The 143,888-nt window shown below is 43.7% G+C and overlaps 3 protein-coding genes across 3 annotated transcripts; all 3 read left to right on the plus strand.

Annotated features, from left to right (window-relative positions):
* The first annotated feature begins 4,498 nt into the window (after window positions 1-4,498).
* Window positions 4,499-5,180, plus strand: LOC311624024 (signal recognition particle 14 kDa protein-like). Its single transcript, XM_084886783.1, has one exon. It carries the CDS (start codon window positions 4,546-4,548, stop codon window positions 4,993-4,995), a length of 450 nt encoding a protein of 149 aa, XP_084742909.1. The 5' UTR covers window positions 4,499-4,545; the 3' UTR covers window positions 4,996-5,180.
* Window positions 5,181-15,764: 10,584 nt separating this feature from the next.
* On the plus strand, window positions 15,765-80,932 carry PIWIL2 (piwi like RNA-mediated gene silencing 2). The gene is made up of 22 exons (XM_084884441.1): window positions 15,765-16,044; window positions 17,336-17,423; window positions 17,570-17,708; window positions 18,208-18,411; window positions 20,912-21,022; window positions 23,533-23,650; window positions 23,988-24,112; window positions 25,121-25,201; window positions 25,502-25,615; window positions 37,882-38,070; window positions 38,938-39,022; window positions 39,892-39,981; window positions 41,364-41,504; window positions 42,739-42,852; window positions 43,912-44,100; window positions 47,089-47,190; window positions 47,982-48,098; window positions 49,314-49,402; window positions 50,270-50,375; window positions 76,140-76,393; window positions 77,612-77,719; window positions 79,236-80,932. The coding sequence occupies exons 1-22, from the start codon at window positions 15,856-15,858 to the stop codon at window positions 79,390-79,392; spliced, it is 2,910 nt and encodes a 969-aa protein (XP_084740567.1). The 5' UTR covers window positions 15,765-15,855; the 3' UTR covers window positions 79,393-80,932.
* A 10,983-nt stretch (window positions 80,933-91,915) lies between these two features.
* On the plus strand, window positions 91,916-143,752 carry SLC39A14 (solute carrier family 39 member 14). The gene is made up of 9 exons (XM_084884460.1): window positions 91,916-92,088; window positions 128,346-128,614; window positions 130,637-130,823; window positions 133,600-133,769; window positions 135,611-135,733; window positions 136,455-136,643; window positions 136,765-136,972; window positions 137,853-138,037; window positions 140,776-143,752. The coding sequence occupies exons 2-9, from the start codon at window positions 128,360-128,362 to the stop codon at window positions 140,920-140,922; spliced, it is 1,464 nt and encodes a 487-aa protein (XP_084740586.1). The 5' UTR covers window positions 91,916-92,088; window positions 128,346-128,359; the 3' UTR covers window positions 140,923-143,752.
* Window positions 143,753-143,888: the final 136 nt, after the last annotated feature.

Consider the following 143,888-nt stretch of genomic DNA (forward strand, 5'->3'; position numbering starts at 1 on the left):
ATTATAAACAATTTAAGAGAGGATGTCACTCAGTTGCAACGTAAGGATGTTATTTAGATACCGATTCTGAGAACTGCAGGAAACTATAATAACTGAGCTTGGAGACTCCATTCAAAGCCCTGAACCCAGACCAGATTACCATGGCTTCCGGCAGCTTAAGGCCAAGTCCCTGGGATGGCCAAGTCCCTTTTGAGTTTCTATTTGGAAAAGGTCAGAACTGTCGAAAAATGTTGCTTTTTGTTCTAGCTAACATATTTCCAAGGGCCCTGCACTCCCCTAGAGCATTTACTTAAAAGGGCTTAGAATTGTGAATCCTCCCTCTGTCCTTTGAGATGTACATTCAAAATCTGTAACTCCAGGGTGTCTGGCTCAAGGAACTGAAAACCATTCCTTTGAAAGGTTATCATCATGAAAGAGAGGACTTTTGTCTCCCAGTGTCTGGGAAGACAGGACTTCTACAGTTTCCAACCAGCAAACACTGCTGGCCTAGTCACAGTTACAGTGACCAACCCTTTGTAATTCCTACTTAAGTCCTGTTTTCTCTCCCTCTCCCCACCCTGCCCCCATTCGCCCTCTAAAGTGCCAAGTCAACAGCTCCTGTCCAGTGTGGCTCAACAGTTAAATGTGAATCTATAGAATCAGGAGGTCACAGCTTGATTCCCCTTTGGGGCCTATGCCCAGGTTGTGGGCTTGATCACTACATGTGGGGAGTACAGGAGGCAGCCAATTGATGATTCTCATCTTCGATGTCTCTCTCCCTCTCCCTCTCTCTCTCCCTCTTCCTCTCCCTCTCCCTTTCCCTCTCCTTCCTCTCCCTCTCCTTCTCCCTCTCCCTCTCCCTCTCCCTCTCCCTCTCCCTCTCCCTCGTTCTCTGAAATAATTAAAAATATATTTAAGGCCGAAACCGGTTTGGCTCAGTGGATAGAGCATCGGCCTGCGGACGGAAAGGTCCCAGGTTCGATTCCGGTCAAGGACCATGTACCTTGGTTGCTGGCACATCCCCAGTGGGGGGTGTGCAAGAGGCAGCTGATTGATAATTCTCTCTCATCGATGTTTCTAACTCTCTATCCCTCTCTCTTCCTCTCTGTAAAAAATCAATAAAATATATTTAAAATATATATATATATATATATGTATGTATTTAAAATGTATCTCTTTGCATATCGGAGAATAAAATCTTTTTTCACTACTTTAATGTCCAGCTTTGTTTATCTTTGACATTTCTAACAAAATGTAAAAATATCATGAGGCAATCAAGCATATTTGTATATTGGCTAGATATCTGAGTCCATTGAATAATTATTGCAGGGTGATTTCTTAGTTGGAATAATGGTGTATTGGTTATATTTTCCAAAATAATAATTAGAAAAACCTATCAGAATGTTATCACTTCTCACTGCTTCCAGCATTATCACTCTTGACCAAACTAGCAACCTTTCTTGTGGGATTTTGCCTCTTAAATGATGGTCCTGCTTCTGCACCCCCTTCCACCCCACCTTCCACCAGGGCAGCTGAAGAGATCCTGGGGAAATGTGCCATATCCTGTCATGCTCGTCTCATGCAGAGTAGAAGCCAAATCTGTTCAATCTACAAGACCTCCTGGGATCCCCCCTGATGGCTGTAACCTCATGTCCTGCTCTCTGAATCATCCACCCCAGCCACACACATCTGGCCACTTTTGTAAGAGCAGGCAGGTCCAGCTTTACGGTTTTCACATGATTTCCCCCTGCCTAGAACCCATGTTCCCAAGATACCTTCCTATCTTGTTTCCTCACTCCCTTAAGTCTCTGAGACTCCCTGTCAACCCTACACTCCTTATGTCCCATTCCTGCTTTCTTTATCTCCATAGTATTTATCACCATCTGACTTATTATTTCCCCTTTTGTCTGATATCCCACTAGAACACAAGCTATGTGAGAGTAGACCATTTTGTTCATTATCTTGTTCCCAGAACTTAAAATAGTTCCTCATACATAATAGGCACCAAATAAAGACCCGTTGAAAGAATGAAGGAATGACTGTTGCATTTGGTTGTTAGTGTGTCCCAAGAATCGATTGATAATCACATTGCTGAGCAAGTGACCACAGGACTTTTTTGTCTGCTGGCTTCCTCTCCAGGGAAGAATGTCCCTCACTTCTCCAGGGAAAAGAAAGGATCTCACCAACCTAGCAGGCAGGGCTTAGGGCCAATTTATGTGCTGTCCTGAGGCTCTTGCTGCTGAGTGTGTAGCTGGCCCTGGTGTTTCCCATGAATGTACTGTGAAGGCTCAGAAACATCTGAAGGATTATACCGTCAGGGTCTGGAGCCTATAGAAAAGTGCTGCTGTCTCTGGAACCCCACGCCCTGTGACTCCCTTGAGCTAAAAATCTTTCTGATTTGTCATTTTCCCAACAGGAGCACATGGCAAAGGAGGCATCCTCCCCTTGCAGGTGTCCTTGGGAGGGTTGTTGCCTTCCTGACGTGGTTAAGCGATGCACCTCTTTTAAAAAGCAGCTGACAGCTTGCTATTGGGTTCCCGAGACCGTTAAAACACGCACCCATAGATGATTGGGAAAGCTGGGAGTTGCTGTCATAAGAAGGAAACAGGCAAGATAGATATAAACATGTTAGAATCAGAAAAATATATGACAGCTTTTTAAAAAATTAGCTTTATTTGTGCATACATGTTGAATACTTTATATCTGTTTAATTTATCATCACATTTTGTGTGGAAGTCTGGAGAAAAAAAAAGAGTCAAGAGATGTAAAAAAATAAAATTCAGCTTTTGGGTGTGAAAAAAAAACCAAAACAAAAAAAAAAACACGCACCCATAGAAAGGCCCTGTGACTGCTATTTGGGGGGTATTTAGGTTAACTCAGACTCAACAACTAACAATGTGGAGAGGGCCCAACATGCCTTACTTGTCAGATGGAAATGCTATTTGTATCTTGTTTCACTGGGCTCACTGGCATTTTCCACTTCACATGGCGGTGGGGGTGAGGTGGGAGGGGTGCGGGATGGAGGGGTTGGTGGAAGGCAGCTGTCCCTTTAGGGAAAATGTTACCCTCCACTCTTACAACCTGGAGTAAAGCCACTCATTCAATGGGACTCTCAGGCCACAGAAGCTCCCGACGAATGCCCAGGCCAAGTTCACAGATGGTTGGGTGAAGCTGAAACCCATGGTGTCCCCTGGGCTGCTGTGGCTGTTCAGTGTCAATGCCAGCTGTGAGGAAAGGAAAACAGATGTGGTTGCTCCACTCAGGAGGCAGAACTCAAAGCCACCCTCACAGCTCCAGCCAGTAGGCCTTGTGAACCTTGTTATATTTTCACCGACTCTTGGGCTGCTGACAATGCCTAGCTGTTCGGTTGGCCATTTGGAAAACTACAGACTGGCAGGTTAAAGTATAGGCTTCCCCCTTTGGGGCCACGAACCATGGAAATAAATCACAGCCGCTGATGTAGGTGCCCGTGGTGAGGGTCCAGTCTCTGATGAGGCCAGCTGGAATGCGAGCTTCGAATTGAGCCTGCACTGCTCAGACCTTTGCTGCCTGGACCTACCATTGAACCAGACACACAGCACACCTATCACCATAGGCTGGGCACCAAGTAAAAGTCTCTCTGTTTTATTCATTCATTCATTCATTCATTCATTTATTTTATCATTAAAGATTTATTTTTGTCTTTTCATTAAAATTAAGGCTAAGAGATATATCAGGTGATCCTGGCTTGCTCCTCACTCTGTAGGGTTATCTTCAGCCTATTTTCTGAAGTCCATTTTAAGGGCAATATAGAATTTCCACCCAATACTATGTTTATTCCCTGGTCAGTTTTCCAGATAAAGTAAATGTATACAGTGAACCGTAATCAAGGGGAATTTTCTCATTTAAAACAAGTTTACAGTTAAATTTTTTTTTTTTTTTTTTAGCTGTAGTAAATTATATTTACCATCTTATTCTGCGACTACAAGATGGGGTAAGAGTAGCTTTACAATGGTAAATACAGAAAACAGTTTATTTTTGTATTATTATTTATCAATGATTGTATTATTTTCCATATGAGCAACTGTAAACCTGCTTTTGCTGCATTCTGCATGTACATTTTCTTTCCTATAAGTCTGCTTCCCACAATTGCTTTCATTTATTCTTCATTTTAATTCAGAATAATTGTTTAAATATACTTTTTAAGTTTTAAAACTTCATTTTGAATATTTCTACAAAAGACCCATTTTCCTTAATATTTGTGTGTGTGTTTTAAATATGCCTCTGAGGTTATTGGCATTGCAGAACAGCCTTTGAAGTACACTTGTTTTGGCAGCACTTGCTGCACCTCCCACAGCCCATTAGCTACCCAGGAAGGATCTAGGGAGCTTCATAAGGTCAAGCTTAATTAGGCTAAGAGGGCTGAGCCCTCTAAGCTGGGACTTGTTTGTGGCTTTGCCAACAGGTCAGACCGAGGCTTTACCCTATAACTGCTTTCTACAGCTGAGCATTGGATTTGGCTCCTCAAAAATCATTTTAGAGGTTGCTCGGGGCTTATGCGGCCTGAGCGCGGCCAGCGGAGCCGGCATGGTTCTGCTGGAGAGTGAGCGGTTCCTGACGGAGCTGACCCGGCTCTTCCAGAAGTGCCGGCTGTCGGGCAGTGTGTTCACCACCCTCAAGAAGTATGTCAGCCGAACTAAACCCATTCCAAGGAAAGGTTCAGTGGAGGGCTTTGAGCCCTCAGACAACAAGTGTCTGTTAAGAGCTACCGATGGGAAAAAGAAGATCAGCACAGTGGTGAGCTCCAAAGAAGTGAATAAGTTTCAGATGGCTTATTCAAATCTGTTTAGGGCAAACATGGATGGGCTGAAGAAGAGGGACAAAAAGAGCAAGAGTAAGAAGAGCAAAGCAGCACAGCGAAGACTCCAGATTCCCTGCTTTCACCAACTAACCACCAAAATGCTATTTTTCCTTTGGTTTTTACTTATGGCCACAAAACAGGTTTCTGGTTCCCCTCCATTAAGTGTTTCCATGTGAGGTTATGTTCATTATGGACGGAAGAAGAGCTGTGATGTTTACAGGGCAGTTTTAAGAAGCCAGTTTATTTTAGATCTGGCTGATTGGTCTATGTTGCTTACTTGCATATTCCTGGATTTTAGTTAAAGACTCTGCAGGCATCTGTGTGAAGAACAATGCATTATTAAACCTGTCTTTTTATAATAAATAAATAAATAAATAAATAAATAAAATCACTTTAAACCCTGGCTCGTGTGGCTCAGTTGGTTGGGCATTGTGCCATGCACCAAAAGTTTCATTCCCAATCCAGGCACATGCCCGGATTGTGGGCTCAGTCCCTAGTAGGGAGCATGCAGGAGGCAGCCAATCGATATTTCTCTCTCATTAATATTTCTGTCTCTTTCCCCCTTCCTCTCTCTGAAGTAAATAAAAACATTTTATAAAAATGATCTTGTTCTGTTAGAACTGCCCTTGAAGCTTCTGGCTCTCTCCAATTGTTGTAAGCCCTTTCAATTGAACTGACTGATGAGTCTGCCATCTTCTGCAAGGTGGCTCTGATATTGATTTGATCATCATTTTCTTTCATCTCAACTAGTATCTACTGGAAGCAGCAGGGGCCGGTCCTAGCTCCTGCCACTTCCACAAGAAATACCCATCACACCTCTAGATCTCACCATCATTGCCCTTGTCATTGCTCAGTCATTCCACAGGATGGGTGAAGGCTACTTGGCAGGTAGAGCAGAGTGTACTGATTGCCCTTAATAGTCCCTCTTTTTTTTTTTTTTTTTTTTTTTTTTTTAATAAATCTTTATTGTTAAAATAAATAAATAAATTCCCGAGACCGGTTCGGCTCATTGGATAGAGCATCGGCCTGTGGACTGAAGGGTCCCGGGTTCGATTCAGTCAAGGGCATGGGCCTTGGTTGTGGGCACATCCCCAGTGGGGGGTGTGCAGGAGGCAGCTGATCGATGGTTCTCTCTCATTCATATTTCTAGCTCTCTGTCCCTCTGGTTTGGCTCAGTGGATAGAGCCTTGGCCTGCAGATTGAAGGGTCCCAGGTTCAATTTCAGTCAAGAGCACATGCTTGGGTTGCAGGCTCAATCTCCAGTAGGGAGCATACAGGAGGTAGCTCATTATTGATGTTTCTATCTCCCTCTCCCTTTCTGTCTGAAATCAATCATATCTAATAAAGAGAGAATATGCTAATTGACTGCCCTGCCCTCAAAGATGGTGGTGTCCACAGCACAAGATAGCAGTGCCCAGTTCCCTCAGCCCCGCTGGGGTGCCTGCCTCTGGAGTCCCCCATTCCCCTCAGCCCCCAGCTGTCCAGGACTGGCCAGAGGCAGAGGCAAGCCTCAGATGTCAGCTGCCCAGCCATCCAGGGCCGGCCCCAGGCTCAGGTAACCAGGCCCAGCCGAGGCTTGCACTGCCAGCAGTGGCAGCAGCAGAGGTGTGATGGGGATGTCGCCTTCCACTGATCGCTGGGTTGCCTCCTGCCCCTGAGGGCATTAGGATAGTGAGAGGGGGCAGGGTGGGCTGAGGGACCCTGAATTTTCTTGCACCAGGCCTGTAGTTACAAATGCAAAGAGAAATAGAAAAATTCACCAACATACTGGGAGATGAAAACATACCTCTCTCAGTAACTGATTGATCTGTTACCAAACAAAACAAAAACAAAAACAAAAACAAAACTATATATATATATATTTATATATATATATATATATATATACCCCGTTTCCCCGAAAATAAGACAATGTCTTATATTAATTTTTTCTCCCAAAGTTGCGCTAGTTTCAGGGGATGTCTTATCTTTCCATGCGCTAGGTCTTATTTTCGGAGGATGTCTTATTTTTGGGGAAACACGGTATATATATATAATGATATTTTTTTTTGGTTTGCTTTTTGCTTAATGATATATATATATATCATTAAGCAAAAAGCAAATCAAAAAATATCATTAAAGTCAGGGAAGATTTGAGTAACACAGATAACATGCTTTATTGGTTTTAGTCATGTGCTTGTTTGTTTAATGAACTCTTACACAGGGTTTATTAAGTAGTAGGCACTATTCTAAGGCCTTTTGTCAAGAACTGGAGTCTTTGTGGTGTCATTGATCACATCAGCTAAATTCAGGGACAAATGAAGATAACTCCCCCCAAGAGTGCACACAAATAACAAGTCTGTTACCTTCCATTGATTAAGGGCTGCCTCATTTTGAAGAGATCTCTGCAGCAATATGAGGGCCACATGATCTACTGCTGGTGTTTTCTTATAGTCTCTTATTACTCACCCCAAAGTCACTATGATTTTGGGAAGCAGATAAGTTCATGCCTGGCTTCCATGTACCAAATGTACTCATGATGCTTCAGGGGAGGGGAAGGAATGTTTAAAATTGCTGGGCTCCCAAAATACGACCTCACATCAGTCAGGGACACAGGTGGACAGTGTCTCCAATATGGCATCCAGTAGGATTATAACACATAGGGTTCCTGGTGCAGTTCAAATAATTGTTTCCAGTTCTGTTTTTTTAAGAGGGACTGCTAAGGGAGACTGGTGAAGCCATTACAGAAAACAATATGGAGTTTCCTCAAAAAATTAAATATGGAATTGCTATTTGACCCAGTGATCCCACTTCTAGAAATATATCCTAAGAAACCCGAAACACCAATCAGAAAGAATGTATGCACCCTTATGTTCATAGCAGCACAATTTGCAATAGCTAAGATCTGGAAACAGCCCAAGTGTCCATCAGTAGATGAGTGGATAAAAAAGCTGTGGTACATTTATACCATGGAGTACTATGCAGCAGTAAAAAAGAAGGGTCTCTTACCTTTTGAGAGACCTGGAGAGTATCATGCTAGGTGAAATAGGTCAGAGAAAGACAAGTATCACATGATCTCATTCATATGTGGAATCTAGGTAACAAAATAAACTGACGAACAGAGTGGATCCAGAGACATGGAAGCATGGAGCAGAGTGTGGGATCTCAGAGAGGAGGCAAGGGAGGGTGGGTGGGTGGAAAGTAATAAACCAAGGACCTTGTGTGGATATACACTGAGTGGTCAGATTATTATGATCTCTGAATGCATAATAATCTGGTCACTCAGAATATATATATATATACTGTTGCATGAATTTGTGCATGGGATGAATTCGTGCATGGGTGGGGTCCGGCCATCCTGGCCAGAGGGAAGGGACATGGGCGGTTGGCTGGCCTCCCTGCTGGTCGAACTCCTCCTGGTCGAGGGGACAATTTGAATATTAGCCTTTTATTACATAGGATATATACACCAAGTGACTAGATTATTATGTGTTCAGAGATCATAATGCTCTGGCCACTTAGTGTATGCATGGCCCATGGCCACAAATAATGGAGTGGTGAGGGCCTGGGGCAGAGGGCTGGAAGGAGTCAATGGGGGGAATATGTAATACTTCCAACAATAAAGATTTATTTATTTATTTATTTAAAAATATATTTTATTGATTTTTTTACTGAGAGGAAGAGAGAGGGACAGAGAGCTAGAAACATCATGAGAGAGAACCATTGATCAGCTGCCTCCTGCACACCCCCCACTGGGGATGTGCCCACAACCAAGGCACATGCCCTTGACCGAATCGAACCCTTCAGTCCGCAGGCCGATGCTCTATCCACTGAGCCGAACCGGTTTCGGCAATTTATTTTATTTTTTTTAGAACTTCTATCTTTTTAACTCTGCCTAGTCAATTCTGATAGCCTTTGTTCTTTACTCAAGATTTTAATTGCCACCTCTCTCTCTCTCTCTCTCTCTCTCTCTCTCTCTCTCATTTGTTAATCCTCACCTTAGGATATTTTTTTCCATTGATTTTTAGAGAGAGTGGAAGAGAGGGAGAAGGGAGAGAGAGAAAAGAAACATCGATGTCAAATAGATACATCAATTGGTTGTCTCCCATACACACCTCAACTAGGACTGGGATTGAACCTGCAACCTAAGTATGTACCCTTGACCAGGAATTAAACACAAGACCCTTTGGTTTGAGGGCTGATACTCTAACCACTGAGCAACTCAGCCAGGGAGCCACCTTTATTTCTTAAAATATATTAAAAATGTATTTATATTCTGTGTCCAATTATTATTTTTGAAGTCTTTGTAGGTCTGATCCTGTTCATTGTAGCTTGTTTGTTTCTTAATATGAGTTTTAAGAAATAGATTCATTAAGATATATTATACACATCATAAAATTCATCTTATTCAAGTGTACAATTAGATAATTTGGGTAAATTTAATGAGTACAGACACTGCGTTGTGTGTTTCTCAGCATCTGCAAGGGATTCAGGAATCTGGAAAAGGGGCTTCTGTAAATTATTAAAGAGTTCAGAGACAAAACATAATTTTGGAAGGGCCAGAGAAGACTTAGCTAAAGAAACCAAGTACTCCTGTCTCTCTGGACCCCTTGCTTTTTATTAACACAAATTTCCTAAAGCAAGGTAGATATACACATCAAAGGCCAAAGTTTAGTATACAGAATCCTTTGTCAGATTGAAGGAACTGCCTATGGCTGTTCAGGTGTTTGGTCAGATTGAAATGCCTTCAGCTGTCTGGCAGCAAGCAATCATTTATGCATCCTTTTCAGGTTTGGGGAAATGCCCTTAGCCATTTTCAACAGGCAATAATATGTATTTTCCAGCCCTTGCTGAAGGCTCAAGGCCCACCAACCTTTTGATGAACTTCTTGCATTTATGTCTTGTTGGAATTAGCTTCAAGCACACAGACAACACCATAAATCTATTTTAAAGCATTTTCACTTCACTTAATAAGTTCCCTCAGGTCCATTGACAGGTCATCCTCATTCCCATTCCCAGGCCACTTCTCTGCATTCTGTCTCTATTCATTTGTGTCTTGCAGACTTTTCATGTAAACAGAATCATACACTATATGGTCTCTTGTATATGGCTTCATTCACTTAACATAATGTTTTGAGGTTCATCCATGGCGTAGCATAGTAGTTTGTCTCCTTTGTTGCTGAATCTGCTTCTTGTGTGGATATGCCACATTTTATTATCCATTCCCAGTTGATGGACATTAAAGTTATTTTCAAGTTTTGGCTCAACTCCAAAGGCTGCTATGAACACTCGCATGCAAGTTTTCCGTGGATATATGTTTTCATTTCTCTTAGGTAATTACCAAGAAGTGTATTTTATTATTATTATTATTTTTTTTAGAAAGGGAGAAAGAGAGAGAGTATAAACATCAATGTAGGAGAGACATATCAATCAGTTGTTTCCTACACTCACCTCAGAAGGGACCAAACCTCAATCTACGTATGTGCCCTGACTAGGAATTGAACCTGTGACTTTCTGGTGTACAGGACAATGATCTAACCAACTGAGCCACACCACTCAGGGCCAGAAATGGAACTTTTTATCCCTACAATAATTTTTTGTTTAACTTTTTGAGAAACTGCCAAATGTTTTCCAAAGTAACTGCACCATTTCACAGTCTCGGCAGGGATGTATTAGGGTTCCAGATTTTGTCACATCTGTTTTGTGTTAGTCTCAGCCTGTCTTGTGATGAGTCCTCACAGACATTTCCTGATCAGAGCCAATGTTGAAGCTGGGGTTCTTGTACTAGCAAGATGCACCTCAGCAACAACCATCAGGGAAATTGGAAAAAGCAAGGTTTATGACTTAAAAATCTTGGAGGGTACACAGCAATGTAATGGGGGCAAAGGAAGAGAGTGCAGACCTGGAGTTCTGGCTTTTTTAGGGTGGAGGATGGGGTGCTTAAGGTTTCATGGATTCACTCTTTATTGACAAATTTAAAGCATAAGAGCAGACCCTGGCCAAGTAGTTCAATTGGTCGGAGCATTGTCCTCCTAAACCAAAGGGTTTGTGGGTTTGATTTTTGTTCATGGCACATACACAGGTTTCAGGTTTGGTGTCCAGTCAGGGCATGTAGGGAAGGCAGTCTATCAATGTTTCTTTCTCACATCAATGTTTCTCTCTCCCTCTCTCTCTCTCTCTCTCTCTCTCTCTCTCTCTCTCTCACCCCCCTTCTCTCTCATCTCTCTTTTTAAATCAATAAACATGACCTTGGGTGAAGAGTAAAAACAAAACAAACAAACAAAAAACAACAACAACAACAACAACAACATAAGAGCAGAAATTAGGGTCCAGGAAGGGAAAAGAAGGGGCTTTCAAGAGATCAGTTATCTAAGTTACCTAGGGCTTTCTTAGAGGGGGACTTCATGGGTGGGGACAGCCTAGTTCTTGATCTACTTGTTTGGCTCACAATATGTTTATTCAAGATAGATGTCTTTGAAATGTGTTCCTTGGCAATCAAAAGCTTATTCTCAGGCACTTACACTATAACATCCTTGCTGATGATTATTATTACATTAGAGGCCTGGTGCATAAAAATTCATGCACTAGTGGGGGAATCCCTAAGCCAGGCCTACCTACTCTCACAGTCCAGGAGCCCTCAGGGGTGGGAGGTGACTCATCACACCTCTGCTGCTGCCACTGCTGGCAGTGCAAGCCTCGGCTGGGCCTGGTTACCTGAGCCTTGGGCAGCCCTGGGTGGCTGGGCAGCTTGCCTGCAACTTGGGCTGGCCCTGGGCAGGTGGGGGGCTGAGGGAACTGGGGGACTCTGGAGGCAGGCATGCACCTGCCATGCCACCGTGGCGGGGCAGAGAGGACTGGGCGCTGCCATCTTGTGCCTGTGGGTGCCACCATCTTTGAGGTTGGGGCAGTCAATTAGCATATTCCCTCCTTATTGGCTGTGGGCGCTGCCATCTTTGAGATGGTGTGAGGGTCAATTACCATATTCCCTCTTTATTAGATAGGATTTGTCAGCTAAAGCTACCATAACAAAATAGCACAGATGGGGCAGCCTAAGTAACAGACATTTAATTTTTTATAGTTCTGGAGGCTAGAAGTCCATGATTAAGGGCCAGCAAATTTGGTTTCTGGTGAGAGCTCTCATCCTGGCTTGTAGACAGCCACCACCTTCTTGCTGTGTCCTCAAATGGATGTTCCTCTGCTCACATAGAAAAAGAGAGATTTCTGATGTCTCTTTCTTTCAAGACATCAATCCTATCAGAATAGGGCCCCATCTTTATGACCTTATTTAACTTAAAAAATTTTTTTTATTGGTTTCAGAGAGGAAAGGAGGGGGAGAGAGATAAACACATGCATAATAGCCAAGACTGGTTTGGCTCAATGGATAGAGCGTCAGCTTGGGGACTGAAAGGTCCCGGGTTCGATTCCGGTCAAGGGCATGTACCTTGGTTGTGGGCATATCCCCAGTAGCGGGTGTGCAAGAGGCAGCTGATCTATGTCTATCTCTCATCGATGTTTCTAACTCTCTATCTCTCTCCCTTTCTCTCTGTACAAAATCAATAAAATATATTTTTTAAAAAAACATGCATAATAACAGAGAATCATAGATCGGCTACCTCCTACTGGGGATCAAGGCCACAACCTGGGCATGTGCCCTGACCCAGAATCAAACGTTGACCTCCTGGTTCAGAGGTTGATGCTCAACCACTGAGCCACACCTGCTGGGCTGTATTACTGTTTTTTTGTCTTGTTTTGTGTGTGTTTTTTAATATATTTTATTTATTTATTTTTTTACAGAGAGGAAGGGAGAGAGATAGAGAGCTAGAAACGTCGATGAGAGAAACATCGACCAGCTGCCTCTTGCACACCCCCTACCGGGGATGTGCCCACAACCAACGTACATGCCCTTGACCAGAACCGAACCTGGGACCTTTCAGTCCGCAGACCGACGCTCTACCGCTGAGCCAAACCGGTTTCAGCTGTACTACTGTTTTTGAGTGCACTTGCTGCTAAATATTTGCATGAGCAACAAAATAATACTGCCTATATGTTATTATAACATAAGTTGTGCAGTAGAACTTAACAATGTTATGTGATATAATGTTAACAAATAATATCTACAAAGAGCAAAGAGGTATTCTGCCAATAGACTCCTGCTTTGAAAATCCTCCCGCTCCAATAATTTTCAAACTTTATTGGGAAGGAAAGGAGAATCCTTGGATATATGGAGTAAAACAAGATATAAGCTATCTGAGGCTTGGAAAACTTTCTTCTGCCTTATACCATGCAGAGCATTTGCATGGCTCTACACTGTAGAGTCTACAGGGTAAACCAAGGTCTCGCAAATCTTGACTCCAATCACCTCAGAAACACTGGGGTTGGAGAGGGATGCAATTATTTGGCAAAATGGTTGGGAGAGAGAAATGCATTTCTTTGGGTGAAAGTATTCAGTTATAGCAGAATTAAACAGCAATACTTTTTATATACAATAGTTTGAAGAAAGCTCTTCTTGGCTCACAGATTTAGGCATCAAAAAGTAAAGACAGGCAACGTTTAATGCAGGCAATCTACTCCTTGTGCTAAGTATTTGACATACCGTCTCTCACGAATGTATATATACATTCCCATACAACTCTATACATGAGTGCCTTTATTCTTATTTTACAAATAAGGTGGAGAGATCGCATAATTAGGTGTTTCAATGTAAACTCGTTTACTCTTGCCAATTCACCCCCTCTATCCTCTAACTGGAAAGGATGAGGCAAGTCAATTTCAGCCTGAGCGTGTATAAGCTAAACCTGTTTACAGGAGTCGCCTACGGAAAGGGAGTCAGGATCTTAACAACGTGACACATTTTAAGGCTTCGGTTCACCCCTAACTTCGCGGGGACTCCCGTTTCTAGTTCCCCTTTGGTACAGGAACCTCCGCGTGGAGCGGGACTGCCAGACAGGGGGCGGCTCTTTTTGCAGGCGAGCCAATGAGGTAGCAGGATCTTGTGAGCGGCACGTCGCTTGGCCAATGGACTCAGTCGCTGAGACCCCGCGAGAGGATGGGAAATTGGGGCCTGACCATGTGGGTTCTGGGGCGTGGCAGGTGCGTTGAGCTCAGGCTTTTCCTGAGGCTGCGGGTGGAGCCGGGGGAGGGCGAAGGCCCTGGTGAGTGGCTACGACGCGGGTGTGGAAGGCCGGGGCTTGTGGTGGCCGTGGTGGTCCCCCCACGCCCACTGCGGACCTCACCCCCAACCCCCTACCCCCAGGCGCTAGGGGCCGCGGGCTGGGGAGGGGGCGGCCCGGGAGGGGGCGGCCGGGGAGGGAAGTGGTTATTGGAGGCTGGGTGCGTAGGAGGACGCAGGGCCTCGAAAAGGTAGGAAGGCGGTGGCTCGAGGAGATATGGCTCACGGGCGCGAGTGTTCTGGGGGTCAAAATGGTGGGCAGGAAGTCGGGGTATGGGGAATGGTGCTGTTCTCTGAGGTGGAAGGAGGGTAGCATTCAGGGTGGGGGCGGCGTGGGGGGCGGGGTGCCCCTCCCGGTTAGGCCCCAATCCTCCTGGCCCGGCCCAAGCGCCATCCCAAGCTCCCACCAGCCTGTCCTGGGACCCTTCCCTGCGGGACCTGGTGGTCAGGCATCTGCCTGCTAACTAACCAGGGTGCTTGGACGGAAGGGAGGCCTGGAGGATGCGCCCACATCCATAAAGGAGCTGGTGGAGGGGAGGGAGGGCGGGGAAAGAGGAAGATTCCAGAAGTCATGACTTAGTAGGTGTTAAAGCGGCCTCAGTGAGTCCCATGTAGGCCGCCCATGGTTCTGGATTCTTTAAATGAGTTCAAGGAATTTGAGGAAGGGACCTCCCTGCCGTTTCGGTGTAAAAAAGAGGATGGGTTAGTAACTAACCGTTAGTTAAACACGTTTTGGGAGACCCTGGACTGCCTTCATGGATAGTATTGACCCAACAACTGCCTGTCAGTCTTTTCTGTATGTGCATGGCCCGACTTCTCTAGCTAATCCGTAAGACAGGCCTGCAAAAGATTAAGAAGAGGCTTACTTCAATTTTCAGTTAAGAAAGATTCTTCAGGGATCAGGGGTGGGTCAGGACGTTGAAGGAAGTCCCTTAAAGAAGGATTCCTGAAAACTGTAGGTTATAAAGTGATTTTGAAGAGGACCTGAGATTTGGGAAGCAGGAAGAGCCTCATCCCTGGTGACCCGGGGGGCAGAAAAAGTTGTTATATGTCACCTGAAATGTAGCAAGTGTTCCTCAAAGCAGAAAAGGTCTGTACTTTGGAGATCTCATTTTTGGTGGAGTTTTAAAAAAAGGAATCGGATAAGATGCAGAGAGGCTACTAAGGAGATGGAGGAGGAGATGGAATAGTTTCATGTGGTAATGAACTGGGAAAAATTTATGGGAATATTTATTGACAGTATTACCATATGTCAACTATATATATATATATATATATATATATATATACACACACACACACACACACACACACACACACACACACATTTTCTCATGCTCATCCATAAAATATATTTCTTTCTAAAACAGTTAACATAGGGCTGCGTTCTCAAAGAGGCTGTTTAGGTAGAGAATATAGGAAAATTAAAGGAGGGCTTAGCTTCTAAGTCTAAAGGATTGCTAATGGGGAGTGTTTAGAACAGGGGTCCTCAAACTTTTTAAAGTGGGGGCCAGATCACGGTCCCTCAGAGAGCTGGATGGCCGGACTATATGAACTACTAATTCCTACTGTAACACCTCGGCTGCGCTCACTGCCCAAAAAACCTGGCAGGCCGGATCAGACTCCTCTGCGGGCCGCATGTGGCCCGCGGGCCGTAGTTTGAAGACCTCTGGTTTAGAACATTCTGGGATACATAGAAACTTTTGAAGTGAACATGATATAGGAGGCTGGTTGTATCGCCCAAAGTACGGGTATGTGTGTGTGTTTAATGCTTTGTGAGTCTGTCTTGAAGGAAAAGGAAAGCAATTGGGAATCTTTAATATCTATAAAATGCTGGCAGGTGATTAATCAGAACAGGATCTACACCCGAATCCTCTGCAGCCTTTCAATGGATCCTGTCCGACCACCCTTCAGGAGCCCTTTGGGGCACCCATCTCAGTGTGTACAGATGCAAGGCTCTTGGCCACAAGTTCCTAAACCTTTGGACTCAGCTCTGGGCAGGGCAAGACCTATAGGCAGAGGCCACGTGTTTGGAAAGCCCAAGGAACCAAACCCACAGAATGGGACGGCACAAAGGGTAAGACCATGTCTGGACGCTTAGTAGCAGCATACAGCGTATCAGAGGAAATAATGGGTTTCAGAGTTCATAGAAAACTGTGAAGTCTTATATATTTGAAAGTAAGCGTTGTTTTTTGTTGTTCGTTTGATGGGTTGGGTTTTGTTTTTGTTTTTCCTTTAACAAATAGTGGCATCATCTGGATGTATATTTTAAATTCTAATTGGGAGTCTAGAAGAAGTTTCTCATAATGAATGTAGATGGATTTGGATAAATGCCTTCATCCTCTATCTTATATAAACCCTTTGCACTCCGCTGTCCCCTCTCAGGGGACATCGGAATTCTAGCATATCACTCGGATGTCCCCTCTCAGGGGACATTGCAGTTTATTAGTGATTACGGGGGATTGAGTTAATTCAACGCACGTTTCTGCTGCAAAGTAGCATCGAGTAGCTGGTAGCCAATGTCCAGAATGGTTCGGAGTGCAAAGGGTAAATATACATATAAATATATAAATGATAGATTTAAAGATACATCCTTTTGCTCTTTTCTGAGTGTTTAGATTTTTATTCTGGATTTGGCTCTGTGGTATTGGCAGCCATTCCTGTCTCTAAGATAATAATTGTTAAGAATGGCTCTTTACTTAGAAGACTCTTTGCCCAAATCTTTTTTTATTTTTATTTACTTCTCTTGGCCCAAATCTTTAAAAAAGAGGATTTTCAGTTATTGCTACTGCTTATATTTCCTAATTTTATACCAAAATTTCAAGATGTTATTTGTCTGTGATTAAAAAAATAAAAAGTTAGCAAATATAGGGGAAACCTAATAACACAGTATAACAATTTCAAGTAAAGTTAACAGTGTCAAATATAATACTCTGTAAAAAAGAAAAATTGATGACAGTAATCTGTATTCTCACTCGAATGAATTGCTTGAGTCTATGTGTGGCAGCTCGAACTAGCGTGACAGCAGTAAACTTTTAAGATTACTACAGAAAAAGAATAGTAAGTTTTGTTGGAGGTTGTTAAAAAAATACACACCATATACTGGCGCTGGCAGGGTAGGTCAGTTGGGCAGCATCCCAATACGTCAAGGTTGTGAGTTTGATCCCCAGTCAGAGCACATACAAGAATCAAACAGTAAATTCATAAATAAATGGAATAACAAATCGATGTTTTTCCTCTCTCCCTTCCTTTCTCTCTCAAATCAATCATTAAAAAAGAAGATGATTTTTATTATTTACCAGGACTTTAAGAAAGCCATCATTGATTAAACCATATCTTGGAATGGCTTTATTTTTGACTTTCCTCAGGAATCTGTGGGTTTGGTCTCCATGTTCCAAGGACTGGGCCTTGAAACTGTGTCCCAGACCTCTCTGAAGCAGAAAATGCCTTCTTTAGGTATGTAAAACACTAACTTGAGAAAGCATGGTGGTATGTATACTTTCCTTATTCTTAAATTCATGCAGTTTATCTTCAGAAAAGTAACTATACTTTACAACATGTTCAACTCACAGTGATAGCTGGGGTTTGATCCTTCCATTCAGGTAGAGGCATTTTAGGTCGAGGCTTGGCTATCAGTATGGTGCGTAAGGAAAAAGAAGAACCCCATCACACTTTTCTGGATCCATCAGTGTTGGCTGCTGGTGATAGCAAGATGGCAGAGGCCTCCATTGGTTGGAATAGGTGGGTAAATTCCCTTTTCAGGGAGCTGTCAAATTTAGCTGAAATGTCTTTGTAAGTCAAAAGGACAACTCTAAAAAGGTTGGATTAGCTCACAATGCATGGTTTTAAATTAAACAATGGATACTTTTCAAGAGCAATGAGCAGATACTGATCCAGTTAATGACTGGAAAAGAGTAAAAAAGTAGTTCTTCATTGGATACTTCACAGCTTTTATTGCCCTCTTAATAAAATAACTTGATTGCAGTGGTTCTTTAATCTAAGGGAGTCAAACTCCCACCTCAGTTCTGTCCTGAAAGTCAGTATTGGCTGAGAGTCAGTATTAGTAGCAGTTGGTGGGTGAGTCATACTGGCATACTGGACTTGGAGAGAATTCCAAGGCTTATGTCCCTTTTGCTGACTCCTCGAGGAAGAGAACATAGACTTGAGGGAATCATTTAGGTGGGGCAGAGATAGAAGTATGATTAAGAAAGTCCCGATTTGCTTCTTTTTAACATTTCAGAATGCGTGGAAGGAATTTGGATGTGCCTATGTTGCCATTAGGAAGAGCAGCGTGTGGTATAGGCAGAGGCATATACAAGGCTCCCAGTCCTATCAGCTTGCCTTCTCGGGGTCCTACCCCGCAGCCATTACCACCACCTCCGCCTCCATCCTTATTACAGTCTCTGGATCGTCTTTCACTGGGGACTGCAGAGCACAGGGAAAAGTAAGTCAGGAGCTCAATCTTTCTGCTTGGTAGTGATGTGGAAGGGAGCCTTCTCATCTATATATATAAAAGCCAAGTGACTGGAATGACTAGTTGCTATGACATGCACCAATCGGCCCCCTCCTAACTTCCAGCAGCCTCTGCCCAGTCCCACCCCTGATCGGCCCCTGATCATCCCTCCCCTCCAATGGTGGGGCCAGCTGACTTCCTGTGTCTTCCTACCCCCACCAGCCTGGCCCCTATCGGCCCCATTGGGGCAGGCTGGCCAGACCCCACCTGTGCACAAATTCATGCACTGGGCCTCTAGTCCTATATAATAAAAGGCTAAATGCAGATAGACCAAACAGTGGAATAACTGGTTGCTATGATGCACACTGACCACTAGGGGAAATATGCTTAAAACGATTTGCCTTCTGGTGGTTAGTGTGCTTCCATGGGGAGCGCCTCTCAGCCAGAAGCTGGGCTCATTGCTGGCGAGTGCAGTGGTGGTGGCAGGAGGCTCTCCTGCCTCCAGGGCAGTGTTAAGGATGTCCGACTAACGGCTTAGGCAGGGAGTGGGCCTAAGCCATCAGCCAGATGTCCCCCAAGGGCTCCCAGACTGCGAGAGAGTGCAGGCTGGACTGGACTAAGGGACACCCCTCCCCCACAGGTGCACAAATTTTGTGCACTGGGCCTTTAGTCTCTATATATAAAAGCCTAAGGGACCATTCAACCTGTCTCTATGACATGCACTGATCACCAGAAGGGCAGATGGGCTCATGGCTTGCAGCTGCTTCTTGATAATGGGCATGCTGGTATTGCCCTAGGATAGGTGTGTGGAGACCGCAGCAGAGCAGTAGTGAGCCTACTGAGTGGTGGTGGCAACAGGTGCAGTGGAGCCAGGATGAGTGGGCATCGCACTCAGCCAGGCCAGGTCTCCTCCCTGGTTGCCTACTGCTTCATGCACTGCTACATCCCTTGGGGGTTATTGGACTGCCGATTTCATCCCGATTCCTGCAGGCCACACTGAGGAACCCACCAATGCACAAATCCATGCACTGGGCCTCCAGTCCTATATAATAAAAGTCTAATACGCAAATCTACCAAACGGCAGAACGACCAGTCGCTATGATGCACACTGACCATCAGGGGATAGATGCTCAATGCCAGAGCTGCCCCTGGTGATCAGTGCACTCCCATTGAGGGAATGCCACTCGCCAGAAGCTGGCAAGCACAGTGGTGGTGGAAGGAGCCTCTCCTGCCTCCACAGCAGCACTAAGGCTGTCTCCTGGATTGCAAATAGGGCTCAGGCTGGGCTGAGGGGAACCCCCCTCCCCAAGTGCACAAATTTCGTGCCCTGGGCCTCTAATAGTATTATAAACATTTTTCTGTTGTGTCTGAAGTCCTCCATGGATTATCAGTATTGCAAGGTTGTTCGTTTTGTTTTTTTTGCTCATGGGGAGAATGACAGAGGTTTGATGATTCTGATGAAGTGAAATGGGATTAATGATATAGAGATAGTATGTACCAGAGAGTAGACTCATGACTTTCCATTTCTTTCCCATTTCTTTGTCATGGTGAAGATAAGGAAATCATTTAGGAAAAATATTCAGCAATTCATTTTTCTCTATAGAATGCATTCTTGTATTCTTAAGTTTGCTGGCATAGTTTATCTTAGTAATACCATGTTTCCCCGAAAATAAAACATTCTCCGAAAATAAGACCTACTTCCAGGTTTCCTTCTGAGTGAAATATAAGGCATCCGGCTCTGTCTCAGAATGAAAATTAATTTACCGTAAACTTTGTGAAACCTAAACTGCAAGAAGTTGTGACTTGGGTGAAGAATTCATGGGAGAAAATCACTGACAGTTGCATTGCAAATGCACTGCGAGCAGGCTACCTTGACAAGAAGTACTCATTTAAAGACAGTGCTATTGCTAAACATGAGAGATTTGGTCCACTGATTCTGAAAGAAATGGAGTCACAAGAAATTCACCAGGAAATTCAGGAATTGGATTGTTATGATGATGTTCCAGAAGATGATGACATGATTGTCATTGAATAAATGAGTAAATTCTTGATACTGTAGGATTCACAGTTTGGTTTGTGTTGACAACTATTGTACTACCGTACCGTATACAGGTAATAAATTTCCTTTATTTTCATTTAACAATAAATGTGTACCATATTCTTCTTCATGGAAAAATAAGACAACCCCTGAAAATAAGACCTAGCGCATCTTTGGGAGCAAAAATTAATATAAGACACTTTCTTATTTTCGGGGAAACAGGGTATTACTAGGATAAATAGGATGACCTTGCTTCTTTAATTAGAGATTGCTACTCATTTATCTACTAGCCTTCAAAGCTTGCTTTTGTATGTCTCAATTATTGCTTTGTATATCTGTAAGCAAAGTGTAAAATACTACTTTACCCTGTTTTATTTGTGTGTGTGTGTGTGTGTGTGTGTGTGTGTGTGTTTGCTTTGTTTTGTTTTGTTGCTTTTGATTTTTATTTTCCAGAGAACTTTTTGTGAAGCAGGGATCAAAAGGAATACCCGAACCTTTGGGATTGAATCTTATCAAAATACAGTGTCATAATGAAGCAGTTTATCAATATCATGTGACTTTCAGGTATTCACGTTTCTTTCTCTCTATATTGTTCACTTCTTAGCAGTAATGAAATCATTCCCCTGGAATAGCTGAATTTTTTTGTATAATTTCTAATGAACTTTTCTTTCACCCCCATAATACTGCATGTACTTGGCTCCTTGCAGTAAGTTTAAGGTTAACTTATTAATTTATATTACCAATTCAGACTTTAACTTAATAGGTACAGTTTTATGCATGAGATTAGAGGTGATTTCCTGTGAAGTTAATGAAGCTTAAGATTAGGACCTTGTACTTAAATAAACCCCCTTCCAAACCTTTAAACTTATTTTGTATCTGTAATTTTGTATTCCTCTTCTTAAAGATTCCCTCTCCCCTGTGATATAATATGCACATCCCATGAAACCTGGATTCCTCCTACATTAGCCTCATATCAATATTTGACAGCTCTTGCCCTAGCCGGTTTGGCTCAGTGGGTAGAGCATCAGCCTGCAGATTGAAGAGTCCCAGGTTTGATTCTGGCCAAGGGCACATAGCTGGGTTATGGGCTTAATTCCCAGTAGAGGGCATGCAGGGGGCAGCCAATCTATGATCTCATCATTGATGTTTCTATCTCTCTCTCCTCCCTTCCTCTCTGAAATCAGTAAAGAAATATATTAAAAAAAATTTTTTGACAGTCCTTTAGTGATGATGGTCTAGGGTTAAATTTGAAGGTGAGAAAATCAGAGAAAATAACTTTAATGTTATATCAATAACTTTAGACTGAACGTACTTTTTTAAAAATAAAAATTTCTATTAGCAGGAGGTTATTAGCTGAAATTGTGAAAATGAGTGTTTTGGAATATCTGTGGAGAAAATAGGATGGTGGGAAACTGATTTTTTAAGGATAATTACTAATTGGTACAAGAGGAAGAAGTGGAATGAAAGAGAAGAAAAAGTTAGGGAAAAATACCCTGAAGACAGGTTATAAAAACCAAAGGAAGGGCCCATTTGAATAGAGAATAGGTGGTTAACTTTGGCTACAGAAAAAAGTAATTAAATTAGCTTCTAAGAGCACCCTTGGTAATCTTCTAGTCCTTTGTTAAAGTTATGAAGAAAAAACTAGACTAAAAGAACAAAGGCGAGCTATAGGAATAGCCAGTGAATTGGCCGTTATTTTAAAAGTCTGTAAGGAATGAGAAATTGAATGATAATTAAAGAGAGTAGCAGGATTGCTTTACAGATTTCTATGAGATAAGAAAGCAGAGCCAAGCACATGTGACAAGTGAAGAGAAGTATCTAGAAAAGGGTAAAATTGAGCATTGGAGAGTGGAAAGGAATGGGAATGGGCCTGTTCTGGAAGTAAAGGAAGGAATTCAGTGTTAATAAGAGGGAAGAACCTTTTATCTGGAAATGGATTGACAAATGTTAATGAAACAGAAAAGAATATAAGAGTCTTTACAGGTCTCTGCATTGACCAGGAGAAGATATGGATTCTATACATTTAGGGATTGTAGATCTGGACCTTTGAGGTTACAATGTGAAGAGGATGCCAGGCCACTGAGAGAATACTGAGCATATGTGTTACAGTAGACTGGTCATACTGTATCTTCCTTGTACTACAGGGAGTCTAGAATGACATCTTTGAATATTGTATTCATATAAATGCATGTATATGAATTTTTTAAAGAAGCATTTTTGAAATATAATGTTAGCATGTGAGTATTCGGTTTTGGGGACAACTATATTGGATTACCACTTTTAATCTTTACTCATGTACTTGAATATACTTGACCCTTTCAAGTCTTGGATTTGTTTAGACTTCACAGTTGTAGAACAAGGTTTTGTATTACTGTGAGGTAATGGGTCAGTCATGGTACAAAGGAGCTACTAGAGTTTTTCATAACTAAGATTTGTGGTAATGAAACAATAAAAAGTTGAAATTTCCTTGAGTGAAAAAGGTTAGAGTACAATTCCATAGTAAAGTTTTGCTGGAGGGAGAGATCAACCAAAGGATTTGTATGCATGCATATAAGCCTAACCAATGGACACAGGCAACAGGGAGGTGGGGCATGAGTGGGGGGGATAGGAGGAGTAATGGAGGAATGAGTACGCATATGTAACAACTTTATAATAAAGAAATTTAAAAAATGTTTTGCTGGAATGTATCCATACTTACTGGTTTACATAGCTTTTGTGCTTATATCAGCTGAGTTGAGTAGTTGTAGCAGAGACCATATGGCCGGTAAAGCCTAAAACATTTACTACCTGGCCCTTTACACAATAAGTTTTTTTACTCTGTGGTCTAAACTCTGGAAGAATGTATACTAAGAATGTATAATATGCTAAGGCATTGGTCTCTGGTGGATGGAATTACGGGTTTTTATTTTTTATGAGCAAGTATCCTTGGGTCAAAGTTTTTTTTTAGTCAGGTATAGTATTTGAATTTTTAATATGTCCACTAGATGGAGCAGTAGTTACACAGCTGTTTTTGAATCAAATTGAAATAAAATCCTTTGAATCAAATTGAAATAAAATCCTTTATTATTTTCTAGCCCCGCTGTGGAGTGCAAAAGCATGAAGTTTGGCATGTTGAAGGACCATCAAGCTGTCACTGGAAACGTCACTGCCTTTGATGGCTCCATTCTCTATCTACCTGTTAAGCTTCAACAAGTGAGACCTGAGAGTGTTCTGGGGCTTTGAATGATGGCAAATCATAAACTTCTTGAATGTTTGAGTTGTACTTTCCTATTCTTAGAGGGAAGTTAAACTTCTCTGTAACAAAGAAATTATAAACTGAGAAACTTTTACATTTATGTCTTCACGGAGTCTCTTACATAAGAGAAGTGGTTGGAGGAAGCTTTTGACTTCAGTGACAAAGAATGGTTTAAGTTTCATATATTAAGAAAAGATATTTTCGATATTTTAGCGTTTTCTGGGACACAGTTGGATTAGGTTAGGGTGTGGTAGTTTTGTCATTACTGTTTACTTGCATGTATTTATTCATTAGGTGCTTGAGTTAAAAAGTCACAGGAAAACCGATGGTGCAGAGATCAGCATTAAGATTCAGTTGACCAAGATCCTGGAGCCCTGTTCTGACTTGTGCATTCCCTTCTACAATGTTGTTTTCCGTCGGTGAGAAAACAGCTGACGTTTTACTTTCCTTAACCTCAGTCTTGTATTTGTAGCAATGCTCTTCAAGAAGCTTAGATGGTACCACACTACAAGTGTATATAGATGAGTTGAATGATGTGAGGCTAAGTTACTCAAAAGATATCTCCACTGATTTATCAGATTTGGGTATGTGAAAGTAGGTTTGAGTTAGTTGGATGGGGGATGGGCTCAGGAATATTAAAAATGGGTGTTTAAAGTGCATATTTAATGGTATTAGTGATGGGGCTACTTGGAGAGGTAGTGAGTAAAGATTTTTGCTGAAATTTTAAAAATATATTTTGTTAATTTTTTACAGAGGGAAAGAGACCTAGAAACATTGATGAGAGAGAAACATTGATCAGCTGCCTCCTGCACACCCCCCACCAGGTATGTGCCCGTAACCAAGGTACATGCGCTTGACCAGAATCGAGCCCAGGACCCTTGAGTCTGCAGGGCAATGCTCTGTCCACTGGCCAAACCAGCCAGGGCTGCTGGAATAATTTTTTTCCAAGTCATTTGAATTTTTGGATGAAGATAGCTTATAATTTTTAAACTTTTTTAACACTCCCTAATTTTCATAATGTTATTTATGAAACACAGAATCTAATTTCTATCTAGTAAGCTGAACTGCCAGGAACAAGCATAATATTCTTTGCCAGACTGATATTCACAAATTTAGAAACTGACTCGTTTGCATGCATTTTAGTTAATGGTGGAAGTAATATAAATTGAGTATGGAAAGTCAACTTATTTTTGGTTACCCAGTAACTAGGAAAAGCTATAGTCAGTTACATATACCCCAAGATAAATGTCATGGTGATTTTTCTTATTCTTTTGTCAAGAGTGTTCTCATGATAAAAGCTATAATAGTACAAGGGACACCAATATTTCAGACCCTTTCGGCTTCCAAAGGAAATGTAGCTAAAACTAATGGATCCTAGTTTTTTTGGATTATTCTACTAGAAAACCCATTCTTGCTCTTTGTTTCAGGGTAATGAAACTTTTAGATATGAAGCTTGTGGGGAGAAACTTCTATGACCCAACAAGTGCTATGGTACTGCAGCAACACAGGTTGGTGGTTTTCTCTTCCTCACTTGTAAATGATCTGGAAATAAAGTTTTCATTGAAATCACCATATTAAAGACAAAAATCTCAGTATTTTATGGTAGTGAATACAACTTACCAGCTAAATCTCTGCTATAGTTTAGTATTTTAGTAAGTTCACAATGATGTTGATTTAATTGAATTTGTTTCCTGGTGCTTTCTCATTATTACTGGGGAAGGACAGTATTCAAGTATTATCTCAGATAGGGGCATGGAAGTGTCTGTGCTACTTTTAAACCCTGAGGTAAAGCCCATCTATCTCTTCAGATTGCAGATCTGGCCGGGCTATGCAGCTAGTATCCGGAGGACAGATGGTGGTCTCTTCCTGCTAGCTGATGTCTCTCATAAGGTCATTCGTAATGACTCTGTGCTGGACGTCATGTGAGTGATGGTGGGAGCCACCTTTAACAAGCTAACAGTTTTCTGAAAAAGCTCAATAATAGCTGGTAGTAATACATAATAGCTATTGTTCTGATTGGGTTTTAAATTGTAGAACAAATGAAGAATGTTGTATGGAAGTGCACCATCCCATAAGTCCTGCTAAGATAGAGCGGGGAATTGTGTTTAAGTCTCTGGTTAAGAAGATTTGTTTTAATATACACACCCTAAGTTTTTGTTTACGTGTGTTACTATAGCAAATATGAACAATAGGAAGTATAGATGTGTATAATTTGTAATGGCTAATGAAGTGCATCTGTGATTCATTTTTTTTTTTTAATTTTTTTATTGATTTTTCACAGAGAGGAAGAGAGAGGGATAGAGGGTTAGAAACATCGATGAGAGAGAAACATCGATCAGTTGCCTTTTGCACACCCCCTACTGGGGATGTGATCACAATCAAGGTACATGCCCTTGACCGGAATCGAACCTGAGACCTTTCAGTCCATAGACCGACGCTCTATCCACTGAGCCTGATCAGTTTCGGCTGTGATTCATTTTTTAAACTGTGTACTTAGAATGGAATTAGTTCATGAAAAGGCTGAACTTTTTAAAGACTTTAAATTAACTCTATATAATAAAGAAGTAATATGCAAATTGACAGTCACTGCAACATACAAGATGGCTGCCCCCATATGGTCAAAGGTCGCCACCACAAGATGGCTGGCAGGGGCTGGCAGTTGTGGGCTATCAGGCCTGCAGGGAAGACAGTTGGGAGGGACCAGGCCTTCAGGAGAGGGCAGTTGGGGAGGTACCAGGCCTGCAGGGGAGGGCAGTTGGGGGTGACCAGGCCTGCATGGGAGGGCAGTTAGGGGCAATCAGGCTGGCAGGAGAGGGCAGTTAAGGGCGACTAGGATGGCAAGGGAGGGAAGTTATGGGAGATTGGGCCGGAAGAAGAGGACAGTTGGGGGCAACTAGGCCTGAAGGGGAGGACAGAGGCAACCAGGCCTATAGGAGAGGACAGTTAGGGGCGACCAGGCTTCAGGAGAGGGCAGTTGGGGGCAACCAGGCTGGCAAGAGAGGGCAGTTAGGGGTGACCAGGCCAGCAGGGGAGGGAAGTTAGGGGTAACCAGGCCAGCAGGGGAGGGAAGTTAGGGGTGACCAGGCCAGCAGGGGAGGGCAGTGGCGGTGACTAGGCCTGCAAAGGAGGACAGTTAAGGGCGACCAGGCCAGCAGGGGAGGGCAGTTAGAGGCAATTGAGCCAGCAGGGAAGCAGTTAGGCATTGATCATTCTGGCAGGGGAGTGGTTAGGGGGTGATCAGGCTGGCAGGCAGAAGCGATTAGGGGCAATCAGGTAGGCAGGCAAGCAAGCAGTTGGGAGCCAGCAGTCCTAGATTGTGAGAGGGATGTCCGAGATTGGAGAAGGTACAGGCTGGGCTGAGGGACACAACCCCATGCAATTGTGTGCACCGGGCCTCTAGTCTATAATAACAAAGTATAATATGCTAAATAGATTGGACAGCTGAATGACCTTCTGGATGTCATTCCAGACATCCTTCTGGTCGAAGCTGCGGCAGCAGGGTCAGAGGTGGTGAGGCAGGCAGGCAAGTGAGTAGTTAGGGGTGATCAGGCAGGCAAACAGAGGTGGTTGGGGCGATGAGGGAGGCATGCAAGTGGTTAGAGGTGATCAAGCAGGCAGGCAGGCAGGCAGGCAGTTGGATATCCCCTGAGGGGTCCCGGTTTGTGAGAGCGTGCAGACTGGGCACCCTTTCACATACCCATGCACAAATTTCATGCACTGGGCCTCTAGTATTTAATATAACAAGATATTTAGATCTGAATTGACAAATTACCCTCTAAAAGTTTATTCAGTTTATTTTCCCACCAGCTGTGTACAAATACTGGGTATTATTAGGTTTATAAATCTCTGCTTTATCTGATACATTTATTCACTCCTTTACTCAGCTTCAGTTGTGTACCACAGTCTTGGGACATATAAGTTAACAAAACAAAGAAAGATCCTTTCCCTATGGAGGTTATATTGTAGTCAGCTTAGATAAATAATAAGCATGATGAGTAAATTGTATAGTATATTAGAAGTGATGAGAGCTACTGAAGAAAGAACAGGTAGGACACAGGGTGGGAGACATCAGGTGTATTAGAGGCTGGGTGGCAAGGGAGTGGAGCGCTGTAATTTTAAGTAGAGTAGTCAAACTCATTTGAGCCAACTCGTACAGGAGGTGAGAGTTAGGGTGAAGGGAATTTTGGCAGAGGGACAGCTGGGGTAAAGGCCTTAAAACAGAAATATGCTTGGCTTGTTCCAGAAGAGGGAGGGAAGCCAAGGTGGTTAGACTAGAGCGCGGTCAGAGTAGTGGAAGGAGGGAGCAGATGAGGGACATAGAGCTCTATAAGGCTAATGTAAAGATTTTAGCTTTACCTGGAGTGAAATACAGGCCTTGTAGCCAAGCAGTGACATGGTGTGGTTGAGTGTAAAGACAATAAACTAGTAGGATGGGGAAGAAGTGGGGGTTATTGTAACCCAGGAGGTTATTGTAACCCAGTGGAGGTGCTGAGAAGTGGATGGCTTTTAGATATATTTTGAAGGTAGCGCTCAGTCCATTTCCTGAATGATGTGGGATGTAAAAGAGAGGTTTAGGATGGCAAAAACTTTTTTGCGTGAATATGTAATGATTTATTCTATCTCTTCTTGATCACTCGGGTCTCTGTCTCTTTCTCTCACATAGTACACCCAGCTCTAGTTTATTCCTAGCTTGTAGTAAGTGTTCAAGAATATTAATAAGCTCTGGCCAGCATTCACAGTGGTTATAGAGTGTTGATCCACGTCCCAAAGGGTCCCGGGTTTAATTTTGGTCAAGGGCATGTATGTGGGTTGCAAGTTCCCTGTCCCAGCTGGGGCTCAGGGAGGCAACCAATTGATGTGGGTTTCTCACATGAGTGTTTCTCTCTCTCCTCTCTTCCCTCCCCTCTCCCTTCTCTTTCTAAAATCAATGGGGGGGGGGAGGGGAGATTCTTCATTGAAGATTAATAACAACAACAAAAAAGAATACTAAAAAAAAAAAAAAAAGATATTTTGCCCTTGCTGGCATGGCTAAATGGTTAGAGCATAAGCCTGCACACTGGAGGGTCATGGGTTTGATTCCCAGTCAAGGGCGTATACCTGTGTTGTGGTTCGATCCCTGGCTCTGGTCCAGTTACATGCAGGAGGCAACCAATCGATGTATCTCTCTCACATCACTGTTCCTCTCTCTATTCTCTCTCTCTCTCACTCTTTCTTTTTCCCTCTCTCTCTCTCCTCCTACCCTCCCCTTCCATTCTCTCTAAAAATCAATGGGAAAAATACCCTCTAGGAGGATTAACAAAAATAAATTTAAAAATAGATGTCTTTAAAATCACTACATCTTTCGTTATGTTTTCTGCCTTCATTTTTCTTCTTAGAAAGGTCTACTTATTTTATGTTTTCCAATGTTAACCTGGAATTTATCCTAGGAATTTATGATATTACAAGCACGATTGTCTTGGTACTATTAGACAATTTATTGAAAAGTTTTTTCTTTAGATTTAAATCACTACCTTTATCATATTCTAAAATACTTGGGATTATTTTTGAAAACTTCATTTTGATCCAGTGGTTAAAACTAATGTGATACTGTTTTAATTATTGTAGCTTTATTAGGTTTTCATTGGAGGTAGATCAAATTAAATATGCTTCTCTCCTTTAGCAGCCTGTTCTGTTGATATATGTTGTGAATCTCAAAAATAAAAAAGGGGTTATAAAATGCAGAATGGACTCAACTTATTTGATTGTGGAACCTCATTACCTCTCAAGAGACTAGTGTTCCTAAGGAATATACATACCCTGGTGACAGGGGTCCACAGAAAAAAGACCAATCTCTACTCCTTGATTTACAAGGGAATTCATATTCGGACCCTGACTGTAACCTAAACCTAGCATCTTCTGTCCCTCGTTCACCTACTCACTCTCCCCTGTCCCAGATCCCTGATTGCCCCTGTGTACCACTGCCTCTGCCTGGTGGTTCTGCCTAGCACATTGCTCCCTCAGGTATCAGCTGCTTCTGTAAACTCTCCTGGCTCCCTGGGCATATTCAGACACACTTTCTGCAAATTTCCTGTATGGCCTTGTTTATGGCACATTAGAGGGTACATTTGTTTATGGTGAGTCTTTTCATCTCTGTATCTTTACACCTGCACCAGGTACTGCAGTTTCTTCCTTCAGCTAGAAGGACAAATATAGTTTTAAAAAATGTTTTATTGTCCCTAATAATGATGATACATAAGAATGATTATTTTGATGTGGAAAGTATCTTATTTTCAGACCGGTGGGGAACATTTTTTTTTTTTTTTTTTTTTTTTTTTTTGCCAAAGGCATTTGGATATTTATAACATCATTCGCGGGCCATACGAAATTATCAACTTAACAGCCTGCTGAATTTGGTCAAATTCTTAATTAAATCACCCCTGATGCCTTGGTGATTTTTTGGGCCTTATACAGTCTGCAGGCTGGACATTCTCCACCATTTTTTTGTTTCTTTGTTTTAATTTTATTTTATTGTTTAAGGTATTACAAATAGTAGTATATATGTCTCATTTTATTTTTCCCCCCACTGACCTCCCCCTGCCTTCCCCTACCCCCCGGCACTTGCCCTCATCCCCCTGCCCCCAGTGACTTGCATCTGTTGGTAGTGCTTACATGCATGCATAAAAGTCCTTCACTTGATCTCTTACTCCCTCAACCTTCTCCTAACTTCCCGCTGTAGTTTGACAGTCTGTTCGATGCTTCTTTGCCTCTGTTTTTGTTCAACAGTTTGTAATGTTCTTTATTATCCATAAATGAGTGAGATCATGTAGTATTTATTTTTCACTGACTGGCTTATTTCACTTAGCATAATGTTCTCCAGATCCATCCATGCTGTTGCAAATGGTAAGAATTCCTGTTTGTTTGGGTTTTTTTTTACAGCAGTATAGTATTCCATTGTGTAGATATACCACTGTTTTCTAATCCATTCATCTGCTAATGGGCATTTAGGCTGTTTCCAAATCTTAGCTATTGCAAATTGCACTGCTGTGAACATAGGGGTGCATATATCTTTTCTAATTGGTGTTTCTGTTTTCTTGGGATATATTCCTAGAAGTGGGACTACTGGGTCAAATGGCAATTCCATTTTAAATTTTTTTAGTAAATGCTATACTGTTTTTCATAATGGCTGCATTAGTCTGAATTCCCACCAGCAGTGAGGGAAGGTTCTTTTTTCTCCACATCCCCTCCAGTACTTGTCATTTGTTGAAAGCCATTCTGACAGGTGTGAGATTGTACCTCATTGTTTTGATTTGCATCTCTTGGGTGCTTAGTGACTTTGAATATGTTTTCATATGTCTCTTGGCTTTCTGAATGCCCTCTTTTGAAAAGTGTCTAATTAGGTCCTTTGCCCATTTTTTATTGGATTATTTATCTTCCTTTTGTTAAGTTGTATGAGTTCCTTGTAAATGTTGGAGATTAAAGCCTTATCAGATATTACATTGGCAAATAGGTTCTTCTATGCAGTGGGCTTTCTTGTTGTTTTGTTGATGGTTTTTTTGTTGTGCAGAAGCTTTTTATTTTTTACTTTAAAAAATATATATTTTATTGATTTTAGAGAGGAAGGGAGAGGGAGAGAAAGATAGAAACAACAATGATGAGAATCATTGATTGGCTGTCTCCTTCATACCCCCCACTGGGCATTGAGCCTATAACCTGGGCATGTGCCCTTGGCTGGAATCGAACCTGGGACCCTTCAGTCTGCAGGCTGATGCTCTTTCTATTAAGCCAAACCAGCTATGGCTGAAGCTTTTTATTTTGATACTAGAGGCCTGGTGCACAAAATTCGTGCACGTGGGGGGGGGGGGGCGTTCTCAGCCCAGCCTGCTCCCTCTCACTGTTTGGGAACCCTCAGGGGATATCCTACTGATGGCTTAGGTCCGCTCCCCATGGGCCTAAGCCGAAGTCTGGCCACAGAGGCTCGGAGCAGGCATGCCTGTGTGTTGTTCTCTCAGGCTCGGGGCCACACCTGCATGTTCTCTCATGCTCGGGGCTGTGCCTGGCCCCTCCTCCTGTCCAGTCGTCTCATTACCATGTCCTGGCCTAATTTGCATATTACCTCTTTATATATTAAGATAGTCCCATTTGTTTATTTTCTCTTTAGTTTCCATTGCCCTAGGAGCTGTATTGGTAAAGATATTGCTATGACAAATATCTGCTATTTTGTTGCCTATGGCTTCTTCTAAGATTTTTATAGTTTCCCATCTTATGTTTAAGTTCTTTATCCATTTTGAGTTGATTTTTGTGTATGGTGTAAGTTGGTAGTCTAGTTTCATTCTTTTGCAAGTATCTGTCCAGTTTTCCCAACACCATTTATTGAAGAGACTGTCTTGTCTCCATTGTTTGCTCTTGCCTCCTTTGTCAAATATTAATTGAGTGCCCTAGTCAGTTTGGCTTAGTGGATAGAATGTTGGCTTGCGGACTGAAGAATTCCAGGTTCAATTCCAGCCAAGGGCACATGCCTGGGTTGTGGGCTTGATCCCCAGTAGGGGTCGTGCAGGAGGCAGCTGATCAGTGATTTTCTCATCATTGATGTTTCTATCTCTCTATCCCTCTCTTTTACTCTCTAAAATTCATAAAAATATTTTTTAAAAGTATTAATTGAGCATACCGACTTGTGTTGATTTCTGGGTTCTCTGTTCTGTTCCACTAGTCTATATGTCTGTTCTTGTGCCAGTACCAGGCAGTTTTTAAAACAGTGGCTTTGTAGTATAGCTTGATATCTGGGATTGTGATCCCTCCAACATTGTTCTTTCTCAAGATTGCTGCAACTACAATATTTGGGGTCTTTTTTATTCCAGTTGAATTTTTGGAGAATTTGTTCTAAGTCTTTAAAGTATGTCATTGGTATTTTAATGGGGATTGCATTGAATTTATAGATTGCTTTGGGTAGTATGAACCTTTAAACGATGTTGATTCTACCAATCCATGAACATGGTGTATTCTTCCATTTGTTCATGTCTTCCTCTATCTCTTATTTTAGCATCCTGAAATTTTCTGAGTACAGGTCTTTTGTCCCATTGGGTAAATTTATTCCTGGGTATCTTAATTTTTTGTTGCAATAGTAAATGGGATTGCTTTTTTAATTTCTCTTTCTGAGTTCATTATTGGTGTATAGAAAAGTCATAGACTTCTAGGTGTTAATTTTGTATCCTGCTACATTGCTGGATTAATTTATTAAGTCTAGTAGTTTTTTATGGAGTCTTTGGAGTTTTCTATGAACAATATCATGTCATCTGTGAAAAAGGACAGTTTTACTACTTCTTTTCCAATTTGGATGCCTTTTATTTATTTTTATCTGATCGCAATGGCTAGTACTTCCAGCACTATGTTGAACAGGAGTGGTGAGAATGGACATCCCTATATTGTTCCTGTTCTTAGGGGAGATGGTTTTAGTTTTGCTCATTGAGTATGATGTTGGCTGTGGGTTTGTCATGTATGGTTTTTATTATGTTGAGATATGATCCTTCTATTCCCACCTTGCTGAGAGTTTTTATAAAGAAAGGGTGTTGGGCAAAAACTGGTTTGGCTCAGTGGATAGAGTGTTGGCCTGTGGACTGAAGGGTCCCAGGTTCGATTCCGGTCAAGGCATCTACCTTGGTTGCGGGCACATCCCCAGTACTGGGTGTGCAAGAGGCAGCTGATCAATGATTCTCTCTCATCGATGTTTCTAACTCTCTATCCCTCTCTCTTCCTCTGTAAAAAATCAATAAAAATATATTTTAAAAAAAGAGTGATGGATTTTATCAAATGCTTTTTCTGCATCAATGAATATGATTATTTGGTTTTTATTTCTTAGTTTGTTTATGAGGTGTATCACATTTATTGATTTGCAGATCTTGTACCATCCTTGTATCCTCAGAAATTATCCCACTTGGTCATGGTGTCTGATCCTTCTAATGTAATGCTGGATCCGATTTACTAGAATTTTGTTGAGGATTTTGGCATCTATGTTCATAAGGGATATTGTTTTTATCTGGTTTTGGGATTAGGGTAATGCTGGCTTCATAGAAAGAGCTTGGAAGTGCTCCTTCCTCTTGAATTTTTTTGAATAGTCTGAAGAAGATAGGTTTTATTTCTTCTTTGAATGTTTGATAAAACTCCCCTGTGGCCCTAGCCGGTTTGGTTCAGTGGATAGAGCGTCAGCCTGCAGACTGAAGGGTCCCGGGTTCGATTCTGGTCAAGGGCATGTACCTTGGTTGCGGGCACATCCCCAGTGGAGGGTGTGCAGGAGGCAGCTGATCAATGTTTCTCTCTCATCAATGTTCCTAACTCTGTATCCTTCTCCCTTCCTTTCTGTTAAAAAAACAAAAAACAACAAAAAACAACAACAAAAAAAACCCAATAAAATATATTAAAAAACAAACAAACAACAACAACAACAAAAAGCTCCCCTGTGAAGCCGTCTTGTCCAGGGCTTTTGTTTGTTGGAAGTTTTTTGATTACTGCTTCAATTTCCTCCATAGTTATCAGCCTATTCAGATTTTTTTATTCCTCCTGGTTGAGTTTTGGAAGGTCATATTTTTTTAGGAATATATCCATTTCTTTTAGGTTGACCCAGTTTGTTGGGTTAGAATTGCTCATAGTATTTTTTTACAATACTTAATATTTTTGTGGGGTCTGTTGTTATTTTACCTCTTTCATTTCTGATTTCGTTTATTTGGGTCCTCTTTGCTTCTTGGTAAGCCTGGCTAGAGGTTCATCAATCTTGTTTATCCTTTCAAAGAACCAGCTCTTGGTTTCATTAATCTTTTGTATTGTTTTGTTGGTCTCTATGTCATTTATTTCCACTCTGATCTTTATTATTTCCTTTTTAATTCTTCAAATTACAGAGTTATATGGTTTATTACCAATCTTTCTTCCTTCCTTCCTTCCTTCTTTCCTTCCTTCCTTTCTTTCTTCCTCCCTTCCTTCTTCCTCCCTTCCTTCCTTCCTTCCTTTCCTTTTCTTTTTTTTCTTCTTCCTTCCTTCCTTCCTTCCTTCCTTCCTTCCTTCCTTCCTTCCTTCCTTCCCTCCTTCCCTCCCTCCTTCCCTCCCTCCTTTCCTCCCTCCCTTCTTCCCTCCCTCCTTCCTTCCTTCCTTCCTTCCTTCCTTCCTTCCTTCCTTCCTTCCTTCCTTCCTTCCTTCTTCCTTCCTTCCTTTCCTTTCTTTCCTTTCCTTTCCTTTCCTTTCCTTTCCTTTCCTTTCCTTTCCTTTCCTTTCCTTTCCTTTCCTTTCCTTTCTTTCTTTCTTTCTTTCTTTCTTTCTTTCTTTCTTTCTTTCTTTCTTCTTCTTTCTTTCTTTCTTTCTCCCTTTTTTTTCTTTTCCCTTCCTTCCTTCCTTCCTTCTTTCCTTCCAGGTTGGCCTGTAATGCTATCTATGAACTTCCCTTTTAGGACTGCTTTCACTGTGTCCTAGAAATTTTGGATTGTTGTGTTTTCATTGTCATTTGTTTCCAGGATGTGTTTTATTTCTTCTTTGGTCTCTTTGGTAATCCACTCTTTGTTTAATAGTGTGCTATTCAGCCTCCAAGTGTTTGAATTTTTATGATTCTTTTTATTGTAGTTGATTTCTAATTTATGCCATTGTGATCTGAGAAGATGCTTGATATGATTTCAGTCCTCTTGAATTTGGAGAGACTTTGCCTGTGTCCCAATAAGTGGTCTGTCTTTGAAAATATCCCATGTGTACTGGAAAAGAACGTACATTCTGTAGTTTTGGGGTGGAATGTTCCAAAGATGTCGATTAAGTCCATCTGATCTAGTAAGTCATTTAGGATTGATGTTGCTTTGCTAATTTTTTGTCTAGAATATTATCCAGTGATGTTAATGGGTTATTAAAGTCTCCTACTATGGTTGTGTTGCTGTCAATTTCTCTCCTGATATCTTCCAGGAGTTTTTTTTTTAAATGTATTTGGGTGCTTCTGCATTGGGTTCATAAATGTTTACCTGAGTTATATCCTCTTGTTGTATCGACCCTTTAGAATTATTAATATGAAGTGTCCTTTCTTGTCTCTTGTTATGATCTTCACTTTGAGGTCTATTTTGTCAGATATAAGTATTGTTACCCCAGCTTTTTAAAAAATTTTGTTTGTCTGATAGATATTTTTCTATTCCTTCATTTCAGTCTGTGTAAGTCCCTTGTTCTGAGGTGGGTCTCCTGTAGATAGCATTTATATGGGTCATGTTTTCTTATCCATTTATTTGATTGGAGCATTTAATCTATTTACATTTAATGTTATTATTGATAGGTACTTGTTTGTAGCCATTTCTGTACTTTATGCTTGTGTTCCTTTTTTCCTTTATATTTCTTCTTTTTACAGCATTCCCTTTAGCATTTCTTGCATTGCTGGCTTTGTAGTGATAACTCCTTTTGCCTTTTTTTTTTTTTTTTGTCTGCAAAGCTGCTGATTTCCCCTTCAATTTTGATTGATAGTCTTGCTGGATAGAGTATTCTTGGATTCAGTCCTTTGCTTTGTATCACTTTGTATACCTCCTTCCATTCCCTTCTAGCTTGATGTGTTTCTGTTGAGAAATCATTTGATAATCTGATGGGGGATCCTTTGTAGGTAGCACTCTGTATCTCTCTTGAAGCCTTTAAGATTCTCTCTTTGTCTTTAACATTTGCTGTTGTAATTATGATGTGTCTTGGTGTGTGTTTTTTGAGATTCATCTTGCTTGGGACTCTGTACTTGTGTAACTTTTTTCTTCCCCATATTGGAAGTTTTCTGCCATTATTTCTTCAAACAGATTTTCTAATCTTTGCTGCTCTTCTTGTCCTTCTGGCAGCCCTTTTATACATATGTTACTTAGTTTTGTGTTGTCCCAAAGCTCCTTTAGGCTCTCCTCCTGCTTTTTAATTTTTTTCTCCAGTTGCTGTTCAGATTGGGCTTGTTTCTCTACCTTATCTCCTAACTCACTAATTCAGTCCTCTGCTTCTTCTAGCCTTCTGTTGAAACCTTCCATAGTTTTTTTTTTTTATTGTAGCTATATCATTTTTTATTTCTTCCTGAATTTTGCATATGTTGTTGCTTTTCTCATCCATCCACTGTATGAACTGTATTACCATTACTCTGAATTATTTTTCTGTCATGTTGCATGCTTCCGTTTCACTTATTTCCTTTCTTGGTGATTCCTCATTTCTTTTCCTCTGGGGATTGTTTCTAACTATCACCAGAAGATTCAAACATCAAGTTGTGTGGGTCTGGGCCGTGTGCATTGGGAGTTTCGCACCACCTGAGTGTCACTGAAGAGCTCCAGCACCAAGACATGTGGCTGCCATGGGTTGGTGGGAGCTGCACTGTCCCAGGATTAGAGTCACTGGCACTCAGTGTGGCCTCGTGCGCACACCTAGAATTAGGGACCCTGCCTGCACTGTACTGAAAAAGAGACCCCATGGCGTGTGTCAAAAATCAGAGTCCCCTAGCGCGCACTAGAAGTCAGAGTCCCCCTGTGCCTGCACTGAGAATTGAGTATCAGAGTCTCTGTTGCTTGGTGTGGCCTTGTGCCGAGAATCAGGGTCCCTGTGTGTGCATGCGCCAAGAATTGGAGTCACTGGCCCTTAGTGTGAATGCACTGGGGATCAGGGATCCCAGGCGCGCCTGATGAGAAACAGAGTGAAGTCACTGGTGCTCAGTGCTGCCTCTTGTGTGGAGAATCAGGGTCCCTGGTCTGCTTGGGGAACTGGGTTGCCTAGTCGCACTGCATTGGCAGGAGGTCCATTCCTGTGCTGCAGAAAACAGAATTCCGTGTGTGCTTGCCAAAAATCAAAGACAGGCGGCACTGCCACCCTGTGTGGGCATGGAGTTTGGTCACATGATTGTGTTGCAGGAAATAGATTCCCAGTGTCCATGCATGTGCTCAGGCTCAAATTCCCATAGCGGAACTGCAGCCCTATCACTGGTTTTAAGAATACAGTGAATTTTATTCATTTGTAGTTGCTGTTTTTCAGTTGGTTGTTATCCTTTCGCTATTTTTTGTTGATTGTTTTTATTTGTTTTTGTGATGTTAAAAAGAGAAGAGTTGAGTTCCTATCTCTTAAAAGAGACAACTGGAGCCTTTCGGTGCTATACAGCTGTGAGTGTACCTCTAAAGTACTTATTTGTATCACCAATCCCTTTCATATTGCTCTGTGTATATACAAAAGTGATTCAAACGTCTTTTGTCTCTTTCCAAAGGCATGCCATGTATCAGCAGAATAAAGAAAACTTCCAGGATGAGTGCACTAAGCTTCTGGTTGGCAATATTGTCATAACCCGATACAACAACCGTACCTATCGGATTGATGATGTCGATTGGAATAAGACTCCAAAAGATAGCTTCACAATGTCTGATGGGAAGGAGATCACATTCTTGGAATACTACAGGTAGAGAGAATAGCCTGGGCGTGGTTGGGCGGGGACATAGTCTGCCATTCTGTAGCAGCATATTGAGTTCCATAGTGGCATACAGTGGGACACTTTTAAAAGAATTACATTGGTAATGCACATAAGAATGAATTTACTCCTTTGTGGGATTGGACCTGATTATGCTACCCTTCTAGTTTCATTCCTTTTAGTAAGTACTTTTGGAAGTTATTCATAAATTTATCTCATAGGTTTGGATTGTATTTCCTTTGCTGGTTTGATTAGAAGTCTGGTTGGAGAGATTAAATGCAAATCATTAATCATTCAACTATCATTTTGCCTTTCTAGTTGCCTAAGCCCTTTAACCTGATGCAGTTTTAAACAGTCTTTCTAAGAGGGATGGGGGTGGGGTAGTGGGTAAGGTGACCAGACGTCCCACTTTTGGTGGGACAGTCCTGATTTTTACCAATTTGTCCCATGTCCCACAGCGTTTTTAAAAAGTCCCGATTTTTTGAAAGATTCTTTTAAATCTTTTGGACTTTTTTAAAACGCCCCGGGATGCAGGACAAATTGTTAAAAATGGGACATCTGGTCACCTTAGTAATGGGGGAATAAGGACACATATGTAACACCTTAATCAATTAAGAAATTTAAAAAAAATAGTCTTTCTGTGGCCATTAGCCTGTTTCTCCTCTGTTTAATTGCAACAATAATTTGAACCTACATTTTCCAGTTATATAAATATGCTATGATGAGTTTACAGTGGGCCCTTGACAAGGGTATTAGGCAAATTTGTACCTCAGTCTGGTTTTAAGAGACTCAGATTATGTTGCTATGAGAGTAGTGATACTGCTTTTGAACCTTTTTCCTGCTTTTGTCCTACTGTAGCAAAAACTATGGGATTACAATTAAGGAAGAGGACCAGCCACTGTTGATCCACAGGCCCAGTGAGAGACAGAATAACCAAGGGATGGTGAGTGAGGGGTACCCATCGGCCGCTCTTGGCCTTCTTCACAGCCCTAGGCGCCAAGGAGCAATGGTTACAGTGTGCTTGGGGAAGCTGTTGCAGAGTTTTGTCTGTCTCCTAGCCATAGGTGCTACCTCCATAGGACTTGCTTTTGAGATTTACACGAGAAGCTAAATATTCATTTGAGTTAATTAGATTAAGCATTCAGCAGAATTTGTTGCAAAAAAAGATTAAAGCACTGGATTCATTAGGGAAGTTTTAGACATTTTAAGAGGACTGGGGCCAGAGCAAAGTGCCTTGACACCTGACTCTTCTGTTTTAAGTGTGAGTGCTGAAGATTGATAAGCTAAGATAAGGTGGAGGCACCAGCTTGGTAGAATGTGTTGTCTTGGCTTGTCTGGAGGCTCAAGAAGATTGGAAAAATTTTTTCTAGTTCTTGCTCTCCTTTTGATGCTCAATATTTTTTCTTTTACCTAATACAACAGCTATGAGTATTGTGACTGAAGGCAAAAGGGTAAAGTACTTACGGTGTTTCACTGCCCTTTGGGGTTTTATATTCTTTAGTTTAGGGGTGTCGAACTCAATCAGAGAAGGGGCCAAAATCTAAAATCCAGCCTAAATCGCGGGCCGAATGGTTTACTGAACAGTCATAAACTGACAATGTCATAAACTGACAGCGGAGTGCAGTGATGACAGCGCGGTGCGGGCCACATTGCAAGGCCTGGCGGGCTGGATTTGGCCCGCGGGCCTTGTGTTTGACACATGTGCTTTAGTTTGCCAGTGATAGCCCTGCAGGGCCAGCACTGGGGATAGCATGTCAGAGAACAGGATCCTCTTTTCCTGCTTTATTTTCCCTCTCTGTTATCTATTCAAAGCTGCTGAAAGGTGAAATCCTGCTGCTGCCTGAGCTTTCCTTCATGACTGGAATCCCTGAGAGGATGAAGAAGGACTTCAGGGCTATGAAGGTGAGAAATGCCTGCTCTGAGTGGGAGACCTTTTCAAGAGAAGATTGAGCTAGAATTGTGCTAGGTTTGCATCTTTACCTGGGCAGTTTCATTCTTCCAAGCTTTAGTTTTCCTCTTTGTAAAACATGATCCATCCATCTCCCTTCTCACACACTGGAAAAGCCAATCAGAGCTTCCTTTTGAAGGTTCTTAGAACAGTAGAGTGACTGGAACATAAGGTAAAAGGAAACATAATTCACTCTTTCCAATTAGATAGATGACTGCAAACTGGTCATTTGATCATAAATGAGATTCTTTGGGAGCACTACATTTTTTTAAACATTTCTATAAACCCTTCAGTTTATTTGAAGGGATGGAGGAGTTAATGTAGGAAAAAGCAAGTCAGAGGATGAGGTGAGAGGACAGTTTATCTTGTGGGGCCTGGGAGTATCCTGGAAGTTTTAGGCTCAGTTTCTGTAGGAAATGGGAGCAAAGATGGGTCCAGACTCCTGAGTGCTTCATCTCCACACTCTGCTCCTGGGGCTTTCCACACTCAAGATACCTGCTGCCTCCCTTTGCCAATCCATGTCTATCTTATCCTGGGACCTTGTTCTTCTCAGATGCCACATATTATTTTTAGTAACATCATAAAGCATCTGAAGTGATGCTTAAATTCACGTAGGAGTTTTCTTTTTTATTTACCTTCTGATACTTGTGCTTTTAATATGTGGGTCAAGGTTTCTTCCTTACAACTACCAGTTGCTTAATGACTTTATAATCACAAAGCTATCTTTATAGTTCCATAGACTTACTGACCCTGACTGCCTCCCAGGGAACAACAGCTGTATAATTTATTAGTCCCAGAAGAATAAAGAAAGAACTCACTTATATGATTCAGAATCTTCATACAAACTTGTTAGATATTCATTCAACAATAAATACTTAGAAAGCAACTACCCTGAACTAATCTCTTGACAAAAAAACAATAACATGTTGACATTAAAGGGCTGGTCTTTAATTTTGTTTTGTTTAGCTGCGTGTCTGGCACAGGGCATTTCCCCCCAAATGTTAAATAGGTAAAATCAAACCCCCTTTGCTCCTGTTTCATAGAATCTTTTAGAAATCTTAAATTTAGAACATAGCTTTGAAAAAGAGATAAGACTTAGATGCCATGAGGGAGAAACAATAACATTTAAAATTCTTGTATGATTTAAAAATTTAATCTTACACTTTATTGACATTCCTGAGAGTATTTATTAAAGTCCTTAAAGATATTTGAAAATTTCTACAGATTTGAATGTGAAGGAGGTTTCTTATGGAACATTTATGGTTCATTGGGATTTATTTAACCTCATATTGAAGAAAGTAATACAACTAATTATATCCATTTTAATTTTATTTAGGATTTGACCCAGCAGATCAACCTGAGCCCCAAACAGCACCATAAAGCTTTGAAATGCTTGATACAGAGAATTTCGAAGAATGAGATAGCCAGTAGTGAACTAACACGTTGGGGACTCTATCTGCAGGATGATGTACATAAGGTAACCCAGAAGATGTGATGGGGTAGGAAAACAAGGATTTCAGAACTTTGTGAGACTAAGTGATAACTTCTTAGCTTATCTTTATTTTGGAGTTCTTGCTGTTAATTTCTAGTCAGTTACATAGCAAAGGAATATTGACTTAAATTTTATCCATTTTCAGTTTTCCAGTCCAAATTACTTTCATAAGCATAAGATGAGTCTGATTCTTTACACTCTTGCTAATAGGAGTATTGTTATTCATTGTTAAAATTAAAAAATATTTGATCATAGATAAAATACAATCTTTAAAAAAAAAGGAAACAGTAAAAGTCATACAAAGTAAAAATTCTCCATAATTACACTTCCTCAGAAATAATCACTACTGAGTGTGGACTCATTCAGTTTTGTATGGTGTGTATCTTGCAATTTATTTTTTTGCAAAAACAGGATTATATTACATGTAGTTAAAAAGTGATTTTAAAGGTTGTAAAGTAGTCCATCGTACTGATATATCATTAGCCTAGTTATCTTTCTATTTAGGGGAAACTGATTTGTTATTCTTCACTTTAATTTGTTCTTTCATTATGTTTATGCCTTTTCGTTTCAGCTTTCTCTTTGTATAAAGTAGAATAGTAGTTTATGTTCAGCATTATTAAGAAACTTTACCTTTAATTTTTTTAAAATATATTTTTATTAATTTCAGAGAGGAAGAGAGAGGGAGATAGAAGCATCAATGATGAGGGAGAATCATTGATTGGCTGCCTCATGCATGCCCACACTATGGATCAAGCCTGCAATCTGGACATGTGCCTGACTGGGAAACGAACCCGTGACCTTCTGGTTCATAGATCACTCAACCACTGAGCCATGCTGGCTGGGCTTTTCTTTTAATTTTCAAATTTTCCCTTAAAATATATTTAAAGATTATGCTCCTGTTAACTTTAAAATTATAGTTATTTTACATGTATTCTCTGCTTCTAAAAAGATAATGTTTTCTAATCCCTTTGTTAGGAGACCGTGTTGGAAGCTTCAATAATTAAACAGCAATGCCTGTAAAAATTTTACCTGCATATGTCCAGGATTTTTATTGACATATTCTCACTGCTAGCAGCTTCATTTTCCTGCCATTTCTAGAAGTTGTAATGGGCAAGTCTACGTTGTGGAGCTGACCAGACCCCAGAGAGAATAATGTTAGTGTTTTCCTAAATAGTGTTTGCAGATGGCTCATGTTATAGATACTTTCTTTTCTGTTTAGATTGAAGGACGTGTTCTTCCAATGGAAAGAATTAACTTAAGAAATACTTCATTTATCACATCTCAGGAAGTAAACTGGATTAAGGAAATAACCAGGGACCTTTCTATCTTGACTGTAAGTGATTTTCAAGGTGGTAAAGAGAAGACCAGTATTCCTAAAATGGTGGAAATTAGGAAGGGGGAATGGTTTAGGGTCCTCTTTTTGAGAGAAAGTTTCAACTGAATTCCCATCCTTAATTATCAACTAAACAGGGTCCTTTAAAGAGAGTAAGCTATTTGATAGATTAAGAGTTGTTAGAGGTAAGCCCTTTGTTTGATCATGGACTTAGGAAAAGAACATAAATTGCATATAGCGCCAGCCTACCGCTTACTCTTTCTTTTCCCCATTTTCCCTGGGAGTTCCTAGAAGGTGTTTTTGTTTGTTTGTTTGTTTTTAGAAGGTGTTTTTATTCGTGAGACAAGCAGAATTAAAATTTTCCTACCAAGAAAACCAAAGAACAAAATGGTATATATTATAATTATTTTGAAATGCTTCAGCTAACTTGGACTTTATAGCCACACAAAAAGTACACATCTGTTTCTAAAACTTTTCATTGAAATACAATATATTTAAAGAAGAAAAATACACTTTCAAGTGTATAGCTGATGAATTTTCACAAATTAAATAGACCTGAATGATCCACACCAAGGGTTAAGAAACAACTTTACCAGTGTCCCGAAGCACCCATCCATGCTGCTAGTTACTATCTACCTCTCACCTGACACACCAAGAATAGCCACTACCCTGGCTTCTCACAACATAGATTTGTTTCAGCTGTTTTAAATCATACAGTAAACATTCTTGTATGTCCAGCTTTATTTCTTTGACCTTGTATTAGTATTACCCATATTATTAGGTCTGGTTTTAGAGCTGCTCTTCTCGTTGCAGTATAGTATAGTATAGTATAGTATAGTATAGTATAGTATAGTATAGTATAGTATAGTATAGTATAGTATAGTATTCTGTGCCCCAATTTACTTATCACACACATCTGTGTTGTAATAGGAAGTAGATAAGGCAGGACTCAGGCTGAGAGAGTAAAAAGCAATTTATTTTCTAATAATATTTCCGAGATATGAGTCTGGAGTGTTCAAGTTATGGGAAGTACTAAAAGCAGCTTGTGGTTGTTCCTAGGTCCCCATGCACTTCTGGGCACTCTTTTACCCAAAGAGAGCAATGGACCAGGCCCAAGAACTAGTAACCATGTTAGAGAAGGTAGCTGGCCCCATTGGCATGCGCTTGAGCCCTCCGGCCTGGATTGAACTAAAGGATGATCGAATAGAGACCTATGTCAGAACCATTCAATCCATGTTGCGAGCTGAGGTAATAAATTAATTTAATTTGAGTAGATTTATAGGATGCATGTTCTAAAACACTTTGAATACTTGATTTTATTTATTTTTTATTTTTTTTAAACAGATTTTATTTTATTTATTTATTTATTTATTTATTTATTTATTTTTAAATATATTTTTTTATTGATATTTTACAGAGAGGAGGAAGGGAGAGAGATAGAGAGCTAGAAACATCGATGAGAGAGAAACATCGACTAGCTGCCTCTTGCACATCCCTTACCGGGGATATGCCCACAACCAACGTACATGCCCTTGACCGTAATCGAACCTGGGACTTTTCAGTCCGCAGACCGATGCTCTACCGCTGAGCCAAACTGGTTTCGGCTGAATACTTGATTTTAAATAACTTTGGTTATCAATTAGTCCAGAAACCTGTGTCCTATTTATCTACACATGAAATACTGAACTTGCCCTGAAAGGCTAAGAAAATAGCCTTTCCCTGACTGGTGTGGCTCAGTTGATTGGATGTTGTCCTGTGCCCCAAAAGGTTGCTGGTTTGATTGCAGGTTTGATCCCAGGTAGGGAGCATGCAGGAGGCAGCTGATCCATGTTTTGCTCTCACATTTATGTTTCTCTCCCTATCCCTTCCTTTCTCTCTAAAAAGAGAAAAAAAATCAATTAAAAAAAGAAGGGAAGAAGAGAAAATAGCCATCATATCCTTCAGTTAATTTTGCTTTTCTCATTTTATTTTGGCACTCTTACTCACTGTAGTGTTCTGTTCATCACATAATTGACTCAGAATAGCTGACTTAACTTTAGTTCGTTATCTATATAGAACATGTCGTGCTCAGAAAGCAACTTCTTGGGCCAGGTGCCATCTTGCACGATTCAATACTGAGCTGTTCCAGTCTAGTCTGGCTCTAGATTTAAATTGCTCTAGCGATGAACTTGGCAGATGGCCCATCAGCTCCATGCCGATAGTGAATCAGGATCACTGGAGCTGAACAGGTCATAGTCCTCACATCTCAGTTGTTGAGACCTGCAGTTCTTATCTGTATGTACATAAAACAGGAAGAATATTAAGGAGGAAACAAAAGCAGAGGAAAGATTTTATAAGTAATTAGTCCTTGAAGATTGGTTCTTGTGAGATTAATACTAGAATTATATTATTTTCCTCCTGACTGTTCATGCCTATGTACTTTGCTGTGGCCTCCCTTCCCCCAGGCCTGGTCGTTGATAAAGTCTGCCCTGTTTTAAAAACAAAATAAAAACAGCCCTAGTCAGTTTGGCTCAATGGATGGAGCGTCAGCCTGCAGACTCAAGGTTCCCAGGTTCGATTCTGGTCAAGGGCATGTATCTTGGTTACGGGCATATCCCTGGTAGGAGGTGTGCAGGAGGCAGCTGATTGATGTTTCTTTCTCATTGATGTTTCTAACACTCTCTCTCTCTCTCTCCCTTCCTCTCTGTAAAAAAAAAAAAAAAAAAAAAAAAAAAAAAAAAAAAAATTTTAAATCAATAAAATATATTTAAAAAACAAAAAAACTAACAGTTTAGCGCATCAACTCCCTCATTTCATAACTTCTCTTGTTCTCTTCCGGAGTGTGTGTTGCTAACAGCTTTCATGCAGAATGGATATGAGTTTCATTCACAGTGTTTACCAGATTTCACTCATATTGGTCTTATCTGTCTCTCTGTAATCTCTATGGTATTCTGTTTTATTATGCTCTTTGTTAGAGGTCACAAATTCAGATGTCTACTGGAGCCAGATGAGTAACACAGGTGAGTGGAGTGGGCCATGAGGGGACCGTAATGAACCAAAAAGAGTAAACCCCATAACTGCAGATTAAAAAAAAGCCCAGCATTGTCAAATTGATTTTTAATTTGTTTTCAATAGAAGCCAAAAATCTAGATTTGCATATATGTGCATCTCCCTATATTTAAATGTTAAAATTTAAAAACTTAAAGTCAATATAAGAACTGAAAAGCCACATCAATTGGCTAGATTCAGCCCATAAGCTCCCTATGTGCAGCCTTTGTTCTACATGACTTTAGAAGTTCTTTGATGTGGTTGCTGGAATGTCCTCTTAATCTAACACGAATCTTGAATTGGAATAGAATACTATTGGTTCACCATTTATAGCCATTTTTTCTATAAAGGATTGTCAACTTTATTATATTTCACTGGAGTACTACTTTTCTTTATTCACACTTTAAAAGATCCTCTGGGTTTTAAAAAATATATTTTTATTGATTTGATAGAGAAAGGGAGAGGGGAGAAAGATAGAAACATCAATGATAGCTGTCTCCTGCACACCCCATACCGAGGATCAAGCCCACAATCCGGGCATATGCTCTGACTGTGAATCCAACCAAGACCTTCTGGTTCATAGGTCCATGCGCAACCACTGAGCCACGCCATCTGGGCAAAAGATCCTGTTTTTAATTCTGGATCTCCAAAGCAGTGAGGGATAGAGCATGCTGATATGAGATGTGCTGCTGACAAAATCATTCTTTCTCCTAATCAGAGAGTAGGAGAGAAAGAGCTACTTACAGGTTTGGCAATAGCTTCATTTCCATCTGCATTTGGCCCTGCATTGCTTTTTGTGGTATTGTATTCCATGTGTTCTCAGTTAAAGTTCTGAGTATGAAGGTAATAAGGTACTTAGTTTACTAAAGAGAGTGGTAAAAATATTACAGAGACTTGAAAAGAGCAAGTAATAAGTAACCCTTGCATATATTCAAGTCTGGTCCTTTTCTAGGCATCTTAAGTCTCCTAATAAATAAAAGGTAATCTGCTCTTGATAATTTTTGGTAACATATTACATGTTTATGCAAAGAACCCCTGGACCCAACACTCAGGTTCAAGGACTCATTTCTGTGGTAGAATGTCCACCATCTTTGTTTCATTCCTTTCTCTACCTTAAAGGTGCCTTGACTTTGCAGACTCTCAAACTGCCTCTGACTGAGCCCTGTCAGAGTTCCCAAGCCAAACTTACATGTACTTTATCTCCTCAAGGGGAAGATACAGATGGTTGTGTGCATCATCATGGGCACACGTGACGATCTCTATGGGGCCATTAAAAAGCTGTGCTGTGTGCAAGCTCCAGTGCCTTCGCAGGTGAGTGGGAGCTGGGCAGGAGGCAGAGATGGAAACAAGCTTCCCTTGAGGCTTGGGAAAAAAGGGATAGATACATGTGTACAAAAATACTCAAGTAACTATTAGAATGTAGTATGTGAACATCCTCCTTTAAAGCCTGCCCCTCATTAGAGGAACCGGGAGAATGGCAGATGCTCTTCATAAACGTTGCCTTCATATTCCCAAATGAGTAAGTACTTTGCTTGTTTCAGGATGAGTCTCTAGGTGGTTTCACATGATTGGGTTCTGAGCGTATAGGCTTCACTCAAAGAGGGGAAAGCTTCCCCGGCCAGTGTGCTTTAATGGGTTGGAACATTGTTCCATGCACTGAAAGGTTGTCAGTTCATTTCCCAGTCAGGGCACATACCTAGGTCGTGGGTTCTATTCCCAGTGGGGGAGCATATGGGAGGCAACCAATCAGTGTTTCTCTCATACACCAATGTTTCTTCCTCCCTCCCTCCCTCCCTCCTCCTTCTCCTCCTCCTCCTCCTCACATCCCTCTTTAAAATCAGTAAAACATATCATTGAGTGAGGCTTTTTTTTAAAAAGAGGGGAAAGCTGTTCTCCCATGGAGATTGAAAAAAAAATTTTACTCTCCATGAGATTTTCGCCTGCCAAGAAACTCTAGAATTAGAACTACCGGTATTAATACAGTGTTTTAACTGCTAACCAAAGGTTTTTAAAACAAATGTAGTATATACTTTGAATTATTTAAATTTTCTGAGAGGTTGATAGTGTTCTCTTTCCTCATATTTTGTTTGGACCCTTTATAGGTCATCAATGTCCGAACCATTGGTCAGCCCACCAAGCTTCGGAGTGTGGCCCAGAAAATTTTACTGCAGATTAACTGTAAATTGGGTGGTGAGCTCTGGGGAGTAGATATTCCTCTGGTGAGTGATGCCGATATATGTCTTCATTCAGTTTAACCTGCCTAGCTATTTTTCTCAGAGTTAGCCATAATTTCAGTGCTTAGTAGTCTAAACGGTTCATTGCCTATTTTAGATAGCTCATGAGCTAAGAATGGTTTTTGTAGTTTTTAATGGTGAAACAAAAATAAGGCTAACATTTTCTGACACGTGAAAATTATGTGAAACTTGCCCTAGCCAATTTGGCTCAATGGAGAGAGCGTTGGCCTGCAGACCAAAGGGCCCTGGGTTTGATTCCGGTCAGGGGCATGTGCCACAGTTGCAGGCTCCTCCCTTACCTGGGCCTTGGTTGGGGTTCGTGCAGGTGGCTACCAATCTATGTGTTGCTCTCACATCGATATTTCTCTCTGTCTTTAACTCTCTCTAAAAGTCAATGGAAAATTATCCTTGGATTAGGATTAAAAAAAAATTATGTGAAGTTCAGTTATCAGCATTCTTAAATACATTGTTATTGGAACATAACCATATTTCTTTACCTATTATCTGTGGCTTCTTTCATGCTGTGATGGCAGAATTGAATAGTCCTTTAAACACCATGTGGCTCACAAAGCCTAAGACATTCATTCACTCTTTATTTTTATTTTTTTTAAATACATTTTATTGATTTTACACAGAGAGGAATTGAGAGGGACAGAGAGTTAGAAACATCAATGAGAGAGAAACATCGACCAGCTGCCTCCAGCACATCCCCTACTGAGGATGTGCCCGCAACCATTGTACATGCCCTTGACCGGAATCGAACCTTCAGTCCACAGACCGATGCTCTATCCCACATGTGTCAAACACAAGGCCCGCGGGCCAAATCCAGCCCGCCAGGCCTTGCAATGTGGCCCGCACCGCGCTGTCATCACTGCACTCCGCTGTCAGTTTATGACATTGTCAGTTTATGACTGTTCAGTAAACCATTCGGCCCGCGATTTAGGCTGGATTTTAGATTTTGGCCCCTTCTCTGATTGAGTTCGACACCCCTACTCTATCCGCTGAGCCAAACTGGTTTCGGCTCATTCACTCTTTACAGAAATCATTTGCTGATTCCTGGTCTAGATCACTGACGGATTCTAATTTATCTTCCTTTCCCAGAATTTATTTTCATATGTTGCTTTGAGGTTCGGATAATAATTAAGGATGGGTTGATGGATCACTTGGGGATTTTGATTAGTTTTTTGTTTTCTAACACAGAAACAGTTAATGGTAGTCGGGATGGATGTTTACCATGACCCCGGCAAAGGCATGCGCTCCGTGGTTGGCTTTGTGGCAAGCATCAACCTGTAAGTATTCTTCATTGTGCCATTTTGTTTGGTTATGTCATTTTGATACCTAATCTTATTATAAATACAGCAAATGTTTTCTTGGTATTTTGTATTATAGTATATTGCCTTTTACCTAATACATAAAAGTACACTCAAGTGTTTCCTCCTCTATCTGCCTGTGAAATTAGTTTACCAGTCTATTTACCAAACTTGTCATATGTGTAAGTCTATTTCCTGGCTACAGTGCCATCTCCTTAAAAATGGGGACTATGTCTTGTCGGTGATTATGTTTTAACTCCAGAAATGAGGGGAGTTTTTTGTTTATTTTTTCTGATTGTAAAAATAAGGCATGGTCATACAAATATCTTTAGAAATTAGGAAGTGAGTTTTTCATGGTTCATCTTCCTTCAGCCATTACCTAAGGTTTGATGTATATATACTTTCAGATTCTCTGCTAACACACATAGGTGCTGTATATATGTATATACAAGTGGCATAGTACCGTGTATACTCTTGCTCAGCTTGATTTTTGTACTTAAACTGTGTATGTTGGACAGTGTCCCATCAATAAAAGCAAATTCTCTTTAACTGTTGTATGGGGTTTATTGTATGCCACAGCACTATTTACTTAACTTGTCCTCAGTTGGTGGATATCAATGTTGTCCCATTTTTTTAACTGGAAGCAGTTTTATAGCAAATATCCACAATTATACTTATATTTCCCCCCACATCACTTTGTGTTTTTACATGTGACATAATTGCATTTACTACTTGGAATTGGATTGGTGCATAGAAACCTGTGTGTGCTAACATTCAGCCTGTGGGCCTTCCTCTGTGAGAGTGTTTATCCTCTTGTCTTTCTCTTTCTTACTGCCTCCACCCCAGCACCCTCACAAAATGGTATTCTCGAGTAGTATTCCAGATGCCTCATCAAGAGATTGTGGATAGCCTGAAGCTGTGCCTGGTGGGCTCCTTAAAAAAGTTTTATGAGGTGAGGACAATGTCACTTCTAAAGTTTTGGGATTTTGAAGGACTGCCTACCTGAGCACGTTAAGAGGAAGTGTGACTTAGTGGAAGGGATCCCACATTGAAGGTGAGTCTCTTGAACAGACTGAAGAGTTAGTCATGCTGAACAGGACTGCCTTCAGGCTGCTGCTTGTACACAGCAGCTTAAAGAGCTAAATCTCTGAATTGGTTTGGTAAGTAGTGATTATTTCCCATGTTATCAGCCCGATGCCTATAGACATTGACTTCATGCCCTTATCAGGGAAACTGAGAATAAATATCAGCAATAAAGCAGTATATGACTTTACTCAGCTTTATGGCTGTCATTAGGCGCTGCTGGCTCTTTTCATTTTGGTTCAAGACAAATGCCTCCCTCTAAATCACCCCTAGAACTCAAAGGAATGCTAACCCTGGAGAATTACTATCATTAAGCTGATACAGGGTGTGGGAAAATGAACAAGCAAAATACTGGGTTTTTCCTTGGCCAATACATCAAAGGGAGCATTGATACAGTAACTTTCATTTGCTAGGGTCAGAGTTAGCCCTTTGCATGAAGATTAACCAGCAAGAAATTTAATAATTTCATGTGCTTAAAGTCAGTCTCTAGAATTCTATCTTGTTTCTTTTTAGAGTAACATTTCTTATGGTGTCCTCAAATAACGTGGTACTGTTTCAGGATTGATTGGAGGTTATGTAGAAAATAAGTTGATTTTTTGTCTCTAAGGAGGTCCATGTGATACGTTGTTTTGCTACCAGGTTCCAACACACCTTTCTTTTTCTTGTGATTGCTTTCCTTCAAATTTCTGTCTGTCTTTTAGGCCCATGCTTGAAAGTTACTTCTGTTCAGCCTTTCCCTTTGCCCCCCACTGCTCCAGCCCTTAGCTAGACTTTTATCTTTATGTTTCTCTCCCAAGGCCCTTAATTTATATTCTGTGTAGTAATTAGCACATCATGCCTTATATTAATTACTTGGATCCTTATGTAACTTTCCCTCTGGGTTGCAAATTACTGGAGCACTGTTTGGTTATTGATGGCTGTGTAACAGATTACTGTAAAACTTAGTGACATGCAGGGGGCATTTATGGCATCATGGTCAGGCAGTTGGACAGGGCACAGTGGGCTCTACTCTCTCTCCATATGGGCCTCCTCCTGTGGTCTTTCCACATCTGCTAATTTGGGCTTCCTCAGCCTAATATCTGGGTTCAAGCCATGACTGTTCCAAGAAATTGAGAGAACAGGTGCAAGTCATGTTGCCTTTTATACCTCAGCCTGGAATATCATGAAGTATTAGTTCCACTGCATTCTTTTTGTTGAGTAGTTTCATTCTGAATATTCCTAACATTTGGAGAAGCCAGCAAATCTCAGTTTTGCCAGAGAGGGTGGAAACATCATCAGGCCCTTAGGAACTCTAACATAAATATTTTAAAATATAGTTTCCTGTGTAGAGATTGTTGTGGGTTGAATTGTGTCCCCAAACCCAAACGATGTTGAAGTCCTACCAGTGAATGTAACCTTATTGGGAAATAGGGTCTTTACTAGTACATATGATCCGATTCAGATGAGGTCATTAGAGAGGGCCCTAATCCATATGACTATGTTCTTATGAAAAGAGATTTTGATTTTGATGCAGAAACAAACACATATAGAACAAAGACAATGTGAAGGCACAGGGAGATCACAGTCTACAAGCCAAGGAACACCTGGAGCAACCAGGAGCTAGGAGGGAGACTCTCACAAGCTTCAGGAGGAATCAACCCTATCAGCGCCTTGCGTTTAGACTTCTAACCTAGAGGCCTGGGTGATAGTACATTTCTGTTGTTTAAGCCACCCAGTTAGTGGCACTTAATTACAGCATCTCTAGCAAATGAGTACGTGCCCAGCTTCTGACACCTGCCATTGCAGTCCTGATCCAGGAACCGCCGCATCAGGTAGGAAAGAGTGTTACACTCATGTGTGGGAAACAACAAAAAGAATCGTGGGTTTTTTGTTAGTTTCTTTCTTCTTTTTTTTTTTAATGCCAGGGAGGAAAGGCCACCTGGGGGCAAGATCTGGAGCCAGTTTTGCCTGTTGGTAGGCATCTGGGGCTTTCCACGCTAGTTACCTGGATCTGGCTGAAATTGTTCTTCCAGTTTGTTCAGCTATCTCAGTTTCTCCATTCCATTTGCCAAGGAATTTTCCTACCTTTTTGCTATCCTGCCTCATATTTTTTTCTGATCATTATTCTTGAATTTCTTAAACTTTCTTTTCTTTTTTTTTAACCTTTAGAACGTAGTCAGTGATTTTTGTTTTGGAGAGAAAAAATGAAATATTTTCTATTTGCTCTTCGTACCCTCCTCTGTGCTTGGAAAGTTGGCCCATGTTGATTACATCGTTGGCTCCCTTGCCTAGTTTCTGGTTGGTTTAGCTAGTGAGAGACAGTTTTAAAGGACTGGGAAAGTTATTGTTATGTCTGCGTCCTTTTCACCCCAGCCCCTTCTCTAGATCAATAGAGAAAGGGAAAATACCTATCTAACGAGACCTTCCTTGACCCCACTCATGTTGAGTGTGACCCCACTCATGGAGGGAATAAAGAAAGGGAATGTTATTTATTTTTATTATTTTTGTTTCTTTTTAGAGTAATATTTCTTATGGTGTCCCTCAAATAGCTTGATACTGTTTTAGGATTGATTGGAGGTTATGTAGAAAATAGGTTGAATTTTATAATATAAAATAAAATAAATACATTAAATAAAATAGTTGGTTTAGAGTACTTGTTTAGTAAAACCAACATTGGTGACAATTTTTATTGACTACTTTTTTTTTCCATGTGTATGGACCATACTTTGTTGGCATGCCTCAAAAATTTTTATTGGAAACTGGACATTTTTAGTATAATGTGGCAACTCTATAAATTATTATATCTCCACTCCCCAAAATTATTGTCAATCCTGTTTGTTTGATGAGTTTCTTGGCCTGATTCTGTGATCTCTGTAATCTGAACTGTGCATAGCCACTGAAATCTCCTAATGCTTACCTTATTCAGCTAATGACTTCACAAATATTTCTCTGTATGCCTTGAACTTGTTCTGCCCCCTGCTAGGGACTGGTAACTTGTTTTCACATTACCAGTAGTGAAGCTGCAAAGTGTAAAAACTACTTCAAAGAAAACTACTTCATAGAACAAGTTTAAACACCTCGAAATCATTGTTCTTCCTAGTCTCAGCCATTTTTATTGAATAAGTGCTCTTCAAATTGTTGTAAGACTCCGATTAGTATCAGTAACTATAAAAAAGTGGATTTTGACCATTTTTGCAGTGTACTTCTTGCTTAATGGAGTAACTGATTTTTGGAAGTCCTTTTCCATTCAAGAAGTTTTTCCTGAGGAGTGCTTTTCATAATCTTGGTGTTTTATAGATGGACAGTGATCAGAGTTTAGAACCCACTTAGGGGGTATCAAAGGGCTACGTCTTAGGAATAAGAGTGACTGAGAAGTATATAAGTTCTTAGAGCAACTACAGCTCATTCTTGAATTTTTTCAGTTCATAAAATCAGATAGGCTAACCCACAGTGCTAATGTTCCAAAGTTTTTCATACTCCAGACACCTTAAATCTCCTCTGCATAAAAAACATCATTCTAAGCCCTACACTCTTTCTGTTAACAGTATTATAAGTACTATGTTGGCATACAGTATTTAAAAAGAAATATATTAAACATAAATACACATATGTATGTGTGTATGTATAGATAGATATGCACTGAGTGGCCAGATTATTATGATTTCCGAACACATAATAACCTGGCCACTCATTATACTTATATGTAAGTGAAAGCTTGCAAATCTTGATATGTCATAGGACCAGAGTTAGTGGCCCCCAGCCTCTGGCTAGTAAGTCCTCTGCTTCTTTCTACCCAGCATGCCGTTCTTATACATAGAAAAACCTTATTTTAAAATCCCAACTCTGGTCAGTCTACAGAGTGGCCAAATTATTATGCGTTCAGAGATCATAATAATCTGGCCACTCAGTGTATATGTGCACATGTTTACATAAACGTGTATATGCATATATATTATGTAATAGATAATATAAAGTTTAATTGAAGAATAATAGAGCAACAAAATAAAAAAGCTGAGGTACAAAAGAACAGAAACTTTAGGGACATATGCTAATTCTGGAAGAGACAGCTGAAATATTTAAAAGATTTGAAGGAAACTTGGAAGACTTTAGGGATCAAAAACCAAAAACAGGGCCTTAAAATTAGTGGTGATCCTGAGTACACTCCCCGCTTTGGACTATAATTCTAAAGAACTAAAAACCAGAAGAAAATAAAAGCTATTGGTGCCCCGCCCAGTGTTGTTAAGTGGTTAGAGTATCAGCCCATTCACTAAAAGGTCACAGGTTCAATTCCTGGTCAAGGGCATGTATCTGGGTTGCAGGTTGATTCCCTGTTCTAGTGCATGAGGTAACTAATGATGTGACTCTCACATAAATGTTTTTCCCTCCTCCCCTTTCCTCTCCCTTTCTCCTTTCACCTTTCTCCCTCTCCCAAATGGGACTTCATAAAAATTAAAATCTTTTGTGCCTCAAAGGACACTATCAAGGTGGCCCAAGGTCTTCTAATTGAGCCCTCACCCCCCCCCCCAAAAAAAGGACATTGTCAAGAAAATCACAGATAATCTATGGAATGGGACACAAATTTATCAGCTATATCTGGTAATGGTCTAGTTTCCAGAATATATAAAGAACTCCACAGTAAAGAGACAACCCATTTTTAAATTGGGCAAACAGGCTGACCAGCATGGCTCAGTGGTTGAGCGTTGACCTATGAACCAGGAGGTCGCAGTTTGATTCTGTGGTCAGGACACATGCCCGGGTTGCAGGCTAGATTCCCAGTGGGGAGCATTTAGGAGGCAGCCAATCAATGATTCTCTGTCATCATTGAAGTTTCTCTCTCTCTCTTCCCCTTCCTTCCTCTCTGAAGTCAATAAAAATATAAAAATTAATAAATTGGACAATAGATATTTCTATAAAGAGCATATGAATAGACAGGAAGCACAGAAAAAAAGCTTAATATCAATTGTTATGGGAATGAAAATCAAAATAAAATACCATTTGCTCTGGCTTCAGTGGTTAGAGCATCACTGACCACTTCTTTCCCCTCCCACTTCCCCACCCTCCGCAAGGGTCAGGGGTTCAATTCTAGTAAAGGGCATGTACCTGGGTTGCAAGTTCAATCCCCTGCCTGGTCAAGGAGAAGTCAGGGAGAGTGCGGCAGGTAATCAAGACGTGTCTCTCACATCCATATTCCTATCTCCCTCCCTCCCTCCCTCCCTCCCTCCCTCCCTCCCTCCCTCCCTCCCTCCCTCCTTCCTTCCTTCCTTCCTTCCTTCCTTCCTTCCTTCCTTCCTTCCCTGTCTCCCTTCTCCCCTCCTCTCTCTCTCTCTCTCTCTCTCTCTCTCTCCCTCCCTTCCTCCTTCCCCCCTAGCCCCATCTCTCTCCCTTTCTCCTGTCCACTCTATAAAAATCAATGGAATAAATGTCCTCAGGTGAGGATTAACAAAAAAAGAAAAGAAAGGAAGACTACTTATCACCAAAAGCAGATAAAGGCATTTCACTAGAGACCACAATTTTCAGGAACAAAGATGCAAAAATCCTCAACAAAATGGCAAATCAAATCAAATAATATGTATGTCCGAAGCCAGTTTGGCTCAGTGGTAGAGCGTCGGTCTGGACTGAAAGGTCCCAGGTTCGATTTCGGTCAAGGGCATGTACATTGGTTGCAGGCATATTCCCAGTGGGGGGTGTGCAGGAGGCAGCCGGTTGATGTTTCTCTCATCGACATTTCTAGCTCTCTATCTCTCTCCATTCCTCTTTGTAAAAAATCAATAAAATATATATTTTTTTAAAACAATATGTATGAAAAATTATACACCATGGCTGTACTAAAGTGAATATTGGCTCTCCAAATTCATGTGTGCCTGGAACCTGTTAAATGTGACCTTCTTTGGAAATAGAGCCTTTGCAAATGCAGTCAAGTTAAGATGAAGTAGGTGAACTGCGATGGGTCCTAAAATAATTATTAATATTCTTTTAAGAAATGGGAAATTTGGTCACAGAATCATAGGGTGAAGTTTATGTAAAGAAGCAGAGACACAGACACTGGAGAGAAGGTGCTCTGATGGTGCAGGCAGAGATTGGAGTGGTGTATGTACAAACCCAGAAACAGCAGGGATTTTAGAAATCACCAGAAGCTAGAGGAGGCTAGGGAGTATTCTTTCCCCAGAGCCTTGGCGGAATCATGGCCCTGCTGACTCCTTGATACCCTCCTTCTACCCTCCAGAACTGTAAGATAATAAATTTCTGTGGTTCTAAGCCACTCAGTTTTAGTTCATTGTTACAGCAACTCTTGGAAAAGAACAATACAACAGTAAAGTAGTTTAAATCCTAGTTATGCAAGGTTAATTCAACATTTGATTTGAAAATCAAGGTAGTTTATCAAATCAACAGGCTAAAGGAGAAAAATATCTCATCAACAGATGCAAAACATTTGACAAATTCATCTCCCATTCATGATTTACAAAAACCCTAGCAAACTAGTAATAGAGGATAAACCTCATAAACTTAATACAGAATATCTACAAAACCCCTACAGCTAATATTATACTTAATTGTGAGAAACTGCATGCTTCTCCATTAAGAATTGGGAACAAGACAAGTATTTTCCCTCTCTCTGCTTGTACACTCAGTATCATACCAGAAGTCCTAGCTAATACAAACAGACAAGAAAAGGATGCAATGAACAAAATAAAACGACGAACAAAATAGAATCAGAAGCAAGGAACAGACTGATAGCTGTCAGAGGGGAGAGGGAAGGAGAAAATGCATGAAAGAAGGAGAAAAGGTTTAGGCAAAGAGCATACATGCATAACTCATAGATATAGACAACAGCGTAGTGTTGACCAGAGGGAAGTGAGGGGTGAGTGCTGGTTGAATGGGGACATCTGTAATAGTGTAAATAATAAAAATAAAGTTTAAAAGAAGATAAACATGCTAAAAGAGAAGCCCTGGCCAAGTATTTCATTTGGTTAGAACATCATCCTGATATACCAAAGTTGCAGGTTTGATTTCTGGTCAGGGCACATAACAAGGGTCAACCAATGAATGCATAAATAAATGGAACAATAAATCAATGGGATCAATGTGTTCCTTTCTGTCTGTCTCCCTCCACCCCCACTTTCTTTGTCTCCCTCTCCCTCTAAAAGCAATACATTTTTTTAAAAGGAAATAAAAGTTATACAGATTGGGAAAGAAGAAAGAAAACTGTTGTTTGCAGATAGAATGATTATGTAGAAAATATCAAGGAATCAACAACAATTCTACTGGCACTAAGTTATTAAGAATTCCAAGGTTGCCAAAAGTTAATATATAAAAGTCAATTTCTTTTCTGTATACTAGCAATAAATTTCAGTTTGAAATTAAAATCAATACCATTTATATGAGCACCAAAATTTGAAATATTTAAGTGTAAATCTAAGGTTGTACAAAACCTACATGAGAGAAACTATAAAACTTTTTTTCCATTCAAAAATATCTAAATAAATGGAGAGATAACCCATGTTCATCGATAGGAATCTCAATATCTTTGAAATTCCAGTTGTTACCAGCTGGATTTATAGAGTCAATGTAATCCCAATCAAAATTTCAGCAAGCTATTTTGTTGATTTCTACAAACTAACATTTAAATCAAATGCAAAGGTAAAAGACATCGTACTGAAGAGGAACAAAGTCAGGGATCTAACATTACTCAATTTAAAGGGTTTCTGTAAAGCTACAATAGTCTAGATGGTGTGGTATTGATAAAAGAATAGATATGTCAGTCTAACGGAATAGAGCACTCATAAATAGACCTGTACAAATAAGAGTCCAGTGACTAGAAAAAGAGCATAGTCACTGTAATGGGAAAAAGGTAGCTTTTTCAACAAGTGGTTCTGGAACAACTGTCCTGCCCCATACCAAAAGAGAGAGAGAAGAGATAATCTTACACTGAACTTACACCTTTCACAAAAAATTAACTCAAAATGTATTACAAACATATTAAAAATGAAAAACTATAAAACGTCTAGATGATGACATAGGAGGCAATCTAAGTGGCCTTGGGTTTGATGATAACTTTCTGCAAAACCATGATTGGTGAAAGAATTGGTAATTTGGACTTAAAATTTAAAACCTTTGCCCTATGAAAGACACTAAAAGAATGAAAAAAGCTACAGACATGGAGAAAATATTTGCAAAATACATATCTGATAAAGAACTGTTATCCAAATATACAAAGAACTACTAAAACTCAAGAAAACAAATATTCTAATTAAAAGATGGACAAATCTTGGAAGCAACTGAAATGGTGAACTGTATTACATCCAGATAATGGAATAATCGGCACTAAAAGCAACAACAAAACTATGAAAAGACATGTAGGAAATGTAAATGAATATCATGTAGTGAAAGAAGCCAATTTGAAACAGCAATATGCTATATGATTTCAACTATATGATATTCTGAAAATGGCAAAACTATGGAAAAGATTAAAAAAGGTCAGTGTTTGCCAGATGTTCAGGAGAATGAGGAAAGTAAAGATAAGTAGATGGAGCATAGAGGATTTTTAAAGCTATATAACTATTGTATATGAAAAGACATAAAGACAGTAAAGCAGCAAGCAGACTGTCAAATTAAAGCGGGGAGGGTAGGGAGATCTGGGGGAGATAAGAGATCAGCCGAAGGACTTGTATACAAGCATATAAGTACAACCAATGGACACAAAACTCTGGGGAGGGAGGGTATGTATGGGGGAGGCAATGTTAAAATATGTACACAGATAATAATTAAATTAAAAAAAAAACATATATGATACTATAACGGTGGGCATGTGACTATGTATTTGGCAAAGCCCATAGGATGTACAATACAAAGAGTGAACCCTAATATAAACTATGGGCTTTACAATTGATAGCCCTAATATAATGTTGTAACAATAGGAAACTGTGTCTGTACGTTGGTGAAAACTACCGTGGCCTTAATTTTTTTGTAAATTTAAAAATGATCTGAAAAACGAAGTGTCTTAATTTAAAAACATACACACAGCCCTTGCTGGTTTGTCTTAGTAATTAGAGTGTTGGCTGTGGACTGAAGGGTGGTGGGTTTGCTTCCATTCAAAGACTCATACCTCCGTTGCAGGCTCGATTCCCCACCTGGGTTGAGGCACGAGCAGTAGGCAGCCAATTGATATGTCTCTCTCACATCAGTTTTTCTCTGTTCCCCTTCCTTCTACTCTCTTTAAAATATCAATGGAAAAAATATCATTGGGTGAGAATTAACAAAAACAAACAAACAAAAAAACTATAGGGAGGATTAAAAATGGCGGTGGAATATGTGGATGCTGCGTAGACACAATCCCAGGGCCAAACTGGAATTACAATTAAAAAATACTTTAAAAAATTCCTGTAAAATCAACAGAAAACTTGCTAGAGGGAACCCTGATAACAGAGGGTGGAAAGTGGAGACTGCAAAGACTGGTAGGTGGGGCAAAGGTGAGAAAGGGCTGGCCAGGCTCCCATAGACATCATCTGAAGTTCCCTAGAGATACTTGAGCTGTGGAGGGTTGCCACTGAGAACTCTAATCCCCAAACTGGGTCCTCTAGCAGAGAGTACCCAAACTGGAAAGGGTACCCACATAACATCTAGTTGTGGAAAGCAGTGGGGTTGCTATCTGCCAAGGAGAGATGGCTGGAAACTTAGGCACCCTCTTAAAGGAACAACATACAAAATTACTTGTGGAGCCACTTACTTTGTGCTCCAGCAGAAGGAGGGCAGAGTGGAATAGAGCTGTGTGAGCAGAAGCCAGGATAGGGAGCCCTGGGATATGAGCTCAGAAACCAGACAACATGGTTTCTTGTGCTGAGTCACTCCTTCATGCTGTAGAAGTCATCTTTCTCATGCAGACAACTGCTATCTTTGGAGTTTTACCTGGGGGGAAGACAATTGATCCACACTATTGGAAAACACTTTGGCCCACAATGTGGAGTCTCGGAGGCCCATTAAGAGACTGAGAATAGGAGAAACCAAGATGGCGGCCTAGGTAGCACCTAAACTGCCACCTCGCACTACAATTTCAAAACAACAACTAAAAGACAAAAGGGACGTCATCCAAAACCACAGGAAAGCTGGCTGAGTGGAAATTCTACAGCTAGAAAGAAAGAAAAAAAGCTCACATCAGAGGAGCCACAAAGCGCTAAGGTAGGAAGATGCGTGCACAGAGAGGAAGGGCAGCTGAGTGCCTGGCTGGCGGGAAGAGAGGGGAAGCCCCCAACTGCACTGAACCAAGCTCTGGCTAAAACCCCGTGGACCCAGGCTCATACGGGTGGAGTCTGGACTGTAGAGAAAGGCACATAGAGACTTGGAGACTTGGGGGAGCCACAGCAGGCAGGGTCTAGAGGGGCATGCATGTGCATGTGAGTATGCTCAGAGAGGTCTGACTGCGGAGGGTGCTGCAGCCTTTCCATACCGGAAGGAGTTGGAAGCTCCTGATTGCACTGAATCTCCGTTCTAACTGCAGTGAAACCCAGTTTCAGGTGAGCCCCTGGGGGACCCACACTCTTACAGGGGGAATCTGGACTGTCAGGTGGAAACTCAGGGGATCCGTGGAAGGCAGAGGTCTGAGGCGCATGCATTAGGGCAGGGCTGACAGGTAGCCAAGACTGTCGGCTCAGCCATGAGACTCTGCCCCATCCAAGCTGAGTCTGATCTTATAAGACTGTCTCCAATATAGAAGGTATCCTGGAGTAGACACAGCTGATACAACATCCAATTGGCCTGGAGGTCAATTCCTCTCAGTGATACCAACAATAATCAAGACTTAACTATGACAAGGCTGTACACACAGTACACAAAGGGGAGCACCAAGAGTGTCTATCTCAGGTAACTGGGGAGGCTGACCCACCGGGCCATATAGGAACCAAGCACACAAAGCCACCCTATCAACTCAAGGAAGCAGTAGAAAACGAGACAAGGAAACATCACAAACGAAAGAAATGGAGGAGAACAAACGACTGGGCATAGAGTTCAAAACCATGGTTATAAGATTTCCCAAGAATTTTTTGGAAAAGGCCAATAAATTCAATGAGACTCTCAAGGATATGAAAAAGGACCAACTAGAAATTGACATACTCTGAAAAAATATTATACAGAGACCCAACAACTGACTAGAGGAATGCAAGAATCAAGTAAAAAAAATTGGAATACAAAGAGGCAAAGGATACTCTTCTGGAGAAGCAAGAAGAGAAAAGAATCCAGAAAGTTGAAGATAGTATAAGAAGCTTCTGGGACAACTTCAGGTGTACCAACATCAGAATTATGGTGGTGCTAGCAAAAGAGAGAGAGCAAGATACTGAAAACCTATTTGAAGAAATGACAGAAAACTCCCCCCACCTGGTGAACAAAATAGATTTACAAGTCCAGAAAGCGCAGAGAACCCAAACAAAAGGAATCCAAAGAGGACCACACCAAGACACATCATAATTAAAATGCCAAGGGCAAAAGACAAAGAGAGAATATTAAAAGCAACAAGAGAAAAAGAGTTAGTTACCTATAAGGGAGCACCCATACGATTATCAGCTGATTTCTCAACAGAAACTATGCAGGCCAGATGGGAGTGGTAAGAAATATTTAAACAGATAAATAACAAGAACCTACAACCAAGATTACTCTACCCAGCACAGTTATCATTCAGAATTGAAGGTCAGATAAAGAGTTTCATGGATAAGAAAAAGCTAAAGGAGTTCATCACCACCAAACCAATATTATATAAAATGCTGAAAGGTATTCTTTAAAAATAGGAAGGAGAATAAAAAAGATAAAAATTATGATCAACAAATACTTATCTATCAACAAGTGAATCTAAAAATGAAGCAAATTAAAAATCTAATGAACAGAATAAACTGGTGAATATAATAGAGTCAGGGGCAAAGAAAGGGAGTGGATTGATAATTATCAGGGGGAAAGGGGTGTGGGGGTGCAGGAAGAGACTGGATTAAAATCATTCACCTATGGATGAGGACAATGGGGAGGAGGTAAGGGCACAGGGTGGGGTGGGAACTGGGTGGAAGGGAGCTATTGAGGGGGGGCGGGGAGTAGAAACTATTATAATCTGAGCAATAAAGATTTATTAAATTTAAAAAGAGAATAACAACTCATTTCCAGGCAGAAAAATTGTTCCATCCTGTTGGAAAAAACTCTAGCCACACCTGTGAATGATTGCCTGAGGGAAAGTCAAGAGGGAATACTATCAGACTATAAGCAGAGGTAGTCTCTGGAGGCTTTTTGAGCCTTTGACTGATCTAATTAGTCAGAAACAGCCTTTAACACTGTTCTGCAATAGAAATTGAGAGGAATAGCAGTTCTACCTAATACATAGATGCAAACCCAAACAGCAGCCAAAATGAGACAAACAATCCCCAAATGAAAGAACAAGAGAATTCTTCAGAAGAAGAGTTAAATGAAATGGAGATAAGAAATATATTTGATACAGAGTTTAGAATAATGGTGGTAAAGATGCTCAATAGCATGAGAAAAGATATAGTAAATATGAAAACAAAAGAATGACATAGCATAAATAAAAAACACAAGGGAAGGAATACACAGCAGATTAGGAGAAGCCGAGGATCAAATCAGTGAATTAGAAGACATGGTTGAATAAGAGAACCAAAAATAAAAAACAAACAAAACAGAAGCCCAGCCATGTGGCTCAGTGGCTGAGCATCAGGCTATGAACTGGGAGGTCATGGTTCCATTCCCAGTCAGGGCACATGCCCAGGTCACAGGCTCAATCCACAACAGAGGCATGCAGGAGGCAACTGATCAATGTTTCTCTCATCATTGATGTTTCTATCTCCCACTCTATTCTTCTCTTAAATCAATTTTTTAAACATCATGGGAGGACAGCTTAAGGGAGCTGTGGGGCTACATGAAACATAAAACTCTTTGAATAGCAAGTGAGCCAGAAGACGCAGAAAGGGAGAAAGGGATAGAAAATGTGTTTGGTTGAAACTGGTTTGGCTCAGTGGATAGAGCATCGGCCTATGGACTGAAAGGTCCCGGGTTCGATTCTGGTCAAGGGCATGTGCCTTGGTTGCAGGCACATCCCCAGTGGGGGGGTGTGCAAGAGGCAGCTGCTCAGTGTTTCTCTCTCATCGATGTTCCTAACTCTCTATTCCTCTCCCTTCCTATCTGTAAAAAAATCAACAAAATATGTTAAAAAAAAAAAAAATGTGTTTGAAGAAATAATGGCAGAAAACTTACCTAACCTGGTAAAGGAAAAATTCAAACAAGTTCAGGAGGCACAGAGAACTCCAAGCAAGAAGAACCTAAACGGGCCCACACCCAGACAAATCATAATTAAAATTCCAAAATATTAAAGACAAAAGAGGGAATATTAAAGGCAGCAAGAGAAAAGCAAACTGTTAGTTACAAAGGAGCTCCCATAAGACTGACACCTGATTTCTCATCAGAAACTGTACAGGCCAGAGGGAGTGGCATGAAGTACTCCAGGTAATGGAAAGCAAGGATATGAAATCAAGATTATTATATTCAGCAAGACTATCATTTAGAATAGACAGTGAAATAAAAAAAGCTTTCTGGACAAAAAAAAAAAAAAAAAAAAAAAAATGCTAAAGGCCCATCACCACCAAACCAGCATTATAAAAAAGTAGAGTACCAGTGCACGAAAATTGAACACTGGGGTAGGGGGGGGGGGATTCCCCGGGGGGGGTTCCCCCGGGGGGGGGGGGTTTCCCCTCAGCCCAGCCTGCACCCTCTTCAATCTGGGGCCCCTTGGGGGAATATCTGATTGATGGTTGGGATCAGGCTAAACCAGCAGTCAGACATCTCTCTCACAATCTAGGATTGTTAGCCCCTAACAACTTGTTGCCCTTAACCACTTCTGTCTGCCAGTCTGATCACCCTCTAACTGCTCTCCTACCGGCCTGATTGACACCTAACTGCTCTCCTGCCAACCTCATTGACACTTAGCAGGCTCCCCTTCCAGCCTTATTGCCCCCAATTGCCTCCTCTGCAGGCCTGGTCGCCCCTAACTGCCCTACCCTGCTGGCCATCTTGTGACAATGTGGGGGTGGCCATCTTGTGACAACATGGAATGGCCACCTTGTGGTAATGTGGGGGTGGCCATCTTGTAATGTGAGGGTGTGAGGGTCGATTTGCATATTGCCTCTTTATTATATAGGATATTATATAGGATGCTGAAGGGATTACTGTAATGAGAAAAAGAAATAGAGAAACCTAGGTATACAAAATTAAAATGGCAGTAAATAAGAGCCTATCAATAACCTTAGCCAAAACCGGCTTGGCTCAGTGGATAGAGCGTCGGCCTGCGGACTGAAGGGTCCCAGGTTCGATTCAGGTCAAGGGCATGTACCTTGGTTGCAGGCTCATCCCCAGTTGGGAGGGTGCAGGAGGCAGCTGATCGATGTTTCTCTCTCATAGATGTTTCTAACTATCCCTTTTTCTTCCTATATAATATATAATATAAAAAGCTAAAAGACTTCATCACCACCAAACCAGTATTATATGAAATGCTGAAGGGTATTCTTTAAGAAGAGGAAGAAGAAGAAAAAGGTAAAGATAAAAATTATGAACAACAAAGGGACAACAAATGCATACCTATCAACAAGTGAATCTAAAAATCAAGTGAAGAAAAAGTCTGATGAACAGAATTAACTGGTGAATATAATAGGACTAGGGGCATAGAAAGGGAGTGGACTGACAATTCTCAGGGGGAAAGGGGTGTAGGGGTGTGGGAAGAGACTGGACAAAAATTGTGCACCTGTGGATGAGGACTGTGTGTGTGTGTAGGGGAGAGGGGGTAAGGGCAAAGGGTGGGGTGGGAACCAGTGGAGAGAAGCTATGGGGGGAAAGGAGGAACAACTGTAATAATCTGAACAATAAAAATTTATTAGAAAAAAAATTATATACCATTATCAAGTGAGATTTATTCCAGGGATATAAGGCTGGTACCATATTTACAAGTCAATAAACATGATACAGCACATAAACAAATTAAAAGACAAAAATCACATGGTCATATTAATAGATGCAGAAAAAGCATTCTATAAAATCCAACACCCATTTCTGATAAAAACTCTCAGCAAAGTGGGAATAGAGGGAGCATATCTCAACATGATAAAAGCCATATGAAACCTACAGACAACAACATACTCATTGGGCAAAAACCAAAAACATTTCCTCAGAGAACAAGAACAGGAGAGGGATGTCTGCTTTCACCACTCTTATTCAACATAGTACTGGAAATCCTAGCCACAGTGATCAGAAAAGAAAAAGAAAGAAAAGGCATCCAAATTGGAAAGGAGGAAGTAAAACTATTTGTAAATGACATGATATTGTACACAAAAAACTAGTCTCCACCACACAACTAGATTTAATTAATAAATTTTGCAATGTTCACTAAACAAAATCAACACCCAAAAATCGATGTTTTTTTATACTCTAATAATGAATTCTCAAGAAAGAGAAACTAATCAAACAATCCCATTTGCCATTGCAGAAAAAAAAAAAATTAAGATACTTAGGAATAAACTTAAATAAGTAGGCAAAAGATCTGTACTTGGGAAACTATAGGGCTTTGAGAAGATATAATCAAGTGGAATGGTAGAATCAACATAATTAAAATGTCATACTATCCAAAAGTCTATAGATTCATTGCATGCCCTATTAAAATACCGATAGCATATTTCACAGATCTAGAACAAATACTCCAAAAATGTATATGGAATAAATAAAGACCCTGAATAGCTGCAGCAATATTAAGAAAGAAAAACAAAGTTGGAGGAATCACAATACCAGATTTTGAATTATACTATAAAGCCTCTGTAGTCAAAACAGCATGGTACTGCTACAACAACAGGCATATAGGTCAATGGAATAGAACAAAGAACTCAGAAATCAACCCAAGTCATTATGCTCAACTAATATTTTACAAAGGAGTCAAGAGTATACAATGAAGTCAAGAGAGTCTCTTAAATAAATGGTATTGGGAAAATTTGACAGATACATTAAAAAAAAAAAAAAGAAGAAGAAGAAGAAAGGAAGAAAGAAAAGAAACAAGGCCACCAACTTACACCATACATAAGAATTAACTCAAAATGGATAAAATACCTAAATAAGTTGGGAAACCATAAAAATCCTAGAAGAAACCATGGACAGCAAAATCTAATAGCAATGTGTTTATGGATATATCTCCTTTGGCAAAGGAAACTAAGGAGAAAATAAACAAACGGGACTACATCAAAATAAAAAGCTTCTAGACAGCAAAAGAAACCATCAACAAAATGAAATGGGAGCCCACTGCATGAGAGAACATATTTGGCAATGATACACCTGGTAAAGGGTTAATATTAAAAATATACAAGGAACTCATGCAACTTGACAGAAGGAAGACAAGCCAATTAAAAAATGTGCAAAGGACCTAAATGGACACTTCTCCATAGCCAACAAATAGATGGCCAAGAGACATATGAAGAAATGCTCACAAAGTCACTGATCCACAGAGAGATGCAGATTAAAATGACAATGAGGTATGACCTCACACATGAATGGCTGCCATCACAAATCAACAAATGTCAAGTCTTGGTGAGGATGTGGAGAAAAGGGAACACTAGTACACTGTTGGTGGGAATGCAAACTGGTGCAGCCATTATGGAAAACAATATGGAGTTTCCTCAAAAAATTAAATATGGAATTGCCATTTGACTCAGTGATCCTACTTCTAGGAATATATTCTAAGAAACCCTAAACACCAATCAGAAAGAATGTATGCATTCCTATGGTCATAGCACATAGCTAAGATTTGGAAATAGGCCAAGTGCCCATCAGTAGATGAGTGGGTAAAAAAGCTATGGTACACTCCCAACCAGCATTGCTCAGTAGTTGATCATTGACCTATGAACCAGGAGGTCACATTTCAATTCCTAGTCAGGATATATGCCTGGGTTGTGGACTCAATCCCCTGTGCAGGGTGTGCAGCAGGCAGCCAGTGAATGTTTTTCTCTCATCGTTATTTCTGTCTCTCCCTCTCTTCCTTTCTGATATCAATCCTATATAATAAAGAGGAAATATGCAAATTGACCCTTGCACAAGATGGCTGCCCCATGTGGTCAAAGATGGCCACTACACGACTGCTAACAGGGAAGGGCAGTTGGGAGCAACTGGGCCTGCAGAGGAGGGAGGGCAGTTGGGGAGGACCAGGCCTGCAGAGGAGGGCAGTTAGGGGTGGCCAGGCTGGCAGGGGAGAGCAGTTGGGGGTTACCAGGCCAGCAAGGGAGGGCAGTTGGGGGTGATTGGGCTGGCAGGGGAAGACAGTTGGGGGGCAATTGGGCTGGCAGGGGAGCAGTTAGGCATCAATCAGGCTTGCAGGGGAGTGGTTAGAGGGTGAATAGGTTGGCAGGCAGAAGTGGTTAAGAGCAATCAGGCAGGCAGGCAGGAGAGCGGTTGGGAGCCAGCAGTCCCGGATTGTGAGAGGGATGTCCCAGATTGGAGAGGGTGCAGGCCTACTGAGGGATCTCAGCACATGAATTTGAAAAGGGCCTCTAGTAAAAATATATTTGAAAGACAAAAGCTATGGCACATTTATACCATGGAATACTATACAGCAGGGGGGAAAAAATCTCTTACCCTTTTGAGAGAGCATGGAGGGATCTGGAAAGTATCATGCCAAGTGAAAAAATCAGTCTGAGAAAGACAAGTATCACATTATCTCACTCATGTGGAATCTAAGTAATAAATAAACTGTTGAATCCAAAGACATGGAAGCATGGGACAGAGAGCAGAATCTGGGAGGGAAGGTGGGGGAGGATGAGTGGGTGGGGGAGAGGTAATCAACCAAAGACCATATATGCATATATGATCATGGACACAGACACAGGGTGGTGAAGGTATGGGGAGTGTGAGGGCGGGCTGGAAGGGGTCAATGGGGGGCGGGGGAAGAGGACATATGTAAATACTTTAAAGAATAAAGAATTATTTAAAATAATAAAACATAAAAAAAGACAGGTAAAAGTTATCAGGGATGTAGAGAAATTGGAAACCTCATACATTGCTGATGGGAATGGAAAATGCTGAAGGTACTTTGAAAAATAACCTGGCAGATCCTCACATGTGGAATTATCATATGACCTGGCCATTCTACTCCCAGTATATACCCAAAAGAAATGAAAACATATGTCCACAAAAAAAAATTTCATACAAATGTTTATACCAGTATTGTGAATAGCCAAAATAGAAACAATCCAAATGTTGGTGAACTGATTAATAGACAAACAAAAGGTGATATATCCTGCAATAGAATATTATTTGATGAGACCAAGGAAGGACTATATGCTACAACTTGGATGAACTGTGAAAACATTATTCTAAGTGAAATTATTTAGTCACAAAAGATGACATAATTATTTTTGTCTAGAATATCCAATTCAAAGAAACAGAAAATACATTAATATGTTCCAGAAGTTGGGATTGGGAGCAATAAGAAATGACTGCTAATAGGTATGAGATTACCTTTTTAGATGTATATATTCTAAAATTAGATTGTGGTGATGTTTGCAAAATTCTCTAATGTAGAATTGTTTGAATTTTATACTGATGGTTTAGCAAACTATATCTCAATTTTAAAAAGCATTTCTGAACCTCCTAGCCTTTTAGGTAACTTTATGGAGTTAACAAAATCAGATGCCAGAGGAAAAAGATTTAAAAGCCTAGTTTATTTCCCTAGGCTCCCATTCTTCCTCTCAGGCTGCCCAATCTAAAACCTTTACCTAGATTTTTATGTGTTTTGTCCAGCTTTTCCAGTTGTCCTCAGTTGCAGGGTTTCTCAGAATTTCTGCTCTACCACCTGAAGCCTCATAGGCAGCTTAAGCTCATTTATGGCTTTAACAACTGTATTTAGATTTATATCTCTAGTCTAGCAGTTCTTAAATTTTATAATCTAGGGATCCCTTTGCATTCTTTAATGTTATTTGAGTTTTTGGTTATATTGTATAAATATATCAATAATTACCATATCAGAAGTTAAAATTAAAATTTTTAATTGATTTGATATAAACTGATTTGTTGTTCCGTTTATTTTATGCACTCATTAGCTGATTCCTATCTGTGCCCTGACTGGTGGTCAAACCCACAACTTGGCATATTGGGACAACATTCAAACCAACTGAGCTACCCAGGGCAAAACAAAACTTTTAATGTTTTAAATTTCCTTTAAAATAACAATAGGAGAAATAACAAATGAACTCTTGTGCACTGTTGGTAAGAATGTAAATGACACAGCCACTCCGGAAAACAGTATGGATGCTCCTCAAAAAATTAAAAATACAACTACCACGATCCAATTCCACTTCTCAATATTTATCCAAAGGAAAAAAAAAAAAACACTAACTCAAAAAGATATATGTACCTCCATATTCATTATAGCATTATTTATAATAACCAAGATATAGAAACAACCTAAGTTCCCATTGATGGATAAATAGATAAAGAAAATGTGACCCACACACATAATAGAATTATTTAGCCATAAAAAAGAATGGTATCTTGCCATTTGCAACAACATGGGTTGGACGTGCCCTTACCAGTGATTGAACTCAAAACCTAGGCATGTGCCTAAATAAAAATCAACTCTGCATCCTTTTGGTGTACGGGTTGAATCACCAATCAACTGAGTGACCTGACCAGGACACAAAATTACATTTTTATATATTATGTGTCCCAATATATAAACTAAATTCTTTTAAATGCATTTGTCTCTTAAGTTATATAAAAAAATAAGATAATTATAAATCAAAATTAGTGATATGCTAGCTTTTAGACTAATAGTTCTTTTTTTCTTTAAATGTTCAGTCTTTTAAATCGTGTAAAAACAAAAGGTACAATTGCAAACCATTGTTACAATGTACTTGTTTTGCTTATTTTTAATTGACTTTTAGAAAAAGTGTTGGGGGTGGGCAGTGGCGGAGAGAATGGATGTGAGAGAGAAACATCAAACCCACCACCTTTTTGTATAAATGATGATGCTCCAACCAACTGAGCCATACTGGCCAGAGCAGTAGTACTGATTTTATAATAGCTCATGCGTGTCTCCTTATTGAGATCTTTTTCTCTACATGGCTTCATATTACTATCTAGCATTCTTTCATTTCATCCTTTTAGGGCATGTCCATTGATGACAAACTTCCTCAGCTTTTGTTTACCTGGAAATGTCTTAAATTTCTCCCTCACTTTTGACAGAATGTTTTGCCAGATAAAATTTTCTAGTTTTTTTCGTTAGCACTTTGGATGTATCAGTACACTACATTCTGGCCTCCAGAGTTTCTGCTGATAATCTTACCAAGGATCCCTTGATGTGATGATTTGTTTCTCTTGCTGCTTTCAAGATTCTTTGTTTGTGGTTTTTGAAAGTTAGATTATAGTGTGTTTTGGGGTGGGTTTCAATAGATTCACATTACTTAGAGTTTGTTAAGCTTCTTGAATACTGTCTTTCACCAAATTTGGGAAGTTGTCAGTTGTTATTTCTTCAAATATTCTGCCTCTTTCTTTTCCTTCTGGGTCTCCCATGATGCAGATGTTCGCTGGCTGATATTCCTTAGGTCTCTTAATCTCCCTTTTCTTCAATCTTTTTTCTTTCTCTTCCTCAGCCTTAATAATTACCATTGTCCTATCTTCAAGTTCACTAATTCTTTCTTCTGCCTGCTTAAATTGGCCTTTGAATTTGTATAGTGAAATATATTTTGATCCTCACCCAAATTTTGATCCATATCACCCAAGGATATGTTTAGAGAGGAAGGAAGAGAAAGAGAGACATGAAAGTGAGAGAAAAACATCTATTGGTGGCTTTGCATATGTGGTCTGAATGGAAATCAACTCCACAATCTAGGTATATGCCTGAACTGGACTCCAACCAACTGAACCACCTGGCCAGGGTTGTCTAGTGAATTTTGTTTTTTTCAGTTAATGTACTTTTCAGCTCCAGAATTTCTTTTTGGTTACTTTTTTAGTTTCTCCTTATTGATAGTTCCATTTTTTATTTATTCATTTATTTTCAAATAAATCTTTATTGTTCATATTATTACAAAAGTTCCTCATTTTTTTTTTTTCCTCCACCAGGTTCCCATCCCACCCTCTGCCCTTTCCCCACCCCCCATTGTCCTCATCCATAGGTGCACAGTTTATGTTCAGTCTCTTCCCGCACCGCCCACTCCTCTTTTCCCCAAGAATCGTCAGTCCACTCCCCTTCCATACCTCTGATTCTATTATATTCAACAGTTAATGTCGTTCATCAGGTTTTTTAATTCCCTTGGTTTTTAGATTCACTTGTTGATAGTTACATATTTGTTGTTTATAATTTTTTTCTTTATTTTCTTCTTCTTCCTAAAGAACCCCCTTCAGCAATTCATATAATTCTGGTTTGGTGTTGATGAACTCCTTTAGCTTTTTTTATTTGTGAAGCTCTTTATCTGGCCTTTGATTCTGAGGGATAGCTTTGCTGGTTAGAGTATTTTTTACTGTAGGTTCTTGCTATTCATCACCTTGAATATTTCTTGCCATTCCCATCTGGCCTGCATGGTTTCTGTTGAGAAATCAGCTGACAATTGTATGGGTGCTCCTTTATAGGTAACTACCTGCTTTGCTCTTGCTGCTTTTAATATTCTCTCTTTGTCTTTTGCTCTTGGAATTTTAATTATGATGTGTCTTGGTGTGGTCCTCTTTGGATTCCTTTTGTTTGGGGTTCTTTGCGCTTCCTGGACTTGTAAGTCTAATTCTTTCACCAGGTGGGGGAAGTTTTCTGTCACTATTTCTTTCAGTATGTTTTTGGTATCTTGCTCTCTCTCTTCTTCTGGGACCCCCATAATTCTGATGTTGGTTCGCTTGAAGTTGTCCCAGAGGTTTCTTACACTGGATTCTCTTGTCTTCTTGCTTCTGCAGAGGAGTGTCCTCTGGCTCTTTGTGTTCCAAATCTTTTAATTCTTGCGATCTTCCATTATTGATTTTTTACAGAGAGGAAGAGAGAGGGATAGAGAGTTAGAAACATCGATGAGAGAGAATCATCGATCAGCCCCCTCCTGCACACCCCCTCCTGGGGATGTGCCCTCAACCAAGGAACATGCCCTTGACCAGAATCGAACCCGGGACCTTTCAGTCCACAGGCTGACGCTCTATCCACTGAGCCAAACCGATTTCGGCTATATATGTATTTTTTTTTATATCCTGAACTGAAAATCATCTCCTAATATTGATTCTTAATCCTCTTCAATCTGTTTTTGTAGATTTTTGCCAGAGTAATCTTCAGTCATTTACTTAACCCTGGTCCAGCCACAATCTAGGCCTTTGCTCATGCTCTACCTGGATCCTTTACCCTTCTTTGCTGACTGAATTATCTGCCAATTCTTTCATCATGCCTTTTCCTGAGGCATCATGTTCACTTCTCCCTCCAGAGAACAACTGCTCTATGCTTCTCTGTCCTCACAACATTTTGCTTATCCTCATTTATGATAATGTATTGAGACCATTTGCTTTATATGTCTGCCTCCTGGTTCTAATTTGAGTTCCATGAATATTTAATGGTCTTAAAGTAATTTTGTAATTTTATGAGACTAGAAACAATGGCTCATAACTAGTGGGCATTAGGTGTGTTCTATGAATAAATTGAGGTGCCCATAAAAGGGCATCTCAGATTTTCAGCAGATACTTATTTTCTGCTTGACCTTTGCCATTGTATTCAGAGCTAGGGATACCAAGCCAAACAAGCATAGTCCTGCTTTCAAGGAACTCATTAATTTATTGTTTTATGTACTGGTTTAATATACAGTACATTTAACATCTTTGTGTTAATATTGTGATTTATTATATATCCTGACCCCTCCTTAGAACATAGTTTTATTATCATTTATGAAGTGAGAATAGACCAGATGACCTGGAACACTTACCATTATTGACTATTATTAGGTTTTTAAGCTCCTTGATAACAGGAATCATGTCTTTCACTTCTACTGTAAGCTTACATAGGGCAAAGTATAGTGAATCACATTCAGTGGTTGGTTAGCAAGTTTTAAAGAAAGAGGTAATATCTGTGAATACTTCAAATGAATTTGATTCTATTTTTCACTCTACTGATCTTGTTTTGTTCCTTTTTTGTACTTCATAATATCTGTATTTCCTTGATGTAGATCATTCTCAACTTTTGTGTATAGCTTTTAAGATACATACATATGTAGGGTGGGGGCAAAAGTAGGTTGTGAATATGTGAAACAGTTTATTTGTTGTGCTATTATTTATTAATTATTGTATTATTTTTCATATGAATGACTGTGAACCTGCTTTTGTCCCATACTGTGTGTGTGTGTGTGTGTGTGTGTGTGTGTGTATTTTTTTTTTTCTTTCTTTCTTTCTGGATCCTGTATTTCTTTTTTTAATTTTAATTTTTTTCTGTATTGATTAAGATATGTATCCTTATCCCCCCATTGCTTTTCAAACCCCCACCCCTGCTCATGCCCTCACCCCCTAGTGTTTGTGTCCATTGGTTATGCTTATATGCATGCATACAAATCCTTTGGTTGATCTCTCTCCATCCCCCTCTCCCCCTCCTCTGTCTTCCCTCTGAGGTTTAATGGTCTGATCGATGCTTCTCTGTATCTGGATCTGTTTTTGTTCATCAGTTTATGTTGTTCATTATTATATTTATTATTTTACTTTCTTTTAACAACCCCAAGAAGAAGGTAGTCATTTATCTCAAATTTTCAACTAAGGAAACTCATAGCTGAACAGCAGTAGAGTCAGACTCAATCCCAAGTCACCTGTCCAGATCCAGTGTACTCCCTGTCTGTCTCCTCATCTGTGACATGAGGACTTCTTCCAGATCGATTTGTAAGTGCCTCTGATACCCCCCTATTAACACAGTGTCTCAGGGGTTTTGGGGAAGTCACAGAAATATGCTAACTTTCACGTAATTGGCAAGATCATGGGGAGTCTCAGAGGACTGGTGAGAAGGTTGAGCATCACGTTGGGAAATAGACAGGAGCCAGGGTAGCTTCCAGAGTTCCGGAAGCAGGGACCTGAAGAGGTTTTGCCATGGAGGGAGCAAGTGATTTTCAGTCTCTACTCAAGACTCAGAGCAAGGGAGAAGGGTTCTGTTGGCATGGTTTGAATCCTCTGTCCTTTGGATAGTGCAGTGACATATTGGGTTATAACTGGGGAGATTGCTACTGGCATCTGCTAAGTATCCATCTGCTAAGTATCTTATATTATCAGCCCCCAGTAACAAAGAATTAGCCAGTCCTACTTGTCAGTAGAGCTGAGAAGCCTGGATTTGATTAGGGGAAGGCACCTTGATTAATAGTCCCACCAGACTGTCATATTGGAGGCAGGAGGAAACTAAATCTACTCTTGCCCCAAAATGTGGACTAGATGCTAAATGGCCCAAAGCAGCACACACTCACAAAAATGCTACACAAAAGTACTTTCAATCTTGGAATGCAAAGATGAATTACATGTTTGTAAATGTAGTACTTGCGGTGGCTCAGGAAAAAAGGACATTCATAAAATATTTGAAATCTGAATTTAGGCTCTAACCAGATTCTAGGTGATTATTAATGTTTAAAGGGGGTCATTGAAATTAAACATAAATTTTCATGTAGAGTAACCTGTAAAGAATGTATGGTATGAACCTATTTAATTCAGTGGTAATTTAGTTTTTTTGTTTGTTTATTTTTAAGTATATTTTTATTGACTTCAGAGAGAAAGGAAGAGGGAGAGAGAAAAACATAAGTGTTGAGAGAGACTCGTTGATTGGCTGCCTCCTGCACTCCCCATAGTGGGGACTGAGTTCACAACCCAGGCCTGTGCCATGATGGGGAATCGAACCATGACCTCCTGGTTCATAGGTCGATGCTCAACCACTGAGACATGTCTGCAGGATGATAATTTAGGTTTTTGATGGGAATTGTGAACAAAATCCTAGAATGAACCATACTCAGAATCCAGCTGTCACTTACTAATTGAATTAAACTAAAGTACTTCTCAGAGAAATCCTAGTTTAAAATGGAACAGCCTGTTCTCTTGAACTGTTGAAGTCAGACATGACTAGAACAGAATTATATTCTCTAAATGGGCAAAAAAAATTTCAAACTGGTTTAAGCCAGCATTTAATTTTATTTGGATCCATGGACAATTTACCATGATTGTTTGCTAATTACTTAATTATAGTAAAAATGTTCCACATTATAACTGACTGTAGGGTGATATTTTGCAAAGGACCCTTTCACTTGTTAGCAACTTTGGATGTTGTTGGTACATAAAAATGTGAGGATGGTGATCTGTGGGATATGTGGTCTACGTGAGAATTTCTCTAACAGCTCACCTTGTTCTTAGCCTAAACAGTAATTAGTGTAGTAGGAGATTGACTCGGCCCCAAATTTTCCTTTTTTCCTTCTAACTTTACTCATACTGTTTGAGTATAAGCCATATGCATGTGTGCTGACTTTGTGTTTGTATTTTGTAATGCCGTTGCTGTACCAGACCCATTTACTACCCAGTGGAAGTGTAGAAATGACTGCTGCGTCTCCAGCTCTGCACTGAGCAAGCCTCTCTCTGCCTGGTCATTAGTCTCAGGGCTCCACTCTCATCTCAGTAGGTGTCATTTCAGGTGAACCACTGTCTCCCAGAGAAGATTGTGGTGTACCGGGATGGAGTGTCTGACGGCCAGCTAAAGACAGTTGCCAATTATGAGATTCCTCAGCTGCAGAAGTGTTTTGAGGCTTTTGAGAATTACCAGCCCAAGATGGTGGTATTTGTAGTTCAGAAGAAAATCAGCACCAATCTGTACCTGGCTGCTACTGAGCATTTTGCAACTCCCTCCCCTGGCACTGTGGTAGATCATACAATCACAGGCTGTGAGTGGTAAGTGAACAAAACATGACATTTCATCAAGAATATATTGCAGTACTATTAAAAAAGTAAAGATTTAATGGGGATGTAAAGTACAGCATAGGAAATGTAGTCAATAATATTATAGTAAGTATGTATGGGGCCAGGTGAATACTGGAAATATCAGGGGGAACACTTTGTAAAGTATATGACTGTCTAACTACTATGCTGCACATCTGAAACTAATACAAAATAATATTGAATGTAAATTATAATTAGGAAAAAAAAAGTGCTAAATACATACGTTTCCATCTGTTAAAAAAAAAAAAAAAAAAAAGCTTAAAAAAACTATTAGAAAAAAAACAAACCAACAATAAAGTTTTTACCTCTTAGTTGTAAACTATTTTTCCTCTTAGTTGTAAACTATTAAACATACATTCTTTTTTTTTTTTTCTTTTAAATTGATTTTACACAGAGAGGAATTGAGAGGGATAGAGTTAGAAATGTCGATGAGAGAGAAACATCAAGCAGCTGCCTCTTGCACACCCCCCACTGGGGATATGCCCGCAATCAAGGTATGTGCCCTTGACCGGAATCGAACCCGGGACCTTTCATTCCGCAGGCCGACGCTCTATCCAGTGAGCCAAACCAGTTTCGGCTGACCATACATTATTTTCTTAAGATTATGTGTGCTTTGAAGGAAAGGGGGAGATACCAGTATGTAATATTTTCAACAAAAAATTGTTATTTTTTTTAAAAAAGATCATGCTACACTACACTAATTACTGTTTAGGCTAAGAACAAGGTGAGCTGTTAGAGCACATGTGTCAAACACAAGGCCCGCGGGCCAAATCCAGCCCGCCAGGCCTTGCAATGTGGCCCGCACCGCGCTGTCATCACTGCACTCCGCTGTCAGTTTATGACATTGTCAGTTTATGACTGTTCAGTAAACCATTCGGCCCGCGATTTAGGCTGGATTTTAGATTTTGGCCCCTTCTCTGATTGAGTTCGACACCCCTATGTTAGAGCTTAATGTTCTGCACACAGAATGTTAGTTTCTACCAGGATTCTTGAATAGCCTGTTGAGTCAAGAAACCCAATTTCTAACTATGGTTTGGTCCCTGTGTGTCCTTGAGCCAGTTATTTGACCTCTCTGAGCCTTAGGTGAGGGAGCTAAAATGATCTCCAAGATCTTTTTCATCTCTGCTTGAAATCCAACCATTTCATTGCTTTGTCTTTTTTCCTTACAAGGGTGGACTTCTACCTTCTTGCCCATCATGTCCGTCAGGGTTGTGGCATTCCTACACATTATGTGTGTGTTCTCAACACTGCAAACCTGAGCCCGGATCATATGCAGAGGTGAGCTGACCAGTAACTTACTCTTTCTCACTGTGACTGTCTAGCTGAGGAAAAGTCACTGCCCAACCCAAATAATATTTACCCTTTGAGTTTCTTCATGTCTTTCATGATAATGGCAACTTTTTGAGGAGTGGTTGGTAATCCTATTGTTGATTAAATTTACTTGGAGAGCTTAAAAAATACTGATGCCCAGGCTTCACCCCTAAGCAGTCTGAGGCATTTATGTCTTTTAAAACTTGTCTTTGATTATTAATGAGATGCAGCTAATTGATATCCCAAACCTTTAAGTACATGTTATATAAATACTTTGCTGGAATACTTACTCTTTTTTTTTTTTTTTTAAATAAATTTTATTGATTTTCTACAGCGAGGAAGAGAGAGAGTTAGAGAGGTAGAAACATTGATCAGCTGCCTCCTGCACAGCCCTCATTGGGGATGTGCCTGCAACCAAGGTACATGCCCTTGACCGGAATCGAACCCGGGATCCTTCAGTCCACAGGCCGATGCTCTATCCACTGAGCCAAACCGGTTTCAGCTGGAGTACTTACTCTTCTGCAACCTGTTGGGGGGGGGGGGGAATTCCTTGTTTTTCTTGTTTTGATATAAAAATAGGGGCACCTAGCATGGGGGAATTCATCCATGTCCTCTTGTCTTACAAATGGTGGAAATAGAAACAGTTCCACTTAAAATAATGATTCCCAGCCCTGGCTGGGTAGCTTACTGGTAGTTGATTAGAACCGTGATCGGCAAACTGCGGCTTGTGAGTCACATGCAGCTTATAAAGCCACATGTGGCTTTTTGGCCCCGTAAGTGTGGCTCTTCTACAAAATACCATGGTCTGGGCAAGTCTATTTTGAAGAAGTGGCTTTAGAAGAAGTTTAAGTTTAAAAAAGTTGCCTCTCAAAAGAAATTTCAGTCGTTGTACTGTTGATATTTGGCTCTGTTGACTAATGAGTTGTTCGCTGACCACTGGGTTAGAACATCGTCCCAATACACCAAGGTTGCAAGTTTGATCAGGGCACATAACAAGAATTAAACAGTGAATGCATAAATAAATGGAACAATAAATAGATGTTTCTCTTTCTCTAAAATCAATTTAAAAAATTCAGTTAAAAAATTATTTTCAAAAGTTGCCTCATGTAGCCGAAGCCGGTTTGGCTCAGTGGTAGAGCGTCGGTCTGCGGACTGAAAGGTCCCAGGTTCGATTCCGGTCAAGGGCAGGTACATTGGTTGCGGGCACATCCCCGGTAGCGGGTGTGCAGGAGGCAGCTGGTCGATGTTTCTCTCTCATCGACGTTTCTAGCTCTCTATCTCTCTCCCTTCCTCTCTGTAAAAAATCAATAAAATATATTAAAAAAAAAAAAAAAGTTGCATCATGTAAAAAAAATTTTTTTGAAGATACATCATGTATTCCTTAATTCCCGTTTGCTGGAAAGTATACACCCATAAGCACATAATCACATTCCAGAATGAAGGTGGAAAGTAATAAGGATAATATTTTCTTCTTGGGCTGCAGGTTGACTTTCAAACTGTGCCACATGTACTGGAATTGGCCCGGTACCATCAGAGTTCCAGCTCCTTGCAAGTATGCCCACAAGCTAGCTTTCCTGTCAGGTCAAATCTTGCATCACGAACCAGCCATCCAGCTCTGTGAAAACCTGTTCTTCCTGTGACTGGGCAACCAGGACAAACGCTGATTAGAGGAATTAGACTTCAGAACTCAGCTATGACTCATGTAGGATCCGTAGACTGAAGGGATTTTTATGTTGATATTTTCCCTTTTGCCAACCCAGTAGAATAAGATACCTTCTATCTTGTTTTTTCTATTCTAATCCTGGTATTACCAAGAAGGATGTTCCATTCTAAGTTATCAGCTGGAAATTGCCATGTTGCCTTTGTGAAGCAAATTGGGGTGATGCTGGAGTAGGTGAATATGGGGAATCTTTAAAAGCCTGCAAAGCCATCAGGAGCTATAGAAACCTGCAGAAGTAGCAATTACGCCTACGAGCTCTGCTTACTGAGCAGCTCCCATTTCTAGCACAAGAGTGATAATGAGTGAAGTCACTGCAGGACCTTAAAGTAGAGAGTTACTTTATTTGGGCAACTGGGAAGGGTAATACGAAGGCCTGTGAGGCCAAGTATTTCAAGATATTGCTACTGCTAGCAAGTGTGAAAGACATGTAGTAAACTAGCTGGTGGTATAGTCAGGCGCTTGCTGACCTAATCTCTGGGATTTGAGTTTATGACACTATAACAAGCTGGCGTTGAAAGGGGTGTTTAGCGCTCGCTTGGCCTCCTGAGAGGCCAGATAAAATTTTTCTGTATATGTCAGTTTTACTAAGTTTCATTTTTTAAATTAAGAATCCAACCAGGTGAAATTCAACATCAAGGAAGACTTATGATGGGGTGTGAGTTTTTCTGGAACCTTTCTCCCAGGTTGTGGCCTTCTTTTCTGTGGATATATGTTTATAAATGGAATCACTCATTTTCCTTGCACAGTAACCTTTTTCTGGCTGTTGGCTCGTTTTGTTGGGAGTTTTTCTGAATCCAGGGTTAAGATTTCCAGAAGTTGTTTTAGAAAACATGACACTTCTGCCAAAGTCCAGACATTTCAGTTTAGAAAGTTGTCGCCATGCCTGAGGGGTCCAGTGTTTTGGGGAAGCACTTTTTTATGTGTGTTTTTTTTTAATGTTTATTTTCCCCATTTTAAAATTTTCCAGTCTCTTCAGTCTTATCTTGCTTTAACTGGGTTTTAAATGCCAGTTTCAGTTAACTTTTGCAAATTTGTATTTTTTATTTTATTTTTTTTTTCTGTAATGATAGGAGGGCGTTGAAGCAGAAAGTCCATTTTATATGACAATGTGTAGGAAGAGAAATTTTAGCAAACTGTCAGTTTGTCCCGGAGCCCAGCAGAGGTTGAGGATCCCTGGCAGGGTGGTCCTTGTGCACTCTGGCTTCACATGGAGTGCGGCTGGGAAGGTCAGGGAAAAACCTGGAACTTTGCAACCACTGAATCAAACAAATTGGAGCACTAGCTCTGTCAGTTTTCTGATTCTCTTTAAAAGCATTTTGAGTTTCTTTTTGGAAGTTAGATTTCTTAATACTTATTTTCTCTTATATAATAAAAAAATACTAGCATATAATACAAAATTTCTTCACTTTTTATTCCCGGTCTTTTTGCTTTATTTGTTGGTCTTAAAATGAAATGATTGGATCACCAGGTGGGAAAAGAAAACAAATTTGTGTAAATGTATACAGGCAGTCCTCGGGTTACTTTGGACTTGACGTATGTCATTTCATGGCTACGTTGCCATCTCCCATTTATTTATTAAAAAAAGTTCCATCATTTCGATGCATGTACATATGTGCTTTATGTTTTTTATTATTTATTTACCACAAGTAAAGGTCAGGAATTGTTATCTTTCTTTTAATTTTTTTACTGTTTCATGTCATTACTGCTCTGTACATGCTCCATGTGAGTGACGCAGGTGCTTATGCAGGTGGGTTCCCACTCACAGGGAAAATCGCGCCGTAGGAATGGGTCTCTGAAGTAACCCAAGGACTTACTGTAGTTGTGTTTGAAGTAATGTTGTCAGTATATTCATATTGTTTTTTCTTTCAGAGAACCACAACACTTGTTAGAATTGTTCATTTATTATCGCCATTCAAGGTACAGCTCTAATATTAGTAGCCAGGTAATTTCACTGAGACCTAGGTAGTAAGATTTTTTTGGAAGAGACACTAACAGTCTTCCTTCTGCAACCAATTTGTCTACGCTTTACCATAATAGAACATGGGCTAGCGTTCTCTCCACTGAGCCAAACCGGCTAGAGTTTGTCTTGTTTTTTGAATCTCTTTTCCCCTCAGACAATTTTTATTCGTCTATGTGAGAGCCAGCTCCCCTCTCCTTTTTCTTTTTAACATATTTTTATTGATTTCAGAGACGAAAGGAGATGGAGAGAGATATAGAAACATCAATGATGAGAGGGAATCATTGATCAGCTGCCTCTTGCACGCCCCACACTGGGGACCGAACCCGCAACCTGGGCATGTGCCCTGACCAGGAATCAAACGGTGACCTCCTGGTTCATAGCTAGACACTCAACCACTTAGCCACATTGGCCCAGCCCCTCCTGTTTCTAATGCTTGCCCTTTTCTGCATGGTCTTCGCAGTGTCTATAATCCTTAAAAATACCTTCCCATGCATCCTGGTTGCTTGCTGCATCACTACACCTCTTTCTATTTATTTAGAAATTATGTTTTTAAATGATGCAGTGCTTTTTTTTTTTTTTTTTTTTTAACTAATTCTAGAACCTAATTTATATACAGTGCTATAGGCCCTACTTATTTGGGCAGCATTTTGTTGAATGCTGTAAAAAGGAAGACATTTTCTTTATTAATTTAAGAGAGAGACTGAGAAACATCGATTTGTTGTTCCACTTATTCATGCATTCATTAGATGACTCCTGTATGTGCCCTGACCTGGGATTGAACTGACAACCTTGGTGTATCAGGACAATACTCTAACCCAGTGGTTGGCAAACTGCGGCTCTGTTGACTAATGAGTTTGCCAACCACTGTCATATACTACCCTTTACCTCTTTGCACACAATATGCCACAATTGCCTAATCCTCACAGCTTCCAACTACACAGTAACATTTAGTCTAGCAGTGGTCGGCAAATTCATTAGTCAACAGAGCTGCAAACAATGGTTTGCAAGCCGCATGTGGTTCGAGAGCCGTAGTTTGCAGACCACTGCTCTAACCAATTGAGCTACTTAGCCAGGCAGGGAAGATGTTTTCCAAATGACTAGCTCTTTATATTGAAAACATTAAAATTTGTGCCTGAAAATTTCTTAGTGATTGAGGAAGATGCTACTCTCTCTCTGTGGCTGCATATTTGAGTTCCTTAGTGACTTTCTGCCTGTACTTAATTCTTTCTTTAAATAATTAGGAAAATCAAGAGAATGAAAAGACAAGCCACAGACTGGGTGAAAATATTTGCAAAAAATATATCTGATAACACTCCTATCCAAAATATACAAAGAGCTCTTAAAACTCAATAAATCCCCGCTGGAGTGGCTTGTTGGTGTTGTCCCGTCCACCAGGATGTTGCTGACTCGGTTCCCAGTCAGGGCACATGCTCAGGTTTTGTGCTGGACTCTAGTGCAGGGCATACAGGGGGTGACTGATTGATGTTTCACTATTATGCTATCACACTGGTGTTTCTCTCTTTCCCTCTCTCTCTAAAAACTAATGTTTTAAAATTAAAAAAACCACAGCCCTAACCGGTTTGGCTCAGTGGATAGAGCTTCAGCCTGTGGACTGAAGGGTCCCAGGTTCAATTCCAGTCAAGGGCATGTACCTTAGTTGTGGACACATCCCCAGTAGAAGGTGTGCAGGAGGCAGCTGATGGGTGTTTATCTCTTATTGATGTTTCTAGCTATCCCTTTCCCTTCCTCTCTGTAAAAAATCAATAAAATATATTAAACAACAACAACCCCACAATAATAAGAGCCCTGGCAGGGGTGGTTCATTTGATTGGAACGTTGTCCTATATACCAAAAGGTTTCGGGTTCAATTCCCAATCAGGACACATGCCTTGGTTGTGGATTTGATTCCTGGTTGGGGGTGTGTGGTGGAGGCAGCCAATCAATGTTTCTCTCTTCCTTACTCTCTAAAATCAATAGACATTCTCAGGTAAGGATTAAAAAACAACTCAGTAGTAAGGAAATCTTTTTAAAAACTGGGCAGACATCAACCAAAGGACTTGTACACATGCATATAAGCCTAACCAATGGAGACAGACAATGGGGGCAGTAATGGGGGAATAAGGACACATATGTAATACCTTAATCAATAAAGAAATTAAAAAAAAAATAAAAACTGGGCAAATGACCTCAACAGACAGGTGTTTTTGCCAACTGCCTCTCAGACCAAAGAAGATACGTACACAGCAAATAAACATGAAAATATAGTCAACATCAAATGTCATTAGAGAATTACAAGTTAAAATGAGATACCACTACACATATATTAGAATGGCCAAAACCCCAAATACAACATCAAATAACTGTGAGGATGTGGAGCAACAAGAACACCCTGTTCATTTTTGGGAATGCAAAATGGTACAGCCACTTTGAAAGACAGTTCAGCAGTTTCTAACAAGAATAAACACACACTTGCCATATGATTCAACAATCATACCCCTTGGAATTTTGCTAATGAGTTGAAATTTACGTTCACACTAAAACCTGCATACAGATGTTTATAGTAGCTTTATAATTGCCAAAACTTGGAAGCAACTAATAATATGTCCTTGAGTAGGTGAAAGGAAAAATAAACTGTGGTACATCCAAAGAAATATTCAGTGCTAAAAAGAAATGAGCTATCAAGCCATGAAAATACCTGGAGGAAACTTAATCACACATTACTGAATGAGGGAAGCCAATTTGAAAAGACCCTACTGGATTATTTTAACAATATAACGTTCTGGAAAAGGCAAAAACTATGTTGATTGTAAAAAGATGGAGGGGTGCTTAGGAAGAGGAAGAGGAAGGGATGAATAGGCAGGTCACAGGATTTTTAGGGCAAGGAAACTATTCTGTATGACATTATGTTGGTGGATACACCACTCTGGTGGTTTTGATGTGGGGGAGGCTGGCTGTATATGAGAAATCCCTACTTTCTGCAGTTTTGCTGTGAACTCAAAATTGTTTTAAAAAGTAAAAAGTATATATGTATATTTTAAGGTTTTTAAAAATTGATTTTGAGAGAGAAATATCAATGCAAGAGTGAAACATGGATCATCCACCTCCAGCATGCCCCCCACTGGGGCCTAGCCGGAAACCCAGGCCCAGACCAGGAATTGAACCAGGATCCCCTAGATGCATGGGATAATGCCCAACCAACTGAGCCACATGGACTGGGGCAAAATATATATATATATATATATATTTTTTTTTTAAATAAGTAAACTAGGGAGACTTCCGGCAAGGTGGCACACTGAGCTGACTATACTGACAAGTGTTGGCCAAAATAGGAAAAAAGTTGGTTTTTGTTAAGTAGCTGAATTGTGGGGAAATGAGACAAGGAAAAGATGGGAGGGAAGGAAGGAGAAAGGAAGGAAAATATCAAAGGATAAAAAGGACAGCCAGAATGATAATAGATGATGACAGCACAATCCCACAGTTATAGATAAAATGCTGGAGTACTGAGGTGTTTTATTCCAGGTAATGATAGATGTGTCCTCAGTCCCTATGAGGTGAGTGATTGCTGGAGAGAAATCTGAGTAAAGAGAGTGGAGTTGGAAAGGGAGTAGAGTCCTTGGGTCAGCAGCAAGGATCAAAGGTAAAAAGGCATTCACAAAAAATTCGCAAGCCTGGGCCACGTACAGGTGTACGTAGTATTAGTTTATATTACCAGCATGTGGAAGAACATCAAGCTGAAAAATTACTATGACCTGGCCAGTGTGGCTCAATGGTTAAGCTTCAAACTATGAACTAGAAGTTAAGGGTTCGATTCTAGTTAGGGCACATGCCTGTTTTGGGGGCTCTATCACCTGTAGGAGACAGCCAATCAGTGATTCTCACATCATTGATGTTTCTATCTCTTCCTCTCCTTTCCTCTCTGAAATCAATAAAAAAAAAATTTTTTTTTAACTACCGTGAAGATTGGCCCAGCCCAACTGGTCTGGCTCAGTTGGTTGAGCGTCGTCCAAGCACCAGAAGGTTGTGGTTTAATTCCTAGTCAGGGCACATGCTCAGGTTTCAGGCTCAATCCCTAATAGGGGGCATAAAGAAGGCAGCAGATCTATAATGTTTCTATCTCACCTTCTCCCTCTCTTTGAAATCAATAAAAACATTAATATAAAATTAAAAAAGATTGGCCCAGATTGGTGAGCATCCGGAGTGCTACAGAAACAAGTGCTAAGTCAGTTGGATTGTAGTACAGAGAGGTATAAATGGGAACAATGGAAGAGGGGAGAATGAGAAGGGCCAACATTTGTCTAATAGGAGTTCCTGTAAGTTAAAATAGAAAGGATGAACTACGCAATATGGAAGATATAAAGACAAAATTTTCCAGAATTAGAGACAAATATGAATTTTCTATCTGAAGAAACTTGATAAAAAAAAAAAAAAAAGGCACATTCACTCCTTAGTCTGCTGGAAGGAAATTCTTGAACACCAAAGACAAAGAATCTTAAAAACTAGATGTTATCCCTGGCCAGGTGACTCAGTTGGTTGGAGTGTCATCCCAAACAACAAAAGGTTTTGGGTTTGATTCCTGGTCAGGGTCAGAGCACATACCTAGGTTTCAGGATGGATCCCAGGTTTGGGTGCATACAGAAGGCACCCAGGCAACTAATAGATCGTTCTCCCTTCCTCTCTCTAAAAATCAATAACATTCAACCTCAAGTGAGGATTTTTAAAATGTGGAAAAGATTGCTTGCAAAAAAAAGTTTTCCAGCACAGATTGTCATCAACCAGAACAGTTACTTAAGACCAAAAAAAAAAAAATTACAATGCAACTGTAACATCAAGTTGGAATTCTTTTCCCAGCTATTTTTTTTAAAGGTGGAAAGAAATTATATTTTCTAATGAAGATCAGAGCAGAAATTAATGAAATGCAGAATAGAAATACAATAGAGAAAATCATCAAAAGGCGATTCTCTGGAAACACTGAAAAAATGGGCAAACTTTTAGTCAGATTGGCCAAGAAAAAACAAAAAACTCAAATTACTAAAGTCAGGAATGAAAGAGGGGACTGATCTTAAGAAAATAAAGAGGATTATAAGGAACTAGAGGCCCAATGCTCAAAATTCGTGCAAGAGTAGGCCTGCCTTCCCTCAGCTGCGGTACTGGCTTCCCTCCGGCCCCTGGCAGGCACCAGGACCCAGGCTTCCTTCACAGCATCAGCTTCGTCTGGAAGGTCATCAGGAAGGACATCCAGTCTAATTATAATATGTTATTATTATAGATACTATGAATAATTAAATACCAACAATTTAGGTATCTGTAGATGAAATGAACGAATTTGTAGAGATAACTTGCTACTGACCGAGTGTTATTCTTTCCAGTTATCTTTTTCATCTGTTTTAACCATCAGATGATAATAGAAATGGCCAAGGCTTCTAAAGTATTTAATTATTTTGAAAGATAGAGTGTTGGCTGTTAGTTCTCTCATATGATTTGGGGTAAACTAGAACTTTCACATTCCCTCTGATGCTCTTAAATTAGTTAAGTCATGTCAAAACACAGGAAATTCAATTTTCTCCTTTAAAGTATCACAAAAACCTGGTTGGTCATTGGATTCTCTCTTCAGTCCCTCTCAAACTGCACTAATAGCTGGGGAGTGGATCTGCCCCATCCCGTGAAACCAAATGTGGGTTTTTGGGTTCAAGTTCGATGTCTCGCAAAATAGAAGAATGAAATCATAGACAAAAATGGTTAGTGCAACCAAAGTTTATTGAGAGAAGCCGGTCCTGGAAAAGATGCAGCTGGGATCCAGGAGCAGGTCAGTGTCCATGTTCCATGTTACAGTCGAATGTTGGTCTGTTAGTCCATTTGTAGAGCCAATGCCTCTCCTGTCATCAATCCAAGAACCTAGCATGCAGCGGGGAGAGAGGAGGAAGCACCTGCACTTTTTTGTATATATGCTTGTTAGTTCCTGATTGGTCTTTTCAAAGAATTTAGCTGTTGCTAAATTGGGATTGATTTATATGCCTTAGTATCTTATGATTGGTTATCTGCAATGTCTGCCTTAGCAACATTCATATATTTTAAAGTTCATGCTTCTCACGCATACCCTTCCTTCCCTGCCCAGTTGAGGTGCCTTAGTAACTCTGCCTAGTTGGGTTTTTTGGTTTCATTTCTCTTCCAGTGGTCCTAATTCCTGACTGCCTAGCTTCCCTCTGTCTCCTCACTGGGAATCAAGTTGCCTACCTTGTTGACGCAGACCACAGAGGTGCTTTAATATTCTTAGTCCCCAGTCCCACCCTATACACACTCAAGGCTGGGAGACTCATTTCTCTGGTTTCTTTCCCCAGGCTGGTTCACTCTCTTCAGCTACAGGAAATCTGTCTGCTTATCCTTTGTCAGGTAGGTATGGTATCTTGCCAGAGGGAAATCGCAGTCCTGAAAATGTCAGATTTTTGTGCTTAGTTCTTTTAAATATTGCCCAACATCAAACATAGTGATTTTGTCTATTCTTTCATAGTCTATTCTTTCATCCAACAAATATTTATTGAGAATCTGTTATGTGCAATATGTTATGTTTAGGGAATGCATGTATATACAGAAATATTTGTTAATCAAGAAAGATTAGCCTAGCTGTACTGGCTCAGTGGGTAAGTGTTGACCTTTGGGCCAGGAGGTCATGGTTCGATCCTGGGTCTGGGTGCATGCCCGGGTTTCGGGCTTGATGCCCAGTGTGGGGCATGCGTGAGGCAGCCAATCAATGATTCTCTCTTAGCATTGATGTTTCTATCTGTCTTCCTTCTCCCTTCTTCTCTGAAAGATGACAAATTAGGAATAGAAGTTAAAAAAATTGAAGGGGAAAATGCAAGTACCATAAGCCATATAAAATGTTTTAATTCTGTGGATCATGACCCAAAATAAATAAAAATAAATAAACAGAGGTAACAAATCCTCTGAAATATATTTAGAGGATTTGTTACCTCTGTTTATTTATTTTTATTTATTTGTTACAAGATTATATGTTTTCTATTGATTTTAAAGAGAAGGGGAGGGAGGAAGGGAGACAGAGAGAGAAAGATTAATGTGAGAAAAACTGAGTGGTTGTCTCTTATACACGCCCCCATGGAATCAAATCTGAAACCTAGGTATGTGCCCACACTGGAAATCGAACCTGCAACCTTTCTGGTGTACAGGATGGCACTCCAACCAACTGAGCCATCCGGACAGGGCTGTTACCACTGTTTAAAAAATGTTTTTATTTATTTTAGAGAGAGAGGAAGGTGGGGGGAGAGAGAGAAACATTGACATGCAAAACATAAATTGACTTCTCCCACATGCCCCCTACTGGGGATTGAGCCTGCAACCCAGGCATGTGCCCTGACCAAAATTGAGCTGGTGACCTTTTAATTCATGGGCTGAAGCTCAACCAACTGAGCCACTCCAGCAGGGCTTAGAAACTTGAAATAGAATATAAAATATCAGTACAGTGTTTATACTAAAGAAGTTTAAAAAATATGTATTTGCTATATTGATATTTGTACTGGAGTTGCCATATAAGTTATTTTTTAATGTGAGTTACGCTAAAAAATATTTGAAAGGGCGGATCAAATAATACTTCAGAAAAATCTAGAAGCTTTCTAAAGGGAGGTGGCTTTGAAGAGTTAGAATTTTGGCATGTGGAAGTGAGGTAATGAGTGGAAAAAGGGGCATGGCTACCATAAGTAGAGAAAAACATAGAATTGGGTCCCTAAACCTGGGACTAGGTGTGCAAGACTGAGCACTAATTACTCAGCGACAAGGATGGCCTCAGGGTGTACTTACTGAAAGTTGTGTGTGGGTGGATCTGGAGAGTAAGACCTTTTGATTTCAAGCCATGTTAATAATTAATTGTATTCCCCTAATGGAATACAGATAGCTTATCAGCTTTGGTGGACTTTGGCAGCTCTACCTTCCCTCTGGTCGCAAATAAGTGAGAATGCTGTGATAGGCCCCGTGGTGGGTGTCTGGTCCTGCCTCCTCACCTCTCTCTGACAAGTGCCTCATTCCCCCGTGTGTGCTATTGACACCTGACTGGAAAAGTAATGGGATTGCTTTTGGACCTCAATTTTCAGAAGAGACTCACACCCTTTGGAATATATATTTATGGCCTTCATACTTTTCAGAGCTCTGTGGGCTAGAACAAGCTTGTTTTACTTAATCTTTGGTGAGTTTCTCATTTCTTTTCTCAGAATTGCAAGGACAGGAAGGAGTGGTAAAGACTGGACCATTTCTGACAGCCCCTTTGGAGATGAGATTAAGAATCCCAAATGAGCCGAAACCGGTTTGGCTCAGTGGATAGAGCGTCTGCCTGAGGACTGAAAAGTCCCGGGGTTCGATTCCGGTCAAGGGCATGTACCCAGTGGGGGATGTGCAAGAGGCACCTGATCGATGCCTCTCTCTTATTGATATTTCTAACTCTCTATCCCTCTCTCGCTTCCTCTCTGTGAAAAATCCATTAAGAAAAAAGGAATCCCAAATGGGCCCTCACCGGTTTGGCTCAGTGGATAGAACGTCAGCCTGTGGACTCAAAGGTCCCAGGTTCGAGTCCAGTCAAGGGCATGTACCTTGGTTACGGGCCCATACCCATTAGGGAGTGTGCAGGAGGCAGCTGATAGATATTTCTCTCTCTAACTCTCCATCCCTCTCCCTATCTCTCTGTAAAAAAATCAATGAAATATATATTTTTAAAAAGAATCCCAATGGCTCAGTTGGTTGGGCATTGTCCTGTACAGCAAACAATTGCTGGTTCAATTACCTGATCTGGGAACATGCCTGGGTTTTGGGCTGGATCCCGGTAGGGGTGTGCAGGAAGCATCCATGGATGTTTCATTCTTACATCGATGTTTCTCTCTCTAAAAATCACTAAGCTGTTCTTAAAAAAAAAAAAAAAAAAAAAAAAAAATCCCAAATGGATTGCCCTAGGTGTCATCTGGATATGCTAAAGTTGCAGGTTCAATCCCCAGTCAGGGCACATATGAGAATCAACCAATGAATGCATAAATAAGTGGAACAACAAATCAGTGTTCCTCTCTCAATAAATTTTAAAAACCCTGAAAATTAAAAACAAAACAAATGAATGACATGCCTGAAAAATACTTCACTTTTAACCAAGAAACACAAATATAAAGGTTATTACAAAGATGATGGGGCTCTAAGGGAAATTCTGCAAGAGATATTATTATTTTGAAATCACTTGGAAAATGAGAGTAACATTACTCCATCCCTTATCCACTGGAGCTCTGTAATAGCAGGGTGAGGATAATTGAATTTTAGAAAAACCCAGGGCTTAGCTGGTCTCTTCAAGAGTGGCATAAACAATCTGCCTGTTCTGGCTCTGCTTCATGCATTCTTTCCCCCTCTCTACCCGGTCCTGAGGGACAAGCTGCCATCCAGCCTGATTCTTCCTGACAACTGCTCCCGAGATAGTCTGTTTTCCTTTCCATTCTGCTCCTGTCCTGGGGGGTCCTCTATCTAGGACCTGCACAGTGGGATGTGTACCCGTTCCCTGGGCAAATGCAGACTGGCTGACACCAGTTACAGCTAGAACAGGGATTTGGGCACTAGCCACAGTTCTGCCAAAAGGTCCCTCTTTTTGGTCACCCAGACCCAGGTGGCAGCTGGCTTAGCAGAAGAGGAAGTAACAGTGATGTCCAGAGCAACAGGACAGTGATAGTTTAATGGGTGGCTTATTTTCTCAAGAAATTAGCATTTCCGAGGCCTGATATCCATCTCAATAGGACTATCACCCTACCGAGAGATTCCTTAAAACAGTCCTCACCCAAAAATCAACATTTCTCCCAGCTCTGGGTTAAGAAATCTGGCTCCTTGGAGAGCCTGATCATTTGGGGGAGTGGTGACACCGAGCTCGAAAAGCGAGTGTAATATAGTTTGGCATGTGAACGGGAAATTTTTGTTCTTTTGGCTGCTGGGAAGTTGACAGAAGAAACAGTCTGGGTGCGTCCCTTTCTGGGGTTTATTTCAGAATTGGGGAGGGGAGAGAGAAGCTTTTTATATTAACTAGATGTGTTAAAATATACATATACATGTCGGGGGAGGGGGGTGGAGGGCCGGTTGTGAGAGCTTTCCACGTAAGGGGGTGGGGGTGGGGATGGCGAGGAAGACTTAATGGGAGGCTTCCAGAGGAAGGCGGAGCCGGGGCGGCCGCAGGGGAAGAAGCGGGGACTGAGCATTAGAAGATGACCCAATGGAGTAAGATGTCAGGCAGCATCTGGGCGAGCTAAGGTCTCAGCTAGGGCCTCGAGGCGCAGCAGGGCGCCGGCCCGCCCGGGGCAGGCCGATGCGGGCCCGGGTCTAGCCCGCAGCGGGCGGCCGCTCCGGCACGTAGCCCTCCGGCGGGCGGGCCCGCGGCGGCCCACGTGGCAGGCCGCGGGGAGCGCGGGCGGGGCGGGGCGGGGCGGGGGCGGGGCCAGCGGGCGCAGGCTATATAGCGGGCATGCGCGGCGCGGCGGGGACGCACGCAGGCAGGGGGGCGAGGACACGCGGTCTCCTTGCGGGGACTCCGGGGCCGAGCTGCTGTCGCTGTCGCTGTCGCCGCTTCCGCCGCCGTCGCTTCGGGCCGCCGAGGACCCGGCTTGTGGATCTGCACGGCCGGCGGCGTCCGCCCCGCTCCAGGTGAGGGCGGAGGGCGCGCGCGGCGGGCGGTGCGGCCCGGCGGGATGCGGCAGCGCCCCGAGGAGCGGCGCCTCCGGGCTCCGGTCACCGGGCGGGGTGGGGGCGGGGGCCGGGCTGGGGAGTCGCTCCGGAGGACCCGCGCACGGGCCCGCACGCTGGATGGAGGCGACACCTGGCCGAGGTGCCCCGGGAGGCTCCGGGAGGGGAAAGGGAGATGGCAGGTGCGGCCCGATGGGCTGGGGAGCGCGGGATGCGGGAGCCAGAGAAGGCGCCCGGGACGTGGGAAGCCGCGCTGCAGGCTCAGGGAGGCTCCCCGCCGCGAGGACAGGAAAGGTGGGAGGAGATGGCCAAGGCGGGGGGGGGGGGGGGGGCAGCTCTTGGGGCGGCCCGGAAGGGTCCCTGGTGCCCGTGCTTTGCTTTCCAGCAACGGTGGACCCCGCCTCCCCTCGATCGGCCAGGCCGTGTCCCAGCTGAAGATAAATGACCCAAATCTTCCGGCTGGCCGGTGGCAGGAGATGGAGAATAATGGCAAAGGAGGGACGGAGCCAACTCCGACCTGGCTTGCCCAGAGGGCATGGCTTTTTAGCTGTTTTGGTCACTACCGGCCAATTTAGGTGGTCTGGTTTAGGCTGCCCTCTCTTGGTGGTGTAGGGCAATAGGACAAAATAGCCATCCAAGCGTTTTCATCTTGTGATCCTGAGGTCCCGTTAAGCCAAGAAAATATCATCAGCTCTGGATGGTGGCTACAGTTTTGAGGATTTAGTGGCTGCCAGGGCCTGTGAGCAGGATTTGTGAGAGGCCTAAGGAAGGTGGAGGCGGGAGTGGCTTTGACCCGGACCCTTCCTCCTGGAGCCGCCCTGGGCTTGGGCTTGTCTTTAGTTACTTCTTAGGAAAGCCAGGCTACGTGGGCAGGCTGCTGCTGGACGTGGTGGTGATCGTGTGCAGTGGGGACTGGCCTTGCTGACCTGGCCTCTGTCCCAGCTCTGCTCCCAACGTGCCCTGTGTCCATGGGAAAAGGTCAGTGCTGAGGTCTGACTAGATCTGTGGTTTCTTATCCGTCAATCCTTTACCTCTTAAAATAAGAACCATAAAAACAGAGGAGCTTGGTGAAGCAAGAGAATGTCCAGCATCATAACTTTTAGCAGTCTGCTGGAGACTCAGAGGTGAGTTTTAATAAATTGTGTAGAGACCAGGAGAGAGACTGGTGCTGCCCTTCCTGTCATTGGTTGGCAGGTTGACTGGAGGGCACCAAACACAGAATGATTGGCCTTCTCTTTTTTTTTTTTTTTTTAAATATATTTTATTGATTTTTTACAGAGAGGAAGGGAGAGGGATAGAAAGCTAGAAACATCGATGAGAGAGAAACATCGACCAGCTGCCTCTTGCTCACCCCCTACTGGGGATGTGCCCGCAACCAATGTACGTGCCCTTGACCAGAATCGAACCTGCGACCTATCAGTCCGCAGTCCGACGTTCTATCCACTGAGCCAGACCGGTTTCAGCATGATTGGCCTTCTCATTTGGGCAAGAAGAAGCCCCATGATGCCGAGTGGGCATTCAGGGCCTCGTCTGTGGTTGGCTCTGCACTGGCCACCACAGGATGCAGAGAGAGTTGAGGCCCAGTGCCTGCACACTCTTGTGGGGCAGAAAGAACATCCATACATGCGTGAAGAATGAGGTAGCAAGGCAAGAAGAAGTCCCAATATTGGGTTCAATTAAGTTCGCAGAGAACTTGAGCCATTTGCCAGAAGATGGTGTCAGGTAGCAGAAGAATGCTGTCTTTTGAGCCAGATTGAATCGGTTCCAATCCTGGCCCCCTCACTGTCCAGCGGGGAGAGGTACGTAATCTCTGGGCCCGTTCTCATCACCACACAGCATGTTGAGATTGTGTCTGGAACATAGTAGAGATATTCTCCTCCTTGTCGTCATCATCATCATCATTTCTGTGGGATGGACTTAGGGTGCCAGAAGCTGATGTGTAGGTTGAGTTGTAGGAGTGCGGTGAGCCCAGATTTAAGGTTGGTCCATCTCCTCCTTAGGATCATGGGTGCAGTTTCCTGACTCTGAATAGTCCTCTTTTCTGCAGCCAGGGATTGCTCCAGGGATTCACTGGGCAAAGGGAAAAGAGTTTCTTTTCCCACCGTTAAGTTTTTGGAGCTGCTCTGATTTCTTCAGGTAATGGAAACGCCTCTTCGGGACTGATAAAAAGAGGCAGGAAGGTCTGATTCTGAGTGCGTGCGTGTGTGTGTGTGTGTGTGTGTGTGTGCGTGCACGCATGCATACGTGCAGTATATACCAGTCACTGGACTGGCTCTGTTTTCACACCCTCTCACCTCCCTCTTCCCTTACCTGCTCACACTCCGCTCCATTCCAGGAGCAACCTCAATCCATGGCAAGTATTTACAGCATCTCGGAATCTAAAGAGTAGTGCTGTGAATAGGTTGTGTATGTCTGGGAATGGGGACCTTCTCTCCATTCTGCCAAAATAATTCAGTCTGTTCTCATGTGAAAAATATCAAAATGCTCGGACATAGGATGTGGAGCTGGAGGGACTTTGGGGAGCTTCAGGTGTAGCCCCTTCGTTATACAACGTAAGAAACTGGATCTAGAGAGGTTGATGGGTGTCTGTCCCAAGTCACATCTAGCCAGCAGCCAAGAGGCTTGATGGTGAAGACCAAAAGAAAGTTCCATTTTTGTTCCTAAATGTGATGATGAAGTTGCCGATAATATTAGTGTTTTCCTTGAAAATGTGGAAAAGGAAGGAGCCAGTTGTCTCTGCTCATTGTGGGGGGGGGAGGGCGCGGATTGTGAGGGACTTTGCTTGTGTGGAAAGAAGTTTCTCCTGGAGAAGTCCGCTACTTCTTCTCTTTTCTGACTCCCCGGGGACATGGGCGGGTGGGCAGTGGGAGAGGAAGGGTCAGGCTGCGGGGCCCCCGCCAGGACTCGTTAGGTATCTGGAGAGGACTTCTCTGACCTCCAGGCTGGTGGGCTGGCAGGATGCCAGCAGATAAGGAGTCCAGAGTCTGCTGCCAGCCAGGGGCCTCGTGCTGTCCCCGGGACAAGCAGGGCAGCCTCACCACAAGGTCTCCAAGCCCGAGCCGCCCCGTTCCCACTCTCACTGCAGCTGTGGACACTCCCAGAGGGGGCCTTGCTGGGCCCAGCTGAGGTGCAGAGGCAGAGCCCCCAGCGGGCCCTCGGGGCCTCCCACAAAGGTGGGAGGAAGGGCAGCCACGGGAAACCAAATTGCTTGCTTTGGAAAGTGGAGGTCTGACTGCCTGCTCAGGCCTCCTATCCTTTCCCCATCATCAGGCCCAGGAGAGTCGGATTTGGTGAATGAGATGACTGTCTTGAATGTATTAATAGTGGGTTCTTAGTCAGTGCATTCAGTATTAGTAGTTAATGAAGAACATCAGCCCTGGCCAGTGTGGCTCAGTTGGTTGGGTGTCATCCCATGTGCTGAAAGATTGCTGACTTGATTCCCAGTTAGGGCACATGCCAAGTTGCTGGCCTGATTCCTGGCCCAGAGGGGGAGGGGGTGGGGGGGCATGCAGGAAGCAGCAGATCAATGTTCTGTTCTCACATGGATGGTTCTCTTTCTCCCTCTTCCTTCCTCAAAACCAATTTAAAAATATACATTAAAATAAGAACAGCCAAAAGTTGGGAATTAAAAGACAAAAATCCAGGTTTTAAACATTTTATTTTACATTAAAAACATGTGCTTTCTTTTTATTTGCCAAAGCTTTGATTTGGGCCAGGGCCTTCTTTTGGTTCTAATAAGACTTGCAAATTGTTTACCTGGGATTTCTCTCTTCTCTCCCCCCCCCCCCCCCAATTAAATGTTTTTCACCAGGTCATATATTCACATAGCTCAGAAATCAAAAGGCTAACCCTGGCCAGTTTTGGTCAGTGGTTAGAGCATCAGCCCTCAGACTGACTGGGTTCTATTCCGCTCAAGGGTTCAATCCCCAGGCCTGGTCCAGGCAGGTGCGGAAGGCATCCTATGAGAGACGTCGATGTTTCTCTCTCTGCTAAAAATCAGTGAGGAGAAATATCCTCAGGTGAGGATTAACAACAATAAGAAAATCAAAAGGCTAAAACTAAAAAGACATTTAAATAATCACACATGTGCCCTGGCTGGGCGGTCCGTTGTTTTGATCCCGGTCAGGGTCAAAGGGAGGCAGCTGATTGATGTTTCTCTCTCACATTCATGTTTCTCTGTCTCTCGCTCCATTTCTCTCTAAAAATCAACACATCCTCAGATGAGGAATAAAAAAAAGCAACACAAATTTTAAAAAGTCGCACGTGTTCAGTATTCAGTGAAACATCTTACAAGTGCTGTACGTTTGCATTTTAGACACCTTGTTTAGCATCTTGTTGTTGTTTTTTTTAGATCTTTCCACATCAGCACATAGAATACTTTTACCATTCTTTTATTTCTTTTATTTTTTTTATTTATTGATTTTGTACAGAGAGGAAGAGAGAGATAGAGAGCTAGAAACTTCGATGAGAGAGAAACATTGACCAGCTGCCTCTTGCACACCCCCTACTGGGGATATCCCTGCAACCAAGGTACATGCCCTTGACTGGAATCGAACTGGGGACCCTTCAGTCCCCAAGCCGACGCTGTATCCATTGAGCCAAACCGGCCTCGGCCTTTTATCATTATTTTATTGTGACTGTGTATTATTCCAGAATATGGGAGTACAGTAAATTTTAACCAGGTAAATTCTCCCTCTCTCCCCAACTTGGGTTTTCTGTATTTTGTCACTGTGTACAATGCTGCAGTGAAAAACTGTACAAATGGCATTTCCAACATTGTGTAATGTGGCTCTAGAAGAAATTCTCAGAAATGGAATTGCTGGGGAAAGGATTTACACGTCAGTTAATTAGTTTTCTTTTTTTTTTTTAAAGGCATTTGCAAACCAGTCCACATACTACAGAATTCTACTTTTTTAATGCACACACCTAATTTAATTTTTTTTTTTTTTCATTTGTAACACATCTTTCTAGGTGAGCAGTTCTTAAACTTTTTGATCCTAGGATTCCATAATACTGTCTTTTGCTTATTTGGCTATACCTATTGATGTTTATCGTGCTAAAAATTTAAACTAGTTTAAAATAGTTATTCATTTAAAATAACAAAAATAGGTCATTACATGTTAACGTAGAAAGCATATTTTTATGAAAAATAACTTTCAAAATAAAGTTTTTATACTTTTACATACCTTTAGTATTTGAAAATAATTATTTGTTAGACTAGAGGCCCAATGCACGAAATTTGTGCAAGAGTAGGCCTTCCTTCCCTCCTTCCGCCCCTGCTGCCGACATCGGCTTCTCTCCGGCACCCGGCTCCCAGCACCCACCACCGGGCTTCCCTCTGGTCACTAGCAGGCACCCAGGACTTGGGCTTCCCTTGCAGTCCCGGCTTCGTCATATTATGCTTTTATTAGTGTAGACAATTAAATTATAATAGGTATGATGTAAGTTTGATGGTAAATACTCAGTTGAACAAAATAATATGATCACTAAAAATGTATATATATTTATATATTTATTTATTTTTTAATTGAGAGAAAAACAACAGCATCTATTGTTGTTCCACCTGTGTATGCATTTATTGGTTGCTACTTGTATGTGCTCTGACTGGAGATCGAACCCGAAACCCTGGTATATTGGGATGGCTCCAATCAACTGAGCCACCCAGCCAGGGCTGAAAACGTATGTATCTGCACTCTAAGCTTGACCTTAGAAATTTCTAGAAAACTGAAAACTACCTGGCACACATTCATCACAACTTCTGTAGCTTCTGGAAAACAAGAATCTTTTTTTTAAATTTAATATATTTTACTGATTTTTTACAGAGAGGAAGAGAGAGGGATAGAGTTAGAAACATTGATGAGAGAGAATCATTGATCAACTGCCTCTTGGAGGCCCCCCCCCCACCCCCCACCGGGGATGTGCCTGCAACCTAGGTACATGTCCTTGACCGGAATCGAACCCGGGACCTTTCAGGCCCCAGGCCGACGCTCTATCCACTGAGCCAAACCGGTTTCGGCAGAGAATCTTAATATTATAAGAAGAGTAGTTTTTACCTCACAGATCTGAAATGGGCTCCGTGCCCCGGCTGTCCTCCAAGGCCACAATTCCAGAATTGCTGTTCTAGAACACTTCCTTTACTTCTGTAGACATCAAAGCTGTTTCTCTCTGCACTTATAGTTCAGTTACTGTTTAACTCAACCGCAGCCATAAAAGCAAATAGAAGTGGCGTAGAGAATTTTGGGAACAGGCACAACGGACTCCTGGTCAGTAAATGCCCGCCTGCTGCAGGGACGTGCAGGAGGCCGAGGGGGACTGTCCCGGCCCATGGTGCTCGGCCACAGGAGCGCTTCCACTCCGCGAGGACAGACTAACACTGTCCTCTTCTAAAGATGCCGGCGAGATGTGTGTGGAGGTGAGCTGAGTGCCCATGGGAAGCTACAGGCTATCTGTGGCATTCATCAAGCTCCACGGAGTGAGGCAGTTAACAGACACTTACGGAGGCGGGGCGAGGAGGGGGTGAGGGGAGCGGACAGGTGAGGCAATTGGGGCAGCAGTGGTCTGGGAAGGCTTTCTGGAAGTGGCATTAAGGCAAGTTAAGGGGGAGAGGGAGGAGAGGAGAGTTGTGTGAATGATGCATGAGCGAACGATGTTTGTTCCAGAGCGGGGGTGGCCAGTATAGGCCAGAGTGGCTGATGGAGCGACAGGTGATGTGGCTAGAAATTTCAGTTTCAGTATTTAGCTTTAACTAGCGTATGGTATAGCCTTTAAAGAGCTCTGGGGTCTCAGATACCAGTAGTTTCTGTTTCCCTACTAAAAACTGTTGCTCTGTTTTAGCCGCCCTCTGTCCTGGGGTCCATCCTGCTCTTGGCTAAAACAGTTCCGTAGCCCCAAACCGACATCGTTTGCACCGGCCCACTTACTCCAACCTCTGCCTCTGGTTATCAGAAGTAATGCACACTTGTAAAGATGAGCACAGAGATGCGTGCGAGAAAAGGTCTGGAGTCCAGGCAACCTCTGTTAATGTAGTACTTAACCATTTCCTTTTATTTCAACCTTTTTATTTGGGACTAATTTTAGACGTAAAGGAAAGTTGTAAAATATATATATATATATATATATATATATATATATATATATATATATATATATATAGGGGAGTGCCTTTTTATCCCTCACCCCATAGGATAGTTACAAACACAGGAAATCGACATTGGCACATTAGCCAAGCCACAGGCCTTATTTAAATCTCACCAATGTTTTCACGAATATCCTTTTCCCGTCCCAGGATCTGGTCTGTAATCCCTCATTGCATTTAGTTGTCGTTTCCCTTTGGTCTCCTCCAGGCTGTGACAGCTGCTCTCGTTCTTCCTCAGAATGAGGCTGTGCATTGTTGGCAAGACTATCACAGTCACGATGTCGCCTCCTTTTCAGAGCATCGGGTCAGGGTGTCAGTGTCGTGTTCCCGGTGGTGGTTTCCTGGGTCACGTGGTTAAGCTGGTGTCTGCTGCACTTCCATGCTGGAAGGTACTTCCCCTTTGCCCGGAAGGGCCTGTCCCTTTTCAGGATTCACCTGATCTGGTTTGGCCATTCCAGGGCAATTCCCCTGTCTTCAGGGCAGCTAATCCCAGCGGAATCCCTTTTGCCTACATAACGTAACACAATAGCAGGAGTGATATCATATTTACAAATCCTGCCCACACACAAGGGTGAGGGTCATTGGGGGTCGTCTTGGAATTCTGCCGACCACAGCGAGGGAGCCTGAGATAAAAGGTCTTATAAATTCTGGCACAGGTGTTAGTTTCCTAGGGGTGCCCTAACCAATTGTCACAGACGCGGTTTGTGAACTCCAGGTGGCAGCCAGGCCACGTTGCCCCCAGAGCTCCAGGGAGACTCCTTCCGGCTTCTGGGGGCCCCAGGTGTGTGTGTTCCTTGGCTTGTGACAGCATCACTCACACATCTCTGCCGTCTTCACGTGGCCTCTGTGTGTGTGTGTCCAGATCTCCTCCTTTCTCATGTAAAGATACCAGTCACAGGTATCTTAGTTATATCTGCAAAGACCCTGTTTCCCCAAAGGTCACCTTCCGCACTTTTGGGTGGACATGGACTTGGGGGGTGGTATTCAACCCACCGCCTTCAGGATGGGAGGAATGTCCTTTGTAAACTCTGGTTCACAGCGCTGCACAGGAAAGAAGATTTCTTTTTAAACCTAGACAGAAAGCAGGCCTGGCTGCTGTTGAGCCGAGGGCCCAGCCGAGGGCTGCCTCCTCCCCTCAGGCTGACACAGATCTGAGCAGCAAGTGGGAATAAATTATAAAGCTGGCTTCAGAGGCCCTGCCTTCTTGGGACCCAGTCACTCCACAATACCAACAGTTGCCTCTGTGGGAGGAGCTCTCGTTGTCCGTTCCCTGCAGGCTGGTCTGGCTGAGGTCCGTCTGGTACCACACGTGGGAGAGGCGGAGATGGCTTTAGAGTTCAGATAAATCACAGGATGTCCTAGGTGGTCCGGGTCGAGTCCAGCAGCCCTGAAATGTCGGACCGGTGCCCAAACGAGCAAGGCTGACCTGTCAGAACTGGATATGCAGACACTGGATTTCACCCAAAACACTGGGCAGCTCTGATTCAGAACACTAACCAGCCAGGTTAGTGCTGGAACCCACCTCCGGCCTCTAAAAGATCTTACAGAGGGGCTCGGAGGAGGAGAATCCAAGATGGCTGCTCGGGTAGGCAACTAGCCGCAGCCGCACACAACAATTTTAATAAAATACAACTAAAATATAAAATGGACATTACCCAGAACTACAGGAAAGTCGACTGACTGGAAATCCTACAACAAGAAGCAAGGAGAAAACCAGAAGGAAGCACGGAGGAGCTGTAAAAGCCTAAGGTACGGAGACACGCGGCGCGCGCGGAGAGGACGGAGCCGGAGAGGAGGGAGGCCGAGTGCCTGGCGGGCGTTCCCTAGCGGAAAGGAGATAAAACTCCGACTGTGCTGGGCCCCCAACTGCTCTGAACCCCAGTTCTGGGCCAGACCCCGGGGACTCAGGCTCAGCCATAGGGAGCTGGGCTGTAAGTCGGAACCCCGGGGTAGCGGAGAAAGGAGGTCCCGGAGGCGCGCACACTGCCCCCAGAGAAGGGACGGTCGGCTGTGCCGCAGGATTGCCCTGACAGGAAGGAGACTGGGGCTCCAGACTGCTGTGAACGCCACCTCCAACTCCACTTCCAACTGAACTGAACCCCAATACCGGGCTCATTGTGGGAGAGCATAGACTGTTTGGCAGCAGGCGAAAATCGAGGGCACCTTTCTCTCAGAGGCGCGGGCAGCGAGCACTGAAGGACCCGCATAGGGCGGGGCTGACGGAAGCCAAAGCTGCAGGCTCCACCCTGAAACCCCGTCCCATCTGTAACTGCGAAATGCGACTACAAAATAGATCACAAACGAAAGAAATGGAGGACAAAAAGCGTCTGGATATAGAGTTCAAATCTACGCTTATAAGGTTTTTCAAGAATTTCCTAGAAAAGATGGATAAGGCCTATGAGGATATGAAAAGAGATCAACTAGAATTAATAAGGAGTCAACAAGAAATAAAGAATACATTGTCTGAAATAAAAAATATTCTACAGAGTCCTAAAAACAGAAGGGAAGATCGCAAGAATCAAGTCAAAGATTTGGAACATAAAGAGCCAGAAGACACTCCACAGAAGCTAGAAGGCAAGAGAATCCAGAAAATTGAAGAAAATGTAAGAAACCTCTGGGACAACTTCAAGCGAACCAACATCAGAATTATGGGGGTTCCAGAAGATGAGAGAGAGCAAGATATCGAAAACATACTGAAAGAAATAGTGACAGAAAACTTCCCCCACCTGGTGAAAGAATTTGACTTACAAGTCCAGGAAGTGCACAGAACTCCAAACAAAAGGAATCCAAAGAGGACCACACCGAGACACATCATTATTAAAATTCCAAGAGCAAAAGATAAAGAGAGAATATTAAAAGAAGCAAGAGCAAAGAAGGTAGTAACTTATAAAGGAGCACCTATACGATTGTCAGCTGACTTCTCAACAGAAACCATGCAGGCCAGAAGGGAATGGCAAGAAATATTCAAGGTGATGAATAGCAAGAACCTACAGCCAAAAATAAGCTACCCAGCAAAGCTATCACTCAGAATCGAAGGCCAGATAAAGAGCTTCACTAATAAAAAAAAGCTAAAGGAGTTCATCACCACCAAACCAGAATTATATGAATTGCTGAAGGGGGTTCTTTCAGAAGAGAAAGTAAACAAAGATAAAAATTATGAACAACAAATACGTAATTATCAACAAGTGAATCTAAAAACCAAGGAAATTAAAAAAATCTGATGAACAATATTAACTGTTGAATATAATAGAATCAGAGGTATGGAAGGGGAGTGAACTGACGATTCTTGGGGAAAAGGGGAGAGGGGGGCGTGGGAAGAGACTGAACATAAACTGTGCACCTATGGATGAGGACAATGGGGAGTGGGGAAAGGGCAGAGGGTGGGGTGGGAACCTGGTGGAGGAGAGCAATGGTGGGGGGGGGGGGGGGAAGGAACATTTGTAATAATATGAAAAATAAAAACTTATTTAAAAAAATAAAAATAAAAAATAAACAAAACCACCTCGGAGACCAGCAAAAAATAAAAAATAAAAATAAATAAAAATAAAAATAAAAAAAATAAAAGATCTTACAGAGGGGAGAAGCATGCCTGCTCACATGGCCATCTTTAAGCCTTTCCCCTTTCCGGAAAGTACTCCATAGAAACACAGCTGGCCCAGCTGGCACGGCTCAGGGGTTGAGCGTCGACCTGTGAACCAGGTTCGGTTCCTGGCCCAGGCACATGCCCAGGTTGCGGGCTCAATCCCCACTGTGGGGCAGGCAGCAGGCAGCTGATCAATGACTCTCCCATCATGGATGTTTCTACCGCTCTCTCCCTCTCCCTTCCTCTCTGAAATCAATAAAAACGAGAGAGAAAATACAGATAAGTAAAAAGATAAGTTACCATTAAACCCACCAGTGGGTTTAACAGTTTGTTATATATATTCACTCTTCTTCTATGAATGTATACATTTTAAGGAAAAATGTACATAGTTTTGTAAGCTCTCATTTTTCAGTTAACATATGAACTCCTTTCTATGTCTTCCTTCTCCCAAATAACTGGCATTTGTTGAGCAACTATTGTACACGAGGCCCTGCATTTATATTCGGTATCATTTAATTTTCTTAATTGTTGTGAGGAGGGACTGTTGGTAGCTTTATTTTTCTAAATGAGGAAAATAAGTTTTTTTAAAAAATATATATTTTATTGATATTTTACAGAGAAGAAGTGAGAGGGACAGAAAGTTAGAAACATCGATGAGAGAATCATTGATCAGCTGCCTTTTGCACACACACACACACACACACACACACCCACTGGGGATGTGCCCACAACCAAGGTACATGCCCTTGACCGGAATCGAACCCGGGATCTTTCACTCCACAGGCTGACGCTCTATCCACTGAGCCAAACCAGTTTTGGCGGAAAATAAGTCTCCTTGAAGTTGTTACTTAACCCAAGCCTTGAAGCTGATGAATTGCGGACTCAGGATTCACACTGGGGTCTCTCACTCACAGCCCAAACTCTTAATCTCTGTACTCAAACCGCTTTCCATATGAGTTAGCAACCCCATTCTGTTGTACACGTCCCTAATAGGAGCACTGAGACTGCACGCTCCGTGGGGCGGAGATTTTTGTCTGTTTTGCTCATTGCCTTTTCCCCTGGCTCTCACTCTATAGGAATTTGTTATTGGGCCTACATTTCCATCAGTTCCTTAAAGCCGAATTCCCCCACTCAGGATAATTCCCCTGGGATGAAGTCCCAAAGTGAAGTGTTGAGACTTGGTAAGATAATTTTAAAAGTTTTATTTTTTCCCCCCTGCAAGAATACATGTACAAGGAGAGCCGAAAACAATTTTAAAAAGAAAGTAGTGAAGTTGGACTTGCTTTACCAGAAAAAAATAATAATGAAGAAAACAATTAGTGACTTTGTCACAGGGCTAGGTAAACGGAACAGAATAGGAACACCCAGAAACAGACCATAGTATGTGTAGGAATTCAGCAACCAATAATGGAATTATTTCTTACTAATTGTGTGGTTTTGAGCGAATCCACTTAGCCTCAGTGTCCTCATCTGTAAAATGCTTGCTGGATTTTAAGATGCTTTTTGTTGTCTTAATGTTTCTGAAACAGGGCGTTGTCTTATAGAGGTGCACAGGTAAGCCAGTGTCTTCTCTGCTCAGAAAAGCTGTCATTGATACTTACCATTGGAGAAGTACTATGGTAATAGTAAAATGTGTCTTGTTGAGAAGAGCATGTGAGATAATGAAAACAAATCGCTTAGCACCATGCCTGACAAGTAACAGTAAATCCTAGCAGTTCTTCTAAAATTAAGGGGGGGAGGAGAGGATTATGGATTTATTGCAAGGGGATGTTTAGATGCAAATAACATCATCGTTCAGCACCTGCTGATTGGCAGGTAGTAAAGCGTCGTGGTTGGCCGTGTTCCTGCTCCGTGGTGCATGTAGGAACCCTGGCTCTCTCCAGTATCTGTCTGCTCTGCCATCCTCATCTGTAAAGTGGACTTTGACCTCATGGTTGTTACTTGCCAGCCGGGGCCCCTGAGCAGGAAGGAGGAAGTGAAAGAGCGGGCACCACGCTGTGCTCTTACATGTCATTAGCCAGACCAGCCACCTGTGGCCTCTCTGTGCAAAGGATAGATTTGACTTTACCTCAGTTTCTAACTTCCTACCAACTCCACGGTTGAGGTGTACAAGGAAAATGGATGCTCATTAAACAGTATTGAGATAATTGGCTAACTCTTATTTAAAACGTTAGATTCTCTTTCTCACTCTATGCCAGAATTAAATTCTAGACAAATTAGAAATTTAATTTTTTTAAAGGCAAGGAAATATAGGTGTGTATTTCTATAATTTCAGGGTGGGAAAGCATGTTCCAGGCATGCTACTAAAAGCAGAAACCTTAAACGAAAAGTGTGATATATTAACTTTAACCTTTTAAAAAGGTTATGTCCACGTAAGAAACATTCAAACCTGTGCAGACTCTTTGTGAGTTTGTTTGAGCCCAACTGTTGACAATTGCCGGGAAGCAACATCTCGACAGATCGAGAAAATGCTCCAGAGAATGGCGGTTTTCACCTTATTTTATACATTACAATCAAAAGAGAAGACTTAAGTGGGTTATATGAAATTCACTGGTGACAGATTAGGGAAGTGAGAGAAAGCAAAGTGGGGACCTCTGGGATTGGATAAAAAGGAAAGTGATAGACATACACATCTTTTCCACAGGGGGGTACAGGATAATTAATAGTCAACCATTAACACAGTGAAAATAACAGTGAGGATCTGTAGTCTCCACGCTGGTGGGTTGGTAGAGCCTGTAGAGGTCCGGAAAAAGGCACGTTACCCTGACATTTCAAAGGTGCGTGGTCCTAGAACTTGAAGACAGTAGACAGGCTCAGTTAAGGTAAATGTGGACTTTCGTCAGGGAGGATTCTAGCTTAGGATATGACTGCTTTTTTAATTAAAAAGTTTTCATTTCAAACCTCCCGTTGAGGTTATTTTAGGTCTCTGAGTCTGCAAAGCTGCCACATAGGCCTTCCCTGTGCTTGTCAGGTTAACATGGGACTTCAGTCCACAATATCCATTAACAAAACTAAAAGGCAGACGATTAGGAAGATATTTGTAATAGGTGACAAAAGGTAAATATGTTATTAGTCCATACAGTGAACTCTTACATACACTGATAAGAAAAAAGATGAGTGTATGACAGCAAAAACGGGCAAACGATGGTAACAGGCAATGTGTGCAGAAGAAATATAAATGTTAGTAAACCTGAAAATGTGATGAGCCACACTGGTAATCAAAGAAATGAAAACGAAGAGGTCGTAAGAATGATTTCTAACCCATCTGGCAAACATGGATACTATTTTAATGCTCGGCATGGTGAGAATCTGTACAGCAGGTGTCCTTAGGGGTAGGCGGCGGGAACTGCACCAGGTGTTAGGCTGTGGGGTCACACTGGACCTTGGGTTCTGGCTAGGAAAGAATTCAGAGCCAAGACCCAAACTGTAAGAGAATATTTATTTACAAAATCACAGAGGTAGAAAAGTAATTCCTACAAGAAATGGGCTTAGGAAACAAGTTCAAGGTCAAGGAAGGCTCTCGGAGCCTGGGAGTGAGGGAAGCAATGGTCATGCCCTTGGGGGAAGCTGGAGGGGTTGAGAGGCAGAGGTGGGGGTGGGGTGGGAAGTGGTGCTTCTGGAAGGGAGATAATGGGTCCTCTGTCCTAAGGGTTTTTTGTTTTGTTTTGTTTTAATACATATTTTTTTTTTTTTTTTTTTTAACAGAGGAAGGGAGAGGGATACAGAGTTAGAAACATCGATGGGAGAGAAACATTGATCAGCTGCCTCCTGCGCACCCCTACTGGGGATGTGCCTGCAACCAAGGTATATGCCCTTGACCAGAATCAAACCCAGGACTCTTCAGTCCGCAGGCCTACGCTGAGCCAAACTGGTTAGGGTTTTAAGGGTGGAGATTTCAGCGGAGGTTCCAGGGGGAGATATTAATTGAATATTTAGCAGCTTTCCAGGTGTGTCTTTTCTGAGTCTGGGTCTCTACTGATTGGTTGGTTGGTGCCAGGGCAGGGAATCCTATCTAATAAAGAGGTAATATGCAAATTGACCCTCATGTTCTTACACAAGATGGCTACCCCCATGTGGTCAAAGATGGCTGCCACAAGATGGATGGCAGGGGAAGGTAGTTGTGGGTGATCAGGCTGGCAGGGGAGGACAGTTGGGGGGGACCAGGCCTGCAGAGGAGGGCAGTTGGGGGGGACCAGGCCTGCAGGGGAGGGCAGTTGGGGACAATTGGGCTGGCAGGGGAGCAGTTAGGCATTGATTTGGCTGGCAGGGGAGTGGATAGGGGTGATCAGGCTGGCAGGCAGGTGAGCAGTTGGGAGCCAGCAGTCCTGGATTATGAGAGGGCTGACTGACTGTCTATGAGATCGGGCTTAAACCCGCAGTAGGACATCCTCTGAGGGGTCCCAGATTGGAGAGGGTGCAGGCTGGGCTGAGGGACACCCCCCTCCAGTGCACTAATTTCGTATACCAGGCCTCTAGTCATTATACAATGCAGGTCGTCCATGCAGTCCACTGGTCTGGTTTTGTTGCTTTTCTGGGCTTGAAGCTGAAATACAACTGAGGCCTAGATGTCATCTCTAGGGAGGAAACATCAGGGAGTCCAAACGGCATGACCAGCTGTGTGCTAGGGGAGGGACAGTCACCCTGGGGGCCGGGTCCCACCCTACACCGGCCCTTTGCTAGGCTCCTGGGGCTTCCCATCCTGGTGACTTTCTCTATCTGGCCCACCATCCTTGCTCTGCGCACGTCTGACTAACTGCCCACCACACTTACACTCAGATAGTAGGATTATTAAATTATTGAATCTTCAGAAGGATAGTTTAGCAGACAGTATAGTAAGTTCTTAGTAAATATGTTTGCCTGCTGTCTTGGGGGCAGAGACTGACCCCAGCTAACTTACTCGTGATCTCACTGATTCTTCTGGTAAGATCCCCTTTACCTCTTAGGGCTTTCCCTGTGCCCTGCGGACTGGTAGGGAGGCAGCCAGCTCCTCCACCACCACTCCCCACCCAGCACCCCCAGGGTTGCTGGGCTGTCCTCCCCAAGAAAGAGGAGGGAGGACAGGCCCAAGCCACAGTTTTTCCCCTGGTGCCTTTTACTGGAAGCCTGAAAGGTTGGCCTGTGTGGAAGGGCGGGCGGTATATGTGTGTGTCCTGTGAGTCACAGGGAGCAGGCTGTACTGGGCTCTCTTTCCTGGAAACCAGAGGGCCCCCGGCCAGCCCCCCGCGGGCTCTCATTTTCTGTACACGATGGAGCCTTGTCGGCCTCAGGAGGCTGGCCCTGCTCTCCCTCCCAGCACGTGAGCCAGAGCCGGGCCGCCCTGGCGTCCCCTCCCGCCCCCGTCCTTCCCTGCTCACTGATGGAGGGTCCTGTGCTTTCTCATCCCAGGGCCAGGGCACACTGGTCGGTGTGTATGTATGTATTTCAGCGCTGACCATTTCCCTGATGTTGGAGGCTTTCCCCATGTGCGAGGCCCTGCGAGTTCCCAGGAGACCGGGTCCCTGGGCAGTTTCCAGGGGCAGCAAGCCACAGGCGTTCTCATCGGCTTTCCCAGAAAGGTGCAGCAAGTACAGAGCCACCCATCCCCCAGGGTCCCCCCACTAGCCAAGTGCCCTGGGTGGTAACCTGCCCTGCCCCAGGAACAGATTTCTGTGCCGTTTCTTGCTCCTCATGTCGGCCGCCCCCTGACATCCAGCACTTACCTCCCGCGACAGAGGCCTTGAGCCTCGGGAAGCCATGGCGTGTGCACAGCTCCGCTGCCCGGATTGTGCCTGTGACCTTGGCACTTCTCACACCACTCCCTCCTGGCAGCGGCTCGCGAGCCCCTCCCCCAGCGTTTCAGGATGTGTGTCGTTGGCACGGTTGGAGAGGCTGTGTTCACGGGACCAAGGCTCAGAATTTCCATGAGCAGCTGAGAAATTCTAGAAACAGCCTGTCCTGGTGGGGTTTCCTTTGCTTTCCTGCCCTGCCTCGGGGAAGAGTCAGTGTGTTACTTTCGGGAGGACTGTCAGGTGGTTGCCTGCTCTCCACACACCGTCCTCAGGGCTGTGGGGAAGGGAGGCTGCCTGCCTCTCCCACCACCTTCCTCCTGGCCCCCCTCAAGTTTTCCTTTCATTTTTCTACCTATGTTTTGTTCTCCAACTTCAGTTCTGTTGGAGCTGCAGGAGAAGGGGTGTCTGCCCCCTGAAGATGCTTGTAGTTCAACTGCGGGTAGAGACCAAAGCACAAAAGAATTCTTTATATGTGTGTGTGTGTGTGTGTGTGTGTATATATATATATATATATATATATATATATATATATATATTATTGATTTTTTACAGAGAGGGATAGAGAGTTCGAAACATCGATGAGAGAGAATCATCGATCAGCCGCCTTTTGCACACCCCCTGCTGGGGATGTGCCCACAACCAAGGTACATTGCCTGCTGTCTTGGGGGCAGAGACTGTCCCCAGCTAACTTACTCCTGATCTCACAGATTCCTTTTCTGGTAAGATCCCCTTACCAGAATCGAATTCCTTTTCTGGTAAGATCCCGGAATCGAACCTGGGACCTTTCAGTTCACAGGCTGATGCTCTGTCCACTGGGCCAAACCGGTTTCGGCCAGAGCACAAAATAATTCTAAGCTGAGCGGTGGGCAGGGAATTAACACACTCGTTCAGCAGGCGTCCTCTGGGCAGCCTCCCTTCTAGGCACTCACTCTCCAGGCTCTGCAGGAGGGAAAATAGGCCAAGACTCCACCACTGTGGAGGCTAGGAGGAGGATATTAAATATGCAAACAAAAAAGAGAGAGACTATAATAGGTGGTGATAATAGCTAAGAAGATAATAAAACAGGTGTTGGGGTTCTGAATGACTGTGAATGGGCTTTCTCCCCCCCCCCCTTTGTTTTTTGACCAGGTGGCCCTCCACTTTGAGGAGGTGACACTTGGACTGAGACATGATATGAAGATCCAAGGGGAGAGCATTTAAGTTAGAGGGAACAGTGAGTGCAAAGGCCCTGAGGTCACAATGCACTTGATGTGTTGAAGGGAGAGGAAGAGGGCAGGATGGCTGGATCCAGTGAGAAGAGGGCTTATTCATAAAGGTCAGCAGAGTCAGCAAGGACTAGATGACAGTGATTTATAGGCCAGAAATAAGAGGTTTAGATTTTATTTCCCCTTTACTGGGAAGTCATTGGAGGGTTTAAAGCAAAGGAAGTGCTGTGATCAGATTTGTACTTTAAAAGGATGACTCTTTCATTGAGCCTTACACTTAAGATTCGGGTACTTTTCATGTGTATCTGTTATACCCACTGTGGCTCAGAGGTTGAGCATCGACCTGTGAACCAGGAGGTCACGGTTCAATTCCCGGTCAGGGCACATGTCCGACTGTTGGCTGAATCCCAAGTGGGACGTGCAGGAGGCAGCCAATTGAGAGAGAGAGAGAGAGAGAGAGAGAGAGAGAGAGAGAGAGAGAGAGAGAGAGAACTCTGACAGTATGGGGAGAGAGAGAGAGAGAGAGAGAGAGAGAGAGAGAGAGAGAGGGAACTCTGACAGTATGGGGATATGTGCCCAGTGGAAGCTGGAAGGCTGGTTAAGAGAGTGTATTTCAACTCGAATTTCAGCACTGCCTCCCTCCACACGCCCTGTGGTGTGTCGGCTTCACAAGGAAAGCTGGAAGGGCTCTTGTCCTCGGGGAGGGTGCAGCAGCTCCTTCCAAACCTTCCTGGAGGAAAGGTCACGGAGGATGAGGAGCAATCTGTGACCTCTTCTTGGAGGGGAGAGGTCACGGAGGATGAGGAGCACTCAGTGCTAACACGCTGCAGTCCGTCCTCTTGGTTGCATATGCTCCTGTTGTGTGGACGGGTTTGTTTATTCAGCCACTCCCCTGCTTCTGGGTTACCTTCAAGGTTTTTGTTATTGTGAAAAGTGCTGCCCTACGAATTCTCATGTCCATCTCTCTCCTCTCTCTCCCTCCCCTCCTCTCCTCTCTCTCTCTCTCTCTCTCTCTCTCTCTCTCTCTCTCTCTCTCTCTCTCTCGTTGAAAGTCACCCAAATAAGAGCATGTCTGAGTTGCAAACGAACATCAGAAACCCTTCTCAGGTGGCACTGCGATTGCCCTTGGGTTTGGGTAGCCAGAGAGGTAGTAAGCAAGCCTTTAAGTCAGGCAGGAATGTTGATCCCTTTTTAATAGACAGCAGCCTGTAGGAGGTAGGGGAGTGCCATTGCCGGTGGGAATACGGGCACGCGCTGTGTTGTTTGGGAAGTGGCTTCTTCTGCACCATGTTGTCTGAGGCCGCCGTGCCCGCTCACAGCCCACACGGGACAGTTAGCCTGAGGCAGGGTGACTGCCCATGTGTGTCTTTCTCTGGCCCTGCTCTGTATCCTAATGTGACAGGAGCCAGAAACCGCGGCCGTGGCTCTGCACTCCGTCTGTGAGTGCCCTGGACAGCCTCTCCGGAGCTGATGCCCTGGCAGCGACCGAAGGACCAGGAGGGCACAGGGTCGGGGTCGTCATGCCCTCCTTCGCCCCTTGGACAGGAGGAGCTTTGAGAAGCCCCCAGGGCCCTAAATACCGCATCTCCAGGGAAGTTTGTCCCCGCCCTTCTGTCGTCTGTACAGAAGGTGAGGGGATATCCGTTTTATTTAGTATTTATTTTATTATTTTTAAAAATATATTTTTTATTGATTTTTTATAGAGAGGAAGGGAGAGGGCTAGAGAGTTAGAAACATCAATGAGAGAGAAACATCAATCAACTGCCTGCCTCCTGCACACCTGCTGGGTATGTGCCCACAACCAAGGTACATGCCCTTGACCAGAAGCGAATCTGGGACCCTTCAATCCACAGGCTGATGCTCTATCCACTGAGCCAAACCAGCTAGGGCCATTCTATTTATTTTTTTATTGATTGATTTGAGAGAGAGAGAAAGAGGAAGGAGAGTAAGAAACATTGATTTGTTATTCCACCTTTTTATGTGCCCTGATCAGCGATTGAACTGCTTAGTTGGGGTATTTGGATGGCAAACTTGGGGTATTGGGAGGAGGCTTTACCCAACTGAGCTGCTCTAACCAGTAGAGCTACTCTTTATGCCTTTGTATTTACATATTCATGTGGCAAGTGCTTACTCACATCCTACCAGCCTCCAAGGATTGGTAGTGAAACAACCAGGGCAGTTCACTGAAAGGTAGAACTGTCTTTCTAAGACAGCGAGCCTCTGAGACAGGGGGCGGGTTCAGAGGAAGAGAACGTTTCCCAGGGGCCAGGACAGGGGCCAGGACGTGGGGCGGGGAGGGAGGATCGGAGGGCACTTCTTCCTGTGGTTCAGCCTTCTTTCACCCCCTGGCCCTTCGCACTTGTGGAGGGAGTGCCTGGAGCACGGCCAGATACACTCAGCTTTCCGACAGATGTTCCTAACAGATGTTAGACTTCCAGTGCTGTGGGTGGGCGTGACAATGGGAGGAGCGGGATGGAGCCCAGGGTTCCAGGCCAGAGAGTATTGGGGGGAGGGGGAAAGGAGGAGGAGCCCAGTGGAGGGACCCTTGGCTGCCTGGCAGCAGAGGAGGTGATCTTTGCTGTTGGGTGAAGGGGAGTGATGCATTTACTCTGTGGTGTATGTGTGTTACACACATCGCAGAGGAGTGAAGGTGTGTGGTAGCTGGCGAGTGCTTCGATCCAAGAGGGGTGGGGTGGGCAAGATGGCCGGGACGGGACGGAGTGGGAGCGAGCAGCACAGGCAGTGGGCTCTCGTGGTTTCTCGGGAATCTTAGCGAGAGGGGCGCTCCGGTCACTTACAGAGGCCCCAGCGGGAAGGCCTTTCTCCCAATAACCAGGTGGGACTGCCGGAGACCTCGGGGGAGAGAACGAGCCGTTTGGGAAGTTTGGGCAGGAGGAGGGGAAATGGAGGAATTATGATTCAGGAATGCCATTGCTCAATCTCCCTCCCTTTCCTGCCCCCTTTCTCACTTCAGTTTGGAAATCAGGGGGTTTTCTTTCTTTTTCCCCCAGTAACCCTCTTTCTCATGGGAGGAGGGCTCACTCGTTGCTCTGCTGATATTTATGGTCATTGAGAAATCTGAGGTACAGCCTGTGCTTTTCTATGGGCGGAGTGTGTGTGTGTGTGTGTGTGTGTGTGTGTGTGTGTGACCTGGCCATGTGCGCAGAGGCTGAGTGCTGGGTGGGAAGGGGCCACCCCGGACATCAGTGGCTCGTGCCCTCTTCGGTGAAGAAGTCTGGAGATGTAAGGAAAGTCTAGATCTTCCGGAGAGGAGTGTGTATCGTGGTCACCTGGAGGGCTTTTTAAGACACGGTTTCTGATTCAGCAGGTTTGGGTGGGGCTGAGAATTTGCACTTCCAAGTTCCCAGGTCGAGGTGATTCCACTGGTCCAGGGACCACACTCTGAGAACCACTTTCCTTAGAGACATGGTTATCCCGAATCCAGCATCTCTGCTATAGAGTCTTTGAGGAGGAGTGGGGGCTTCAGGATGGGAGGGTGTAAATAAAGGTGGAGGCAGTGGAGCGCAGGGGCACTGAGGTAGGCAGGAAGGGAGAAAGGAAAAGAAGGAGGGAGGGAGCGAGGGAGAAAAGAAAGGAAGGAGAGAGGGAGGGAGGGAGCGAGGGAGGGAGGAGGCCCAGTGGGCCTGCCGGGGCAGGCAGAGTCTTTCTTCGCTGCAGGCAGATCAGTGGAACTGTCCTGGGGCCTGTCTCCTACTAGAGAGAGGTTCCGTGTGCCAGGAACCCAAGCATGCCTCCGCCTGCCGTGCTGTCTTATCAGGGCTCCTGTCTAGGAAGGGCCTGCTCACCTCCCAGAGGCAGCCTGGGGCTCGGCTGCGAGTGTTCTTCTGACCATTTTGGGAAGAAGGGAGCACAGAGAGACTTCTTGTGAGAAGCCCTGGTGGCAAACTCTGCCCCCAGAGTGTCGCTGGCCAGGCGCTGGAGTTGGCATTTATAAACGGCTCTCCTGCTGCAGAGACTGGAGCCAGACAAGCCTCAGGCTGATTTAGGAGGCGATGGGGGGGGGGGGGGGGTAGGTCCTCTCTCACTCACCCTGATGCTTCGGCGATGAGGACAGTGAAGGGGCTTGTTTCTCTACTCGTGGCCGCTAAAGAAGCCCATTCAGTTCCTCGGCGGGAAACTGTGAGGCCAGCAGCCCCAGAGGCAGGGGAGGCCCAGGCTGGATTGAGGCCGGAGAAGGAAGCCTGACTCTTTAGACCACGTGGCACGCTGTGTCCCCCCATCTGGACACCAGAGAGCCTGCTCCCTGGACTCCCGCTTCTGTTCTCACCCACCTCAAGGCCATTCTGCACACTCAGCCACACGGACATGCCACAACCTCAAATCTGACCATGTCTCTACCGAAAATGGTCCCACTGCCCCCCAGACCAGTCCAGCACCTTGCCATGGCCTGTCAGCCCTTCCCTGCCTGGTTCCTTCCGCATCCCCTCGAGTCCGCCTGCCACACTGGACTCTAAGTTCTCAGATGTGTGTGTTCACAGGGTCTTTCCAAATGCAGCTGCGACTTCCTGGACCATTGGTCCCACCCCCTTCCCCTTCCCCTTCACCGGCACCTGCACCGTAACCTGGCCCACTTTTCCCGCCCTTCGGGTCTCTGCTGAAATGTTTTCTTCTGGAGGTCTCTGACGCCTGACCCCAGGTTTGCCTGCCCCCCTGTGTTCTCTGTAGCTCCCTGCGCTCCGCCTCATCGGGACCTGTGCGGGGCGGTGTGGGTGGGCTTGCTCACCGGCACCCGTGAGGAAATCATGTGGCTCCGCCTATTGTCCTGGCATGTGTGTTAACAGTGCCTCCTTTCACTACCCAGTGCACTGCTTTGGATAATACATTTCTAATACAGCCTATTAGAAATAGAGAATCAAAAACCATGCTTTCCAGGCATCCTTGCACTAAAATTCATGTGTGACTCTGCCAGTTGTCTGAACTTGACCCAGTCTTTTTTTTTTTTTTAATACATTTTATTGATTTTTTTTTTTTTTTTTTTTTTTTTTTTTTTTTACAGAGAGGAAAGGGAGAGGGATAGAGAGTTAGAAACATCGATGAGAGAGAAACATTGACCAGCTGCCTCCTGCTAACCCCCTATTGGGGATGTGCCCACAACCAAGGTACATGCCCCTGACCGTAATCAAACCTGGGACCTCAGTCCGCAGGCCAATGCTCTATCCACTGAGCCAAACCGGTCAGAGCTTGACCCAGTCTTAGGTGTGTGGCCATCCCCTCCCTCCGGATGGGCTCTGGACACCCATTTTGCTGGTGTGGGTCATGGCCGGGTGGCAGAGTTCTGTGCGGGCCACTTCTTCGTCCCATAGCTGACGGCGGCAGGCCCCCCCCCCCCCCCCGCTCCCTGGCAGCCCGGTTCTGCACTGATTTTTGGGAGTAGCTCCTGGAACCTCGCTCAGTCTAGATTCTGCTTCTACCGCTTTCCTGATGATTCTCTAAGCTAGGGGTGTCGAACTCAATCATTGAAGGGGCTAAAATCTAAAATCCAGCCTAAATCGCGGGCCGAATGGTTTACTGAACAGTCATAAACTGACAATGTCATAAACTGACAGCGGAGTGCAGTGATGACAGCGCGGTGCGAGCCACATTGCAAGGCCTGGCGGGCTGGATTTGGCCCGCGGGCCTTGTGTTTGACACATGTGCTCTAAGCCATTGAATACCTCCTACAATTCCCTTCCTGCTCAGATTGCCTAACTGAACCCTGACCAAAACATAACCATGTCATCATCGTTCTTGCAAGTGACCTGTTGGATTGTTTTTCCCTTATTTGCGAGGGCAGGTACTAGACTCACCAGCACCTAGCACGGTTCCTGGTATGACACTGGTAGGCAGTGAGTGTTTGCTGAACAAATGGACTCTTGGACTGACTTTGTAAAAGTCGGGTTGATGTAGCTAGCTTTTAGTTCAACGACTGTAGGTGAAATCGAAGGAATGGAGGCGATTTAGTCTAGATCAGCAGTCTCCAACTGGTGTCCGCGGGTCACTGGTGGTCCGTGAGGTCCATGAGGTTGGCGACCGCTGGTCTGGAGAAGAAGAGAAATAAGGGGCATGACAACTGACTGCAGGGTCAAGCTTGGTCTGTGGGCCCTGGAGTTAGCATCCCGGTGGGAGGAGGTGCTGAGCTGTTCCCCAGCAGCCGGGCTCCCCATCTTCCAGCAGCATTCTCTGCTCTCCCCTCTGTGCCCTGGGAGGAGAGGGAGGAGGGGGGCACTGTGGGAGTCCACAGTAGTTGGAGAAGAGTGGTCAGTAGCAGGCCAAGAAGGCTTCCTAGGAGAAAAGGTAGTTGAGCTGCTACTGACATAGGTTTAGTGAAGGGATAGGCTTGAGAACTTGGGGGACAGGGGAGAGGAACAGACCTAACATTACACTGTCCCTTTAAGCTCTCTCTCATCAGAGTCCCCCTGTGAGGTTGGACGTGTAATCGTGCCGGGGTCACATGGTAAGTAAGTTAGTGGCAGGCCCCTCGTTTGAAGCCAGGGCTGCCCAACTTGTCGTGTGGTTTAGCCACTGAGACCCTGTGTTTTACTTATTTGACCCTGAGTAACAAGCCAGGGAGTTTGCTTCCAATGGGTGATGTAAGTGTTAGATGTGCATAGTGCCGCGATTCCTGAGCCACATGCTGGCCCCGTGGCCTGACAAACAGGAGTGGCCTGACAAGGACAACAGGTCAGAGTTTTGCAATTGAGTGTCTGGGAAATGTTGATGGATGAATGATGAGAATCGGGGTGACCCTTGCCATGCCTCTGACGGAGGGGAGGGCGCTGGGTGGGGTGTCTGGCTGGCTGCTGCTCACGGGGCCGTCTGACACAGGCTGTTGGTTTTGGAGGGCCTCTTTGCTTTGTCAGGCCCAGGCTCTGGCTGGAACCGTGGGGCCAGGCAGACGCACTCCTCCGTCCCCTACTGGTCCTCACTGGGGCTCAGCGTGTGGCTGAGTCAGCCGACCCCGCTGTCTGTGCTGGCTGCCCTCCCTCTCACAGGCTCCGATACGCCAGTGGGGAGCTCAGTAAATATTGGTCAGTGAGCAGCAGGCTGCTGGTTCTAATTTTATTCCCTGCTTCTGGGCCACCACTAGCTTTTTTTTTTTTTTTTTTTTTTTTATGTTTTCTCATCCTATCCCTCCCAGCAACATGAGGCTTCATGAGGAGAGTAAGTGAGCTGCTTCCTCTAGGCACTCCTGCCCCCTGCCCCCCAGCAGCCCTCCTGTGCTGCCCCCCTGAAATCTCCTACCCTGGGCGCCATTGACTGGGCCAGAGCTGGAGGCTGAGGTCTGAGGATGGGGCCTGGGAGAAGAGCACACATCCTTTAAGGTGTGCCGGAGAGCGGTTAGGTGGCTGCCCAGGGAGACAGGAAAAGAGAGGGCCCATTGAATCCTGGCTGCTTGGCCTGGCTTTGAGGCTGTAGTGTTTGCTCTGTGCTTGGGAGGGGTTGTAGCCGGTCTGAGAGGAGAGTGGCCTCCTGACCATGCTCATTGGGGGGGAGGGGTGAAGGTCCACAGTTTTTCTCAAAGCCCTTTGGACTCCAGGGAGCCTGTAGGGCGATCGTGACCAGCCCTGAGCTGGAGCTGAGAGACTCCGGGATTCTCCTGGGTCAGCTGGGACTTGCACCGATGCCTGTATACTGGGAATATACTAATTATTTGTAGAACACTTGGCAGTTTTGTTTTTAACTGGATTAGTTACTGCGTTTCCCGTGTCTAGGTTTCGCGCCATATTTAGAAAATTCTCCCTAGCTCCTTGATTATAAAAATAACCAACCATGTTTTTTTATAATGCCATGCCCACCACCCATTGGGACACATCAGTGACTTGACAGAAATAATAATAATAATAATAATAACCAAAACACTCCAGAATTTCACCACACAGAAATATCACGAATATTGGTGGACATTACTGCAGATGATCTCCCAGGCATACTCACAGACAGACATAGAAAGGTAGATACAAAAACCACAGGAAAATGAAAGGAATTAAGCTTTAAAGAAGCGTGTTTTTCATAAAAGGTTATTTCCTCAAAGACCCCACTAAGGTTAAGAAAGAAAGGGAAAAGAAGACCTTGTGCCATGGCCAGCATGGCTTAGTGGGTTGAGCGTCATCCTGCTCACTGAGGGGTCACTGGTTTGAGTCCCGGTTGGGGTAATGCCCTGATTGCAGGCTCGGTCCCCAGTAGGGGGCGTGAAACAGCTTTTCTGTGTTTCTCTCCCTCTCCTTCCTCTCTCTCTAAAACGAGTAAAAATAAATTTAAGGAAAATAAGACCTTGTGAATCATCGCTATAATTACTTGTTTCCATTTTAAACACTGTTGATTGACTCTTTGCCATGAAAAATGAATACATTCCCATTTTCACATTTTTCCTCATTTCCTTTCTTCCCAGCTCTTGTTTTTATTAGGTTATTAAATTGTCCACTTTTATAACATTTAGGTTCTTTTCTATAACCATAATCCCCATAGTTGTTTTTAAAAATTTGTTTAAAATACGTTTTTATTGATTCTAGAGAGAGAAGAAGGGAGAGGGAGAGGGGGAGGAGAACATGGGTGTGAGAGAGTAACTTTCACGCACCCTCACTGGGGGGTGAGCCCCCAACCTGGGCATGTGCCGCAGCGGGGAAGCGAACCATCGACCTTATGGTCCATGGGACACCGCTCAACCATCTGAGCCACACCAGCCAGGGCCCCCATAGTTTTTTAAAAATTATTTCTTATTTAAAGGGTTTATTGCTTATTATCAGTCATCTTCCCGTGGTTTCTGCATTCCTGGGCTCCTTTTAAAAAAATGTATTACTTAGCTGCATTTCATGTTGGCGGAGAATAATATCCGTGGCTCATATTTTCTTTTCTCTTGGAATTGTGTGAACATTGTTGCATTTCCTTGTGATATGAACGGTGCTATGAGGAAGACGAGGGCAGCCTGCATTTTCTGCCACTTAAATTAAGTTTGGTATGTTTAACAATTTTTGTAATAAAATATTTTGGTGCATAGAAATGTTTCCTCTGGATGCCTAGAAAGGTCTCTTATAGTTCAGTAGCTTAACTGAACTGTCTGTCTGTGTGTTAAGCATTCTGTCTGCATCACATTTTTGTGGAATACAGTGTATTATTTAAATCTTCAGATTCTGTTTATTAATTTGTTTTAATTTCAGGGAAATCTTGTATTTATCTTGTAATGTGCCCTCTATTTCATCCTCAGGTTCTCTATTTCAGGAACACCATTAGCTATCTCTATGCTGATCTTCTTGTTACAGTCATATGCCCCATAGCAACATCACTGTCAGTGCATGACTGCGTGTATGACACTTCCTTAAGATTATAAGCTGAAAAATTCCTATGGTAGCCATTGTGTCGTTGTAGTGCAGTTGCGTACAGTGTTCAGTACAATAAATAGCATGCTGTACGGTTTGCAGCCTGGGAGCCGTAGGGGAAGAGAATTTGTCTCTTTGGCACAGGGTTGTTTGAGGCTGGTTAATTTTAAGGAACAGCACGCATGTGAAAGGCTCTGAAACCAAGCAGAAGTCACCCTTGTAAGGGAACCCTTCGTGTGTAAGGGTGTCTCCCTCGCTGTACCCGGAAGAGGAGGATGACCTTATCTCCTCCTTATCAGCGCAGAAGGCATTGACCGGCGTCTGCTTAGCCACCTTAACAACCTGGTTTACGCTGCTTTGCCTGGCAACTCCCAAAGCTGACTCCCTCCACCCCCAACACCTTTTTTATTTTTTATTTATTTGAATGAGAGAGAGAGACATCAATTTGTTGTTCCACTTAATTATGCGTTCCTTGGTTGTTTCTTGTATGTGCCCTGCCTGGGGAGCCAACCTGCAACCTTGGTGTGTCGGGATGATGCTCTAACCAACTGAGCTACCCCGCCAGGGCTCCGGCATCTTCCTTTGTCTTCACCAGAAGATGGTATTTAAGGTGGTGGCTTCCGCTCTTTGGGTGAGTTACTCAGTTCTCCTGGTCTCTCCCATGCGTGGAGCAGGTACATGTGTTATTAAACTTGCATTTGTTTTCCTTCCGCTAATAAACTATAATTTATTATAGCTATGTCTCAGCCAAGAACTCAGAAGGTCAAGGGAAAGTTATTTTTCCTTCCCCGCAGAGCAATAGCCTGTACCCGTGGTCTGCAAACTGTGGCTCGTGAGCCACATGCAGCTCTTTGGCCCCTTGAGTGTGGCTCGTCCACAAAATACCACGGCCTGGGTCTATTTTGAAGAAGTGGCGTTAGAAGAAGTTTAAGTTTAAAAAATTTGAGTCTCAAAAGAAATTTCAATCGCTCTACTGTTGATATTTGGCTCTGTTGACTGAGTTTGCCGACCGCTGGCCTAGACCATATAAGTTTGTGTAAGTACATTCCGTGACGTTCACAGCGATGAAATTGCCCAAGGACACGTTTCTTAGAATGTGTGTCTGTCGTTAGGCGGCGCAGGACTGTATTTGTTTTAATTTGTCTTACTTCTGCATCCACTGTGATGCTCTCAACCCTTCCTCTGTCGGTATTTGTCTTGCACATTGTCCTGTTCGTTATAATTTATTTATTCTTCGGTGCTGTTGTTTTGTTCTTGGTAAGCCTGCACCCCCCTTTATCTCCTGTGTGAGCTGCGTGTTGCATCACGCTCTGATGAAGTTACTCTGCACCGAGGCAGTCTGGGGAGTTCCGCCGTGCGTGCAGTCAAGGTCTCTGTCTTCTGCTCGACTGGCCTGCTGTTTCTTCTCATGTTCACGTTCATGCTCGTGCTCTCCGGCTCTGCTGCTTCTAAAATAAGACACGGCTTTCCTCCCAGCACGTTGAGGTAGATTTGACTCCATTCCCACCACGGCAGTGCTGAGCTGGGTGTGTGTGACCTGTTTGTAGCCTGGATGGACGAGGACTGTGGGTCTGAGGAGGGGAGATGGAGAGTCTTCCGTTCTGGGATTTTGGTAACAGCCCCAGGGGTGTGGCTCAGCTCCCTTATTCAGGAGGCGTGTTCATTTCTCCTGGCGGGGGAGGGGTACTCACTTTCCTCCTTTCCTCTCAGTTCATTCAGTGCGGCCTCGGAGCCCTGCTTTCCCTCAGAGTCAGCCCATGGTTCTTTGAATTTCACCTATTTGGTGTTTCCCCCAGCACTCCCTGTATTGGGGGGGATTGGCAATTTTCCTCCCCCTCTCCCCCAAGTGGGGAGAAGTTAGGATTCTCCTGGTCTGCTGTCATCACCATGGCCTTCAGGCCTGGGCCCGGGCCAGGCGGCTAGGAGATGAGCCGTGTGGATGCTCCACATTCCTTTCCATCCCTATGGTGTTGAAGTTATTGTATCAGAGCTTGCCGATCTCCTTGTTTGGCTGCTCTTGGTGACTTTGTTTTTCTTGCTTGCTTTTCATACTTTTTTTTTTAACTCATGTTATCAGGGGAAGGAAATTTTTGATGCCATTTCAATTCTCCATCTTAACTCAGAAACCTTTATTTTTATATATAGTGTTTCAACATTCTTTAACTTCCTTACTACTCATAAAACTGAGGGTTTGTTTTCTTCTTCCAAAATGAGGAAACAAACCTGGTGAGGTCAGTGAGTGGCTTGGAGTCGCTGCAAACTGGACTTCGCACCCCAAGTCCATGGTCCTTCGTTGCCAAAGTTGGTGCTGCCCTGGTCAGTGTCACCCACTGAGCCAAGCGAGGTGCATGCCGGGTTTTTGATTCCTCAGGACCTCCACCTCCACCCGAGGCCTGGCTGTGTCTGTTGCCTGCAGGGAGCAGGGATTTTTGATGTCTCTCAGGGAGGCTCAGGAATGTTGCCCCTGGACTCACTCAGAGCCACCTGCCTTTGGGAATGTCCACTGGGCACTGGGAGATAGTCCTGTTAGGTTGACAATTCCCCGCCTTCTAACGGGGTGGGTTGGGACTGTAGAAAGACCAGTCTACTTGAAGGTCTGCAGAGATGAGCTGTTGGTGGGAGAGAACCCCAGAGGGGTAGGAGCTGCCTTGTAATAGTTGGTTGTGTCGTTGATGCTCCCAATAATATTAATATATATATTGTATATATTATTGATTTCAAAGAGGAAAGGGAAGAGAGAGAGAAACGTCAATGATGAATCATTGGTCGGCTGCCTCCTGCTTGCCCCCTACTGGAGATTCCATGTGCCCTGACCAGGAATCAACCGTGACCTCCTGGTTCATAGGTTGACACTCAATCACTGAGCCATGCCAGTGGGGTAACCAGACACCTCTTTTTATGTTCTTGGGATTTCAGGTAGGGAAGAAGACAGCTGAGGGGAAGCTCAGGGAGATTCACTGAGGCCAGTGAGAAGTGGGACCGGCACTCTGGGAACATCACTCATATCACTACAGCGTCCCCTTACTCCCACACGCTCACTACAGCCCCTCATCCCCCCCTCCAGCCCCAGAGTCATTACTTGGTGTAGCAGCCAGCCTTTTCTCAATTTTATATAAAGTGCTATGAAAAGACCCAGTTCAGACTGCCCTTGCATGGATTGCCACCCTAGCCGCCTGAGGCCGCAGCTGCAGAGCTCTAGCTTTGTAATGTATTGTACTCCCACTAGCCCACACTCTGAGGGGGCACCAGCTCAACATAATTGGGTAGGATTTTAAACACAAGTCTTACCCGTTTTCTGTGGTTTATCAGTTGGCCTTGGACACAGTTATGCCTTAGCCAAGTTTGCCTCTGGAGCATTAGAAAAAAAAATTTTTTTAAACACATTTTTATTGATTTCAGAGAGGAGGGATAGGGAGAGATAGAAATATCAATGATGAGAGAGAATCATTGATTAGCTGCTTCCTGCACTCTCCCTACTGGGGATCAAACCCACAACCCCGGCATGTGCCCTGACAGGGAATGGAATCATGACCTCCTGGTTCATAGGTCGATGCTCAACCATTGAACTACACCAGCCATGCTGTCTCTGGAGCATTTGATCTTACCTTCCACATGTTATTCCTGGCCCCAGAGGAATCTGAGAGGAGAATAGTGGACTAGCTAGTCAGCTGGTGGTCAGGAGAGGGAGTGGATGTTTTGAGGCTTAGCAGCTCCCAGGTCTCTGCTGCCTGTTCTACTCACGTCAGTGTCCACCCTCTGGACCAGGCATCATGGCACGTCACTCCTCTGTCTCCCCAAAGAGAGTAAATGTGTGTTCCCCTCTGAGAGGGGAGGTGGGCATAGGAAGCATGCAGCACGGTGAACCCAGCAGTCAGGAGTGTCCACAGGACAGAGTACGGCTTCTCAGATGAGACATTTCTGGACCAAGTGAAGGTGACAGGCAGGTGCAGTTCTAATTTAGGAGCCTCCAAGATGGTAAGGAACTTCTGAAGTTCCCCAGAGGGTCCGGCTTTCTCATAGGTCTTTCATTCCCCCCATTTCCCCCAAGGATTGGGTCTGGCGCCTTGGAGATAGAGCTAAGGCACTAAAATAATTGACTTCTTTGAACCCAAGCCAAGCGAACAAAGGACTGGAGAGACTGCAGCTTCTCTTTAATGGGAGAGCCATGGTCTCCTAAGCCAATGGCACCCTCAAGCCTTTGTCTCTCCAGCTTCCTTCGATGCCCAGTCCCACATGATCTTCTTCCACTCCTGGAAGGTGTCCCTAAGGGCAGTGGGCGCAGCTCCTTGGGGGGACTGCAGTGGCCCACCGGCCCACCCATTTCTGTGGCCTTAGTAGACCCGGCTTCCTCCTGCCGCTGAGGCCACGCAGCGAGGACTTGCCCAACTGCACCATCCAGCTATTCCAAGAGCTGTATGTATGTTTGGCCTTCTCTTCTTTCTTTTTAGAAACTTATTTTCCAAGAATAACTTGTAGGTAAAGGGAAGAAAAACCTGCATTGGAGCAGGAAGCTCCTCTTCTCGTGTCTGCCAAAAGTTCAGGGTCACTTGGCTTTGAAGTGTCTTGAGCAAATCCCAGGTCCCTGGACCAGGACTTCTTACTGGCGTCCCATGGTTATTAGACTCCGGGGGGTGGGCTGCATCAGAGTGTTGGCCGGGCAGGAAGGCTTCGCTTGCTGAATCTACTCCATCCGCTCCAGGCTGCCATGCCCACTGGGTCAGTGAAGAACCAGTACTTAATAACTGGTGACCTTGACCTGAATACCAATCCAGGGAGAGCTAAAATTCATACTTGAAGAGATCTTTATGTTTGTTTTTATTTCTGATGTTTTGGAGTTGCTACAGATAAATTTGAGAAATCCAGCTGAAGTAGAACAGTTGTTTTTGTTGAAGTGGTTCTATAGAAGGAGCCCTAAAATACAGGCCAGCTGCTGAGGCGTATCCGGGGTTCCTCTACACCGGTGCTGGCTGGGCTGAGAGGAACTGGGGCCCATCTGCCCAGAGGATGCAGGATTGTGTGGGTCTTCATGGGAATCAGGGTGTGTATTTTTGTGTCTCTACCCAGCAGGGACAGTAGTTAAGAGTGCCCTGGCTTTAGTGTCATTCAGACCTGGCTTCCTTTCATGAAAAATTTAGTTTCTGGCTTCGCTGCTCTATTTGCTGGCCATGGATCACATTTCCTAATCTCTGAACCTGTCTCCTCGTTTAGTAGATGGGCTAAGTGTCCCGATTCTCTTACAGGAATCATGACTGTCAGGGCAGAGCAAGGTGCACACAGGCAGCACTAGCTGCCCCTCTGCCTCTCCTTCCTAAGTCCACGCAGCTCTTCGTTTTGACAGTCCAACTCGACCCTTAGACAGAGAACAGTGTGCTCAGGTGGAGAACAGCTTTCTTTGTACAATGGGGGTTAGCCATTTTCAGCTAAGAGCCACCCTGCACACTATAATTTAACTTTTGGTTCTTGGTGGAGATTTAAGAGTTGTCTCAAAGTAACACTTTTACCTAATCCATTCGTTTGTGGGACTCAAAGTATCCTATCTAATAAAGAGGGAATATGCTAATTGATCCTCACACTGTTGCAAAGATGCAGTGCCCATAGCCAATAAGGAGTGGATATGCCAATTGACTGCCCACCCTCAAAGATGGCAGTGCCTGCAGCCAATAAGGAGGGAATATGCTAATTGACTTCCACGTCCTCAAAGAAGACAGCACCCACAGCCACAAGACGGTTACACCCAGTCCCCTCAGCCTTGCTGCATACCTGCCTCCAGAGCCCCCCAGTTCCCTCAGCCCCCAGTTGCCCAGGGCCAGCCCAAGGAGCAGGCAGGCCTTGGATGGCAGCTGCCCAACCGCCCAGGGTTGCCCGAGGCTCGGGTCACTAGGGCCAGCTGAGGCTTGTGCTGCCAGCAGTGGCAGCAGCAGAGGTGTGATGGGGTAACACCTTCCCCTGATTGCCAGGTTGCCTCCCGTCCCTGAGGGCTCCTGGGCTGTGAGAGGGGGCAGGCCAGGCTGAGGGACCACCTCCGGTGCCTGAATTTTCAAGCACTGGGCCTCTAGTATTCCATAAAGAGTGATGCTTTGTGTCCTCAGATTCTGTGTATACCCCATACCGCCTGGAATGTCCCAGATGTGCTTGCGGTCAGGGACTTGTGTGATGTGCAGGCCACAGGCCTGGAATAAATAAAGTCAGTCAAAGGAATATTTCTGTTAGCAGCTCCTTATCTGGGCTGAGAAGGAGTCAAAATAGAGGACCTCTGCTAATTATAAGTTGTAAAATAATAGCCACACTTTATTGACTGCTTTCTAAAGCCCATGCACTCAGTAGACTTATCGTAGTTCATGGCAGTAAATCTTCACAGTAATCCGGTGAGTGCTACCAAATTTATAGATGAGAAAACCAAAGTGTGGAGAGAAGCCAAAGTCACTTGGCCAAGGTCACTTTGGGTAAGCAGTATTGCGGGAATTCAAGCTGGGTCTCTCTGACACCAAAGGCCATCGCTGGTCTGGGTGTTGACGCTGGTTAATACCTCACCGGAGATCACACAGCCGGTAAGGGGCAGATCCGGGATGCAAACAGGCCTGCTCTGAGCTGTAGTAGGCGGCCGGAACGGCACTAGGTGTCTGACCTGGGGGTCAGACCAAACTTTGGTTCTGCAACCTTAGTGCTTGGGTTCTGGCTAGGAAAGAATTCAGAGCAAGACCCAAACTGTAAGAGAATATTTATTTATAAAATCACAGAGTTAGAAAAAGTAATTCCTAGAAGAAAAGGGCTTGGGAAACAAGTTATAGTGATAAAGGAAGAGCCCTTGGAGCCTGGGAGTGAGGAAGTTTAGGAGGGGGAAGTTGAAGGGGAAGGGAGAGTGCCCTGGGTCCTCGTTAAGGGTTTTACGGTGGAGATTTTGGGGGCGGTCCCAGGGGAAGATCTCAGTAGCACATTCAGCAGTGTTCCAGGTGTGTCCTTTCAGGGTTGGGGTCTCCACTGATTGGCCGGCACCAGGGCAGGGGGCATTATCCAATGCAGCTGGTCCTGAGGACAGCTGTGGCTGGTTCGGTTGCTTCTCTGGGCCTGGAGCTGAAATATGACTGAGGCCTAATGTTATCTCCAGGGAGGAAAGGTCCGGGGGTCCAGACCGCGTGGCCAGCGGTATGCTCGGGGAAGAAAGATCACCCAAGGGGCAGGCCCCACCCTACAATGGGTTGTCCCTTGCTAAGCACCTGGGGGGTTTCCGTCCTGGTGGCCTTCTGTACCTGGCACATCGTCCTTGCTCTGCTCATGTCTGTCTAACTGCCCACCACAGAACCACGCTGCTCTGTTGCAAGCAGAGGCTGGAGGTGGAGTCACCGTCAGCGAGGCCTCATGGTTACAACTGCAGTGACCGGGTCCTGGGTCTGGATTAAATAGGAGGCTCCTTTTCCCTTCCTGATATTTATTTCTCTAATTAAATTATAACTGTACTAAGGGAAATGATTTAACAAATGAAAAGTCGTTTGTCCTATTGTCTTAAAGCTTTCATTTTTCTTCGTTCCTTCTCAGTTATTTAAAAAAAAAAAAATATATATATATATATATATATATATATATTATTGATTTTTTTTTTTTTCAGAGAGGAAGGAAGAGGGATAGAGAGTTAGAAACATTGATGAGAGAGAAACATTGATCAGCTGCCTCCTGCACACCCCCCACTGGGGATGTGCCCGAACCCAAGATACGTGCCTTGGGACCTTTCAGTCCGCAGGTCAATGCTCTATCCACTGAGCCAAACCGGTTTTAGCCCTTCTCAGTTCTAAACTCTGTTACATAATTGTTCTTCTGAACGTTAAATTTTACCCTAATACATCTTTCTGCCTGTAGCCTTTTATTTTCTTTCTTTTCTTTTCTTTTTTTATATTTTTATTGATTTTAGAGAGGAAGGGAGAGGGAGACAAAGATAGAAACATCAATGATGAGAGAGAATCATTGATTGGCTGCCTCCTGCACGTCCCCTATTGGGGATTGAGCCCATAACCCAGGCATGTGCCCTTGGCCAGAATCGAACCTGGTACCCTTCAGTCTGCAGGCCAATGCTCTATCCACTGAGCCAAACAGGCTAGGGGTGCCTGTAGCTTTTTTGTTTTTGAATTGCTTCTGTGACTGTAAATTCTAGAAGTAGAATTACAGAGTCAGAGGACTTAAATACTTCTATTATGATAGCTTTTCAAGAGTTACATTATTTACATAGCCACTAGCCACATCTTCTTTGGTTGTTCAATCTCACTAACATTTGGTTTATATTATTTAGAGGAAAAAAATCTGTGCTGCTATTTTTAAATTTTTTTTTAAATTTTATTATTTTTAAAAATATATATTTTATTGATTTTACACAGAGAGGAGTTGAGAGGGATAGAGAGTTAGAAACGTCGATGAGAGAGAAACATCAACCAGTTGCCTCTTGCACACCCCCTACTGGGGATGTGCCCTCAACCAAGGTACATGCCCTTGACCAGAATTGAACCCGGAACCTTTCAGTCCTCAGGCCGACGCTCTATCCACTGAGCCAAACCACTCTTGGCTGAGTTGCTATTTTAATTAGTAGCAGTAGCATTATCTATTTTTTCCATTTGTTCTCTTCACAAACCAGAGGGACTGCATATTTTCCATGCTTGTCCCCTAATTTAGGTAGGATAGAAATAAACCTTTGTCATATTTGATGGTATGTATTTTTCTCAGTCTTTTTTTTTTTTTTTCTTTCCTATTTTACTTGTATTGATTTTTTAGGTATTTGTTTTGGAGAATTTCAAACATATACAAAAGTAGACTGAGTAGTATAATGAATTGCCATCTGCACATCACTCAGGTTCAGCAATGACCAACTCATGTCCCATCTTGTCTCATCTGTACTCCTATGCCAGTCCTCCTCCTTAATTATTTGGAAGCAAATCCCAGATATTATTTAATCCATGATTATTTCTTTATCTTTAAAAAAGATAAGGACTTTAAAATTGTATTTATTTATTTATTGACTCTAGAGAGGGGTACGGGAGGGAGGAACAGAAAAACATCAGTTTGTTATTCCACTTACCTATGCATTCATTGATTGATTTTGGTATGTGCCTTCACCTGGGATCCAACCCACAGCCTTGGCACATCAGGATGACACTCTAACTGAGCTGCCTGGCTGGGGCTGAGAGGTAGGTTTTTTAAGCCTCACCTTCATCTGCCTTTTTGCTCTTGCAGGTTTACTTACCATCATGAAGCTGCTACACCCTCGCTGCTTCCTGCTGACCCTCCTCAGCTTATGGACAGCCGCTCCTGGAACTCAAGCTGTGTCCACGGGGACGCCAGCCATCAGTGCAGCCTCCTTCCTGCAGGACCTCATGCATCGCTATGGGGAGAGTGACAGCCTCACCCTGCTGCAGCTAAAGGACCTGCTCGACCACCTGTCGGTGGGAGTGGGCCTGGCCAATGTCACCCAGCCCCTTCAGGGACCGAGGAACCAGTCCACGGTAAGGCTCCCGGCTCTGCTCAGCACTCTGCTCTCAGGGCTCACAGGCCAGGCAGGCACAGGAGCTGAGCTGCTGGAGCAGGGGTTTGGGGTAGGCAAACCTTGATGACACAGCAGAAGCCAGCTCTTTCCAACCCCTTGGGTTAGCAAGTCTGAATCTCCAGCTGCCTCCACCTGCATGGGTGTTTGGAAGCCATTGCCAAAGGGTAGCGGGAAGTGGGGTTCTCAGCCCTCCAGACTCTGCACTGGGATCACCCCAAACTGCTGGAGCTCCCAACACAGCCAGCGTTTCCAGCAGAGTTTGTAGATTACTAAGCCCTTCATCCTCTCTCCTAGTTGAGCCTCGAGGCACCTCTAGGTGCAGATGGAAAATCTTTATTCTGTGGGACAGAATACTGAGGGTCCCATAGTGAAATCCTGGAGGCACTGGGACTTCTGGCTCTCTGTTTTTTTCCCATATCGTCTTGGCTAATCTGAATCTCAGGCTATTTGAGGCAGCCAGGTAGAAGTCAGCCAGCAGTTGCTTTCTATCTATTTTGTTTTCTATGCTGAGTGTTGTGAGAAATAGGGAAAAATTGAAACCGGACAACGAATGGGTCCAGACTGCCTTTCACTACTTGAGCCAGTTAAGCAGCCAGCATGGGAGAGCAGTAGGTCATCCACACAATCTGCTCCACCCTCCTGCCTCCATAAGCCAGCTGCTTATTATGGGTAGAAGGACAAGATTACATGGGGAAGCAGGCAAAAAGAATAAGAGTGGGTATAACGGGTACAGATCGCAGGGAAAGCAGCTGGGGCGGGGGCGGGGGTTGGGGCTTCCGGGACTCCGTTGTTCCTCTTGGCGGCAGGCTTGTTAATCTTTCCATGATGATAGGCAAGGAGAATGAGTGCGAGGTTAACTCTCAGGTCCAGGGGCATAAAACCTCCAGCCAGGTCAGAATGTGCTTTCTTTAATCAGAACAAACCCTGGTTAACAGAACGTGATTAATATTTCTTACAACTATAGCTAGTCCTCACTATTCTGACTCTCCCTCCCCCCCTTAACAAAATGAGTCACTTTTAGGGGTTTATTGTCAAGATGGGGAACTCAGCCAGTGAGAACAAAGTTAGCTGATATTGAGTGATGCTGTGGATTGGACAGTCCTTCAAGGACTGAAAAATGAGACCGGGAGGAGAGTGTGTGCTAGAACAGTCCCGGCAGGTTTGAGGTGAGGTGTCCTGGAGCTTCACCTTGAAGGAGGAGAGATCAGGGGCCCCTGTGGCCGGGACACAGCACTGCGGGGCCGGGGCGAGTATCTGAGCTGGTGGGGAGGCTGCCGCAGGGGCTGATGCAGCCTGACCCCAGAGGCTTCCCGGCACAACAGCAGCGTCTTGGGGTCAGCGGAATCCTCGGCTTTGAAGGCCCAGAAACTCCCTTGTCCACACACCCGGAAGGCTGATTCTAGAGATAGACCCACGTAAACCCAAACTCAGATAAAGGCTGGCATGTACAAAGTATAATTAGAAGGAAAGCTGCCGTGTTTCATAGGAACAGTGTGTGAGAACAACGCCCCTGCTGCCCCCCAAGGGTTGAAGAGTTCATGGCCAATGGATGCTGATTACTCTCTTCCCCCCTCCCCCCTCCCCCCCATAGCTCTGGAGAAGTATCTGGAACCTGCAATGTAATAGGATAGCTCCCTGGGCTATTGTGATGTGCAGCCAGATTTGCTATCTGGTTGAATCTGTCTCAAGGTGTGCAAATAGGCTCATGTTTTCTAGAAAGCACATTCCAGTAAGGATGATTGTAATTCAGTTTCTTCTAGAACCTCTGGCAGCCCTTACAGATGTTGTAGGTAGGGTATGTACATGTATAAACCTGATGGCTGATCGTTTTTCTAGTTGAAGGACCACCTTGCTCCCACCCCTGTAGATTAGTCCTACAGAATCAGTGATACTTGGACAGTTCTTTCTCAGAAGGCTGAGTCGGTCACTGCCTGGAGCAAGGCATGGCTGTTTCTAAGGCTCTGCCCCTCGTCTGTTCCAGTGCTTCAGTTCCGGAGCCCTCTTTGCCGCCCACAACCTCAGCAACCAGTCTCGGATCGGGCCGAGTGAGTTCCAGGACTTCTGCCCCACCATCCTCCAGCAGTTGGACTCCAGGGCCTGCTCCGCGGAGAACCAGAAGGACGAGGAGAAGGAGCAGACGGAGGAGGGGAGGCCGAGCAGCATGGAAGGTGAGCTGGGACAGGCAGGCCTGGCCCCCGTGCCTGTCTCCACGTGGACCTCCTGATGAGTAGTGCTGCTTGCTCAGTGTGTGACTGGTGAGCAGCTGTCCACACCAGGAGGGGTGCATTAGAGTGACGGTGATACTGGTGTCCTTGCATGTTGTCCGATGGGCCAGTGTGGCCAGAGCAATGGTTAGTGTTGGGCTCTTTGGACCAGCCCGACTATGGATTGCTTTTTATGGCCACTTTGCCACTTTAGTTTTCATGAAACTCTAAGGGAGCCAACACCTTGGCTTTTCATTTGGCATTTCAGGCCTTACAAGGTCTGTCGTCAGACCATGCCATCCTTCTCCCGCCCCTGCCCAGGACCCCTGCTCTAGCCTCAGGGGACTCACCGTGGTCTGTGAGTGCACATGGCTCCCGCAGGCCTGGGTAGCCCTTCCGAAGGGCCGCCATGCCGGTGTGTGCTGCCCACGCTGACACCTAGGACGGGCTCCCTGTGCCACGCCTCATTGTTTCCCACTATCGTTCTTAAACGCTTAGTCCTTCATGTTTTCACCTGCCTCCGTCTAAAAGGCAAACTGCTTCTGGACAGCAGCTGTGCGGTGTTTGTTTATGGTCCTCCGCAGCACCCAGCAAGAGGCGGACTCGGCAAGTCCCTCCTGCGGGGTCGGTGCGTGTCTGCGTGCCCCGACCACAGCTGGATCCGGGGGCCGCCCAGGCCGCAGCAGCACACTCTCAGTAATGGAGGCCCCGTCTGTTCTTGTTCCTCCACAGTGTGGGGCTTTGGTTTCCTCAGTGTCTCACTGATTAACCTGGCCTCTCTCCTGGGAGCCCTCGTCCTGCCCTGCACGGAGAAAGCGTTTTTCAGCCGCGTGCTCACTTACTTCATCGCCCTGTCCATCGGAACGCTGTTCTCTAACGCGCTCTTCCAGCTCATCCCAGAGGTGCAGTAGAATGGAGCGTGCGCGTCCTCTCTCCCTGGGCGTCCGCCGAGCCTGCCCCGCCCCAGTCCTGCCCCTGCCCCCTGCTCCAAGGCACCAGACAGCTGCCCCCTAACAAACCAACTTCTCCGCATATCAAGGGACACAAATGAGTCTGACTCTGGATCTCCAGGGCCTTCTCTCACTCCTGGGGCACCCAGGGGTCCTCCGGCCCCATCAGGTGATGTCAGGTGCAAGGCTCTTAGCGTTTACTCTATCGGGGGGTCTCAGCCTCCTGCCTCAGGGCCTTTCCTAAGCCCAGTTGCAGGGTGGTCTTCACCCATGTCCTTGGTGCTCTGTTCTAAGTAGAGGCCCTCACAGGGCTCAGGGGTGGCCACCAAGAGATTATCCATCTGGAATGAGACAGAAGTAAGAGGTTACCGGCTATTAAGTAGAACTGGCCTAAAAGGTGAGCGATCCTTTTTTTTAAATCAGGCCACAGTTTGTAGCAGAGAGCCAAACATAGAACAAAGGCTTTCAAAACAAAGGAGATGAAGATTACAAGATAAAGGAGCAGGGGCCCTCCATCCTTCCTGCCTTGCATCTTGACTTTCTCCTGATAGGACTGACTTCCTGGTGCCCTTACTTGACTGTTTGGAAATGTTTAATTTTGTTTTTAATTATGACCACTGAGGAGCTAAAAGAAATAAGACCCAGGTTGACGGTCTGCCCCCCTTGTCAGCTCAGGCAGGGCCAGGCAGGGGAGGTGATTATGCGAGGACCCCCTTTGGGGATGGTCGTTCTTAAAGAACCTGTGTCGGGGGCTGCCCCGCCTTTCTCGTTCAGAAGACTCTCAGCCAGGAGAGATGCCAAATGCGGTGCCCAGACCCTATCTGTTCCTTCTTGACAATGGGAGGAAAGTCTGGTTTAAGTTAAACCGTCTCGGTTTTGTCTCAAAATTCCCATGAAGCATTTCACAGGGGAGGCCTCATCGTGGGCTATTTTTTTCAGCTCCAGAAATCAGATTTATTAATTTTTTAATAATTAAGTTTATGAAATGCCTGGTTACCTGTTGAATGGAAATAGAGTAATTGTACACGCTCCGGCCCTGTGGCTCACGGGAGGGCCTCATCCCGGCCACGCTGGAGTGTGTGACGCTGGGAAATGGTAGAGGAAATATTTGCTGTGCAGGGTGGTCTTGGAACTCTGTTCTCCACACTGGATCCCTTTCAAAGCTACAGAAAACAAACAAGCAAATAAATACATCTTGAGAAGAATCTGGAATTCACGGGCATTGGGCCTTATTCGTCTCAATTGCTTGGCCCTGCACTGGGTTGTATCTTGTGCCCTGGGTTGGTGCACGTGCCCATGCAGTATGGGTTGGGTACACAAAGCACTGTGGTGTAGCACGGCCATCAGCCGCTCTTGTTTTCTATTAACGGGAGCCTTGGGTCCAGTGTCTGCCTGGCAGTTTCTGGGTAGACCTGCACATACCATGGCTGTATGCCGAGGTGGCAACCCCCTGTGCCAGTCACACCAGCTGGCAAGAGTGACCTGGGCCAGCGAAGACAGTGGGGACAGGGGCCACAGAGTTCCAAGGCCATCTTGAATTCCTCTTCTTCTGAATTAATTAAAGGAAATTTCATCAGATTTGAATCACTAACAAATTTTCTATTTCTCTCTCCCTCCCTACTTGTCTCTCTGATTTTTTCCTTTTGTTGCCTTTGTTAATTTCCACCAAAACCTTCCTTGTTGCTCCCCTATTCCCTCCACCTTTCCTCCCCACTAAATGGCATTATCATGCCATGGGGTGCTTGCCCTTCTCCCTGTCCTGGGTGGGCCTGGCTCTCCCCCAACGTCAGTGTGGGGGTATGGTCTCCTCTGCGTGACCATCATCTCCCTCTGCTCCCTCCTGGGGGCCGTTGTGGTGCCCGTTATGAAGAAGACCTTTTACAAGCGGCTGCTGCTCTACTTCATAGCTCTGGCGATTGGCACCCTCTACTCCAACGCCCTCTTCCAGCTCATCCCTGAGGTATGGCGAGCCAGGGCCCCGCACCCAGGAGCACGCTGTCTCCTGGGGGCAGCGAGCACTGTGGGAGGACCCTCCGGTTCCATGGAAGGCAGAGAAAGGAGTGCTTTCCTTCAGGAAGGTGAAGCGAAGACCGGGGCAGAGCTAGGGTTTAATGTGGCACAGGATTCAGAGCTGGTTCCAATCCAGCTTCCCTGTTGACAAGTTGTGTGACTCTTGGCAAGTCACTTACCTTCTGTCTTATTCCCTCACTATGTGAAATGGGCCTGACTTGATGATGGCATGAGGGTCAGGTGACTTAATGTTTATCAGGTGCCTGATGCCTCGTAAGTGCTAACTGTTGATGAAAAGGTGTAGTGCAGTTAGATCACTTACAGCTCCTGATTTATGGCTCTGGCACACAACAAACAAATATTCAACAGAATCCATAGGTCACGATAAAAAGATCCGTCCTCCGGAGGGCGTTTTGAGGCAAAGATAGTCATCCGAATAGAAAGTCTGGTGCCACGTGCATTGGAGGCGCCTTTGCCCCTGGGCCCGGGTTAGTGAGAAAACCCTCCCGGAGGAGCAGGGAGCTCAGACTCGGAGGGTTTGGCAGCTGCCCCGGAGAAGCTTCGTCTGGCTGGAAGTCGTTGGCAGCAGCCCCGCTGCTGACGGCAGCACAGGCGTTCACCCCGGGTGGTCTGACAGGCCCGGGCAGGGGAGGGGAGCTCCGAGATGCCGCCACATGCTTCTCCTAACGTTTGTTTTCCGAGATGTGGTTCTGTGTTTTCTCAGTCGATCCTGAGATAAACTTCTGGACTATCTAGAGAACGGGTAATGTCTTACTCGTTTACCAGCTGCCCTCTGCCAGCGCCCTGGCTTCCGTGGGGAACGTTGTTGCCTCTTTTTACCCCACTTTCCCTAAGATGATTCAACTGTCCTGGAAAGTTGATCCAAATGTGTTCTTTCCACTCTAGAACTTGACCTTGATGTCACTTAGAAAACTAATAACTGGGTAGAGATTGCATTTTGTCCCTTAAAAGCAGAAAGGAAAAACAGCTACCGTATAGGCAGCCCAGAGTTCCTGGTTCTTACGATCACTTTTATCTTGGACCCATTCATGAAAAGGCTGCAGTTTATTCTCTTCATGAGAAGGAGGGCATTTATTCCCTTAAAGGGGCAGCTACCTGTCAGAAAACTGAGGAGCAGGTCACCCGTCTCTTTCCCAAGGCCCCACTGCCAGGGGCATCCTTGAGAAAGGAATTATCTGGATTTCTACTCCCCGATGAACTCCACCCCCCAAAATAAGTACAGTTTCCAGAAAGGACTCAAAACAGAACCCCAAAATTGACACAGTCTGCTTTCCCGGCCTTGTGGCCGCTGGGAGGTCTGTGGTCGGGAAGCTATTTGACTGGGGAGTGGATGTCCCGTTTTAGAACCTGTCATTACACCACCTCCCTTTATGTCTGCGGGCAGGTCACGCAGGGACATGGGGTAGCGGGGAACGTGAACACAGTCGTCTTCTCTTTAAATGTGGGATTTGCAGGCAGAGTCTAGCAAACGGAGAAATGGGGTAAGAGCCCTCATTAAAAGCAGAAAACTGTCTCCAGGCTGTTCTGCCTGACAGCACTATTCTGAAGACGATCTGACTTTTGCATCAGAAAGTAAGCTAGAGAGAACCGAGGAGGGACAGTCGGGAACCAGGAGGAGTTAGCTTCCGCTGCAGAGGGACGGACGGACGGATGCCAGCTGTCCCAGCGCGCCTGTCTCCCTCCACTCAGCCAGGGAGAAGGTGAGAGATGAGAGGGGACCCTGGAGAGCGCTTCCTTTCTCAAACTTATTTTCTTCCTTTGGGTCCACAGGCCTTTGGTTTCGACCCTCTGAAGGATGATTACGTCTCCAAGTCTGCAGTGGTGTTTGGGGGTTTCTACCTTTTCTTTTTCACAGAGAAGATCTTGAAAATGCTCCTTAAGCAGAAAAATGAGGTGAGGCCCGGTTGTTGGTCAGAGGTGCTCCCGGGGCCAGCACCTGCCTCCGAAATGCTGCGTGTCGCGGTGGCGGGTCCTCGGCACCCCTGCAGCGGCCTGGGGTGGGAGGGGGCAGCAGAGCCCACAAGTTTCATGAGTGGACACCCCGTTTCGCTGCATGGGGATAATAGCAGGTGGCACGGGCAGACCAGAAACCAAATCTGGCCTGTGTGCCTTTTACTAGGCGGTAGTTTATTCCCTCTGCTTTATTCTAAATTATTTCCTTCACATACTTATACCTTTAGGAAACGAAGGAGGGGCTGGAAATGAGCATGCACTGTGTATGAAATATGACCTCAAAGAACTAACTCGGATTATTACAGTATAGATCCAGAAAGACGCCTTCAGTGCCTGCTACATAGTTATTCCCCAAACAGTTGCTGAATTGAATAAAATTAGCCGTTGCAGAGGAGAAGCTCTAAGATTTTGAGCAGAGCTGCCTCTCTGGAATGAGTGGGCCCTGCGGTCACTGCTTCGGTATCTGTCCTGTGCCAGGCCCTTGCATTCACCGTGGTTCAGCTCTAACATGCTGGGTTCCTGTGGGTGTTGCCTGCTTGTGATTGTTCTGATGGTGGGAATGGGGTCTTCCCAGTGCCCAGAGCACTGCCTCAGAGCAGGTCGCAGGAAGCTTTAGGGTCTTGGCGAGTGTTGTGCTCACCACTCCTTGTGGTCCCTCCAGCATCATCACGGACACAGCCACTATGCCTCCGAGGCGCTTCCCTCTAAGAAGGACCAGGAGGAGGGGGTGACGGAAAAGCTGCAGAACGGGGACCTGGACCACATGATTCCCCAGCACTGCAGCAGCGAGCTGGACGGCAAGGTGCCCGTGGTGGACCAGAAGGTCATCGTGGGCTCGCTGTCCGTCCAGGTCGGTGGGTCAGCGCGGGGCGGGGGCCCGTGAGGGATGCCGGCCGTGGTGACTCAGGCCTGCCCTGAAGGTCCACCGTCCGCCCCTGACCTGGGCGCCGTGGGGCCCGGCTCTCTCATAGGACCTGCAAGCTTCCCAGAGTGCCTGCTACTGGCTGAAAGGCATTCGCTACTCCGATATTGGCACCCTGGCCTGGATGATCACCCTGAGCGATGGCCTCCACAATTTCATCGACGGCCTGGCCATCGGGGCCTCCTTCACTGTGTCCGTTTTCCAAGGCATCAGCACCTCGGTGGCCATTCTCTGTGAGGAGTTCCCACACGAGCTGGGTGAGTGCATAGGCCCCCAGCCCCTTCCACGTGGCTGCCTCCTGATTGGCACGAGCACCCTTCTTACGGCTGACTCCTCCCCAACTTCTAAACACTTGTTATAATTGACTAATACATTCTTTATGTGAGGGGAAATCTAACCACCAATTCTAAACAGTTGAATTAATAGTTCTTGTGGCTCAGTTTCCTCCCCTATACGTCGGGGTAGGTAACAGTGCCTGCCTCAGATTTATCACGAGGGTAGCAGGGAAAGTAGTGAAAGGGACTTTCTTCACGCCGTACCCTATTCTAAGTGCTTGGCGTGAGTTATTTGTTACATCCTGTTAATCTCCCCGAGACTGAGATGCACATTAGAAGTCTGGAGTTGGAAGAAGGTAGATGAGCTGGGAGTTTTGTGGAGGCCCTTTGTTTTATCGGAGGGAGTGTAAAAAGTCTGGACTTTGGAGGCTCAGAGACTCAAGGTCAAGTCCTGGTGTTGCCACTTATTGGCTTGTGACCGTGGGAAAATTACTCAACTTCCCTCAGTCTCACTTTTGTTTCCTGAAAATACACCATTCATTGTGGTTCTGTATAGGGAAGCTCCTCTGTTTCGCCATCAGTCAGGAGAGAAATGAGGCTGTTGCTTGTCAGTTGTGTTTTGCATTGTTTTCAGCCTCTTGTCTGAGACGTACATGGCCAGCTTTGCAAACAGAGGTAATTCCTGGGCACGCAGGGGGAGGTGCCTCCCTCTTGTCCCTGTAATCTCATGTCTGGGGCTGTCTTGCTTTCCGCGCAGACTTGACCCGCACTTTAAGCAGTCTGTGCTGCTCATCATGCTCTGGGTCCCACCTCCTGGAGTGACTCCGCACTCTCCCCCCCCCCCCCCGTCCTCCCTCCCTAGGAGACTTCGTCATCCTGCTCAACGCTGGCATGAACCTCCAGCAGGCGCTCTTCTTCAACTTCCTTTCTGCCTGCTGCTGTTACGTGGGCATGGCCTTCGGCATCCTGGCCGGCAGCCACTTCTCTGCCAGCTGGATCTTCGCGCTGGCCGGAGGAATGTTCTTGTATATCTCTCTGGCTGATATGGTAAGTCCTGCGTAGTTTATACCTTGAGAAAATCACAAAAGCTGGACTGGGTTATTGAAGTCATTGGGTGGGAGGACAGCTAAGGAGACATTAGTTAGGAGTTTCTTATGACAGCTTTATATAAGGAAGAATTATTCTCCTACCACACAGTTCACCCACTTCAGGGATTTAAGATTTTAAATAACAAAGAGCTTGTTTCCATTAACATATGTCCTTAAAGAAAATGATTACTGCTTTAATCGGTTTGACTCAGTGGATAGAGCATCGGCCTGCAGACTTAAGGGTCTTGAGTTCGATTCTGGTCAAGGGCATGTACCTTGGTTGCAGGCTTGATCCTCAGTGGGGGCCTTGCAGGAGGCAGCTGATCTGTGTTTCTCTCTCATCCGTGTTTCTAACTATCACTTTCCCTTCCTCTCTGTAAAATATCCATAAAAATATAATTTTTTAAAAAAAGAAAGAAAATGATTACTAAACTCAGCTCCAGGGTCCTTCCCTAAAAATGGGAATATTATAGGATAGATACATATAGGTCAATGGAAAGCATTATGAGCAGTGTCTAGATGTATACATTGTACCATTCCCATTAACATCTGGTGTGGCAATTTAAGTAGTTTTGAGTTTGCTAGTGAAATACCTGATTTTTTAACCTTTTTTGTGTCATTTTCTTTAACTATTTGTGTGAATTGTTTTCTATAGCTTTTGAAAATAAATCATTGTTGTTATTAATCCTAGCCCCACAATATTTCTCCATGGATTTGAGACAAAGTGGAAGTAAGGAGAAAGGGGGCGAGAGAGAGAGAAACGTCAATTGGTTGCCTCCTGCACATGCCTTGACAGGTGTTATATGTTATAACAAATAACATATGCCAGACATATGCCCTTGACGAGGAATTGAACTCATATTCTTTCGATGCGAGAGCCGGTGCTCTAACCATTGAGTTACACTGTCCAGGGCTGAAAATAATATTTTTGAGAGATGATGAGAGTAGACCACCAAGATCCAGCCTCGCCATGGAGACATTTTAGAGTCTCCTTTCCTGTGGGGAGCCCTCCCCGCAGTGAGGGGTTTTTTGCAGTACTTGAATTTGAAGGTCTCCTTGTTGCCTGCCTTGCTGACCAGCAGTGAGAGGCCTTGAGTCAAAGCTCCAAACTCTGGCCCCTTGCATAGTTGCTCAGTTTCCCTAAGAAGAGACAATAACATTTTGATAGCAAAATATATCTTTGTGCCGAAACCGGTTTGGCTCCAGTGGATAGAGCGTCCGTCTGCCGACTGAAAGGTCCCAGGTTCGATTCCAGTCAAGGGCATGTACATTGGTTGCGGGCACATTTCCGGTGGGGGGTGTGCAGGAAGCAGCTGGTCGATGTTTTTCTCTCTCTCTGTCTCTTTGCAAGTGTTTTTAAGGATCACAATAAAAAGTTTATTTTTATCAAAGCAGTTATTTTTAGCCAACACCTAACCACATCCAGGACGACATGCACGTGTCGTATTTTGTTTTACCTCAGTAGATGTAAAGTATGGTTGACCCTTGAAAAACAAGGATTTGAACTGTGCAGGTCCATTCGTACATGGATTTTATTTTTTTATTTTTTTATTTTTTTTTCAGTAAAAACCTATACTGGTGGTTGGGAATCCATGGATATGGAGGGCCTACGATGGGCTTTATTCTAAGCCATTTTATATAGTGGCCTTGAGTGTCCACGGATCTTGGTATCCGTGGTGTGGTGGGGGGTCCTGGAATCAATCTCCTATGATACTGAGGGAGAGATTAGTTTTGTGAGAGTCAAGTTACTGGTGGATTTTCAAATGCACGAGGGTCAGCACCTCTTACCCCCATTTTCAAGGGTCCGCTATAATGTAATAGCCTTCAAGTTCTAGAGGCTACTGCTGTTAATTTTCTTTGTAAACCAATTGGTGTGTGTGTGTGTGTGTGTGGCGATCGAAGCATGAGTGTATGGTGTGGAAGGGCAGGTCCCAGCTGACTTCTGGACCCCTGGGGCCCCGCGTGTTCTCCCTTCGCCTGAGTCATCATGCCCCTGCCCAGCTCCTCAGCACCTGGGAGCCAGGCAGCAGCCCCTTCCCCCGCTGCTGCTGCTGGTCACCATCTGTGGGACGATCGATCCATGTTCCACGCTGCCCCATGGTGGTCAACGCATGTCATAGTGAGCAGTCAACCTCCCTGTCAGCTTCCTGCTTGAGGGGACAATTTGCATATTAGGTTTTTATTATATAGGATTATATATTATATAATTTTCACTCCGTATTAATAATAGCTATTATAATAGTCACGTTATATACTAACTAGAAGCCCAGTGCACAAAGATTCATGCCAAAATGGGCCTTCCTATCCCTGGCTGCCAGCACTGCCTTCGCTCTGTCTGGAACCACCTTTCTGGCTGCCCAGAGGCCCAGAGCAGCCGGGGCAGAGCAAGAACGCCTGTGTCCCGCCCTGCCCCCAGACACTTGGCACCTGCATATGCAAATTAACCCAACAAAGATGACCATCTTTGTTGGGTTAATTTGCATACTCACTCCTGATTGGCGGGTGGGCATCACAAAAGTATGGTCAATTAGCATGTTACTCTTTTATTAGGTGGATTGTTACTATAGCTATATTAACAATATTAATAGAGTAAGTATAAGTTATTAGATATAATATTGACATTGTAATGAATTCTCCTGGATGTACAAAGTTAGGAACGGAACTGCAGCTCTCTTGTGTTTTTTCCTCCTTTCTCAGTTCCCTGAGATGAATGAAGTCGCCCTGGAGGATGAGAAGAAGGGCAGTGTTCTGGTCCCCTTTGTCATCCAGAACCTGGGTCTCTTGACTGGCTTTGCTATCATGCTGCTCCTCACCATGTATTCAGGACAGATCCAGATCGGCTAGGACCCTGCAGGAACCCGGGAAACTGACGGTTGGCCCCTTAGCCCTCAGACGCGGCATCCACGAGGCGCCTCGGGAGAGGCAGTTCTGTTAAAAACTGTGACACGGACTATATTTCTCCACGTAAATGTCAATTGTTTTTTAAATGCTCTGTATTAATAATAAGCTGCCTGGTAATAGTCTCCAGGTGGCACCTCTCTCCTTTCTTCTCCCTCCTTCTCAGAGTGACTCTGGAACCTGAATGCAGCTTAGCCGACAAGCCTCATTTTTCCCTCTGGTTACCCTGGCCCCTTGCTCTTTGAACCAGTGCTGAGAGATTTGGGGTCCTTTGCCCCAATGCAGAAACTTAGGCAGCAGTTATAACCTGGTTAGAAATATCAGGAAGTGAATCTGTGGGTTCGGGCCTATGAATCTGTGTATCCTGGACCTCAAGATGACCCATTTTTAAGTAAATATAGTCCTATTTTTTTTTTAACAGAAAAGGTACAGGAGACAGGAGTTCCTGTTTTTTAATCAGTTTCGGTTGCCTCTTCTCTCAAAGAGAACAGAAAGTTGGGACAAGAGTAGGGCGGGAGGGAGGCGAGGTCACCTTGGTGTGTGTCCTGTTCAGACAGCTGCTTATGCCCTTTTTGTGGCTGCACCTGGTGTTGCCTGGCCGTCCGGCAGAGCTAACGTGTTGGTTCAGGTACCTGGACCTCCCCCTCTTTCAGAGTAACTCTAGTAAGAACGAAGGGCGGAGAAGGAAGGCCTGCGACAAATCCACTGGTTTGCTGTGATTTCCACCTCCTCTTCCCCTCTCCCATCGTAACTGCCTCCCTAGAAGCACATTCTGAGCACATTCACGATGCTGTGTTAGAGGGGAGACTGCACAGTTTTCCTCCCCTGGCCCACATGTCTTATGCAATCAGAGCAGCTTCAGTCAGGGTCCCGGAGAGGGATCAGTGCAGACACGGTTTAGGATTTGCTAATTGCACTAATAAGAATACGAATCGTAGAACTGTGAGATGTAAGGTCCACAACTTTGGTTGGGCATCGCAGATGAGTGCAGAACTGAGGGCCCATGGAGTACGCTGTGAATGGGTTTTAACGGGTACTGTCTAGGTCACCCTCCCTCCCTCACCCCACTCAAGAAAGGGCAAGTCCTGCATTGATATTAATTGCTCTCGCTCTCTTCAGAGAATGGATTGATAGACTTGTCCGCGAGCCTCGGCACTGTGGAGCTCTCTTCTCAGAACTCTGGCTTCAAGGGGAGCTAATCTCCAGGTTCACTAGGTGAATTGATTTATTATTATCATATTGATAATGTGAGACTCTTTAGCCACTTTGGGGAGCCAGTCTCTCCAGAAGCCTTTCTTAGTGGTGCCCACAGTTGCAGCCCAGGGGTTGTGTTTGCAAACTGATTCGTGTGCATGACTGACAATTGCTGGTTCATTGCCAGCACCTGGGGGTTTTTCTCTACTACCCAGAAAAACTCCCCACTCTACAGGAATTACAAGTAGCCTCTATTTTGTTTTGTTCTTTTTCTTCTTTGAAAACATCCCCCAAACCAGGAATATTCTTGAAAAGAACATGAGCAGGAAAACTGCTGGTGATACTTTAGAAGTTTCTCCTCCTCCTATAGCCTGTTGACCTGAGAATGGGCTAAAGAAGAAGGAAAACTGTTACCAAGATTCTAGATTAAATATCAGGTCTGTCTCCTGATAGGTTTATGGTCCAGTTTTACCAAAGAACCAATTTCTTGAATGTTGGAAATCTAACTTTATGTTATCATTGTTATTGTTACTGATTCTTTGTCTTTTCTGTTTTATCTTTCTCAACGTGCTTTCAGGAGTTAGCAGAAAATAGCATTCAAACTTTGAGATTTTGCTTTCCTTAATTCACATTGATGTATTAAATGTCTAATTTTAGCATTCCCTATAGATCATTCCTTACAAATACCATTCTTCTTGGAGTAAATTAGTTAGGGTTAATGGGTTCCTAGTTTTAGAAGAGCTCAAAACTATAGTGTTTAACAAATTAAAAAAAAAAATTGAAGTAGTAAGGTGCTTACCCTGTCTGTGCACGTGTGTATTAAGAACCTTCCTTTCATAGACAGCTGCCTCAAAAGGAAATTCTCTTTAAACTGTAACCCTTCCAGAGGCCAGTCCCGGCTGGAACTTAGAAAGGGAGAAAACACTCAAAGCATGCAACTGATTGCATGTTGCGATTGGCAACAGACCTGCCTCGTGAATTGAAAATGTGGCGACTTCTTTTGGACTTCTGTTGAATTTGCTGTTTTGAAAGCATTTGTATATATTAGAAGGCTGAGGGCTAGTGAGTTTTGAGGTCATTTGCATCCCTGGCATTCACATTATCCCCTTCCCTCCCCGGATGGACCAGCTCGTATTAACCATAGCAAGGAAAGTCTGTCAGGGAACCAGGGTCCTGTCGCCTCTCACTCTAGCCCTGCTATGCAGGTTGCCTCCCTTCTTTGCCTCCGAAGGCCTTTTGTGTCTAGTGTCAACTTAGGGCTTTCCTTCACCCTGGAAATCCATCACCCTGAATTTTTAAAAAGGCCTCTGTTTGGGTGTCATATGACCTGTTTTTAGTAAGTCTTCTTCCAAACACATGGTAATATGCTGGAAATCTGCTTAAAAACGAAAAGTCTGATTTTTCCATGAGTGGTTAGGTTTTTATTGTTCCTTATTTCCTTTTATAGTTCCATCACAGTATTTTTAAAAAATAACTCAGGAGTTATGACAATAAATTAGAAAAGAAAATAACTTAAGTTATGGATTTTAAATGTTTTGTTTGTAAGATTCTATAAATAAAGCTATATTCTGTAATTGTTGAATCCCTACATGTGATTTTTTTTGGGCAATAATGTGTGTGCAATGAAGTCTGTTAAGCACAAGGTGGCGATGGTGTCTAACTTGACTTCAAAGCTTTGTTTTATTGGTCCAACTTACATTTGGAGAAGGGATTTTAGG

Source organism: Pipistrellus hanaki (genome assembly GCF_964339955.1).
Source record: "Pipistrellus hanaki genome assembly, chromosome: 5".
Classification (NCBI taxonomy): domain Eukaryota; kingdom Metazoa; phylum Chordata; class Mammalia; order Chiroptera; family Vespertilionidae; genus Pipistrellus; species Pipistrellus hanaki.

Excerpts from the sequence above, each read along its gene's own strand:
- LOC311624024 (XM_084886783.1), top strand. The coding sequence starts at position 4,546 with ATGGTTCTGCTGGAGAGTGAGCGGTTCCTGACGGAGCTGACCCGGCTC.
- PIWIL2 (XM_084884441.1), top strand. The coding sequence starts at position 15,856 with ATGGATCCTGTCCGACCACCCTTCAGGAGCCCTTTGGGGCACCCATCT. Across the intron at positions 41,505-42,738 it reads TGCAGGATGATGTACATAAG|ATTGAAGGACGTGTTCTTCC; the intron begins GTAACCCAGAAG and ends TTTTCTGTTTAG. Across the intron at positions 76,394-77,611 it reads ACAATCACAGGCTGTGAGTG|GGTGGACTTCTACCTTCTTG; the intron begins GTAAGTGAACAA and ends TTTCCTTACAAG.
- SLC39A14 (XM_084884460.1), top strand. The coding sequence starts at position 128,360 with ATGAAGCTGCTACACCCTCGCTGCTTCCTGCTGACCCTCCTCAGCTTA. Across the intron at positions 136,644-136,764 it reads TGGGCTCGCTGTCCGTCCAG|GACCTGCAAGCTTCCCAGAG; the intron begins GTCGGTGGGTCA and ends GCTCTCTCATAG. Across the intron at positions 138,038-140,775 it reads ATATCTCTCTGGCTGATATG|TTCCCTGAGATGAATGAAGT; the intron begins GTAAGTCCTGCG and ends CTCCTTTCTCAG.